Source organism: Leiobunum rupestre, chromosome 2 (genome assembly GCF_980474605.1).
Source record: "Leiobunum rupestre chromosome 2, qqLeiRupe1.1.hap1, whole genome shotgun sequence".
Classification (NCBI taxonomy): domain Eukaryota; kingdom Metazoa; phylum Arthropoda; class Arachnida; order Opiliones; family Sclerosomatidae; genus Leiobunum; species Leiobunum rupestre.
Genome location: NC_143385.1, coordinates 18330506 through 18474684, shown reverse-complemented (window position 1 = coordinate 18474684; position 144179 = coordinate 18330506). Strand labels below are relative to the sequence as shown.

Sequence of the window (144179 nt, the reverse complement as noted above, 5' to 3'; positions counted from 1 at the left end):
GAAGAGCGTGTTTGCCGAAAGGAGAAGCCATTGTGTAACCCGATTTTTGGCGGCGCGGCGTAGTTGCTAGCTAGTTGGCCGTCCGCGGCGCGTGTAACTGAATCTGGGTTCGCCTCAATTGGAGCTTTGATTTTTCAAACAAAAACACGCCACTCTCAGACCGAAATAATTCGAAGCCGTCTCTAACTAAATAGAAAGTAGGCGCACCACCACTCCAACCCTATACGTAGCCGCTTCTAGATAAAGCTAGCTTTTTAAGCATCTTCCTCTAGTACAGAGGAAATAAGCTGTTATTTTCATTACTGATGTATGCGTTGGTGGTGAAGGTTAATAATGCAGTGGAAGCTATGGCTCCGTATAGGTCCCCGGGAATCGACGAATTCTCTTCAACGGCACTCGACATTAATTTAATTCAGGCGTCATTCAATTGGTATTAGTTCTCTCTATCTACCTATGCCAGTGTTGAAATGTGGTTTTTAAAAAAAGGGGTTATTTCGCCCTCCATTGGAAATTACGGCGTATAGGTTCCCGGGAGTCGACGAATTATCTTCAACGGCACTCGATATAATTTTAATTCAGGCGTCATTCGAGTGGTATTAGTTCTGTCTATCTACCTCGGCCAGTGTTGAGCCGCTGTTAAAATCAAGAGTGCTAGGCGGAAGAGGCAATTATTATGGCTGTGCCATCTTGTTTATATATATATATATATATATATATATATATATATATAATAGGGAATTACGATGGCGGATCGATCCGTTTTGGCCGTGTTTACGCGGTTTTACTCTGTTTTCCATCTGTATGCATTTCGGAGCGAAGATCGTGTGGTACAGCTTAAATAGGCTTTAATTACCCTGAAATTATAAGATTACAATTATTCGTTCTACAGCTGAACAGAAAATGACATAGCCAACGAATTTTCCAGATTTCTTTTGAACCTCCATCCGTAAATGCTACAAGAAAAACCTCGTCCTTCACCATAAGAACGAAAAATGGGGAATAGGATTTAGTTTTGGTTATCGTTTTGTTTATACTGTAATAGCAACAATACTAAGATGACTTTTCGATAAAGGATTAGTTTTGCAGAACTTTTTATATTATCGCGTTTTGATCCTTATTACCGTATGGATTTCAACACAATTGAAGAATATAAAACACAATGCAATTAATTTAATTCTTTTAACTGATAATACTGATTTGAAAACCTTGATGTAATTTTATTTATAAGCTGTGGGTTTTTATGCTATATAATTTCAAATGCAGGTATTGTTTAAAGTACAAATGCATAATTTAATGTATCAGGTTTTGTATTTTTGTGTTTATTGATAATATAAATACCGATAAGATTATGCAACTAAATATTACTTTTATGCATTTGTGAGCTTTAAAGGTACTTGGATCTTTTTAACTAAGAACCCTATGTAAATAATGTAACCATATTAATAGTTAATTAATAAATTATAAAAATAATAACGCTTTCTATGCTTTAAGAAATATGTTTACTTTCTTCATATATTAAGCTATTTCAAATACCATAATGGGTTCAAGTACATACCATAAATATAATATAGCAATTAAAATTTAAATAACACACAATACTTTTAGTATTTTGTTTATTATTTTCCATTGCCGCCGTTAGATGTCACCAAAGCATCTATTTAAATAAATTTATCCCTTGTTAAAAAAACTTTGTTTTCTAGATTTGAGGTTTACTTTTAAGCATCACTGTAATTAAGAAATAAATATAAAAACATAATGCAACTATTTTTTTTTACCTGAGTGTAATACCTTGATATATTGTTTAACTTCTTTCATTTTTAAAAATGTAATTGCTTGACTTAAATAAAGCGTGAAAATTATTAGTTTCAAATGATATTTACAAATCTTATCCACTCTAAAGTCCATTTTTCAGGTATTAGTAAGTATTTCATACAAACTAACTTCTAAGTTTGAAAACAAATATGGATTTAGTACGTAAATAAAATCCTTTTAAAGTACTTTGAAGGACTCTTTATACGTTTTGAACTTGAATAAAATTAAAAACAATAATCTAAGATACCCTTTAAAGTTATATCCCTTTAGAGTTTATCAGTAAAACCACTTACTTTAAGTATTTTTTAATCCGTTCGGTCTAATAGTAGATTACGCACCTATAATCCATGATGTTTTCATTTAAATACAAATTATAACGAATTGAAAGTTTGAAGAAAATATTAATTTAGTTTGTAAATGAAATCCTTTTATAGTACTTTGAAGGGCTCTTAATACGTTTTGAACTTCCAAAATAAATTAATGTACTAAGTTACGTTTAAAAGAACCTTTTGTAACAATTCCAATATGTAAATATAGGTATAAGGATTGAAAAAATACTTAAAGAAACTCAGCGTAAATTAGAATGGAAATCGGCTCCGGTAACGGTTTGGCAAATTTTAATTCTAATCTCAGGTTACTGTTTTTTTACAAGATGTAAGTGATTAGCGTTGTTATTAAGCTCCGAGGTATCCAAAATCAAAAAGCAGCCTTTAATTTTCTATTTTTGTTTGAAAATAACCAAAACTATGCAGTTTTTTTTTAAAAGAATCTCACAAATTATACTAACTTTTAACAAAATATCCCCAATTATAATAACTTTTAACCAGGGATAAAAATGAAACTATTCAAAATATCTACAAAACTCAATTTTCGTAAATAGACAATAGTTTTAAAATTAAGTTGGCTTATGGCAAAAATTAGAATAATTTAGGAAATTCTGTTAAAAATTAGTAATTTTAATATTTTAATATTTTAATATTTTTATATTTTTATATTTTTATATTTTTATATTTTTTATTTTATTTCATTTTATTTTATATTTTATTTTATTTCATATTTTATTTTATATTTTATTTTATTTCATATTTTATTTTATATTTTATTGTATTTCATATTTTATTTTATTTCATATTGTATTTTATATTTTATTTTATTTCATATTTTATTTTATATTTTATTTTATTTCATATTTTATTTTATATTTTATTTTATTTCATATTTTATTTTATTTCATATTTTATTTTATATTTTATATAACAGGTCTTAAGCCAATCAATGACATACAATATTATCCCTTTACTTCTCTGCTCCCTTCCAACTATCTTGCAATATTTTCAATCCAATTGTATTTGGTTTTATATCTTTAACTTTATTTCTCAGTACAATTTCCCTTTGACAAGCTTCTTCTAACTTCAATTCCCACTTTTTTAAATGCTTTTCCATTTCGTCCAAATGCTCTTTTATTTTTTGCATATCTAACCACGTCCTATTATACTCTAGTAGAAGGAAAGTGAGGGTGTGGCGTCAGTCCCAGGATCGAGGATCGAGGATCCAGGATTTAAGGGGTGAAATGGGGGTAAAATCATCGAAAAGTCAATGTATTTATGGTATTCCTCGCGACGATTTGTTTTCCCGTATATCAACATATTGTGTCCAGGCCAACTTGTTCATTTATCTACGCTTATCTCGAAAGATACTTGAACGTATATCTTATCGCGTTTTATCGTACGGAATAAGTTGAAATGATGTAAAAATTGATAACCTAGGCGGCGCGTGCGCAGATTACCCCGGGGGACGCGGTTAATTTGAATTGAAGTGTTTTGACGTCATGGAATATTCGTTGTTAAAGTAGAATGGAAATATTTTTAAACTTCATTTTAATATCATTGTAAAACGCTTGACACTTGAACCAATCTCACGAGTATTTCTTAAAACGAATATCTCGATCGCGTTTTATCGTACGAAATATGTGGAAATTATGTAAGTTGTATGATACTTTAAAGAGATAAACTGTTATATACGACGCGTGTGGCATTGGGTAGTGGGGGTTTTTCCGGGAACTTTCCCACATACGAGTTAGTTTACCGCGTATATTTCCGTATAAGGGCGTTTTCCGCGTAGTTTTTCCGCGAATGAGCACGTTTTTCGACACCGGCGCGTTTTCACGTAGTTTTCTGCATTGGGGATCTTGTTTCTTGGTATGTTGATGAAAACTCAGAAAAATTTGAGATATACTGATAAAATATTACTCTGATTGACGGGAATTATCGTCACTGCTTATCGTATGTATAACACCTTTTAAGAAAAAGAAATTTTTGAGACAAGGCTGCCATCTATAGAAGCGTTTTACAGTTCATTGAAACATCTAATTTTTTTTAAATCATCATCTCGTTCGTAATTGCCTTTCTATATCTTCAATTTTAAAAGTATATCCTAATTAATTCTATATTTTAAACATTAACAAGTCTCCAAATTATACCAACTTTTAACCAATTTTCCCCAATTGTACTAATTTTTAACAGAATTTCCTAAATTATTCTAATTTTTAACATAAGCCAACTTAATTTCAAAACTATTGTCTATTTATGAAAATTGAGTTTTGTACGTATTTGGAATCGTTTTCATTTGTATCCCTAAAATGGGTGATTTGTAGGAAATTTATATTATTTTTATTGGCTTTACGATATTTCAAGTTAATTTATAAAATATATAAATGAGTTTAATTAAATTAATAATTAAGTTTCGTTCGTATATTGAATATGTATTTATTTATAATAATTTTTTCACCTAGATTAATTTTTTTATCCCCCACACTCTCGATCCAGCTCCCTACTAACGTGTCCATTTATAAAATCAAAATTGAACCGTTATGAATAATCCATATAAACGTAAAAGACGCGGGCGTCTTGAAATCCAAGTTTCGTTTCCACTGAAATAGAAACAACAATAGGAAAGGGTCTTTCTGGTGACCTAACTTTTAACATTGCTGGACGTTTTATATTTATTATGTTCTGTTACTTATAGTCATATGGATTTCCATTCATTCGAGGAAGTTAGTGAAATAGTGGAAGAGTAAGTAGAAGGAAAGTGAGGGTGTGGCGTCAGTCCCAGGATCGAGGATCGAGGATCCAGGATTTAAGGGGTGAAATGGGGGTAAAATCATCGAAAAGTCAATGTATTTATGGTATTCCTCGCTACGATTTGTTTTCTCATATATCAACATATTGTGTCCAGGTCAACTTGTTCATTTATCTACGCTTATCTCGAAAGGTACTTGAACGTATATCTTATCGCGTTTTATCGTACGGAATAAGTTGAAATGATGTAAAAATTGATAACCTAGGCGGCGCGTGCGCAGATTACCCCGGGGGACGCGGTTAATTTGAATTGAAGTGTTTTGACGTCATGGAATATTCGTTGTTAAAGTAGAATGGAAATATTTTTAAACTTCATTTTAATATCATTGTAAAACGCTTGACACTTGAACCAATCTCACGAGTATTTCTTAAAACGAATATCTCGATCGCGTTTTATCGTACGAAATATGTGGAAATTATGTAAGTTGTATGATACTTTAAAGAGATAAACTGTTATATACGACGCGTGTGGCATTGGGTAGTGGGGGTTTTTCCGGGAACTTTCCCACATACGAGTTAGTTTACCGCGTATATTTCCGTATAAGGGCGTTTTCCGCGTAGTTTTTCCGCGAATGAGCACGTTTTTCGACACCGGCGCGTTTTCACGTAGTTTTCTGCATTGGGGATCTTGTTTCTTGGTATGTTGATGAAAACTCAGAAAAATTTGAGATATACTGATAAAATATTACTCTGATTGACGTGAATTATCGTCACTGCTTATCGTATGTATAACACCTTTTAAGAAAAAGAAATTTTTGAGACAAGGCTGCCATCTATAGAAGCGTTTTACAGTTCATTGAAACATCTAATTTTTTTTAAATCATCATCTCGTTCGTAATTGCCTTTCTATATCTTCAATTTTAAAAGTATATCCTAATTAATTCTATATTTTAAACATTAACAAGTCTCCAAATTATACCAACTTTTAACCAATTTTCCCCAATTGTACTAATTTTTAACAGAATTTCCTAAATTATTCTAATTTTTAACATAAGCCAACTTAATTTCAAAACTATTGTCTATTTATGAAAATTGAGTTTTGTACGTATTTGGAATCGTTTTCATTTGTATCCCTAAAATGGGTGATTTGTAGGAAATTTATATTATTTTTATTGGCTTTACGATATTTCAAGTTAATTTATAAAATATATAAATGAGTTTAATTAAATTAATAATTAAGTTTCGTTCGTATATTGAATATGTATTTATTTATAATAATTTTTTCACCTAGATTATTTTTTTTATCCCCCACACTCTCGATCCAGCTCCCTACTAACGTGTCCATTTATAAAATCAAAATTGAACCGTTATGAATAATCCATATAAACGTAAAAGACGCGGGCGTCTTGAAATCCAAGTTTCGTTTCCACTGAAATAGAAACAACAATAGGAAAGGGTCTTTCTGGTGACCTAACTTTTAACATTGCTGGACGTTTTATATTTATTATGTTCTGTTACTTATAGTCATATGGATTTCCATTCATTCGAGGAAGTTAGTGAAATAGTGGAAGAGTAAGTAGAAGGAAAGTGAGGGTGTGGCGTCAGTCCCAGGATCGAGGATCGAGGATCCAGGATTTAAGGGGTGAAATGGGGGTAAAATCATCGAAAAGTCAATGTATTTATGGTATTCCTCGCTACGATTTGTTTTCTCATATATCAACATATTGTGTCCAGGTCAACTTGTTCATTTATCTACGCTTATCTCGAAAGGTACTTGAACGTATATCTTATCGCGTTTTATCGTACGGAATAAGTTGAAATGATGTAAAAATTGATAACCTAGGCGGCGCGTGCGCAGATTACCCCGGGGGACGCGGTTAATTTGAATTGAAGTGTTTTGACGTCATGGAATATTCGTTGTTAAAGTAGAATGGAAATATTTTTAAACTTCATTTTAATATCATTGTAGTACGCTTGACACTTGAACCAATCTCACGAGTATTTCTTAAAACGAATATCTCGATCGCGTTTTATCGTACGAAATAAGTGGAAATTATGTAAGTTGTATGATTGATAACCTAGGCAGGAAGATAGCGCGCGCGTGCGTTGATTACTTGGGAGGCGCGGATTGCCCGGGCGCGCGGTTAATTTGAATTTAAAACATGGATTCCCTCTCCGAAATAATTCATGTACCAAAAATTGGACCGCAAGTTTTTTTTCTTTTTAGGGGAATCTCTATGGGAGTTTAACATTACAATAAAGCTAATAGGTCCAGTTTGGGGTACTTTTGGTCCGAAATGGGGTACATAGGGCCGAGAATGGTGACTTTGGTCGTTTTTAGGGTACTTTTGGTCTAATTTGGTCCATTTTTGGGTACATCAGAAAAGCAGTTGGAAAAACGAAGAGCCTTTTTTTCTTCCACCCATCTCCAAACCCCAAAAATTTATTGCTTTAATTTATTAATCGCTTCCGTAGGTATAAAATAAGATAAAAACAACTTACCTATATTTTAATTACGGTAAATTAAAAATACTTAATTAGTGTACTAAGTTACGTTTAAAAGAACCTTTTGTAACAATTCCAATATGTAAATATAGGTAAGAGACAAGGCTACCATCTATAGAAGCGTTTTACAGTTCATTTAAAAATCTATTTTTTTTAAATCATCATCTCGTTCGTAATTGCCTTTCTATCTCTTCAATTTTAAAAGTATCCTAATTAATTCTATATTTTTAACATTAACAAGTCTCCAAATTATACAACTTTTAACCAATTTTCCCCAATTATACTAATTTTTAACAGAATTTCCTAGATTATTCTAATTTTACCATAAGCCAACTTAATTTCAAAACTATTGTCTATTTATGAAAATTGAGTTTTGTACGTATTTTGAATCGTTTCATTTTTATCCCTAAAATGGGTGATTTGTAGGAAATTTATATTATTTTTATTGGCTTTACGATATTTCAAGTTAATTTATAAAATTTATAAATGAGTTTAATTAAATTAATAATTAAGTTTTGTTCGTATATTGAATCGGTATTTATTTATAATAATTTTTTCACCTAGATTAATTTTTTATCCCCCACACTCTCGATCTAGCTCCCTACTATACGTGTCCATTTATAATATCAAAATTGAACCGTCATGAATAATCCATATAAACGTAAAAGACGCGAGCGTCTTGAAGTCCAAGTTTCGTTTCTACTGAAATAGAAACAACAAGAGGAAAGGGTCTTTCTGGTGACCTAACATTTAACATTGCTGGACGTTTTATATTTATTGTGTTCTGTTACTTATAGTCATATGGATTTCCATTCATTCGAGGAAGTTAGTGAAATAGTGGAAGAGTATAATAGGACGTGGTTAGATATGCAAGAAATAAAAGAACATTCGGACGAAATGGAAAAGCTTTTAAAAAAGTGGGAATTGAAGTTAGAAGAAGCTTGTCAAAGGGAAATTGTACTGAGAAATAAAGTTAAAGATATAAAAACAAATACAATTGGATTGAAAATATTGCAAGATAGTTGGAAGGGAGCAGAGAAGTAAAGGGATAATATTGTATGTCATTGATTGGCTTAAGAACTGTTAAATAAAATATAAAATAAAATATGAAATAAAATAAAATATAAAATAAAATATGAAATAAAATAAAATATAAAATAAAATATGAAATAAAATAAAATATAAAATAAAATATGAAATAAAATAAAATATAAAATAAAATATGAAATAAAATAAAATATAAAATAAAATATGAAATAAAATAAAATATAAAATAAAATATGAAATAAAATAAAATATAAAATAAAATATGAAATAAAATAAAATATGAAATAAAATAAAATGTAAGTAGGAATACTCGGTGATAATTCTTAACGAAAAATCAAAAAATTACTTACTTCAACCTTTCTCCCAGTTATTAGTTTCGTTTTAAACTTGGTTTACGTTTTAATTTTACTTTGCTATTCTAGAAAATTCCAAAATTCCTTTAGAGTTTATCAGTAAAACCACTTACTTTAAGTATTTTTTTAATTAGTTCGGTCTAATAGTAGATTACGCACCTATAATCCATGATGTTTTCATTTAAATTCAAATTATAACGAATTGAAAGTTTGAAGAAAATATTAATTTAGTTTGTAATTTTACCATAAGCCAAATTCATTTCAAAACTATTGTCTATTTATGAAAATTGAGTTTTGTACGTATTTTGAATCGTTTCATTTTTATCCCTAAAATGGGTGATTTGTAGGAAATTTATATTATTTTTATTGGCTTTACGATATTTCAAGTTAATTTATAAAATTTATAAATGAGTTTAATTAAATTAATAATTAAGTTTTGTTCGTATATTGAATCGGTATTTATTTATAATAATTTTTTCACCTAGATTAATTTTTTATCCCCCACACTCTCGATCTAGCTCCCTACTATACGTGTCCATTTATAATATCAAAATTGAACCGTCATGAATAATCCATATAAACGTAAAAGACGCGGGCGTCTTGAAGTCCAAGTTTTGTTTCCACTGAAATAGAAACAACAAGAGGAAAGGGTCTTTCTGGTGACCTAACATTTAACATTGCTGGACGTTTTATATTTATTGTGTTCTGTTACTTATAGTCATATGGATTTCCATTCATTCGAGGAAGTTAGTGAAATAGTGGAAGAGTATAATCGGACGTGGTTAGATATGCAAGAAATAAAAGAACATTTGGACGAAATAAAAAAGCATTTAAAAAAGTGGGAATTGAAGTTAGAAGAAGCTTGTCAAGGGGAAACTGTACTGAGAAATAAAGTTAAAGATATAAAAACAAATACAATTGGATTGAAAATATTGCAAGATAGTTGGAAGGGAGCAGAGAAGTAAAGGGATAATATTGTATGTCATTGATTGGCTTAAGAACAGTTAAATAAAATATAAAATAAAATATGAAATAAAATAAAATATAAAATAAAATATGAAATAAAATAAAATATAAAATAAAATATGAAATAAAATAAAATGTAAGTAGGAATACTCGGTGATAATTCTTAACTTTGTCTTAATGTATGTATTTTATATGAATTGTTCATTTCCTGTGTCTGCTGACAAAGGGTTAATCGTTTATTTTATAAATTAATTTATTAAATTAAAAAAAAAATATATAAATATAATAAAAAGTAAATTACATAAATCCATCGGAATTGATTTGCGGGTGTTCGGGGATTTGATAAACATCGTTAACATTTCTTATTGGAGGAGGGTACGTACGTTATAATGCTATATAAAAATAATTTTTATCGGTACTCAAAAATTAAAAAACGAAAAATCAAAAAAATTACTTACTTCAACCTTTCTCCCAGTTATTAGTTTCGTTTTAAACTTGGTTTACGTTTTAGTTTTACTTTGCTATTCTAGAAAATTCCAAAATTCCTTTAGAGTTTATCAGTAAAACCACTTACTTTAAGTATTTTTTTTTAATTAGTTCGGTCTAATAGTAGATTACGCACCTATAATCCATGATGTTTTCATTTAAATTCAAATTATAACGAATTGAAAGTTTGAAGAAAATATTAATTTAGTTTGTAAATGAAATCCTTTTATAGTACTCTGAAGGGCTCTTAATACGTTTTGAACTTCCAAAATAAATTAATGTACTAAGTTACGTTTAAAAGAACCTTTTGTAACAATTCCAATATATACAAATTAATAAAATAAAAGTATTTAAATAAGAATTGCTTCACTAAATTATGCATTTGCACTTTAAATAATACCTGATTTTGAAATTATATTAGAATAATTATATTGTTAAACTTCTTTCATTTTTAAAAATGTAGTAGAAAATGAAAGATATTTTAATTAAAACATTTCTTAATTTCTTTATTACCTAAAAATATTTACAATATTTACAAATTTTTATATTGTTTAACTTCTTTCATTTTTAAAAATGTAATTGCTTGACTTAAATAAAGCGTGAAAATTATTAGTTTCAAATGATATTTACAAATCTTATCAACTCTAAAGTCTCTTTGTTTTATTTAAAAAATAGGCTTGTTCACTTTCGATTATTTAAACATTTAACAATTTTTATTTAACTATTGGTTATTTAAATAAATACCACTTTTATTCAATTATTCACAATTAAATAAGTTAAAATGATATTCTTTTTACCAACGTTTTTTAAATAAATCGGAAAATTTGTGGATAAAAATTAATCGACTGCCGAACACTAGAAGCAATTCTAATTTAAATGCGTATATTTAAATAGGAAAAAATGAACGATTCGATCGGAGGTATATCATTAATTTAACGTATTGAACGTAGAGTAAGAGGCTTTTGTAGTAATTACTACCTATATTTGCATTTCAGAAATCTATTTTAACATATTGAACGACAAGAAAAGAGGCTTTTGTAGTATTTACTACCTATATTTGCATTTCAGAAATCTATTTTAACATATTGAGCGCCAAGAAAAGAGGCTTTTGTAGTATTTACTACCTTTATTTACATATTGGAATGTAATTTAACGTATTGAAGGTAGAGTATAGAGATTTAGTAGTATTTACTACCTACATTTGCATTTCAGAAATCTTTTTTAACATATTGAACGCCAAGAAAAGAGGCTTTTGTAGTATTTTTCCTCCTATATTTACATATTGGAATGTAATTTAACGTATTGAAGGTAAAGTATAGAGATTTTGTAGTATTTTACTACCTATATTGGCATTTCGGAAGTATATTTTAACGTGTTGAATGTAGAGTATAGAGAGTGTTGTAGTATTTTTCTTCCTACGTGACTACACCGGAAACGTCTCTGTGTTATTCGCTTTAGTAATCAAGCCGACTCTGAACATATGTTTTACTCTTTATTCTACGAGGTTTAAACATACACCATTTCAGTACATTCTTAACTTATTCCATACGCTATTTAAAACACATGCGATAAAGATAACGAGGAAACAAGTTAACTCTGAACATATATGTTATGCTCTATACTTGAAGGATGTTGTAAGCTTAAATTCATAATGGTTAATGTGTAGTATTTTTCTACCTTTTTACATTTTATAGTATTTCTTTATCTATATTTGTGTATCGGAAATGTATTTTAACGTATCGAACGTAGAGTAAATTTTTTTTTATATTTTCTTTATATATTTGCGTATCAGAGTTGTGTGTTGTCGTATTAAAAGAAGAAAAAGGAACTTTTCATAGTGTTATTCTACCTATTTACATATCGGAAATGTATTTATATTTTACCGTATTTAAAATATAGGTAATTGTTTTTATTGGCTTGACTTAAATAAAGCGTGAAAGTTATTAGTTTCAAAATGATATTTACAAATCTTATCCACACAAATTTAATTTAATTTTAATTTTAGTGTTTTATAGTATCTTTCTGACTATATTTGTGTATAAGAATTATATTTTACCGTATTTAAATAGTAATAAAAGCGAATTGAAAGTTTGAAGAAAATATGAATTAAGTTCGTAAATAAAATCCTTTTATAGTACTTTGAAGGACTCTTAATACGTTTTCAACTTGAATAAAATTAAAACAATAATCTAAGATACCCTTTAAAGTTAAATTCCTTTAGAGTTTATCAGTAAAACCACTTTAAGTATTTTTTCAATGCTTATACCTATATTTACATATTGGAATTGTTACAAAAGGTTCTTTTCAACGTAACTTAGTACACTAATTAAGTATTTATTTAATTAATTTGTGTATCTAAAATAAACGATTAACCCTTTGTCAGCAGACACAGGAAATGAACAATTCCTATAAAATACATACATTAAGACAAAGTTAAGAATTATCACCGAGTATTCCTACTTACATTTTATTTTATTTCATATTTTATTTTATATTTTATTTTATTTCATATTTTATTTTATATTTTATTTTATTTCATATTTTATTTTATATTTTATTTTATTTCATTTTTTATTTTATATTTTATTTAACAGTTCTTAAGCCAATCAATGACATACAATATTATCCCTTTACTTCTCTGCTCCATTCCAACTATCTTGCTATATTTTCAATCCAATTGTATTTGTTTTTATATCTTTAACTTTATTTCTCAGTACAATTTCCCTTACAAAAGCTTCTTCTAACTTCAATTCCCACTTTTTTAAATGCTTTTTTATTTCGTCCAAATGTTCTTTTATTTCTTGCATATCTAACCACGTCCTATTATACTCTTCCACTATTTCACTTACTTCCTCGAATGAATGGAAATCCATATGACTATAAGTAACAGAACACAATAAATATAAAACGTCCAGCAATGTTAAATGTTAGGTCACCAGAAAGACCCTTTCCTCTTGTTGTTTCTATTTCAGTGGAAACGAAACTTGGACTTCAAGACGCCCGCGTCTTTTACGTTTATATGGATTATTCATGAAGGTTCAATTTTGATATTATAAATGGACACGTATAGTAGGGAGCTAGATCGAGAGTGTGGGGGATAAAAAATTAATCTAGGTGAAAATATTATTATAAATAAATACCGATTCAATATACGAACAAAACTTAATTATTAATTTAATTAAACTCATTTATAAATTTTATAAATTAACTTGAAATATCGTAAAGCCAATAAAAATAATATAAATTTCCTACAAATCACCCATTTTAGGGATAAAAATGAAATGATTCAAAATACGTACAAAACTCAATTTTCATAAATAGACAATAGTTTTGAAATGAAGTTGGCTTATGGTAAAATAACAAACTAAATTAATATTTTCTTCAAACTTTCAATTCGTTATAATTTGAATTTAAATGAAAACATCATGGATTATAGGTGCGTAATCTACTATTAGACCGAACTAATTAAAAAAAATACTTAAAGTAAGTGGTTTTACTGATAAACTCTAAAGGAATTTTGGAATTTTCTAGAATAGCAAAGTAAAACTAAATCGTAAACCAAGTTTAAAACGAAACTAATAACTGGGAGAAAGGTTGAAGTAAGTAATTTTTTGATTTTCGTTAAAAATTATCACCGAGTATTCCTACTTACATTTTATTTTATTTCATATTTTATTTTATTTCATATTTTATTTTATTTCATATTTTATTTTATATTTTATTTTATTTCATATTTTATTTTATATTTTATTTTATTTCATATTTTATTTTATATTTTATTTTATTTCATATTTTATTTTATATTTTATTTTATTTCATATTTTATTTTATTTCATATTTTATTTTATATTTTATTTAACAGTTCTTAAGCCAATCAATGACATACAATATTATCCCTTTACTTCTCTGCTCCCTTCCAACTATCTTGCAATATTTTCAATCCAATTGTATTTGTTTTTATATCTTTAACTTTATTTCTCAGTACAATTTCCCTTTGACAAGCTTCTTCTAACTTCAATTCCCACTTTTTTAAATGCTTTTCCATTTCGTCCAAATGTTCTTTTATTTCTTGCATATCTAACCACGTCCTATTATACTCTTCCACTATTTCACTAACTTCCTCGAATGAATGGAAATCCATATGACTATAAGTAACAGAACACAATAAATATAAAACGTCCAGCAATGTTAAATGTTAGGTCACCAGAAAGACCCTTTCCTCTTGTTGTTTCTATTTCAGTAGAAACGAAACTTGGACTTTAAGACGCTCGCGTCTTTTACGTTTATATGGATTATTCATGACGGTTCAATTTTGATATTATAAATGGACACGTATAGTAGGGAGCTAGATCGAGAGTGTGGGGGATAAAAAATTAATCTAGGTGAAAAAATTATTATAAATAAATACCGATTCAATATACGAACGAAACTTAATTATTAATTTAATTAAACTAATTTATAAATTTTATAAATTAACTTGAAATATCGTAAAGCCAATAAAAATAATATAAATTTCCTACAAATCACCCATTTTAGGGATAAAAATGAAACGATTCAAAATACGTACAAAACTCAATTTTCATAAATAGACAATAGTTTTGAAATTAAGTTGGCTTATGGTAAAATTAGAATAATCTAGGAAATTCTGTTAAAAATTAGTATAATTGGGGAAAATTGGTTAAAAGTTGTATAATTTGGAGACTTGTTAATGTTAAAAATATAGAATTAATTAGGATACTTTTAAAATTGAAGAGATAGAAAGGCAATTACGAACGAGATGATGATTTAAAAAAAAATAGATTTTTAAATGAACTGTAAAACGCTTCTATAGATGGTAGCCTTGTCTCTTACCTATATTTACATATTGGAATTGTTACAAAAGGTTCTTTTAAACGTAACTTAGTACACTAATTAAGTATTTTTAATTTACCGTAATTAAAATATAGGTAAGTGGTTTTTATCTTATTTTATACCTACGGAAGCGATAAATAAATTAAAGCAATAAATTTTTGGGGTTTGGAGATGGGTGGAAGAAAAAAAAGGCTCTTCGTTTTTCCAACTGCTTTTCTGATGTACCCAAAAATGGACCAAATTAGACCAAAAGTACCCTAAAAACGACCAAAGTCACCATTCTCGGCCCTATGTACCCCATTTCGGACCAAAAGTACCCCAAACTGGACCTATTAGCTTTATTGTAATGTTAAACTCCCATAGAGATTCCCCTAAAAAGAAAAAAAAATTGCGGTCCAATTTTGGGTACATGAATTATTTCGGAGAGGGAATCCATGTTTTAAATTCAAATTAACCGCGCGCCCGGGCAATCCGCGCCTCCCAAGTAATCCACGCACGCGCGCGCTATCTTCCTGCCTAGGTTATCAATCATACAACTTACATAATTTCCACTTATTTCGTACGATAAAACGCGATCGAGATATTCGTTTTAAGAAATACTCGTGAGATTGGTTCAAGTGTCAAGCGTACTACAATGATATTAAAATGAAGTTTAAAAATATTTCCATTCTTCTTTAACAACGAATATTCCATGACGTCAAAACACTTCAATTCAAATTAACCGCGTCCCCCGGGGTAATCTGCGCACGCGCCGCCTAGGTTATCAATTTTTACATCATTTCAACTTATTCCGTACGATAAAACGCGATAAGATATACGTTCAAGTACCTTTCGAGATAAGCGTAGATAAATGAACAAGTTGGCCTGGACACAATATGTTGATATATTAGAAAACAAATCGTCGCGAGGAATACCATAAATACATTGACTTTTCGATGATTTTACCCCCATTTCACCCCTTAAATCCTGGATCCTCGATCCTCGATCCTGGGACTGACCCCAAACCCTCACTTTCCTTCTACTTACTCTTCCACTATTTCACTAACTTCCTCGAATGAATGGAAATCCATATGACTATAAGTAACAGAACATAATAAATATAAAACGTCCAGCAATGTTAAAAGTTAGGTCTTGCGTATAAATTTCAATTTGGTGTATAAGTACAGAAGTACTGTTGGATATTAACTTAACTACACCTTTAAGTAAACCGTGCTGGATAAGTTTATCAAAAAACCAAATATCTTATTAATATGGTCTAACTATTCTTTCTCTCTTCGTCTATGCTAAGAAAAGTAAAAAAAAATTAAAAAATTTTCCCAACAGTTACTGCTTCTGTGCTCCACACAATCGCAAGATATATTATCTTTTCATGGTTTTCGTGGTTCGTTCTTTACCAAATATTTTCTATAATAGGAAAATTATACACTGAAATGTGATTTATGAAATATTTGAGAGTGCAAAGCAACGGAAAAAGTAATATAATAAAATTATTGGATAGAATCACCTTTCTAAACAGCAATTAGTTGGTCGCTTCTGGGTGATCCGATTCTCGGAAGCGATCGATGTCTACGGCTATCAGGCAAAGGTCGCGAATGAATGACGAGTCAGTCAAGCCCAACTAAGAAACAGATCGGAATGTAAAACGTTATCCCAATTAGAACGCGTAAACGACAAATTCAAGTTAATGACCCTCAGCGACTATCTCTTCAGTTTTTGAAGAAGGGGGATCCGCTCGTTTCTAATGGTAATGAAGAAAAATTACATAATCAAGATCAGCGAATTTCGTTAATTGAATTCAAAGTAATCGAAGATAAAAACAGCCCCATCCCATTAGCCCAAAGGTATCTATCGCGACGCGTCAATTCCTAGACCTTCGGGTCAAAATGATACGCTTTCTTAGAGAGCGAGAGAGAAACGTACGAACGTTTTCTATACATTATCCTGACAAATCCAGATTATTTATTTTCCCCCTTACTAGCAATCCGTGGTTTTCTCATTTATAAGCTATTAACCTCTAGCCATACGCAAATAAAATCGGCCAACTGCCCCCGACGAAAACAAAACCATTAACATTAATGCCGAAACTGACTACGAGAGGGCGGTAAAGGGGCCGCACGCTTTGCCACCTTCGCCGACAGAACTCCGCGCCACTCACGTAAAATATACATTGTAATTCCGAATTATTTTCCTTGACCAAACTACGCCCAAAAAGTTATACTATACATAGCTCTCCAATACCTTGTTCACTTGTATTTTTTATTCCAGCGCGGATAAATAACACGCGAACATGGCCGCGGATTTGGCAATTAAGGTCACCTTGGCGCAACAGGGGGTTGCTCATTATCGACGCTCGGCTCTGGCTAATGAGAAACAAAAGTGGATGGCTTTCTTTAAATAATCGTTTGAAGATGAAATACGAGGAGTACACACAATAGAGAAAAAGAGATCATTAAGAACTAAATATTTGCTTATGACTTTGGCATATTTCTTACACAATAGTAACGTACCGCGATCAATATTTTAAAAATAGTCCCGGATCATTATTGCCGCGACGTCCTTGGTTCGTAGTATTAGTTTCCGTAAATAACATCCTCGAAGTAACCCTAAATTCGTAGAAGGGGGTTTTATCTACTACTTAAAATAGAACGTTTGATACGATAATGGCGAATAGGAGGGATCCTGGGAGATATGGATAGTAGGCTACAAAATTAAGGGGACTCGACTGGTGATGGAACAGGTAGGACACCCCCTCTGGCGGGCCAAATACGCAACCCCCATTAGGCGCTTCACGCCCCGACGACCAACAAATTGCGGCAGTCGGAAAAGTAGCCGCTACCCACGAGTTCCTCTAATAAACACGACACGCATTTTGTTCTCCGACCGATAAAAAATATTGTTTAAAAATACAGATAAAGATGGAATTTAACAGATGGATTTCTATCGAAAGAGACAAAAACGCTAAACTATCTACGGGTCTATAATACAATTAACAATTTACGCAACCGTAAACGATTAGAAACCCACGTTAGCAAAAAAATTCTTCCAACAGTCATTCTCTTTAAGTATAAATAAATTATTGCTTTTAACTTTTTGTTTTATAAATAGCGCAATAGGAAATTAATAACCTAATCATATTTATATTAATACTAGCTGAGAAGCCCGGCCTCCGGACGGCCTTTCACCTAGTTGAGTAAATTGGGGTTTAGAAAACGGAAACAACATGCACTTTACTTTAAATATGCAAATTAAATTTTTTTAAATAGTAAATATTAATTTTAATATATTGCAAACGTTTAATAGTGCAAAAAATCATATCTTGTAAAATTAACATATATTTGTTTTATTTGATTAGTGTAAGAGGTAATTATGATAAGGCGTTTTTGTACACAATATTTGTAGTTTATCCGTATGGAGTAAGTATGTACAGGTTATTTTCAGCTCCAACTCTTGAGCACGCCACATAAACCGGACCATGGGAAAAGCATCGGTTTTCGAAATTAATTCCCGCTACTTGCGCTTTATTTATTTTTATTGCGAAGTTAAGATTGATTGGAAATTGCAGGCGTTTAAAATCAAATGGCATATCGATTGGTATTATTGGGTATGCGTGGAATAAAACGGCCCGGGCAAAGGTGCCTGCGTGACACAGATAGAAAGGGAGGAGGGGGGGCTGTGAAAAGAGAACGAACGCCAGCGAAAAGGGTCGAAGCATGTACACTGTAGTGTCCATGGTCGAAGGTCGTGCCATGCAGCAGCTAAGTGAGGCAATTAGAGCCAGAGAGCTAAACTCCCGTGTCTCTTAATACCCGCGTCTCTTGAAAGCGTGAGGTCAGGGGTTTCGGTCTTGCGGTCACCGGTTTTTGGTTCCGTGGTCAAAAACTACGAAGGTTAGCAATCTCAAGACGCCCTTAAAATCTGACGGCAGGAGCCACAATGCCACAGGACAAATTTCGTGCGAATCGGACAATTATCTTGGTCTTGCATAGAAGGTAACAAACCAATATATATATATATATATATATATATATATATATATATATATATATATATTTTATTTATATATATTTTATTTATATAGATATAATAAAATTATAGTATATAAAGTGATTTGAATATGTTTCATAGAAAAGCAGGTGATCGAACACTGTTTCAAATGATCGAATAAACATATTACCGAAATTAATTTGATCGAACGTCAAGTGATCGAAGATACAGTTTGTGGAAACTAAACCTGCAGTAGAACTAATAAAAAATATTTTTAATTGATTAGACAGTACTACGTATAAATACACATTTCAAAAACTTATAAATTAAAACCTAACCTAACCCAAACTAAGCTATCCTTACTTAAAATAATAAATAACCAAAAGATAACTTTAGTATAGTCCAAACAAGATTTCCTTTTCATCAGTTTAGCTACACCAAAATAGTACTTTAACAATTATTCGATCAATTGAAAATTCTATCAAATGATACTACTGCTTAATGAAGCTTCGTTCAAACAGCATTAGATCAAAACTTTTTTTCGTTCAATCGTACCTAAACCATATAAAGTTCTTTTTTTTTCCCAATTCACATTGGAAGGGCAAAGTGACCTAATTTGGACCATGACCAATTCTGAACGACCTTTTTAAAACTCCTATAAAAAATCATAGGTTATAGCTCGAACATATATTTTGAGTTTTAAATAATCCGCCAAACCTCTTCGTTCTCGTAATAAATATTGTTTCCAAATAGATGGCAGTAAAAATATAGAAAACTCAATATTTTTAACCAACCGAATTTGCTAAATCCGTCATGCGCACCTTGGTAATTAAAAACCAGTGTTGAGTTCCCGCCAAATTTTAAGACATAACTTCCACTTCGAGCTCTAGAAAACCTTGAATTTTAATTCATTTCGTGATAGTAATTTGATGTTACATCGAATTTAACGTTTACGTAAGTAATTTAGTTTATTTTTAAGAAATTATTCGATTTGCCCTATTCTGAACATACCCTCGACCAATGTAGTCCTATTTCGGACCTAGCAATATACCATATTTGGACCACTGTATAAACCATTTCTGGACCGGTTCAGATATGGTTTATATTTTAAAATGAGAGATATTTAAATATATTTAAATGAAACTTGTCAAAACAGGTTAGTCCAGTATTATATTTGCAGTAGAAACAAAGATAATCTAGACTACGTACCCTAGATTGGAAATGCAGCGAGATTCCTATGGGCTACCGTCTAACCATGTGATTCCCTAGTTGCGGGTGACAATGTAATAGCGGGGGGGGTAAAAAGTCTGAAAAATTCAGTTCGGTTCAGTTTTAAATCTCGTATCCGCCGTCGGTGCTGGCTGCTAGCAGTCTAAAATAAAATCGGGACTGGAGGACGAGCCCCGAGCCCCGAGGGTTCGACCAAGTTTGATTTGAAGCGTAAATTTTCTTTATTTTACTGATTGGATTTCAAAGGTATTTGTTTTAAGTTACATTAACCAGAAATAATATTAAACTAAGGTATATTTTATTTTACCAAGGTGTAAACTAAATATGGGAAAATCTTGCCAATTCAAGAGTTGTAAGAACTATCACAAATCCTCTTTAATCATAAGTTGGTTTAAATTGAAATTGTAGCGAAGTTTAATAATACGTTGGTGCCTTCAATTGTAAATATGAAGAATGCTTCATTTGCCTTAATTTTTTTTAAGCAAAGCTGTTTAAAAAGAATAAAAATATAGAAAAACATTTGAAATTAAGCATTTAAAACTTATTTTTACGAAAGGTAAATCAGGAGATTCAATCTCTTCATTGGGCAAAGATATTAATTTTGAAGCGTTTTTTAAAGTTTACCCCTGAAATTATATTTAAAACAAACAATTTATGCCTACATCGATGATAATTAAAATTGTAATACTAACCACTCGGCTTTTTAGATTTGGGTTGTTTCTTTTGACAATAAGCGTGATCCATTTTTAGCCCGAGGCCCGAACGAGGTCCAGATACCGAAGCAGACGAACCCGCTGAAACTTTTCAGACTAAACTTCCACCCCCACCTCTCCCACTAGGGAATCGCACGAGGCAACGCATTTCGCGTACGTTTCTACCCCCTGGTAGAAAAGATTAGGTCCAGTACGATTAAATTTGTATTAATCTTTCAAATAAATGTTGCATTTGTTTAAAAAAAAAAAATTTACGCTCATTTTTATTTTTAATGCGTAGGCCTATGCCAATTTAAAATATTTGACCATATTTTAACTGTTTTTAAATAAACCTATGTCTAGAAGTAGGCCTATAGTTTAAAATTGTGGTTAATTAATAGAAATCTACCGGTCCGCTTTAGGTCACCCCGTGGTCCACATTAGGTCGCCCCCGGTTCACTTTAGGACATGTGACCCACAAATGGTCAAATTGCATATATTGAGAAAACTTAAAAATTAAAAATAGTTTCAAGGACGTCCTTTTTTAAATTAGAATTTCTAAAACGCAACAGTTAAATTAATAGTTTAAAAAAATTGTTTTTATTTTTACGAATATTACCTTTCAAAATTGAACTTTTCAAGCGCAAAAAAGGTGGTCCAGAATTGGTCACTTTGCCCTAACGATATAGAAATAGCCAAACAATTTTCTAAACATTTTAGATATCTATCCAAGCTATGTCAAGTCAACGATATAAATTTAGCGTCACATTTCGAGTGGAATAATTTGGTCGAAAAGAGTGCATACGTATAGAGCGGAATTTGTAATGTGACGCTAGTATCGAGGGGTTGGTTTGATCTAGAAAAGGTCGATCTATATGAGAAAGAAGCGCTACGGCTGGAAAACCGGCTCTCAGGGGTTCGTCCTCTTTCTTGTTCCTGCCTCTTTTACACGACGGATAAATTGTCATTAAGCGTCGTCCCTCACTTTTTCCGGAGGCACCGGGAGGATAAAACTATAAGAGGGTGGGAGGGCACGCGGAAAAAGAGAGGTAGCCCACCCTAGAGGGGCCATAATCCAAAACAAAAGAATTCCGATGAGGAAATGCCGAAAACGAAAATTTACACACGCTCCTTTCGCGTGTCCGACGTGATCAAAAAGAAAAAGAAACTTCATTTCAAATAAAATTGATTTTTATTTTCTCGTTTATTTTTAAGAAAAACATTCGCGTGCTTATAATAAAGATCTTCATTAGGTATAGTTTGAATTAACAGGGTTTTTTCAAAACAATTGTTAGGATTCTTAACATAATAATTTAAATATGATTTAAATCTATTTTGTTATGGATTCTCCAAAACTTGGTTTTTTAAATATTGTTATTTAAAATACAGTTTTCAGTTAATTCTGATTGATTTAAATTATTAAGATTTAAATTAACCTAAAATAATTAGTCGATTTTTTAATTATTATTAATTAACTGAAAATTTATTTAAATCTAATTAAAATTGGATTATAAATAGTACTTTTTTTATTATTATTGTCAATAACTGAAAAATGTATTTAAAATATGATTGATTTAAATCCAATTGAAGTTGAATTATCCAGAAATAATTAGGCGATATTTCAATTTCAATTTCCGGAAATATTACGTCTAATTTAGTAATTAACTCGCAATTATGTTAATAATACATTGACTTAAGCCTGGTTTTTTTAAATATATATTAACAAAAAAAGTTATATATGTTCTAAGCTGTTACCACAACTAAAACCTAAAAGATCTTATTGGACCCTAGGAGCAACAAACACAAGGAGAACACAGCTAGCCTTTAAACACGCAAACGCAGTGTTGCGTACAAATTTCATTGGACGAGCCTTTTCGATGAACGTTTTAATGAAAGGGGAAGCCCATTTCCGAATTTTCCCCTTCCGACATGAAAAATGTACACAAGAAAATGCACGACTTTAGACGGGTTGCGTACTCCTTGTTTGTTGCTCCTAATTGGCGCTTCAACGCTATAATCAAATCTGTTACATCAAATAAATGTGGTCACAAGTCGTATTTTAAAATATGGGAAAATTGGGACTAGCCATCACCTAGGACTTGGATACTAACTGAATATACAATTTCTAAATGTAACGATTCTGTAATGTAACAAAACATTTCTTATTAGCTAAAAAAAACTTCACCCGAACCAAAATCGCATTCCTTTAATTAAAAAATTTCACACAAAAATTACGTTTCGAACACTCAACGCAACCTTAAGCCAAAAAACTAAGATTAAATAAAATGTCTTCGTAGGAAAGGGGGGCTGCCAGAAATGAGAGTTGAGAAGGTTAAAATAAGTCGGCCCAGGCCGTAATATTAGTTTCACATCAGTGTATTCGAATGGCAAACCCATACACCCTTAGTAGACACAGGTAGGCAAACTAATACAAAAGCTGTTGAGGCTACATGATTTCTTATCGTTTGATATATAAATTGCCATCCTAAGTTAAAGAGTGTATGCCGCCCAACATCAGGAGACCTGTTTGGGAAAACTGCTATAAAAGCTGTTGAACCCGGGTGATTTCCTATTGTTTGATATATAATTTACCATCATATGTTAAAGAGTGGGCACCGCCCACCCTCAGGATACGCGGGTGGGCAAACCAATACAAAAGCTGTTGAGGCCACGTGATTTGCTATCGTTCGATATATAAAATACCATCCTTAGTTGAAGGATTAAAACTTTGGCGCCACCCACCCTCAGGATACGCGGGTGGGCAAACCAATACAAAAGCTGTTGAGGCCATGTGATTTCCTATCGTTCGATATATAAAATACCATCCTAAGTTGAAGGATTAAAACTTTGGCGCCACCCACCCTCAGGATACGCGGGTGGGCAAACCAATACAAAAGCTGTTGAGGCCATGTGATTTCCTATCGTTCGATATATAAAATACCATCCTAAGTTGAAGGATTAAAACTTTGGCGCCTCCCACCCTCAGGATACGCGGGTGGGCAAACCAATACAAAAGCTGTTGAGGCCATGTGATTTCCTATCGTTCGATATATAAAATACCATCCTAAGTTGAAGGATTAAAACTTTGGCGCCACCCACCCTCAGGATACGCGGGTGGGCAAACCAATACAAAAGCTGTTCAGGCCATGTGATTTCCTATCGTTTGATATATAAAATACCATCCTAAGTTGGAGGATTAAAACTTTGGCGCCACCCACCCTCAGGATACGCGGGTGGGCAAACCAATACAAAAGCTGTTGAGGCCATGTGATTTCCTATCGTTCGATATATAAAATACCATCCTAAGTTGAAGGATTAAAACTTTGGCGCCTCCCACCCTCAGGATACGCGGGTGGGCAAACCAATACAAAAGCTGTTGAGGCCATGTGATTTCCTATCGTTCGATATATAAAATACCATCCTAAGTTGAAGGATTAAAACTTTGGCGCAACCCACCCTCAGGATACGCGGGTGGGCAAACCAATACAAAAGCTGTTGAGGCCATGTGATTTCCTATCGTTCGATATATAAAATACCATCCTAAGTTGAAGGATTAAAACTTTGGCGCCACCCACCCTCAGGATACGCGGGTGGGCAAAGCAATACAAAAGCTGTTGAGGCCATGTGATTTCCTATCGTTTGATATAAAATTTACCATCCTATGTTAAAGAGTGAGCACCGCCCATCCTCGGGATACGCGGGTGGGCAAACCAATGCAAAAGCTGTTGAGGCCATGTGATTTCCTATCGTTCGATATATAAAATACCATCCTTAGTTGAAGGATTAAAACTTTGACCATGTGATTTCCTATTGTTTGACATAAAATTTACCATCATATGTTAAAGAGTGAGCACCACCCATCCTCGGGATACGCGGGTGGGCAAACCAATACAAAAGCTGTTGAGGCCATGCGATTTCCTATCGTTAGATAGACGGAAAGTATCAAAGGTGAAATAGGTAAGCAAAACACGAAGAACATAATTCTTTTAAATGATTGAAAGTATTGGAAATATGATTTAAAGAAATTCTTAAACTGGGATTAAAATGGGTTAATTTTAGGAAATTTATACCAAACATTTGGGTAGTTTAGGCACCAAAAGTCATGTAAATTCGCCAATTCATAAAAAAATGCCCATCAATTTATTAGCTTGTTTTTTTCGGTCACTCTCCCTTTAAGGGGTTGGGCCTAAGGTGGTGGCCTTGGGTATTAGCCTAGCTGTTCAAATAACAAATAACAAATGACCAATCTGAAGTTCTTGACAAAACTTAGTTTTATTTCATAAATGAAAACTACTTTTTCGTATATTACGTTCCCAACAAATCCAGCTAGAATACTTCAAACGAGACAACGTTAATTGGATCTCGACAACAAAAAGACTTTTGGACTTATTTCTTCCAGAATGCTATTTGTTTCAACTTTCTCCGAGATTGGCCTAGTTTGTGTGATTTTTTTCTCTTTCTAAAACTTCGTAAAAGATTTCTCGATGACGGAATATTAAATGAGGATGGAAACAAGAGGAAGGGGAGGAAGTTAATCCGTTTTCTTCCGGCAAATAGGCAAGAGGTGTATTTGTTAGTCGACTAATAAGGCTTACCTCTCCGGGACTGCTTAGAGATCTTTACTCATTCCCCGAACGAAAATACAGGTACTTCCCCGCTTCGCGCACCGGCGCGTCCACTTAGAAATTTAAATGAACCCTCGCCGGCTTCAACGACCCACACCCGGTACATCGACGAAATCTTGCGGGTGCTAAGGGTTTCGCCTTCTCCGAGTTTCGGGTGGTATAGCTGCCGGGGAATTAAAAGTAAAAAAGCAGCGGGGATAAGCTTAAGAGACTCCTTCGCTCCGTTTCAAGAACATCTTGTCCGCAAAGCTGGGCAAACGCCTGGCCAGAAGAGCGGCTTAAAATTGCAAATGGAAAGAGCTACAGTTTTCGGACAAGAGCGAGGATGGTTTTAATGGACGTCGCTTTAATGAATTTAGAGAAAGCTTAAGCCAGCGCGAGTCTTTGTTAGTACCAGTACCTGTCCTTTGTAATAGAGAGTGAAGAGTAGCCCGCAAAACTAAGAGAAGGTCAATATTTGTGACTACACAGTGCGAATGTAAAGCGAGGATTTAGTTGGCTCCGCATAGGAGACACTCGATTTGAGAGAAATAAAAGGTTGTTATTAATGGCGACGCTTAACTTAAAAATGTTTTCAACTATTTTTTTAAATAACATTCGAGACCAGAGGTTAAAGTGGCGCCGATAGGACGGGTAGGCGAAATTTGTTTCTAGACTATGCATGGAGAGTACTTTGTAGATGATTATCTCGAAAGATAATATCCCCCGGTAGAATTTGACCTAGAATTGTGACAATTTCCCGTAGGGGGAGTACTCTCCGTCTAGGCGAGTTGGAACTTCCGCGTGATAAGACGAATATTTGTTCGGAGAAAATTTTCCAAGAGAAGAAAATTTGGTTGCGCCCCTCTATCTTTTGTCTAACGGATACTAGGCGTGGTACTTTAAAGGATCAACAAAAAACGTATCAAGGCAAAAACGTTGAATTAATGTTGTGTCTTCTTTTATTTTCACAAATAAGGTCCACCGAGAGAGGAGTAACCCAAATAAACTGTATATCAAAGAAAACCAATATCCCTTTTATTTCGTTCCACGTAGCCTCATATTTAAGTAGTCGGAAGACCACACGTGAACCAAAAGAATATCCCTATTTTTTACTTTTAATAGAAATAGCGCGACGTTAACCTAGCCGTCGAATAAGATACGACCTTCCAATGTTAATTTTAAAGGTGTAAAATTTCCCCAGTTTTTACCTCTCTGGTCCCCTAGGAGGGGTTATACAATCACCGTGTCTGTCCGTCTGTCCTGCGAACGCGTTTGCATTATCCGTGCAAAGGTTATTCATTGCGTACGCAATTTCTCGAAATTTTTGCGTTCGCAGTTTCTCGAAGGGTTGGCAAAACCATCGTGTGACGGTGAGCGTTAACGGATTGATTTGATGTTGGGTTTGGTTCGGATTGTCTTTTTTTCGTCAACGCTCACCGTCGCGACACTTTTAATTCAGTTTGATTGGATATTTCGTTATTGTAATGTTTATGTGTAAGTTGTGAAAGTTGAATTCGTGTTGTGAAAATTGTGGGTGTGGAGTTTGTGGTGAGTGTTGAGTTCATGTTGTTAATGTTGTAGGTGTGGAGTTAATTGTGTTTGTGTTATGATGGTTGTGGATGTTGAGTCTATTGTTTTTGTATGGGCGTTTACTCTAAACCTCTCAACGCAAAATGGCAAGGTTTCCACCAATAGTACACGGTATTCGTCTTAGTATCAATTTGCGATTTCTTGGCGCCGGCCGGGAATCGAACCCGGGTCTGCCTCGTGCCATAGATGTACTCTATCCACTCAGCCACAAACGCTTGGTAGTTTACGGTGTTTTTCTAAAAAACAGCTTTGACGAATGTCCTTTACAAAGTTATAACGTTAGGTACTATAATTTATTCTACATCATTTTAAATATTAATAAATTAAAATAATCTTATATTTAATTAAATATTTATAAATTATATAAATCTTATATTTAATTAAATATTTATATATTATATTAATCTTATATTTGATTAAATATTTATAAATTATATTAATCTTAAATTTAATTAAATATTTATAGATTATATTAATCTTATATTTAATTAAATATTTTAGTATTTTAATGTAAAATTTGATCGTGATCAGGAATTGAACTCGGGTCGCATTGTAACAATGCGAATAGTTCACCGCCGAGCCATTGACTTCCTAAGGGAAAATATTAAAGTAAAGGAACAATTATGATAAGGCGGGTTTTTTTACTAAACGGATTAATACAATATCTGTATATATTGTTTATTGAACTTTGTATGTTTATTCTTTGGTACGGTTTTTTGTTTTGTTTTAAATTTTTGTTAAATTCTTAACAAAATTTCGTTAAAACACCAAAAGTAGTTCATTGTTACCTTTTAATATCGCTTAGAAAAAGTATAATTATTCAAAACACCCGCGGAAACTATATCAAAGTAATAATATAGCGCCACCGTGTGGAGAACTAACAATCAAACCAGGTAAAAATATAATCTCTTCAATTTTTCGACCTTTAGTCAAATCTCGACGGGTAAAAAAAACACAAATTAAAAGTATATAAGGCCGTTGCCGTCAATATAGAAGATTTAGTCTTTCTTAGTTCTTGGCTGTCAGACGAACTACTACAGGACGGGGTCCTGGTGTCGGTCAAAAGTTATGAGGAAACTTTGCGGTTTTAATTAGTATGTTCGGTCTTCGGTCGAGAAAAGAGTTCGCGTTTAGATATTTCTTTCATTAAAATTTGCTTCGTATTATATTCAACTGATAAACTTGTACTGTAAAAAGGGTTTAATTCAATTGTGCATTGTTATAGTACGTCTAACTCACTGTTGTAACTACTTAACTTATGATATTCTGAATAAATTAAAATTGGTCGTTTCGTCTCAATTATTTTAATTATAATTAAAATTTTATACCGGGCGGGATAGAACTGGGTTAACATTTTTAACGAATAACTCTAAATTGCGGAGATATCTTAAATGGTTATCTCGAGAAATTAATACCACTAGGGACAATTCTTCCGAGGAGAGGTATATTTTGGCTTGCCAACTTGTTAACGTTTGTACTAAAGGGGACTTCTTGTTTCTATCACTCTTTTCAATCTACGTGCCGATGTTGTAGAACTAGAAGCAGCTGCGAGCATGACCATCATGATGAAAATTTCCCCAATCCCGAAACGTGGGTTGTTAGTTTTGACTTCTCAGTAACGCCCTTGAGCGGCCAGAGCGGGGAATTACGACAGTTAGGGATACTAATTTCATCACGGATTCGTAAATAACTTCATAGACGGCGGATACATTCTGGAAATGTTCGTTAAAAAAATAAACTTTATCACCACCTCGGAGGAACAAACACAGCACCCCTCACAAGGAGAACGCAACCCTTCAAAAGTCATGCATTTCCTTGCTTACATTTTTCATTGGTTAGACGCTTTGGCGCCTGCTGCCGTCGGAAGGGGGGAATTTCCAAATTTCCATCCCCCTTTCCGTAAAACGTTAATAATAATCAGCTAGGCTAATACCCAAGGCACCACCTTAGGCCTAAGTCGTCAAGCGACTTTTGAAGCCATTAATTCAGGTGGCCGGGTTACAATGCGTAGGAGGGTGGTGGCAAGCCCTGCATGCCACGCGTTCGAGCCAACAGCTCCCTACACTAACTATTACCGTTAACCTCAACAAGTTTTTATAGAAGGGGAAACCGAAGATCTCGGGGGAAAACCCCTTAAACCAGTGGGGAGAGAACTTGCAAACTCAACGCAGAAGGAGTTGTTCCGAGTTTTCACCCAGTGCCACAAGCTGGGATTGAACTCGGCTCCTCTTGCTGCGAGGCGAAAGTGCTAACCACTCGACCAATGGAATTTGTATGCAACACTGTGTTAGCGTGTTTAGAGGCTAGCAGCGTTCTCCTTGTGTTTGTTGCTCCTAGGCGCCACCATGTAAATAAAATTAGTTGGATTGATATAATGAAAATATAACCTTAGACCAATTAATTACTAGACCCATTTCTAGATTGAGCTCTTGTTCTTTGAAAGCCGCGCCACGGTGTCCGATATTGGAAATATATCCACTAAAATATTAAATGGCCATAGAAACGTTTCAATTTGCCTGGATCACGTGACGGAAAGCGGAGAAGCTACCTGAAATTCCTCCCGAATTTTTAAAACATTTTTGTGAGCCTTTTCGCACGTTCGCCAATTAAACGAACGACGTTAGTCCTATTATATAGAGGTTAAGCCGAGTATAATATCTATTTCGTTTAAATAAAAATTCTTAATATTATAATTTTCCTGCTCAACAAATCGAGATATAATTATGGTAGGTTGTTCCTTTTTGTATTAACTTGCGTTTTAGCAACTGTAAATACTGGTTTTAAATTGAAATTATCCTATCCTAAGCAAACAAATGTTTGTTTTTAGACAACGCTCATTCAAGGATTTGTGTGTACTTGGACAATGCAAAAATATCGTGTCCTCGGTGGCTCGTTACGAATTTTGGAGGTCGGGGGCCCACAAGTTGATCATTTGCCCATTTTAGTGCTATAAGGCGATATTCGACTTTAAATCTACATACTATTTTTAAATTAAGACCAACTTGGTTGAAAATTATATTTTTAGTAAGTACTCATCTTTTTTAACTACATTTTCGTTTGCATTGAGAAATTTTAATTGTAAGTGAGATTTCTGGCCAATTCAGGGGACCACGCAGACCGCGTACGGACTACTGTGATATTTGAATTTCGTGCCAATTGATACAGGCGCTATCTAACTCGTTCGCGTTTCACTGCCTTGTTTCAAAAACCATGTAACTCGAAAAATTCGGTTCGTCTAAAAATTGATCTAAATTAACATGTTCGCGTTCCGCTACCTTATTTCAAAAACCCGGTAACTCGAAAAATTCGGTTTGTCTAAAAATTAATTTAAATTAACATTTTCGCGTTCCACTGTTTTATTTCTAAAACCAGGTAACTCTAAAAATTAAGTTTCGATAAAAATCATCTTGGGTGTATTAAGTTAATGTACAAGATGATTGAAAACTGATTCATAATTAAGTTTAATTTTTATTTTTGTCATTTACCCGGCAAATATTTCTAAAATGTGTTAAAATTATATTGTAACCGTACAAGTGAGAGCGCGCTTAACTGATTTTAAAGAATTTATTTTCACGAACGTCTAGATATTCCCAACGTTGTCTTTCAAACTTCTAAAGAGTCCTGCTTAATCTATCTCATATCTTAGGATGGTATCTAAAGTTTACAACGCACGTGCTTTCAAATTGGATGTAAAGGTTTCGCGATTCTAGACTCTCGGTAAGAGCGCTGACGGCTAATTAATTTTTTTGGCTTATTATTCGATTCCAGTTTATTGGTCCAAGGTTAAGCATTTATTACAAAGGAAAGGTTAAAAATAATTTTTTTATAGGTGTTTAATGTTTTATTACGGTTTTTTCCCTTCAAATTTCGGTAAAGTCCAGAAGTCTGATACGTCACCGTAATTTATTGTAGAAATTGGGTCTAAAATGAAACTCTCACGTTGACCATATTTAGTTTCAAATATCAGAAAATTGAAAATGTCCATTGCCCCCTTCGAGTTAACTTTAAAAATTGAAATAAAATAATAAAATTGTTTACGCAGCAAGATATTAGAGTAACTCTGGCAAATGTCTCAATTTTAACAATCGAATTAAAAAAAGGGTAAAAGTAGTCATTGTTAAAATATCCAGGCGCCGGCTGGACTTTCCGAATTTCATCCCACCGAACAATTCGCGTACTTTCCTCTATAGGTGCGGTTCATTTTAGTTATTCCAGCAGCTTTTGTGTCTCGCAGACTGTAAAATACGTACTTTGCCACTTGGATTTCCCTCCATTTTCTTCTTTGTTCTCAAGGAAAATCTTTTTCTGCTCTTTTTACCACCGTTAGAGAACATGGCCTCACTATAGCACCTAAGGTTTTTCCGCGTCCCCTATTATCTGCGTCCCCCACTAATTAAAAACAATTAAAAAATTCCGAAATATATTTTATAGGATTTTTTCTCGATGTATGGCGCTGTTTAATGGAATTTTTTTATTACCCCTTTACCTACCACTTTACCTAACCCACTACCTTTTACGTAACTGCTACACCTTACCCTTTTGATCGATTTATGATATGTTTTACTTAGCCCTTCAACCAAAATTTCAAAAATGTAAAAGTAATTTTGATATAAAAATGAGATAGGTGAAATAATAATTTTTTTTTATGATTTACGTAAAAAAATTATTGTTTCATAATAATTAATACATGGTGTTACGGATAAGAGAACCGAAACTTTCTATATGCATTCTATGGGTCTCTATGAGTAAAAATGTCTAGTAAACATGGGTCCTAAAGTGCTTCGTTTCAGAGATATGCGCTCCCAAAAAACTACCCCAAAAAACCGGACACAGCCTTAAATCTGGCAAACAATATTCTTCCTTGAACCAAATTGTTTTCATTAAACTTTCAATTGTTTTTTATCCGTGAGGCGAGAAACTTTAATAACAAAAGCCAAAAGTTCATTAATGTCCTTATAGAAGTAAAATGAGTTTGAAGACAAAGCCATTTTAATTTAGTGATACGATTTTAATTATTAAATTTAAAGATACAAAGGAATGGGTTTAAAATTGTCTAGTTCGTTTTGTAGCGAATATGGCACATTGGTCTAGGAATGCGTATTGCACGGACGGGCTCAAAGATTTAACCAGCAGTAGATTCTTAAAAGACTGGTGTCAGATCAACACAAAGTTTAAACATTGTTTTTTGTGATTGGCATGTAACCTGGAGAGAGGTACAAATAATATTTAAACTGGTAAGTTTCTCGCCTCACGGATATAAAACCATTGTTTGCCAGATTTAAGGCTGTGTCCGGTTTTTGGGGTAGTGTTTTGGGATCACATATCTCTGAAACGAAACACTTTAGGACCCATGTTTATTGGACATTTTTTACTCATAGAGACCCATAGAATGCATAAAGAAAGTTTCGGTACTCTTATCCGTAACACCCTGTATATACATATATAAATATATAATCAAGAAAATAGTAGCTGAAAAGAAAACTGTGTTAATATATTATTCAGGAACGTATTCAGAAATATAATAATACTCACGAAGGTAAAAGAAGATAAGTAATGCGCATATTTAATAATACACACGCATTACTTCTTCATAAGTGAACACTTCTTGGGGGCCATCCCAATAACTAACTATACACTGTAGTATAGCGACGCGGCGATGCATTGATCCTACTCCTGTTGTTCTTTAGACACAATAGAATCATAAAATGACGTAATTATAAAACAAAAATATCCAAACAGAATTCGATATTTACCTCTTTGTCCAGAAATGTCAAATGGGATTAAACTTCTCCGGTACAGTTCTTAATTTAAAATAATACAGTCACATTTTGAAAAATATAACGCGACGCGAGTACTTAATATAATAAAATGATAGCCGTACGAAGTCTGTGTTATAAATTTATAAACTAACGAGTTAAAAAGATTATCCATGAAGAATCTTGTTCGGGAGCTGAATCAGGTCTGGTCTGAGCATTAAGGGGTCACTATCAATTCCGACGAATAGGAGGAAATTTTCACATCTCTATATGGGGGGGGGGGGCACTCTCGTTTTCTTCGAATACGAGGAAACTTTCCACGGTAGACCATCTATACTCTCTCTATACAAGCCCCGCGGTCACTCGTTTGATATACTAAAAATGAATGTTAAAAAAATTTGTGAAGCTAAAAAAATAATTATTCATTATTAAAAGTAATGAGAAAGAATAGCGGTGCACCGTTGCCATAAGTTCTTGAAAAACCACCTGCGTTCACCACTCATTTTCAGGCCTTAATCGTATAAGCTCCCAGGCCTGATGATATAAATCAGCCATAAACCTGTTAAATTATTTAAAACCCATTGATTATTTTGTTGCAGACATTTTAGAATAAAACAAGTTGAGAAGCCAAAATATACCTCTCCTCGGAAGAGTTGTCCCTAGTGGTATTAATTTCTCGAGATGACTCTTAAAGATAGATATCCGCAATTCAGAGTTATTTACTTAAAACGTAATCCCGATTCAATCCCACCCGGTATAAAATTTTAATTTTTAATTAAAATAATAGAGATGAAACAACAGAGTTTAATTTATTCAGAATAATATAAATTAAGTAGTTACAACAGCGAGTTAGACGTACTAAAACAATGCACAATTGAATTTAACCCTATTTACAGAACAAGTTTATCAGTTAAATATAATACGAAGCAAATTTTTACGAAAGAAATATCTACAGAGGCTTTTGTAATTTTCTTGCTTACGAAATACTTGCCGCATCTTTAACGCTCATTTTATTTCAACACTCGCCCTTGATGAAGATACCGTAGATATCTGGTAGTGGACGACTCGTAGACTTCCTGTTGACGTTGTGACACATACCGCATGAAAAAGACCTATACCGCCCAACTTCCAATATCATATAATGACTCAAACACCCAGGAAATCAATGACTGCATAAGGAATCGTAGATGTCCAAACATCCACACCAACAAAAAATTTATTAACAAGAAGCGAAAAACTTACCATTCACAAAGCACAGAAAGCCACTGGACTAAACGACAGCCGTAGACGGAATAGTTAGGGCTCTTTATTAATAAAAACAAACGAACCCCATTGATGTACTGCATTAAACATCTAAATCGGTCAAGAAAACGTTTAAAATAAATTACGAAGGTATGACGACCGAGTTGAAAACCTGACCAACTCGATATTTTCTTCATTAATATTTTCTTAATTTACGACTGAAAAAACGAAATAAATTACAAAAAACTAACGGGTTCTACCGTTTAATCATCATATCTGCTGACTGCGCTAAAACAAGATTTGACCTTTATATTTTCATACGTAAAAAATGTAGACTTTAATAACGCCAAATTTGGTTCAAAAGTGTTGCTAAAAACTTATTTTTTGACTATATCTGGCTCGTCAAATCACACCTAATCCTGAAACCGAACGGTTATCGAAACTAGTCGTATTATGAAAACAAAATATTTTAACCAATACTACGCAATCGGGCTTCAGAGCAAAAATAACCTATAATTTTTTTTAATATTAACCCAATCGATCAGCCTTCAAAACAAAAATACTTAATAGAAAATATAATATTAACTCCATCGATCAGGCTTAATAGAAAAAATAACAGGAAGAAAAATATAACGCAATCAAGCAACAAATTCCTTCAAAAATTTAGAAACCAAACAATAGAAAATTTAATTATAGCAAGAAGTACGACACCTTACCATTAACAAACTGGAATTGTCGACGTTATTAATATGAAACCGGATAAGCTAAACAACACGACCTACACACTGTAAAAATTCCTCCAAAACTGGACTTTATCGTGGAAAAAAAATAACCCCAAACAAGATTTGACCTTTAGATTTTCATACGTAAAATATTTAGACTTTAACAGTTTCACAAAAATTAAACAAGATTAAATCAACATAATTTCATTCGTAAAAAAACCAGATTAGGCCTTCATAAATTAATTCATAAAAAAATTCAAGACTTTATTACCTGTTATGCTTACGATGAGTGTCTTATTTTCAGTGAAGCTAAGCAACTATCGGTGGTTCTGTGATAGAGCGTTCGACTGCAAAGCCGAATGGCCTGGGTTCGAAACCTGGGTGGCGCATGTGTTTTTAATCAATAGAGAAAACGCTAAATTAGAATTTCTTCGATGCAATAATTTCAATTTCAATTCTATTTCAATTAAACCAAAATTTCGTACTCTATTAAATACGCTTCCGATAAAGCTGAAGGTCTAATTTTCAATGAAGCGTAGCAAGTGTCGGTGGTTCTGTGGTAGAATGTCCACCTGTCAAGCAGAAGGTCTCGGGTTCAAATCCCGCCCGATGCGATTGCAAATTGATACTAAGCAATTGGTGGAAACCCTGCCATTGGACGTTGAGAGGTTGCATAACACTCAGCACTCGGTCCGTCCCAAAGTCATTAAGAAGAAGTTGGAGAGAAAACGACCGTACAAACACAACAGACTCAACATCCACAACCATCATAACACAAACTCAACACCCACAACCGTCATAACACGAACTCAACATTCACAACCTACACATAAACATTACAATAACGAAATATCCAATCAAACTGAATTAAAACTGTCGCAACGGTGAGCGTGTACGAAAACATGACAATCCAAACCCAACCCAACCGCAAATAAATCCGTTAACGCTCACCGTCACACGGTGGTTTTGCCAATTTAACTTTTGCAACTTTTGGTTTATTAGATACGGATGGTTTTCTTGACTTAGACTTTAAGCGCTGTCGCGCAGCCAATACCATGGATTATGCCGGTGTGAGATCAGCTGCTGGGACTAGGGCTTCTAACGCTGATCTGGTGTCTGATGCTTTCACAGATGTACTGGATTATTTTTAATCCGATACCTTTAGCGGATAACAGATTTTTTACTCTAACGGCAGTACGCGGATACGCTTTTGCGCTTGTCTGACAAGCCTATATGACTTTCACGGGTTGATCTGTTTTTTAAATTGTATCTTTAACCCGCGATAACGGCGGATATACTTTTTTAGTATATCTTTATATTGACTTCTTGGAACTAAGCCATTTTTTTTGTTGCTTTACAAAAAATTAAAAGAATAAAAAACATTCAACTAGATGTCGGAAAGTAGACATCATATAGACAGATATCTACGCGCTTATCAGATAAAATAACTGCTTTCTATATCTGTGGCCTCGTCGGTTACCGAAACGAGATAACAAAACTAGATTGCCGCGGGTCAGATAAAAAAAGGAACAGGTAGCCAGTGAATTCAGGTTTTTTATCGGCGATATATCTTATATGATAAATAGTAATCAGATTGCCTTATTCAGATCATCGTTAGAAGCCCTAGCTGGGACTATCTCGGCGAAAGATGGTATACGGTGCTCTTGTTTTGCAAGAATTTCGATAGTGCGATCTTTCAGCTCACTGGAACCCAACAATTGAGCTATCTTAAAATTACTTGATTACATTATCATCGTCTTTAAGTTTCCGGACTCTTTCTTCTGCCCTCATAGTCCATTCAATATTGTCGTCCTTGTATTTTTCTTGATCCCTAACATCCGTTTCGATTTCTTCCGGAGATAGCTTGTCCGTAATTTTTTCGTCAAGGTCGAATACAGCTTTTTCCTTTCGTCGTAGTTGCGTGAGTAGCAGTCCAAGAGACACGATGGAGCAGTCATCCGAAGCGAGCATGGTGTGAATTTTTTTGGTTGTAATTGTGATTTGTCGTCTATACGCAGCTCGGGAATTTTTAATCTTTTGCAGCTCTGTTGTTATTGTGTAAACGTTACTTCGATGTATTGTATCTTACCGACCGTAAAGATTCCTTAATATAACTAAGATCAGCTAGTTTCGTATCTAGAGGAACACCCAGATTTCGGCACCATGTACATTTTCGTAAGTCGTTAAAATGAAGTCGAGTGTAAAACAAAGTTTATTTCTTGGTCGTCAGAAAGGAACAGCGTCTTAATTTTACAAAGAGTTTTGGGGGCGTTAACAGTAAAAAAAACCTTATCTTATCAAAGGTTAAATTTCAAATTTATACAATAAAATTTAAATTAATACTCATTAATTTTTTTATTTTTTATTTACAATTTTTACAAATTATTTTTGAAGCTTCTAGATAATAAATTACTTAAAGAGATACTTTCAGTCTTCGTGGTTAATATATCTTTAGTTCATTATGGACGAAACTTCAATTTTTCGACTGGATTATAACTAATTGTGTTACAGATAAAACCCAAGAAAATGGCAAATTTCTCTCAAATTCGCTTTTGCGCAACTTCGGTATGTAATCCTCTTATTTTAAATGCGATAAAATCTAAATAATAGCGATGGGCTACTATTGTGTTTCGATGTAATCGACTGTAGGCGAGGCACTATGTTCCGAAACGCCCCAAAAACGGCTAAAATTCTCCATAGAATATTTAAAAAACTTTTTGCATATTATGAATCAGTGTAAAATCAGATTTCACACACAGAAATTTCTATTCTCTGCGACCCCTTGCGGCGAAACTAGCCCCCTGGCGGAATATCGCAACAACACTTATCACAATCTGTACTATGGCCATGGTATTATTTGCCAGTTACAGTTCATAAAATTCTTTTTCATGGTCAAGAAATAATTCAAAGTTCGACTTTGCCTATGGGCATGTTAAGCGAACATGCAGGCGAGTCCCGAAACAAATTATATCGCAAGGATCGAGAGTTACACGCTCGAAAAAGTTCAAGAATTGACAATTTAACAGATATATTCAATAGAGCTATGGACTCTTCTGATCCAATTGTCTCCAACTATTCATTACAAAAGAGGCTAGAAAAACGAAGCGCCATTCAACTTCCGAAAGCCGCGCTAGAATTACTAAAAGAACCCGACGAACCGCCATTTCCAAACAATGTATTTTCTTCAAACGAATCAACTGATATCTCTGACGAGGACCATTTCCTTGAAGACTTCACTAGAAACACATTGAATAATATTCTATTAGAAATAGAAGATGAAATGGAACTCGATAACTAAGAATATATATGCAAATAAGGCGTTAGTCTTACTCTTTACATTGTAACATGGAAAAATAAAACTGAATAAAGCCAGAAACACGAATGAAACATTTTGTTTCAAAAAACTAACTTACTTTTTTTCAGCCAAAGCTAGCCAAAACTTTGGCGGTTTTTGGGCTATTTTAGAAATATTCTTTTTAAATTTCAAACGAATTTTTCTTTAAAATGCGCGGAGATCAACGCGTGAAAGTAATTACAACGTAATGTTGGGGTATTGTACTAGGAGACGTCGTTAAACTTTTGAAAAGGTAACTGCGGGTTTTTGAGAAAAACCTCTACCAACATGGACGAAAATGGGGTTTTTCACTTTTCTTACGGTGGCGGCAACAAATTGGGCAGTGGAAAAATTCTGAAAATTTTAAAAATGACTAGCCCGATGGCAAACTACAGATTGTGATAAGTGTTGTCGCGATATTCCGCCAGGGGGGCTAGTTTCGCCGCCAGGGGTCGCAGAGAATAGAAATTTCTGTGGGTGAAATCTGATTTTACACTGATTCATAATATGCAAAAAGTTTTTTAAATATTCTATGGGGAATTTTAGCCGTTTTTTGGGCGTTTCGGAACATAGTGCGAGGGAATGAGAAAGGTTCGATTAAAAGATTTGTTAAGAATCCATAGGAATGTGGTTGACCTGGTGTTTTCGAAAGGCTTATAATTAATGGTAACTTAAAGAAAAAGTCGATGCCTCTATTTTAAAGAAAGTCTGTGACCTAACAAAATTAAGATCCATTTGAATGTATGTTAAGCAGTAAAGCGTAGTGTAACTTATACAGGTTGTTTCAGAGACGTTTAGCACCAATTTACAGGCGTGTTCATTGGGTAACAAGGAGCGAAAAAGGTCCTAAGAAACGTTTTCCTAAATTAAACCGTATCCAAGTAATTGGCTGTAAAAATCCGCCTCCAAAACGTTGAACCAATCGTTTTATTTACCTATTCATTTGGTTTCTCATCTTTAACGATTTACAACAAAACTATTTTCAAAAGTGCGTTATTAAAATTGAAGAAGTAGGCTATGTTTACAGGGTGTCTTCATTAGATGGGCCCAGGCATTTTTCTCAAAAACTATACCTTCTAGAAATGTGAAATTTTCAGTTTGTACTCACTCGGTGGAGATCGTTGTTATTTGTGAATGTCAGAAAAATCGTGAAATAATTAACGGTTTTCGAATTGGTAGTTTTTGAACGCTAGGTGGTAGACGAAAAGTTTCAATGAGTAAGTTGTAGAGCATACTCGAAAACCTTTAATGCAGTTGGTATGGTCAAAATCTTACATTTTGTCACTGAAATAATATGTCATAAAAATAACAAGTTGGTACTAGCCAAATGTTTTTACGCCTCATGATATTGTAATGATTGTCTGTGAAAAAATGAACATGTTTTGAGCCAAATCAAAGTGCAATTTTATAAGGAATTACAGTAGGACCACGCACACGTTTGTTTTCTATGGACAAAAGTTGGTGTTATTTATTAAACAAGAAAAGTAGGTTTTAGGGTCTACAAAATGTCTAATTTATGCCAACTGAATTTCCGAAAGAATTTTTTTGCACTTCTGATTCGTTTAAAATGAGGATCAGTTTTAGTATTTAAAGTGCCACCGCTTTGTTTGAAAAACATTCTCTCTACTTAAACCGGTAAAAAAATTATGAATCGTTATACTCGTGAACAGCGGTCCAGGATGGTTGAGTTATACTACGTGACGGTCATCGAAACGACCGTTTAACAAGTCGGTTTGGACTTGTCAAAATATTATGTCTGGAGTGTCCTTATCCACCATTAAGTTCACCCATTTCGTGCCACGCTCCACCAAGCACTTCACGATGGTGATCAGTGCCTTAGGTTGGATTTCGGTAACTGGTTCAGTACCATGGCGGATGCCAACGAAGATTTCCTCCGTTTGATCCTTTCGTTCGACGAGTGTTCCTTTGGAAGGGACTGCCCATTTAACCACAAGAATAACAATATGTGGAGCGATGTAAATCCGCACTGGGGATTACCACATCAAAATCAAGTACAATTCCGCTTGAACGTCTGGGCAGGTCTACTAGGAGATCGCATCATTGGGCCATTTTTCTTCCGAGTCGGCTTAATGGGGTGAGCTACTTGGCGTTTCTACGAAATGAAGTAGCAGAAGCATTGGAAGATGTCCCTTTAGTCAACCTGCCACGCCTTTGGTTCTTGCATTACGGTGCACCTCATCACCAGGAACGACATGTCGTGCAATACCTCAACACAGAGTTGCCTGAGCGTTGGATAGGGAAGAATGGTCCAGTGCGATGGCCTCCTAGGTCCCCAGATTTGACACCGTTGGACTTTTAACTGTGGGGATTCGTCAAGGAGGAAGTATAAAAGACGCCAATCACTATCGAAAACGACTTGCGCCAGAAAATCATTGCAGCGTTCCAACTCGTTACTCCAGATATGGTCCGTGGTTCGTTCCAGAATATGTTTCATCGCGTACGGATTTGTATAGCAGTGGACGGTGGCGTTATTGAACCGTATTTGTAACAAACTTTCTATGATTCCTTATTATAATAATTGCACTTGTTCTAACACTTAATTTCTAAAAGTAAAACAATGATTTGGCTCAAAACATGTTCATTTTTCATAGACAATCATAACAATAACATGAGGCGTAAAAACATTTGGCTACTACCAACTTGTTATTTTTCATGACCTATTATTTCAGTGACAAAATGTATAATTTTGAGCTTTCCAAATCCATTATAGGTTTTCGAGTATGCTCAACAAATTACTAATTGACGTGTTTCAAAAACTACAAATTGTAAAACCGTGAAATATTTCGCGATTTTTCCGAAAATCACAAATAAGAACGATTTCCACCGAGAGAGTACATTCGAAAAATTTCACAATTCTACAAGATATAGTTATTGAGAAAAATGCCTGGGCCGATCAAATGAAGACATCCTGTAGAAATACGTTTAATCAATAACAAGGTGTTCTTGTTAATAAATAAAGTGACTACGCCTTTAATATAAAGGTAATTATTGAATATCACGTTTTTTTGCTTCTAATGCTATAAGTAAGTACAAATTAAAAACCTTGTGAGGCTTTTTGGGACATATCTACAGAGAAATTGACAATATAGAGAAATGAAACTCCCTTTACATCGCTGCGACCCCGTTTATCTTCGTTGTCGCCGGCGCCTTCTATCGACCGGAAGAAAGCTGTTTCTTGACGAGTTTATTTGCCGACTAGTTGGTTTACGTTTTGAATGAAATCCAATGCATCATATGTGCAGATATAATAAAGAAATACGATTGCTTAGAGGATTTTAAATATAAATTATTAAGATAACATAAAAAGTAAGTTTTTATTTAATTATATTTAACGATTTATTTTAGTAAAGTTCATATATTAACAATTTTTTGTTATTTAAGGCCTTTGTTACTTGAACGAAAGCCCGAGGTTTAAATAATGATCATTAATCCAAGAATATTTCTTGGATAAATAATTGGAATATTATTAATCCAAGTATATGTTAATCAAATGGTTAACGACTAAAATGTTTGATAAGTATTTGTGAATGTTGAACCTTAAGTAATTTGCAATCTAGACGCTTCTGGGCTTTGTCATACTTGTGGTTTAAATTATGTTTTTCTAATCTACTTCAAATGGAAATTTGTACAAAAATATTTATTATTTCTTTCAAGTAATCAACACATGATCAATTGTTTTTGAAGTACTTCTTTTAGTCCTCTGGCCTTTGTGTACGTTACTTGCCAACATTTTATTTAGTTTTATAAATTTCAATTGCAACCTTTTTGTTTAAGATTTCTGTTTGCTTATAGTTCTTAAATATGATTTTTCCTTTAAGTTCTTAAATCCAACTGCTTGAACCTTTTTGTTTTCGTATGTTTTGCTATCTTCTGCTTGAATATTTTTATTTGCATTTGAATTTCGATTGTAGGAATATCTACTGTTAAAGAAAATAATGTTAAAATTTAATAGAGTTGTTTCCACTGAAACTGTTTACAATCAAGTTCTGTTGATATAATTTAGCTGGAACTTGCTCCAACTGAAACACAGCTCCTTTTTGAAGGTCTATTGTTGCGCTCTTCCACCATTTCTACAAATCGTTTACGACATTATATTTGAAATTTAAGTTTGAACTCATGACCCTGTAACCAGCTCCTGCCTTTACTAATATATACATTTCATCGTACCAGTTGTTTTATGACAGTCCTTGATATTTTTTTCTACTAACAAGGAGACGACCCGAGGTGTAAAGCATCGATTTGGTTCAAACTCGGGGGTTTGGTAGAACTTCATGTAACTTGAAACACCCTAAAGGGAAATGTCTCCATAGGCAACCGTTTTGCGATGGCAACCAAAAATGTTTTTGACAATACAAAATGGAAATTTTCCTATTGAATATAACATGGGAATCTGACCAAATGTAAGGGTACCCCTGTAAAGATTTTAATCAACTTCGAATTTTTTCATTATTTTCTTATTTATATTTTCTATTTTTAGCATTTTCAAAAATTAAATATTTTTACAGGGGGTACCCTTAATATTGGTCAGATTCCCATGTTATTTTCTATGGGAAAATTTCCATTTTGTGTTGTCAAAAACATTTTTCGTTGCCATGGCAAAACGGTTGCCTATGGAGACATTTCTATTTAGGGTGTTTCAAGTTACATGTAGGTCTACCAAATCGGTTTGTTACACCTCGGGTCGTCTCCTTTGTAAGTTCTACAAACCTTTACGTTTGAGCAACTAGCTTAATTATCATTCCCTTTGGATTTAAGTTTCATTAAAATTAACTTTTAAAAAACAATACTTAAAACTCAATTTTTACTTGTTGGCCTAAATTCATTTGAAAATATTGTTGTAATAGCGATTGGTGTCAGTCTAATTTTTGTTTTACTATTCATAAAAAAAGAATCCTCAAAATGTAGGGCGCATATTTTATTATGACGTAAATGTATAGCATCTTTCGAATAAATATCGGTTCTTCCGATATTTATCAGCCATTTCCCAGAGGTAAGTTTATTGAAAAACCACATATTAACGATAGGCCTAACAAAAGCTATTAATAATTTTTTCCCACCGTTCTTTCTCTTTTGGAAACTTAAATAAGGAGATCCTTGGCTTTTCTTTAGAACTATTACATAATTTTGCAGAACTATTACTTCCAGGCATATTTCTTTATTGCTACAAACACCCAAGATAATAATTCCTGAGATGAAACGCGTCCGAAATCTGCTGTTTGGGATTTTTTTTAAATTCCGGGGGTCGCTTTTCAGGCGGAGTTTCATATCTCTAAATTGCCAGTATCTCTGATATCTAGATCATCTCCGTGTTTTTTTCACCCGAATGCTAGTACGCAAACAAATTGTGAATATAGTTGGCTTTAAGCTTTAATTTAAAGAAATTAAATATCTTTATTGTAGATACCAATGTGGTTCCAATACTGGACCGATGTAAATGGTGATTTTATGGTTAGTGGCATCGTATTAAGTATATACCAGTTAATCGTGACGAAATTAAATATAACGTAAGTAATTTCAAAAATTTAAAATCACTTCTCTTAAGCCCCATTTTCATGCTCGCTGGTAGCGGATAAAAATCGTCAAAATTCGCTTCCGCCACTCGCAAGCGTGAAAATAAAGCTAAAATATCTGTTGGAAACAGATCGACGCGGAAAGTGAAAAAGTGTATAGCTGAAACGGATTTTGACGATTTTTACCCGCTACCAGCGAGCATCAAAATGAGGCTTTAGAGTTATAGAAAATTCAAGCAGCATCTTTTTATTTAAAAACCTTTAATTATTTGCAGTCTTCTCAGGAATGACGTTTCTACGACTGAAAAATGGTTCGACAATGGCAAAGTTACGGGTCCAAACAGTGCATCGGGAATGCTCGGCTTTTTAGTAAGAAATGTAAGTGAAATTAAAAGACACCTCCGTCGGTTGAATTTTTTAATTGTCTTCGATTTAAAGCAGCTGTTTAATCAAATATTTTAACGATAAACTTTTAAATACTAAATACGGTAATAAATTAATCACCGTGATAATGTTTAATAAACGTTAAAAACTATTATTACCTAAATCATTTATTTCATATAGCCATGAACGTTTACAATATAAAATATTTAAAAAATATACGAGTTACAAACTTCAGCGTACAAATATGAAGAGTACAAAATAGTTTTTTTTAACTATTTTCGTTCAGCTTTCACACGCGGCACTGGTTCCGTTAACACAGGATCAGCACGCTTTCGAATACGTGGAATACTCAACAGGAAGTTTCACAGAATCCTGGAGGATATTGTCCCGAGAGCCTAGATTTAAACGTCCCCGTTCTTTAGATGTTGTTTGTTTATTTGATGTTTACGTATGTGTACAAAATTTATGGCGTCTGACCGATTCCACCAAAGTGTCGCATCCGATTTTTGGCCCAATGTTATTTTACCCCTCATCAAATGGTTCTGATAACTAATTTTACGGTGGGTTTCTTCGGTATAACATTAATAACTCCCTATATTAAAAAGTTCAAGATTTTACTTTTTTCAAAAAATGATTTCGATATTATAGTTTTGACAGTAAATAAATGATGTTTTTATATTTGGTATTTTCAACAAAAATGTCCCCAGCTAACCCTAAAAGGTGGACCTGCACGAATTTTGCAGTTAGTTTAGAACTCATTAACGATAAGTTAAGGTTCTTTACATATAACAAGCTAAATTGGCCATATCGAACTAAAGGTACAGTTAATTTCAAATTATACCAGCTTAGCTTGATTATGATATAGATGTTCCGTAACACCAAAAACGTTATTTATTTCTTACTGTTTATTCCCTCTTGACAAAACAAAGCTTATGCGTTTGAGTAATGAAATTAACACGTAAGATCGATGCACTAAATTATCTGTTAGCTATAGACTAAACAACGTGCCCGAGTGTTACATAAGAAACAAATGACATATATTATTACTAAAATCCAGTTATTTTTAAATCATCTGTCATAAGAGTCACATAAAGGCGTTAAAGTGTGAGAAAAATTACTGATCTTCCCAATTTAAGTTTTCGCTCCTTTAAAGACATTGTATTCAATCTCGTCCTACTGAATAAGATGCTTCTTAACACAAGTTACTTAAGCAGGAAAAGCTTAATAATGAGATTGTTAATTTGTGTTGCCCATATTTTCAGACTGCGATGAATAATAACCACAACTTCAAGCTTTAAATGCCAAAATTTGAATAAATTAATCCTTAGTTTATACTAACCCCACATAAGAAACAAAACTATAACAGTTTATTTTGAGACTAGTGCTCTCGGTCTATAAATTGAACGTTATCTCGTTAAGCCTGATGCAAATATAAAACTCGCAGGCGATTTTTGAGGGCTCACGCCTACGTCGTATCAAAAACCAGGTTCGCGCATAACTGAACGAAACGTGTGGGAAATTGGTATTTTTTTCTAATTTCGCGTCGCGCTGACCGGTTAGTGTCTCATGTGTGAAGATGGCTTTATCTCGGCGTGCAAGCAAACCCTTTCGTGATGACCTATCGGTCGTGATTTTACATTACACCAAATAATTGTACGTTTTTCACCCTAAATATAAGATCAATATGAATCAGGACCCGTTACGAATCAGGGTCCCGAACTTAAATGTATACGTAGGTGGGTGACATGTAGGGACTGTTTAAGCTGTAATTAAAACCGTCATATAAGACAATTCACCAACGAATATGATCGGAAGTCATCTCCTCTTTCTGTGAAACGAAAGTAACGAAAAGAAACACTATTGATTAGTGGTCAGAGAGCTGACCATAACATTGACTAAAGATAGATCTAAACGCTGGAACAAATAAAATTGTATTAGATTAATCGTTTGTCAGTAACCAATTTATTTTACAGATTTGGACACTTCTTTTGCTTTCATTAGTGTTCGTGTCTCTTTATGAATACCTCGCAAAACACACTTTTGAGAGTTCGAATATAAATTTTTCCGAGATCTTCACCAACGTTTTAGGGATAATTTTGCACCAAGGTACGTCAATCACCTAAATTGCAATATCCTTAATTTCATATTTAAAAAAAGTAAAAAGTCGATAGTAAAATGGACCGTGCGGCGGAGTGAAACCTCTTTCATATTTGTTATGGCGTATATTAGACTTTTCTCCCGAATTATATATCCAACTTCATACTATTAAAAAGATAAAATTAAACGTAGAATAAATTGATTATATATAATATGACAAAGGTTAAATTATAATTTGGTAATAGTTAAATATACTTTAGATTCAAACATTAATGTTTACATGTCAAAATTAGGGATTACCTTTCTCTGCCATAAAATATCAAAAGAAATGAAAACCGAGGAATTATAAAATGGTTTAGGACATATTTTGCAATTTATCTAGACGTGATGTTAGTTAACTCTAATAATATCAATAAAATGAAACAAGTGTGGTAGTCTAATCTTCGTTTTGCCGCCAAACTAGTCGAATTTATAGTTCTTTCGTAATATGTATAATATGATCTGCAAGTTTAAAGAATGATTTTCCAGCTTAAGGCAATCTGCAAGCATGCAACACAGACGGCCTAAGCAATCAAATTTTTTTAAATAACTATGCTAATCATGACAAAGGCCTTTTCACACAAGTCAACACTATCGCACAGCTTTTATTGTGAGCGCAGTTTTAGACTCGAGTTAGAAAAAACTTAGCAATTTGATAAACACTCTCGAGGAAAATTGTTTAGATTTGGCGGGTGAACATGCAAAATATCCTACTCGTTATTCTAAAACCAAAATTCCACTTCTTCTTCATTATATGTTATTTTACAAAAGCGTTTAAAATTAATATTTTATTTTGGTTCCGTGAACTAAAAAATGTATTTTATATATTTAAACCTACGCGTTATAGTCATTTGTTCTACTATTAATGTGAGGTTTACTCAAGTTTCCATGATCAGTCTTTGGAGAAAGCAAGCACCACGAGACAGTTTTAATAAAAATCTAAAAGCCTATTTCACCACCTTAAAACATTCCATGGACCACTGTATTTTCTTAATTTTTAGGCTGTGATCTAAATGCCGTAGCGTGGTACCGCCGTTTTGCTTATTGGGCCATTTGGATACTTTCTTTTTTTGTGATTTCATCTGGTTTCCTCAGCGCAATTCTGTCATTTATTACTTTACCCGAGTCACTGCAATATTACGACACTTTGGAGGACTTGTTGCTTAAACCAGATTTATGGGTATTAACATACAAAGATGCAATTGCGCATTATTATTTCGAGGTGAGACTATCTTAATTCTTAATTAAACAAATAGGCAAAGTTCACCCCTCTGATTTTTATTTGGTGAATCACGTAGAATATCTCTGCCCGACGAAGCTTAAAGAAGCTTCAATATTTCTTTATAACGGCTTGTTTGAGTTTTAAAAGATCCGAGATTATTTATTATAAAAAATAGCCTATCTTAAACAACTAATTACACCTTAATATCGCAAATATTTGCGTTTTTAGTTTTGACGCATTGTTGGGCACGGTTCATCTCATTTTGCGTACCGAGGTTATGTAGTGCTTTTATTTAGTTTAAGTGTATGGTTATTTAAAATGTCTTCCTTATTTTGATATTATATAGGCTACAAGATAAACGTACCACATCGGTTGGAGGGACCCTGTAATCTACTGAAGGGAGTGGTGTACAAAAATATGCTTTGAAATCACAATTCCTGTAATACCTAAAGTAGAGCTGCGTGTCGGTATATGCATTTTTTAAGAACCCAGTTTTTGAAGCCCATTAATCTTTCTCGTTAAGAAAACATTTTCAAAATCTCGTAAGAAGGTTGCGTTTGTATGATAGGAAAACAGCTATCAATAATTATTCTCTGTGCTATATAATCCACTTGAGGTTTGGTTATTGTTTTTTCAATACTATGTTTATACGTTGTAGTAGTAACAGTTCATCATCACAGTTCTTACACGGTTCCTTATTTCCTTTCCTAATTCGTCTGTCGTCAATCAAATTAAAATTAAAAACATTAATAAAATATAATTAACTATTAATTAACTATATCAATTTTATAACAATAAGCAATATTTTTCGTACTTGAGCGCTCAATGCTTTTTTAAGGTAAAATTTAACGTCATAAAACCTTTTTTTAGAATTATTAGAAATTCGTATTTAAGCATCTTACTTAATTATTTATTAGCTAATTCCTCTACTACTTTCAACACAGAGGTGGTCGAAGGAAAAAGTAACACGCTACGTTCTTTTACCTGGGGTTGATTATGTTTCTTATACCCTTGTGTCATTGTTCATATTATTCACTGTTTAGAATAGTAAATTGAAAACACCGCGAAAAGTCTACGCACAAATAGTCCAAAGCAACGGATTGCACACGGTGGAGGAAATGCCGTGGGGAAAAATTGAACAAGCAATAGAGAAAGGATCTGCTGTAATTATTAAGCCAGAAAAATTATCAAAGCTCGAAGTTCTGTATTTCGATCGTTGCCACGAAAAAAACAATGAAATACACTTTTCGAAGGAAGAAGTAATTGGAGAATTGTACCACTTTATGGTGCGCAGAGGAATCGACGAGGAGTTCAAAAACGCATTTTTCAGCATGTAAGTAAAGCTTAGAATCACCTAATTCCAATAGGAACACATTTTACGTTAATTCTACAATACTTGTATCTAGCTGTCTGGAATCGGGAATGAAATCTAACATTAAAAAAGACCAACAAATTTATGGGGGTATAAATTGGAATAAATGGTCTTATTTATAAATTGTTGTTTCAAACTCAAAGCAATCCAAAAAACATAGTTCAATTAGTGAGAGAACTGCAGCTAAAGCAAATGGATTGCTTAAATAGTCCCGCTAAAGATTTAAGGAATTATGCTTATTTCCATCTCGAAATTGAAAAAAAGGAAAATTTTATTTATCAAATCAGTTTTGAGAACAATTCACACAATATTCTTAAAAATTATTTTTCAAAAGCATTCACATTTATAAAACTTTATTTTTGAATAAATTTAAATAAAAACTATATTAAATTTAAAACCGTTTTATACAGCAAAGAAATGATGAAAACGGTTTCAAATTTATAAATACCATTTAAATCTGATAAAAGCTGTTTAAAAGTTAGAAATTAAAATTATATTAACAATTTAAAGATTTCTCAACGTGTTTTCAAAACCTGCCTTTCCTGGAGAAGAGTACCAATTATCCTAGGGTTTGAAATAGTTTTATCTTATTACTTTTAGTAGAATAAAATCGAATTAATTTCTGCCAAACATAAAATAAAGCCAATTAAAAAGAAAAGAATGTATTCGCAATTGTAAAAGGGCTTACAATGTTTTTCAAACCATATTAACTTAAAAAAGAACATCGAATCAATAGCTCACACTGACACTCCACGTCAAATCGACAACTCATGCAACCATGGGTCGGCCGATCCAAATGAAATTTTTACCACGTAAAATAAGTACAAATTGATGGACAAATACTAAGGTTTAGCGAAAAATGTTAAGCGGTTGCAAAACTAGAGCAATATGAACAGAAGTCACTTTTTCGAAGTGACGTAAAGCTCATTTTGGTACCCCAAAGGAATCGTTTAATAAATTATAATATACAAATACGTTTTAAGCAAAATATTCGGTTTTAGTGTAATACGTACTGTAGATTTCAAAAAACACCATAGAAATTTTCAATCCGTTTCTTTAATAATAATTGTTTAATAATTTTTCTAAGATGGGGGGTCACCTTCGACGGCGTATAAAGGCCCAAGTCCCAACTTCGATTTTCAAATACAAGTTATTTTTAAATAGCCCCTTACGTGAGCTTCAATTTGATATACTATACTCCTAGAGTATTTGGTTTTTAAGGTTTAAAAAAAACAATATTCGAATTTTGTTTATTTTCGCAAATTTATCAATAAAATTGTAAACAATATTTTTTGTTTTAGAAAGTACTAATACCAAAATTCGATAAAAATTATTTTTGATAAAATTCATATATCGTAATTAAAATTGCGTAATGGTGGTCAAAAATATTTTGCAAACTCTCAACTACAATATCGTCTAAATGAGCTGTTATCAGACTTTTTATTTCATCTTCCAATTCGTCAATTTTCTTCATTCCCTTTGCCTTACACAATGAAGTTTTATAACACTCTTCGTTCTTTAGTTCACCGACCGAGTGCTGATTCGGAAAATGTGAATCTAATTCCATCGCTAATCCCGAATTTTTCAAGTTTCAAACACGAATAAACTACTATTACTCTACATTAAATTCAAAGAATTTCACTTTAGCTATGAACATCAAATTACAATTGTTCTTGAAAAAGTCGCCACGATTTAAGGAGTAATTTTATTTCTAAATTCTTAACAAGTGAGATCAGACAAGAAGGCTGTTACACTGTCATATTTGCTTTGTTCCTTTAGATAATATTCTAGTCATACTTCCAGCGCCTTTTCAAGACGTTTCTCACAAATCGCGTTCCAAATTAAGAATGTCTAAAATATGCTTAGACAATGTACAAAGAGATTTTAAATTACCTTTTAAAAAATAATTTTTGTAGAATTTTTGTACTAGTACTTTCTAAAACAAAAAAATATTTTATTGATAAATTTGCGAAAATAAACAAAATTCGAATATTGTTTTTTTCAAACCTTAAAAACCAAAGGGCTATTTAAAAATAACTTGTATTTGAAAATCGAAGTTGGGACTTGGGCCTTTATACGCCGTCGAAGGTGACCCCCCATCTTAGAAAAATTCTAAGAAAACAATTATTATTAAACAAACGGATAAAGCTTGAAAATTTCTATGGTGTGTTTTGAAATCTACAGTAGGTATTACACTTAAACCGAATATTTTGCTTAAAACGTATTTGTATATTATAATTTATTGAACGATTCCTATGGGGGTTGTTAAATCTCGATTGTATAGAATGGTTTTTAATTTTAATTAATTAATTAAATTGAAACTTATAATTTTAATGTATATAGGTAAATTAGTGTATTGTTATGTTGAATTTAATTTTGTAATATTTGTAATTTCGGTAGCGTATTGTATGTATTTTTGACATTTAGTTATCGGTATTTCCCCACGTTTTTTGTAGGTGCCATTTGGGCCAATACCTTTTGACAAGGAAATAGCTAATCGCCCCCCTATGAAGGGCAGCGAAAAAAGTGTAGTGTGGAAATTCCCCAAGTAGCTAGAGGGAGTTGTTTCCTTATGTTGAGAAATGAAAGGGAATGTGGGCAATGTGTCGACCATCAGCGGGATGATCACGTGATGGAAAAACCCCAAAATAGGGATTACTGGCCGTTAGGGCCAGTCTTAAGAAAGAAAAGGGTTTAGTTTCGAAAGAAAACCGTTAGAGAAGCAGAAGAGTTTCAGTCCAGAAAGGAGCGACTGCGGCCGTCTCGAAGTTAAGCGCCCTTGTTTTAGGGCGTTTAGTAAAAGAAGTTACGAGTTAGTAAAATCAGTTAAAATAAAGTAGTTGTCTTGTTTTTAAAGAAGTTTGGTTTCAATTCATTTTAATTCTCACGTAACCCATCGTGCCGGGTCAAGAAATCAGCGACTGGAGTGTTTCAGTCCGCTTTAATCGCCAGTTAATTTAAGCTCTCCCTACAAGTGCGTTTTGGTTTTAGTTTTCAACCAAAATGAGCTTTACGTCACTTCGAAAAAGTGACTTCTGTTCATATTGCTCTAGTTTTGCAACCGCTTAACATTTTTCGCTAAAACTTAGTATTTGCCCATCAATTTGTCCTTATTTTACGTGGTAAAAATTTCATTTGTATCGGCCGACCCATGGTTGCATGAGTTGTCGATTTGACGTGGAATGACCCTAAGGCATCATTCTTAATTCAAACCTATGTTTCCGAGTATTCGTGGCAAGGGCAATTAGCCGAGGAAGAAGAATGTATCAAGCTACTTTACCTGAGATTAGTAAGATCAAAGCTCACTTTCAAAATTCTAAAAAAAACCGATCAGAATAAATTCATTTAGCTGACAAACACTAACGTTTAAGACTGCATGCCTTACGATAACGACCTCTTAACTATTTAAGCTTGGAAATAATAAAACATTATTCTAAAAAAAAATTAATTTTATTTTGGTAAAAAAAAAACACTTTTTGCCAGTCCAAAATGTATGAAATATTCAATCTATTAAATTCCAATTACCAACCAAATACACGCGGCAAATTATCATTTTATTTTTTCGAAAATGTTAGATACAAAGTCAAGGTTTCAAGAGTAATGTAATGAATACTCCTAAAAAAATGATGCTTTTTCTTATAAATACAATGATATTTTAAAACTTTTTGAATAACTAGTATAACCATATCCTATTTTTTTAATATCGATGTTTTTTTTTCTGTATCACTGTCGTGTTCGTCCCGAGGGATTTTGTAACTTTTGTTAAAATAACGCTGACTTTAATAGTTCATATTCAATATTTTTAAAAGTAAAACTTTAAAACCTCATTGTTAATGTCGTACTAATTAATTAAACCATTTCATTTTATTTTATAAAATTATTAATCTCGTTTTAGCATTGAGCGGTACGTTGAAGCTGGTTTACCCGAAAAAGACTATCTAAAGCAAATGGAGGAACAACCAATCTGCACGCGCACTTTTGAAAAAGACGAAGATCATTCGATCAAGGTCCTCAACATGGAAAATATTTTGTTCGCTTCGGTCATTCTGATTATTGGTCTACTGTTCTCCTTCTTCGTTTTAATAATTCAAAGTTCTTTGACACCGTATGCTGAATGGCATGTAATCAGTTGTCACTGATATTTGTCAGCTTTAAATTCGCATACAGCTAAAATGGAAAAGCACATTAATATAGAGTATGTAGTATTTTTAATCTACGAAAGTAAAAGAGCCTATACACAAATTGGTTTCGATATTTACTGACCTTTTCACAAATTGTAACAATACACAATTACCCATCCTAATTTGCTCTTGTACTTAACTTTAATAAACGGCACTGATTGAAAACAATTCAGAGATGTTAACATGTGCAATTTAGACATAATAAATACTTATACGGAATTTAATTGGTCACAAGAAGTCGTTTTAATTCAAATATTTAGATGGTATCTTGTTTAAAAACTAACAAGATTGGAACAATATTTTTATTGTTTTGTAGAATGAGCTTGCTTTTTATTTAAATAAATCGTGAAGAAAAATGCTTTAATGTTAAATATCCAACAAGAATGGCAAATAACTGAAATATCATAAGATTACCAAATGCCCATTCCCCGGGAAATATTCTAGACGGCTCTGACGATAATGTTGTAAGAACGCGTCAGTAACAACATGTACCAGGAGATGATGATTTAGTTTAATACTTAAAAGCAAAGCCGTTTATCCCTAGTATTTTCAACAATGACGACTTCTTTATTTTAATGATATTTGGAATAATCCCAAAACAATATTATATGAAATGTGAAGTTTCATTTTCTCGTTAAATTAAAATATCAATACTTTTCATTTCAAATCAAATAGGAAAGTCTGTGTTCGTTTATCAAATGATTTATTTGAAATTTGAAACTTAATTAGACAGGAATAAACAATGTTAAAATAAATTGACCACAAGTATCAGAAATTTTTACGATTTTGACTAAACCGGATTGGTATCGTCCAATATCATTATATGTACGTTCAAGTTGGCTCTAGTTTGTCCAAATCAACGCTGATTGATTATAATATTGCCTATAACGTCTGCACACTACGAACCAAATTTGCACAATTTATTTTACCCAAGAACAATAATGTAAGGAAATTTCACAATAAATAATAAGAAATTTTGACGTTTCATTGCTTTATTGTGGACATGGTAAATTCCCTATTGAAAGATAACAGTTGAGTAGGTTGATAAAATAAAAATTAATGATATATTCGGCATCTGACTGAAGAATTTAAACATTTAAATTGCACTTTATTGAAAAAACGACCTCTATATGCAACATCACAAATTAAAAATATTTTTCTCAAAGTAAAATAAACTAAGTGTTATACTTAAAATAAACGTGTCTCATTGTTGATATTTTAAATATATGTTACTTGAGTCAGGAGAACTAACCTAAAAAAATTAAAAAATAGAAGGTGACGTCATTTTCGATTTTTGGGGGTCAAATGAACCCCGCCAATACCTTAACATCTTCTACAATAATAGTCCGATTTAAATTTCATTGCCAGATTCGGATTTCCTGTCAAATTTGATTTCGATGCGAGTTATGCTCAAATATATGAATTTTCGTTATGTGTAAATTTCAATAAATCATAAAACGCCCAATTTTACAGCTAGAGGGCTTACATTTTGGGAATTGTCATTATTTCAAGCCTACATTCACACAAAAATTTTATGTAAAAATCGGTGAGGCAGTGCCTCCCAACCTCACGATTTCACATGGAATGGCCCTTATGCATTCCGGCTGGAATATTAATTTAACAAAACTTCCAATGAGTTTTGGGATTTTTTTTTATAAATCTTAACCTGAATAATGTAACACAGTCTTTTAAAAAATAATCATTCCTAATTTTTAAATTATTAAGAAAGTTTTAAAACATTTTTAAAATTTTATTTTGAATTTAAAGTTTTAATTTTAAACTTAAATTGATTTTTTACTCAAATAATTAAAATAGAACTTTTTGTTTTAACCAAGGCATTTCTAATGTTTTCTGACAACAGTGTCTCTGAAAAACTGCTACGGATAATCACAGGGTGGTTCAATTCGTTCCTGCATTTAGATCTAGCCATTTTCGTTGATATATTTAAATTTCAGTTTCCAGGAAATTGTGTAGGCTACAGGATGTTGCGATAACATTTAAAAGGAACGAAAGCTGCAAATCATTCTTTTTAAGTTAACACCACCAGCGTCCCTTTAATCTTGTTAATGCGTTTTTCGCATCACTCAAACTAAATTATGGCAGTATATTATTAACAATCAATTAAAATCAATTTATAAATAGTTATTATGAAGTTCCTTATCAGTCGTATTTCCATTTTCAGAGAATCCCTTGAAAAACTATGGTATTCAAGTTCACTATTTACTAAAAGTGGAATCTCTGTGTAATCAATTATAACATTTTTCTACGAAATATAAAAGAAAATACACGTTGTTTATTTAATGTATATAAAAAACCTACCTGGGGAAAGAGATTTCCAAGGACTAACTTTTTGTAAATAAATGAGTTTCCAAATTTTCGGATATCAAGAAATCTGTAAAATAAAATTTGAAAATTCTTTATCTTCAAATTAGTCAGCAACTTGCCTTCCTCAAATATCCACTACTGCTTGCATTAAAACAGAATGCCTCCCTTTTCTGTTGTAATAATTCGTATGGAATTCCTCTGGTAAAATTACGGGAATGTGTGTCCCATCTTATTGCCGGAGCATTTAAAAATCAATCAGTGGGAAAGGCAATTACTGATAAGAGGCTTTTAATACAAAGCTGAACAATTAGTCAAATATTAAATACGAATTCTGGTAGCTAGAATACTAAATTTCTTACTTGGTGGAAAACAACGCAAGCTGTCTTTCAAGCCACTCTAAACAGGCTTCCTAACGTGCTGAATAATACTCGAGTTGCCAATGTAATTGTTTCGAAATGCCATCAGATCGTTTTTGGTTGATTCTAGGAGTTGAATGGAAGATAGGTAATTGATTGATGAGTTTTGTAATTCTTGCGATAATGAATAGATTGCCCCAAGTAGCTTTTCAGTGAAAAGTAAACAACGAAGGAATGATATTGAATGTATTCGTTTTCGCAAACCTTGAGCTTCTGCAGCTGTTAACCTGTCAACATTCTGCTTAGGAATGGCTTCCAACACATTAACAATCGTTTCAATACGAAGCTTTATTTTGCGAACGGATCGACACCAATAAGACCATCGAGTTTCAACTAATCTTTCGAGCTCCAAGACTTCTAGATTAATCTCAATTTGTGCTTTCACAAAAAGTCCATGTCGGGGGCCACTAACTGATAAAAACACAAACTGATTGAATGATGGAAAACATGTCAACGATCTCGGGAATATTTTTAATTGTATTGACTAAAACTAGGTTAAGTCTATGGGCGTGGCAGTGAATGTATATGACATGTAGTGCAATTTCTTTAATCTGTGCCTGAACACCTCTAAGGTGACCACTCATGACAGAAGCACCATCGTAGCATTGAGCCACACATTTATCCCACGATAATTTGTTTTCCAAAACTGCATTGTTGATAGCAGTTTTTAATGCCTCAGCATCTACTTTTTCCATATGAAAAGTACCTAGAGGTTTTTCCCAAACTAAACCATTTTGTGACGTGAATCTGATGACGAAGCTCATTTGTTCTCTGCGAGAAATATCTTTTGGCTCATCAACCATCAATGCCCAGTAGGATCCTAGAGAACTAATAATGTTCTTTCTAAGAATGTTTGCCAAGCAGTGTAAAATATCGTTCTGATATTCCACTGATGTGTAATGTCCGTATCTCATTCGAAGTCTTTCCCGTAGTTGAGATAAAAACTCACTCATCCTTTCGAGCAATTCAACGAAATTCCCTTTGTTTGACGATTCTTGTGACTCCTCCTCACCACGGAAAGCCAACCCTTGCCGAGCTAGATATTAAGTCGCTAAAATTAAATACTTGAGATGGTTTCTGTTTTCCAGAACATCCGACTTTCTCTGAACATTTATGAGATTTGCTACAGATTCAGTCTTTCCAGCTAATACATTTTTCGCATTCGCCCACAGCGCTGTGCTATCTCTGTGCTTGCTACTGGATTCATGCTGTCTCAACAATTCTTTCATGTCTTTCCATTTTTTAAATCCCTTGTCGAAAAACGTTATATCCCCACAAAATTCGCCCGAACGGACAATATTGGGACTAAAATGTCGACAACTGAAACCAAAGAGAGCATCCTCATTTACGGAGTATTCTATCCATGGAAATTGTTTGAAATATCCAGAGTTGAACCTACGCTTAGACGTTTGAGGATATTCTTGTAGTATTGGTTGAACTTGACCTTCATGATTAAAACGTGATAGATCGAAAAAAGACACTTGGTTTTCAGTCAATGTTTGTGATTGAGGTAATTCCAGTATATCTACTGTTTCTTTACTAACTCCACTTGTGGAAGCCACTGCATGATCAATTAATTGCTCAGAATTAATTTTCGGGTTTTTACTTGCTGTAGTTGTAGACTCTGTATCTGACTCCAAATTCTGTGTGCTTTTCCTCTTTAAGAAGGTAAACATTGACGCTTGTGTTGCTGTCTTTGCCATTACGATTATAAATTGAAATTGCTTAAATATTTTAATTGTCGCGAATTCTACTGCATTCCACCTGGGTCGTTTTATCTCAAGTTTCCGAAGTCATATACTATTTGGTTACAGTTGGGACGATTCAACGAAATACAAGCCATAATTCTTTTTATAAGTTAAAAATAATTACAACTTACGAGAAGTTACGTCTTATATTTTCTAAAAAAATTGGAAAACTCCCCAACAGCGTTACACTACACCTACTACAGTCTGCTGCCCTAGGTACTATCCGTAGCAAACTTCCCAGTTTAAAAAAAAACAAAACAAAATCAATGGCCAGACCGTCGCTGCATGGTTTAGTCACCGAAGCTTAAATATTTTAATTATCGCGAATTCTACTTCATTTTGTTTTAGTCGTTTTATCTCTAGTTCCCGTAGTCATATATATTATTTGTTTTTACGTGGGACGATTCAACGAAATACAAGCCTAAATCATTTTAAAAGTTAAATTAAATAATTACAACTTACGAGATGTTACGTCTTTTATTTCCTAAATTCTGAGAAACTCGGAAAATGCCTCAGTAGTGCAACACTACACCGACTACAGCCTGCAACCGGCTCCTCGGTATATACTACTGAAAATACTGCCGTTTTGGTTATAGTTTCCTCTTAAAAACCCAACAAAATCCGTAGAAATCTTCCCAGTTTCAAATTTAAACAAAATGATGGTCAGATCGTCGTGTGTATAGTCACTGAAGCTGCATAGTTTAAAAATTAATGGATATAGCAGAACTACTTAAGAAAATAATAAAAGCATTCCAGCCTAAACAATGTATAGATTAAATTAAACATGAACTTTTTATTGAAGTTATTTGCAATTTTTTCATGACCTTTTTGACTCGTAAAAATGCAGGGGGGGGGATGCCCCCTGCCAAACCCAAATGATGTCCCTGGAAGAAGATATCGTTTCTTATCGGACCACGATACAACTGCATGTCTATGAATGTCGCGTTCTAACGTTAGCTCGCACTCTGTGTTTTAAAATTCTATAATTCGTTAGTCTTAAGTCGCCTCTATGGCCTATCAGCCGAAGTATACCGCGTGTTTCTAACTTCAACGATAAAAACTTAGTTTTTTTCCCTCAAATATGTTGGTTTTATTTACTTTTATTTGTTATCGTTTCCTATGTATGGACTGGTCGACACGAAATTCCGAAATCACTTCGCAATTTTATGAATACAGTTAATAGGAAATGTGCAGATGAAAATTCAGCCCAAAGGATGTTGAATATGTTAAACGAAGATAAGAAACATGATCCCTCAATGGTAATCAAATTTTAATATCAACCAAAATTAAGGTAGGGATTCTAACATTAGACAAAAATTAAGTTAGGAATTCTAACAAAAGCACAAATTTGAAGTTCGAATCCAAGCAGCAAGGACTTCAAATACTGTTTAAGTTGCCTCTTACGCTGAATACCTCGATTTTCTTACGAAGTCCATTTTAATTTCGTTTAGCACGTAGGTGTGAAAAACGGAATTTATAAGAGGTTGCGACTCCGACGCCATAGCGAAAGAGAAAAGGTTTCTGCTGCCATCTATGTTTTAGACAATTTTTTTTAATCTTTCAAAATAACAGCTAACTAAACGGATGATTCAAAGGATTTGGAAATTACTTTTAAAACACATTTAAACGTTCATAAACTTCAAGTTAGAACTGGCACCACCAGATGGCGAGGGCGGCAGCATTATATAACATTTGGATCTTTTCAACTTAAATTTCTTGTAGGATTACATTGTTTGCATTATCGGTTTGGTTACTAATTTCATATTTGATTACATTCTTTATTTCATTTTCGATTTGTTTATTAAGTTCATATTTCATTACATTGTTTATTTCATTTTCATGTCTCGGTATAAATTGCATTTTTTATTTCATTGTTTATTTCATTTTTATGTATCGGTATAAAATGCATTGTTTATGTCATTTTCATGTTTCGGTATATTATAACATTTTCGGTTTGTCCCTATTCGTTAGCTGCTAATATTGTATTCCGTTGTTAATTCTTTTGTTTTGGTTATTTAATTGCGAGATATGCATTCAGGTTACATGGACAGAAAGGAAATAAAAAAATCAAAGCTTGGGAAAGATATGCCACCAAAATACGATATCCCGCTTTCCGTGAACGTGAAAACCTTAAGCAACGGTTGGCTTAGCGTACAAATAATAATAATAATAATAATAATAATAATAATAATAATAATCAGCTAGGCTTAAACCCAAGGCATCACCTTATGCCTAAGTCATCAAGCGACTTTTAAAGCCATTAATTCATGTGGCCGGGTTACAATGCGTAGGAGGGTGGTAGCAAGCCCTTCATGCCACGCGAGCCAATAGCTCCCTACACTAACTATTACCGTTAAACCATCTATTATTTATTTTTATTATTGATTCTTACGTGGGGCGTATTATCCATTAGACAGAGTATGCAATGGCCTAGGGCGACATTTTTCTTGGGGAGCCAAAATTCTTCGTCTCTGATAAACCCCCACGACTGAAGTACTTGGCTGGCCCCTACTTAGCTGACAATGCCAAGAAGCGGCAATTATTTTGGTGCCTAGAAGCGCCGAAAGGATTAATTCGCCCTTGTTCTACAATAAGTCACTTTTTATACTAACGTATTACTAAATGTTTTAAATAGTTGGCCCGGTATGCCTACAGATTCATGAGCTTGCAGGAGAGATGGTTTGTGCACATTTGCTAGAAGCATTTCGCCTATAAAAAGAAATGAAAAGTCGCTAGCTGACTTGGGGCTCGGGTATTGGCCTAGCTGGTTAATGCTATTCCCCATAACAGCAAAGTATATAAAGGAAATGGTTCATATTGAACAGTAATAACCTAAATTTATATTAAGCAAGGCATTTATTCTGCCAGTTATTAAAAATAGACCAAGAGGTTAGTGAAATTATATTATCACCTTAGCGAACTTGTTTACCTATCACATTAACCCAAACCTTAATGTTCGCATTTCCCTGCTTGGTTTGGCGCTTGTTGCAGCCTACTTCCAGGTGCTAGTAGGCCACACTTTGAAGCTCTCTGGCGCTCTTTTAACTCATCGTAGAAAAATGGGAAAAATATGGCAAACTTCTCAACTCACCCCCTAAAACTCATTACAATTTTTGCATTGCCTTTTCAAACGCCCTGTATATGTAATTCTTAAAAAAAGGAAAATTACAATACTCCCGATAGTTGTACAGAATCGGATGTTCAAGTATCTTCCCATATGTTATTTAGCACGGCTTAAAACACAAGTAACCCCATTTTCCCCGTTTGATAATATTCCACCAAATCTTACAGTTGTGATGACTGTAATAGGGGCGTAGAATGCTGAATAATGAATTTTAGTCTTGAGCCTATTGCTTCAATTAACTGACAAACGATTCTTCATCAACCGCATTGCCTTTTAGAATATTTTTGTATTGTTTTAAAACTGTGACACATGTTATAACTATGCTATATAGACCACTTTATCTGGATATCTAATTGATATATACTGGATCTTCATTGGTATGACATCTGGATATCTTATTGATATCTACTTGATCTCCATTGCAATGACATCTGGATATCTAATTGATATCTACTGTATCTTCATTGCTATGACATCTGGATATCTACTTGATATCTACTGGTTTTCCATTGGTATGACATCTGGATATCTAATGGATATCTACTGAATATCAAACCTAGATATAGGGATATCTAATAGACATAAGGATACCCAAAAACCATATCCCTTGGATATCCATTAGACCTATTTGTGTTTGCTGGGGAATTCCTAGTACAGACAAATGAAGGTTTGACCCGGTACAAATTGAGCCTATCTTTCCAAAAGTTAGGATTTTAATAGATTTAAAGGCGCTTTTTCACATGGTAATGATTAAACATTTCAATGAAAATAAAGAAATTCTTAAAAATAGCAAGCAAATTAGTTCTTTTACCAAAAATTATTTTTTCAATTTATAAATGACATTCATGGAATATTATCATTGTCTTCTTCAAGAATATCAATGTTTTAATTGGTACGAGACATTCCCTTGCAGTTACGACACATATAAGAACCTATTTTTCAAGTTTAACGACAGGCGCAGTGACCATCGCATGTGTCTTTACACTTACAGTAAACCATTTTAAGTAATTATTCCGTTGCTGGTTTAAATGTTGAGATAGTTGTCCCAAGAGTGTTTTCTACAACTTTCCATCCCTAGTTGATCCATTTAATTTCCAAGCCACGTCTTCGCTGCGGTATACTCTGTTTATATGCTGTTTGGCTGCTGAGCTTGTTGGTGGCAATGTTCCTAGTTCAAAGTCCGAGCTTAGAGTTGACTGCGTTGTTGCTTTAACATACGATTTGTTTCTTAACGAATCGAGCATATCATTTGGATCTTCCCTATAAAGAGTTAATAAATTTTTTAAACCCGCTTTGTTTAAGTCTTTGTGAGAAGATATGGGAAATCGAATACCTTTTCTTCTCCATAAGTAGATTAAACGTTTTTTTTCCCGCGTCGGTAGATTGCCGAGGTTGTATCACACAATTTATCTCAAATGGCTATTACGGTTAAAACTTTCAGGTTTCACAAAAAATAGCGAACTTCCTTTGGCTGGCTTTCCAAGCACTATGAGAAGAAATAAGAGATCCGTGTCTTCTCTAATTAAGGCAACGTTTACATTTTCGTTATTCGAGAGCTCGATGAGTGTTTCAGCAAAAAGGGTATCCGCCCCGTACTCGGCTTTATTGACAGTCAGTCCGACTGTTTCGAGTTTTTTCGTTAATAACGAGATTAAGGATGCCTTATTTTCAGTGCTTCTTAAAACTGTCTTGGTTAGTTGAAGCGCGTTTGTTTTCTTCTACCGTAACAGCAGTGGCCATCGTTTAACGGTTTCTTCGGCGTTGTTCTTCACCTTTGGTGGCCAGACCATCGGAATATCCGTCGAAGACCACGTCTGCTCTAAATCGATAATTTTTTGAAAGATTTCGAAATAGACGGCTAAAACTTCGCCGTAAAAGTGGGACATTGCCACATAATACAGTGGAGCATGAAGCCCTCAACTAATAATACTTCATCGTAATTAACCTCGGATTTGTTGCAAATGGAATGGTCGAGATTTTCTTAATATGCGCCAAAAATGCTTTATTAGTTTTCCGAATGAAAAATTCATCAAAGAGCGATGGAACAGTTGGTGAAAGTTCCTAAGCCAAATAAAATTTTAAATTCGCCCCTCGTTGTAGTGCGGAAGCTATTCTGTTGAAAAGTTGCTTCGGATCTACTATTAATTCTTCTATAATAATAGTATTTTTCATCGCCGCAAAGAACCGAGCTTTATCATTTCTACGTATTCGAACCTCTGAGAATAGCTTTTCGAGCATTGTACTCATTGAAATTCACCATGTTTCATAAGCTTGGACACAGTTAATAGAAGAATCGGCAATAGCTCCGGACCCCAAGGCTATCAGTTCCTTATTTGTGGATATGAAAGGAGAGTGGTCTCTCAACCAATCAAAATATTTTACATCTCTAACTTGCCAAGATCCTTTTAATTCGACGAGTTGCTCTGAAGTCGTAAAGGACATTCCGCTATTTTCTTCTATCGCTTCGCTAACGTTAACACACACTAGCAATGTTAGCACACTGCAAATCTTTGGGGCGCCTAAAGAACACCGGAAAACATCTGTGGAACACATACACAGGTGACAGATGTACTACTGGTGTTCGCTATACGTTATTTAATGTTTCATTAACGTAGCTCAGGGGTTATTTACAAAAAATGCAAGTATCTTAAAGATATTCAAAGTTTAATATAGAGGTTTCTAGAACGTCCAATGAACATTGAACGTCTGAGTTGCATTTAAAGCTTTTTTCACACGCGTCTAGACTACATCTGCAAGTGTTCTTTTGAACGTCTGTATTGTATTTTATGTTTGTTTTTGAGCGTCTAGATTACATCTGCAAGTTTTATTTTGACTTTTCTTTATTTTTATATTACCGTGTATGACACGGTAAATACTAAATCATTACGATTGTAAATTTCACTTACCAAGTGAAAAACGTCCTAAAAAATTAAACACATTATATTTAAAGTTATACGTCATATTAATGAATTAAAAAAATTTAATTTTTATTTCGTATTTCGCGCCTTGACAGTTAACCATCTTTGTATGTTATTTCGTATTTCGTGCCTTAAAAATTTATCAACTTGTTATTTTATTTCGTATTTCGCGCCTTGAAAATTTACCGTCGTCTTACAAACAGCCAACTTAGATCCCCTGCTACTCTAGACGAGCCCAAGTGAATAAGCTCGAGCTTGAGGCCGGTCTTGGGTTATTTCACGTCTCGAAATTATATTTGTTCAGAGAACGAAACCATCAATAATCATTCATTACGGTTATGTAGTTTTTAGTGTGTTTTGATGTATACATAAAGCGTCGGTCACTAGAAGGCGATAGTCAAAAACTACACAATTTTAAAGGTATACGGTAGGGTGATTCATAAATTTAAAGTTTTTATTTTTTTAACTCTCAACCCATAATATCATTCTAACTACTAAAATATAAATTAGTTATTAATTTCGGAATTTCTGATTAATATTTACAGGTCGCTACCGACTCACAAAGTTTAAAAGTTATCTGCAATAACGCACTTATTGCGATGCTGGATATGGTTTACTTTTAATATCTTCAATGACGGTATTTAGCTATTAACAATATACAATGCAGTGTTTACATGCCCCGCCGGCACCTCACTACTCCTGCTATCGCCACAATGCTAGTTAACGCAAGCTTTCCATTACTCTATTAGAGGCTATTCTATCACTTATCTAGCGACACAATCCATGCAACCCAAAGCGCTTGTATTCACCTGTGAGTGTGATTTTCTTAAAGTTTTTTGGTTTATTGTTGTAATTTTATTCCTATAATGACGTCAAATATTATAAAAACAAGAAAAAGAACTGAAATATGGTTAATTGGACACACTTTCTCAGAATTAGTGCAAACAAAATTACCCTCAGTGAAAGAAGTGATGAGTTTATTTTTTCATTATAAAACTGTAATGAAGAAAGTAAATAGAGAATCGGCGTCATTAACTGCTGGTGATGTGATGGCTTTATGGCAAAAAGCAAGTATTCCTATCAAAGAAAAGCAACATGTTATCACAAAAATACTAAAAATTTTCAAGGAATGGCAGAATTTAAAGAAAAATAAAGAAAATAAAGCAAAACGTTCAGCAGCAATCAAAGAAAAAGAAAACAAGTGGCAATCAAATTTAAATGTTTTATTTGATATAGCTCACTCTAATTCCCTAAATATGATGACCATTGATGAAGATAAGCAATTTCTTTTGAGCCAAAGAAAAATGAGCCGCCCAGGACGAATTGGTAACATCGATACACAGTATGCGAGAAAACTTAATAAACAATTAGAAAAAGAAGCTAAGTTGGAAAAAATGAAAGAAAAGGAAAAAGAAGCAATAAATAGACTAACTGAGAAGTGCGATTTATTGTCATCTTCAGCTTCTTCCTCTGCAGAGGATAGAAGTGATAGTGACATGAGTCAAAGTCGTCCTAATTCTCCCCAGCCAGGACCTTCTAACAAAGATTTTTCGCCACCTCGGAAACGAGGCCGAAAAACAATCTTAGATTCTAATTTAGCTACTAGTCTTGATGTCGCTAAATTGAGTGACCGAAAAGCAACTGTTGTTTTGGCCTCTACACTCAAAAGTCTGGGCTGTAATGTGTCAGAATATAACGTTAGCTATTCTTCTATACGTCGCCAAAGAATGGATATTAGAAAACAGCTTGCTCAGTCTATAAAAGCTGATTTTCAACCACAAACTACACTTACTGTGCACTGGGATGGAAAGATGCTCGAGGACATAACGGGACATGAAATAGTAGATCGTCTACCAATCTTGGTATCTGGAAAAGGAGTCGACCAGCTCTTGGCCGTTGCGAAGCTTCCAGATGGCAAAGGGGAAACCATGGCGTCTGCTATTTTCGATACAATTTTATCCTGGAGCTTATATGATAAAATAAGATGTATGTGCTTCGACACAACAGCATCTAATACAGGGCGAATAAAAGGAGCCTGTATTCTTTTGGAACAGAAAATGCAAAAGAAATTGCTTTGGTTTGCATGTCGGCATCACATCTTAGAAATCGTACTTGAAGCTGTCGTAGTATCAGCTATTGGACCTTCCAGCGGTCCTGAAATCATGATTTTCAAAAGATTTAAGAGCTGTTGGACAAAAATTAAACAGGAAGACTTCAAGACTGCGATATCCGAACCATCTACTTGGCGTTGCGTTCAAACGGTCGCGACAGATATAATTACTTTTGCTCAGAATCAACTACAACAATTTCAGCCTCGTGACGATTACAAAGAGCTCCTCCATTTGATCATTATCTTTTTAGGAGGGATTCCTGAAGGTGGTATCTCATTCAAAGCCCCTGCTGGAATGCACCGTGCACGTTGGATGGCAAAAGCTGTATATGCATTGAAAATGTTTCTGTTTAAGCACCAGTTTAAGATCACAATTAAAGAAGCTAAGGCCATTACGAATATCTGCATGTTTGTTGTACTTGTTTACGCAAAATACTGGTTTACAGCGCCAGTGGCTTATATGGCACCTGCAAATGACCTGCAAATTTTGAAAGATTTGGTTCAGTTCGAGAAACATAATAGAGTTTTCGCCAAAGTCGCCGTAAAAAAGATGTTGGGTCATCTTTGGTATCTTTCTGAAGAGCTGGTTGCTTTAGCTTTGTTTGATAAACGAGTTTCTACTGAAACAAAACGAAAAATGATTTTAGCGCTGAAAAAGGAAGGGTCGGAAAACCGTCCTAAAAAGGCATCTTTGGAATATGATGCAATCGTAAACCGAAATATAGAAGATTTCGTTACAACAAATACAATGAGTTTTTTCGAAATGACTGGCATTTCAAGTGAGTTCATCCAAAAAGATCCCGAGCTATGGGAAGAAGAAGAAAGCTACAGGTCGGCTAAAGAAATTGTACAAAACATGAGAGTCGTTAACGATATAGCTGAACGGGGTGTTGCTTTGATGGAAGAGTACAATAAATTACACACGAACGATGAGGAGCAGAAGCAGTACTTAATGTTGTTAGTTAAGAATTATAGACAGAAAAACCCCAACGTCAATAAGACAAATTTTATATAACAAACGTTTTTTTCTTTCTACTTAGAAATTAAAAAGGTTTGATCTTTGTTCTTTAGCATTTTAAATACACAAAACTGTATCCTGATTGTAATAAATTCTTATTGAAATATTTATTGTTTTTGTTTCATTTCGCAAATTGCAAAAGCCGGTAGCGACCATTAAATGTCAATTAAAAAAATTTAAAAAAATCCTGATCAGTTTCCTAGTGGAATAGATCTGTTTTAGGGGTTGAGAGTAAAATAAAAATAAAAATATTTTTGTTTGGTCTACTATGAATCACCCTAGTATACGGTAACCTCGTAAATTACGTATGTGTGTAACCCCAGAAAATAAAGTTTATTGGAATTAATTTAATATAAAACTATTGATTATCCACTCAAATACGTGTCGCTTCTTGGCCGCAACGAATGACTCGCGTCTACCTATATATCACCTTCTTTACTCAGCGTAGCTGAGCTTTTTCCTATAATATATGTACACACATATATTTCTTGAAATGTTTTATTTGTAATATTTTATAAATTATATATATATATAATACATTGTATATAATATATTATATATAGTATATATAAATTATATATTATATATAATATATATAAATTATATATAATATATATATAATATATATAAATTATATATAATATATATATAATATATATAAATTATATATGATATATAATTATATATAATATATATAAATTATATATTATATAATATTATATATATAAATTATATATTATATATTATATATTATATATTATATGTAATATATATAAATGATACTTTCGTGGGTTATAAGTTCAATTTAAATCACGAAACACTAACTATGAATTTGTTACCAATTTTGATTTATAATTAATGTTACAAGAGTATGTATAAAATAGTTTTGAATCTGGTGTAAAACTAAGAGCAGAAACGATAATCAATTTAAAATGAACGTATTTAAACATAGAAATATACAATGAAAAGAAATATTTTCAAGCATACATTGACACTTATCATACCAAAACTATATTAATGAACCTTTAACAATACATTACAAAAAATGATATTTCTTTCCACTAGGTTTACTGTTTAGAAAAATCGTAGACATATTTCTCCAATTATACTTCTTTACAATATTTTTTTAAGTAGTACAAAATTATATTTTTCAAAAACATTTTCACGTGAGTACAATACTGCTAGTAATGATTCAGATTTAGTTGGATCGTGTTTCGTATGTTGAACTTGAAAAGGCTTCACGAAACCAGCTCCTTTCTTTAATTCTAATATTTCAGAAAGACCTTTTGACTTCGGTTTTGTTGGCACACGATAGTAGAATCTCCCCAATCATACAAACAAGTGTTTTCTCGACTGTCAGGGCGATTAGGGTAAATATCATGGACTAGTTGTTTCATAAAAATATCTGTGCTTTCAGACTCATTCTCTTTCAAAGGTAGGAAATCTTTATATCGCTTAAGTAAGCGCTTTCTGTGTTCTTTAGAATACGAAACTATTTGACTTTTCATACAAATGCTGATGTGTTAAACGATCAGCTGGCTCGTAACTGCCGATTTCTCGTAGCGATATAGCTTTTAGGCCTAAAGCCCAAAGACGAGACAAATGCTCGATACTATTCGACAAACCTTTGATTTCACTGTATTAAGAAGATGAAAGAGGTATTGTTCATTTTTAGAGAACCTTCTATCCTTGTTTAAAATTCTTTGAGGACGAAAATCTGATTTAGACAGCTTGGTAAATTTGCTTTCAGAGTATTTTCCATAATTAGCAGTTACAAATAAGTCCGGAAAGCACATTAAATCCAGATTTTTTTCCCAAATGCTCATTCCACTTTCTTCAATTTTCTTCACTTGGAAAAAATCTAAAATACCCTCCGCATTTTTGTTATTTACACGGTGTATTGAATAGTGGTCAAATAAATAATTTATGTTCAACTGCAGAGGTTCTGCGAAGCAAAGACTTCTCGTTAGAAGAAATTTTTATATCCTTAGCGTTAGCGCTACCATAAAGCAATTCTTCAGTGAACTCCCTAATATCTATATTATTATACAGTGGGTGAATGGTTTTTAATTTAGTAAAGCATTCCTTACTAAAATTATATCCACCATTGATTGCCAAACAGTTTTATTATTGGTAGGCAGCCCATTCACTATAATAAATAATTGATGATCAGTAGGTAAATGTTTAGGAATCATTTCCACATTTTCAGTTAAGGGAAGAGGCAAATAAACTGCACAACTACTAACGGCTCTCGTTAATCCAGAATGGTTAACAATATTTTTCCCAATAGTGTATGTAGACGAATAATAGTTTGAAACACTTTTACTTTCTGTATTAGCATTTTCTCAATAAAATTTAATTTAGAAATATCATTTTGCACGGGATCTACTTGAAGGCCATTAAGAAAACATTGCGGCGGTGTTTTACCCGATTTAAGAATTTGCGTACATGACATGCATAATCGCTTTTCGTCAAACATAAAACGAACTCTGCAATATTAACCTTTAATATATCTGCCACTGTAATTTGAGGCTCTGTGATTGCCAGGCAGCAATTAAAAGCATTAAAACTTCGTTGCTATCTAAATTATGTAAAACAATTTCCCACAGATTTGAGCTTGCTATTCTTAGAAAGCTTTTCACAATAATCGCAATGCGAATTATGAAACTCGTACATCTCTTTATAGCAACTTACTAGCTGCTTGCCATATTTAGATAGCAGATCAGACTCGTCTAGTGAAGGTTGCACTACGTCAGAGTCAGATTCAATATTCGCTTTCCGTAAACCTACCTTGAACGCCGCAATGTACTTTATTAGACACTGTAGCTTATCAAAATTACCTATTTTAATAGCCAGACATATTATTTAATAAAGGTCAGACCAAGCTTTAACCTTGTAAATATGTTTTAGAAGAATACGAAGCGCACTAAAATGTGGAGCTAATTCCATCAGAGTTCTCAAATAACTCGTACATTTCTGAGAATCAAGGCAGTAGAGTGGGTGACCCATTCTAACTTGGTGAAAACCAGCACACTTGTCAATAGTGCTTAAAATTTCCAGCCAAACATCCTTTTTGGAATTATCCATTGTCTTGGAAATTTCCACAATTCTCTCTACAGACATAGGCCTAATATAACAACTAGCGCCACAATTCCAAGAATGTTTGTTCTTATAGTTTTTCACCATTCCCTTCATCAGCATTTACTATAAGAGGAAGTATGTTATGTACTCGTCCTTTAACATCAATTACAAGTGATTTTTCATCCATCATATTTGTGCATGGTTGTTACGACGTTTCCCAAAAATACAATTCACTGGTAGCATTGTGATATTTTTTACCACCAAAGTAATCAACCAAATTATCAGCATTTACAGTTGCAGGAAAACGATCAACAACTTCCTAACATTTAATAAATAGTGTTTTACATAATGTATCAAATCTTTTCTATATTATCGCTTTATAATTTAAAGCTTTCGTAGACAATAATTGGTATATAATTTTTAATTCAATATATTTGGGGTTACATATAGAATTCCTGTTTTAGCATTTTTCCTACCAACAAATTTTGCTGAACTCTCAATGACAAATATTTTTTTAATATCTAAAAAACCCAAAGATTCATCTGAATGTCTCTTATCGTGTTAAGTCATTTCTAAATTTCAGGCTTCTGTAACACTTTTAAAAGCTTTAGTTATAGGACACTGACCACACTCAATCGATAATAGTTCTTTTTATAAAATAACCTTGGCCATATTGTTGAAATGTTGCCTCCCCGCTTCAGCTGTGGATCAGTTTTCTCTCCCACTAAAGAGTTTATGAACTCATTCTTAGGCATTCGCTGAACTATTCCAGGGCAACATTTCAACAAGTTGGGCAAGCGTAAAGACATTTTATAAAATCAACTATTGATTTTCTTAAGTCAGTTTCTTTTTTTAACGGATGGAAGGTTAATTTTTTATGAATGTTTTCTTTTCATTTGTTAAATTTGTTGATGAACACATTAATGGCCCTGGTTCATTGTATTACCACTTGAATTGCGATCAACTAGCCGTTCAAAATTCCCATTATTATTATAATCAGAATTTAAACTGCTGAGGTCATTCCTCGTATGACCATCAAGATTATTTCTCGGACCACCAGCGTGGTTATTTCTCTTACCACCAGTATGGTTATTTATCATACCCCCAGTGTTATTTTCAAAGCTATCATTTTCCAAAATATTTAAATCTAAATATTAAAAAAAAACCAAATGGCGAATTATTGAGAATAGGTTTTTAACGCCATAAAAGATGTCGCTATACCGTAACTAGTACTAAATTAGGCGGATACTAAAAAAACATTATATTTTCAATAGGGAATGTATCATATGTACAGGGATGTCATTCGGGTGGGGCAATGAGGGCGTTGCAACCTATGATTTTTACCAGTTAAAATAGTTCATAAATATGAATTTAACTGCATTAGAAACGCTCCTGGCTCATTCAACCGAATCCCATTCAATCGAAAAACTCGCTAAATTGGCCGGATTTCAATTTATACTTTGTGTCACCATATGTAACATAATTACTCATAAGTGTGCCAGAAAGAACTTATTCTCAATGAGACCTTGTTGCAAGAATATGACGTTATTGACGTCCCTTCCCAGTCGATGACGGTTTTATCGTCATCAAAGCCAGTTCTGGCGGGGAGGTAAGGAAGTTAAAACCAGTTTGATGCGACGTTAGTCCGTATTTTGTTTGGTGGCTGTGAAACAAGGTCTCATTTCAATTTTTAATTCAGAGATGTTAAACAGAGGCACACTTATGAGTAATTATGTTACATATGGTGTTACCAAAACAATAAAATTGGGCGAAGTAAAACTGACGAAGAGCTGTTTTCTTAGTTCAGTATGTACTAATATTAAAAAAATTGTAGGAGAGACAAAAACAGGGGCTTTGGGTGGATAACAAAAGCAGTCTATTTCCGGGAACCCCCTATCACCTAACCTAACCTAACCTAACCTATCTTTTACTACCTCTTAGTGACAGCATGTAACCCGTGGTACAATATACATTGTGATGTCCAGTAACAGCCAATAATTGGTATTTCGCCCCCGAAAATGTACATTCTGTACTTGCATACAAACAATATTAAATTATTGAAAATTACGCCTAAACATTCCCGATTAATAACTTTTAAAACGGTCCTACGATGACCTACAAGTTCCTATTTCCTAAAGTGAAGTGTACTATAGTCTGAAACCAAATTATATTCGTCACGTAGCCTGTTATATCCTTGAAACTCATAAATTCAGATATTTAAGAAAAAATATACCATGGCCAGGCTTGGAATTAAGCGGTGGTCACTGGGTCAAAGACCAGTTTATTAATTGCTCGGACCAGTTTTTTTATTCAAAAGCTAGGGGTTCACTGGTCCAGTGTCCAGTTTATTAATGTAAAATTATCTACCGTATTATTAACCAACTGGTCTACGTGACCACTTAAATAATTCAAGATTTGGGAGTCACTGGCCAAATAGACCAGTTTAGAAATAAACCTTATTTCCAAGCCTGACCATGGCTATAAATTGAAATTGTTGCTAGAAAAATTCTTTCAAATGGGATTTGGTTGAATAGGCATACTCCTTAGAAACGTCTTGTTTCTAGTGCGAAAGGAAGATTAAATTAAACATTAACTTGCATAGTAAGTGTTCGGTAGTATTTTAAATACTTTTTCAGTATTTCGTAATTTATTTCAAATACTTTAAAGAAATGTATTTAGTATTATATTTTAAATACATTTTTGTATTTTGAACAAAATACTGATCTTTTTAGCAAAAATACTTTATCCATCAAATAGTCTCCATACAACACCATCAAGCGGAGGAAATAAGCCTAATTCATACTCACGCACAAACTCATGAAAACTTCCGCTTATCGAACGTGGTGGCGTTGGAGTAGCGACGATTCGAGACTTAGGAGACAATCTGCCTTTTAGATCGCGCATAAAAGTGGAATATTTTCAATTTTTCGAACAGTCTTTCATTTTTTCCGCTTTTCAAGAAATCACAGTATTTTGAGTATTTTAGTGTTTCAAAATACTAAAATAAAGTATTTTAAATACTTTATGTTGCGGGTATTTAGTATTTTATTTTAAATCATTTACCGTAGGAGTATTTAGTATTTTAATATTTTAAATACTTTATCGTTTGGGTATTCAGTATTTTTTTAAATACCGAAATTAAAGTATTTTACCCAACACTGTGTAGCCAGAAATTCGACAAAGGGGAGTCTAAGTTAAGCAAGAAGCTCATGAACTGCTGTATTTTTATCTGCTAAGCAGATGCTTTATTGAAATATCGTCTGCTTAGCAGACGAATATCCAGCAGTTCATGAGCTTCTCGCATTTTCCACTACGTGGCTCTATGTAAACTGAAAAGGCTAATTAAGCATGTTTTATCTTTGATAAGAAGTTATTATTTTTTAATATTTTTATTAACTTATGCAAGGAAACAGTTTGAAGGGTTTTTAAAATATTTTAGTTAACACCCTTGAAAGCTAATAATTTTCACTCGTAATTTAAAAAAAAAGTTTTTGGTGAGTAATATTTCAATTTTTTTAATGAAAACTTTATAGAAATACTATACAAAATTAAAGTCATGATTACAGGTGAAAAAGGTCATATATTCTTATCTGTTATTTTAAAATTTGTTTTATAATAAAAATTTTCATTTTGGACTAAAACTAAACAATCCAAGGGCTATTAATAGAAAGTATCAAATAACTCCTTTTCATTGAACTATCTTAAGACTTTTGTTTTTATTTGAATCTTAACATTTAAAATTCCACCTTTTTAACAAGTATAAAGTTATTAACTAAAATTTTTAAGCATGGTTATCTCGCTCAGAAGAGGATTCAAAAACGTGTAGTGCTTCTAAGCCTCTTCATATTTTCAGAACTGATTGTTTGTTAGATTTTTTATGGGCATATTTTAAAGAGTCTACAATTTTATTATAATCGCTTAAACCTAAGAAACACGAATGTTTAAGCCAAAGAAATACAAATCATTAGTGTGAATAACTTAATGCTTTTCTATATTTTTTTTGAAGTATCTTTGGTCCCTCTTTTAGTTATTGTTGTTGGGTATGGTGCACAACCTGAGAGGGTCGGTGCTGGTCTTTATATGTTATTTCATACTATTTTTGGGTCTTTACCGTTGTTAGTCGGGATTTTATTAATTGGGTTAGATGTGGGGAGTTTGGAGTATAGCTACTTGTATTATATTAATTGTGATTTTGATTTAATTATATTCCCTTTAATTTTCTTTGCTTTTTTGGTTAAGTTACCTGCATATATGGTGCATTTGTGGCTTCCTAAGGCTCATGTGGAAGCACCTGTTTTTGGCTCTATATTATTAGCTGGTGTAATATTGAAATTAGGGGGTTATGGACTTATTCGATTTTTACCTTTTTTTGTGAATGCCCTTAAAAGTTGATTAGATTTAGTAGTAAGCTTTTCTGTTGTGGGTGGTGTTTTGTCCAGAGTTATTTGTTTATCACAGGGGGACTTAAAGTCACTTGTAGCATATTCTTCTATTGGGCATATAATAATGTTTTTAGGTGGCGTTTTTAGTCTAAGAGTATATGGCTATAATGGGGGGTTATTATGATGATTGCCCATGGGTTTACATCTTCTGGGTTATTTAGCTTAATTAATATGGTCTATGAGCGGTTACATTCACGTAGTCTCATACTAATTCGTGGGATACTATTAGTTAATCCTTTTATGGGGTTATTTTGGTTTCTTTTAAGTGCAAGAAATATAGCTGCCCCTCCATTTCTTAATCTGGTGGGGGAATTGATTTTATCTTTTGGGATTTTGGGTGTTGAAAGATTATACGCAGTTCCTTTAGGGATAATATTTTTTTTAGGGGCCGCATATTCCTTATATTTTTTTTTCTTTGGTTCAACATGGGCCTTTATTGTTTAGTTATAGATTCTTTAGCTGTCTTAATTTGCGATAAAGTTTTATTATCCTAGCACATATTATTCCCCTTTTACTCTTTGTTTTGAAGTTAGATTTTTTTTAGCCTTAAATAGTTTAAGAAAAATATCAATTTGTGGTGTTGGAGATAATATGCAATTTTTAGGTAGTGAATATTTTTAAATTTTGATTTATGCTATTAAGAGTATGTTTTGTAGGGGTGTTGTTTTTTGGGTTAAATTTATTAATAAATGGCCAAAGTTTTGTTTTAGAGTATTCTCTTTATGAAGGGGGTGTTAGAATGAGTTTTATACTTTTGTTTGATTGACTAGGCTTACTTTATTTTCTGTAGTGTTGATCATTAGAAGATTTGTACTTTTTTATAGAAGAAGTTATATAAGAGCTGACTTAAATTTTAGGCGATTTTCTTACTTGGTAGTCTTATTCGTTTTGAGTATGGGTTTATTTGTTTTAAGCCCAAATTTAGTATCTTTGTTACTAGGGTGGGATGGTAATTTTTTATCCTAATATTAAGGCTTATAACTCTGGTATAATCACTGTTTTAATGAATCGTATTGGGGATGTGGGTCTTTTATTAGGTATTTCCTTTTTGGCATCGAATGGGAGATGAAATTTTATTTGGTTCCCTCTAGAGGATTTGGGTGGAAATTTAAATATAGTTGGGGCTTTCATTATTTCAGGAGCTATAACTAAGAGAGCACAGTTACCTTTCTCTGTTGGCTGCCTGCTGCTATAGCTGCCCCTACTCCTGTTTCTGCTTTAGTGCATTCTTCTACTTTAGTGACTGCGGGTGTATTTTTACTTCTTCGTTCTGAGGGCCTTTTAGGTTTAGAGTTAAGGGGGGGTTTAATAGTGATTTCTTTATTAACTCTTATTATGGGGGGTATAGGTGCTTGTGTAGAAATAGATTTTAGGAAAGTTATTGCTTTATCTACTTTGAGTCAATTAGGGTTGATAGTGTTTACATTTTCTTTGGGCCTTTGAGAAATAGCCTATTTTCATCTTTTGACTCACGCTATTTTTAAGGCCTTATTATTTTTATGCGCTGGTTTTGTTATTCATAGTATATTTGGCTATCAGGATATTCGGGGTTTGGGGGGACTAATACAGAGTTCTCCTCTTGTAGGCCTGGGGCTCCTAGTAAGTTTTTTAAGATTGTGTGGGATTCCTTTTTCTTGCGGGTTTTACTCGAAAGATTTAATTATTGAGCTATATCTTATAGAGTCTAAAAATTTCTTTATTGCTTTTGGCTTTATTTTTGGGGTTTTTATGACGATAATTTATAGATTTCGTTTAGTTTACTATTTATGTATAAGAGATTATCAGGGGGGATATTTACTAACTTACAAGGAGGATAGTACTATAAATTTTTCTATTGGATGTATAAGACTTTTAGGGGTAATTTTTGGGGGGGTAGTTCAATGGCTTACTTTGGACTACGTTTCTGGTGTTTATTTATCTTTTTGGGGGAAAGTTTTTACTTTTACTTGTGTTCTTTTGGTGCTATTTTTAGTAGTCTTAAATGTCTTCTATAGAAGTTTTTTAGTAAAATTTGTTAATGTGGTAATAAATTTTTTATTGGGAATATGATTTTTAAATTGGGTTATTTCTTACCCTGGGATGCTGTTAGGGGATAAAATTGGCAGGATGATGGTTCTGGGGGACTTAGGCTGAAATGAATTAATAGGAGGTGTAGGTGTTTATAAAGTTTTAGGTGAAATAAGAGAAAAATGCAAAGTTATCAGTATAACTTTTTAGGCTCACAGTTAGGTCTCATTTTATTATTTATAGTTTGTTGTCTTTTTTACTACTTGTATAGTTTAATTAGAATATAGTTTTGAAGCAACTAGGGTAAGAATTTTATAAGTATTTTTAACCAAAGGTAGTTTGGGTCTGAAAATCCCAGGTGTTTTTTACACCATAAAAATAAAGACTATGTTATCAATTAACATCCTTAAAGTTAGCGGCTTTATTTATTTAGTCTCTTTAATAGGAGTGTTTTCAATTTTCTTATTAACAATAAGATACCTCTATTTGGTTTCTATTAAGATTAATAGGGTTTTCCTTCTTTCAGGTCGAAACTGAATGTAATATTATACTACTATTAAGGGATTAAGGCTAGGTAGGCTTACAATTTTTAATTGCAAATTAAACTTTATTTTTTAAATACTAACCTTAAGTTCAATTAAGTGCCCCCTGGTACCATTCGTGTAGTAGCCCTAGTATCAAAATAAATACTAGAATAATAACGGATGTAACTATTGTTATTGACATAAAGTCTCTAATAGGGATGGGGATTATAATTACAATTTCGATGTCGAATACAATGAAAATTAATGCAATCAAAAAGAATTGGAGGGAAAACGGGATTCGGTTTTTATGTAAGGGGTTGAATCCGCACTCAAATGGAGAAATTTTTTCTAGGGCAGTGTGGGGGGCAAAAGCTAAATTAGAGGTGAGTAATATAAATGAGATTCTAATTATTAGGGTGATTAAAACTAGTGTAATAATGATTATCTAATTTATTCAAACTTTTTAGTTGGAAGCTAATTGTACTTTGATTATACTAAGTAGATAGCTACCTCATCAGTAGATTATTGAGTATAGAAGCAACCAGACAACGTCTACAAAATGTCAGTACCAAGCTGAGGCTTCAAACCCAAAATGATGAAGACTTGAAAAATGAAAGTTGTTATGGCGTAGTAAGGAAACTCTTAAAAGGGTGGATCCTACAATTACATGCAAGCCATGAAACCCTGTCGAGACAAAAAATGTGGTGCCATAAATTGAATCCGCGATGGTAAAAGGGGCTTCGATGTACTCCCACGCTTGTAAAAGTGTGAAGTATACTCCTAAGGCTAGAGTGATTGCTAAGGCTGATTTAGCTTGTGAAAAATTATTATGTAGAAGTCTATGGTGTGCTCATGTAATTGAAATGCCTGAAGATAGGAGGATTGTTGTGTTAAGTAGTGGGATCTGGAGTGGGTTAAAAGGTTGAATTCTTTGTGGAGGCCAGATTATCCCTACTTCGATATTAGGGGCTAATCTTCTATGCAAAAAAGCTCAAAAGAATGAGATAAAGAAAAATACTTCTGAAATAATAAAGAGGACCATACCTCATTGGAGTCCTCTTATAACTTTATTGGAGTGTATGCCTTGGAATGTTGCTTCTCGGGTGATATCACGCCATCATTGGTAGGCTGATAGAGATAACATTATTAGTCTAATTAAGAGTAAAAAGTTAACTTTTAGGTGCATTCATCTAATAACACCTGAAGTTATAAATAGGACACTAAGTGACGTTGTTAAAGGTCATGGGCTTTGATCTACAATATGGTAGGGGTGAAAGTTCTTCATAATGGATTTCTGTTGAGTATAAAGAGATTAAAACGATAAAAACGTAAGCTTGGATTATAGCTACTGCCCATTCTAGGGTTAAGAGTAAGAATTGTGTCGAAATAATTACTCTTCTTTTAGTTAAAGAACTAATTGTTCCTTGGTTACCAAGAAGCGTTAGAAGGAGGTGCCCTGCAATTATATTAGCAGATAGTCGGATAGCGAGAGTAATAGGCCGAATTGTATTTCTAATTGTTTCAATTAGAATTATGAAGGTTATTAAAGCAATTGGGGTGTTGTTGGGGAGTAAGTGTGCAAATATCTTATTTGTGTTATTTAGTCATCCGAATAGTATAAATGTGACTCAGATTGGGAGGGCTAAGCTTAGTGTAATTACTATGTGACTAGTGGCGGTGAAAATAAATGGAAATAGTCCTATTAAATTATTAATTAGAATTATCCATATTAGTGCGATAATAATTAGGGGTATTCCTTGTGTTGAAGTTCTCCCTAATAGGGCTATAAGCTCCTTAGTTAAGGAGTTTACTCCTTTACTTATTAAAGTATTGCTTCGCGTTGGTGGCAGCCAAAACCATAAGGGTATAATGAAAATAGGGCTAAAGGCGCTAATTCAGTTTATTGAGAAATTTTGTGAAGTAGATGGGTCAAAAGTGGAGAATAAATTAGTTATCACTGTCAGTTTAAGTTTTTCTTTTGTTGGATTGGGAGGTTGTTTATAGCCTTCGCATTGAATTTTTTGTAAAAACTTAGTACAATTAAAGTTAATCTTATTAAAATGAGAGGATAAAAGAAAAGGCTCGTTCATATTATGGTGGCTATTTGTGGCAATAAAAGGGGCGATTGCGATTGTATTTTGACAAAATACTGTTATTTGTTAACTACCCTTTGCATTAAGGGGGGACCCATAGGATGGTTTAAGAGACCAATGCTTATACTTTCAGCCACTTAATGATATTATTTATATATTTCCCCAACCTTCTATATTAACTCAGTTGATATAATTTTGTGTTGGGATACTTTCTAGAACGATGGGTATAAAACTGTGTTCTGCTCCACAAATTTCTGAGCATTGGCCGTAGAATACTCCATTTCGTAAAAGAGGGAGTTGGTTGATTCGCCCTGGAACAGCATCTGCTTTAATTCCTATTGAGGGCATTGCCCATGAATGGATTACGTCTGTGGCTGAGATTAAAAGACGAACATTAATATTAGTTGGGATTACTACTCGATTATCTACTTCTAGCAGTCGGAAATTATTTCTTAAAAGGTCATTTGTTTGGATTATATAAGAGTCAAAAATAATGTCTTTAAAATCTGTGTATTCGTATGACCAATATCATTGGTCCCCATGGTCTTAATAGTTATGTTTGGGCGGTTTGTTTCATCCATTATATAAAGTAATTGTAGCGATGGGAAGGCAATAAAAATAAGTATTGAATATTACTTAAGAAAATAACAATCATAAAGGGCTGTTAAATTCCTATTAAAAGGATAAATTACGTGTAAAGTGAAAATGTTTTGAAATGTCAATTTACCCATAAACCATTCTAACACTAGAAACACCCTAGCAAGGAATGTCAAGTTTTCGGCCATACCGATTCGTGGCTTGACTGTCTAGAACATACTAGTAATATAAAATAATGATGTAGAGTAAAAGTGATATGACGAAAACTCACTAAATAGCGCATTTCTGTAGAGGCTCAAGCAGCTGTGCACAAAGTTAAATTAGACCCTTGAAATTTATTTTACCACAAGAACCTCAAATTTCAAACTAGCGGAACTTGCTCATCTTGGAAAAGAGAGTGTTTTTGTAGAGAAGATAAGGATATTAGTCTAGGGTATTTATGCATTTTTTGGGCCGATCAAGGAGATAAATAGGACCAAGCTGGAAATTTCTGGATCGAAGAGGTTTATATCCCTTTATAACCCCCCCAAAAATCCCTAAGCTTCCGACTATGCGGTTCGCCACCATCTTGAAAAATCTAAGCAAATTTTCCAATTTAGCTGAAATTAGCATATTGAATAAGCCATCACCGCAGAACGTAAGATAACTTCCTTAACAAAGAACAGTTCAAAAAAACGTACAAAAGAAATACTTTTAAGCTCTCGTTGACCAAAACCACTGAACAAAAATATACAAATATACAAGTAACCAAAACTTACACTACACCTAAGAATATAAAAATATATCGAAATAAATCTAACCTTTACTATGAAAACCTCTTAAGTCAGAATCCAACTGATCAATAAGTTGTTGTGATGGATTTTAATAGTTTTCCAAAGTCAATAGAAAGTAGACAAGAGGAATAACAACTGTAACTTTGGTAAGGCTTTGAAGTGTATCGCAATGTTTTAACTCTAGTGTGGAGATAAATAGTTCAGGTTTCTTTTGTTCGTGTAAATGCATATTTAATGTCGCTGGCGCATGTGTAGTTTACATACCAAATAATATTTTTAAATTCAGTTCTTTAACGAAGGTTTTGACAACTTACAAAAAGAAAAAAAAAATTTAAAAAAATATATAATTAACTTTTTAATGTAAGACTAACTACTTGTTCTTAACTTCTTACGTTGTGCAAATTCCAGGAACGTACACAATCACTTAAAATGGTACTTAGATTTTAAAATTGCTTGTACTGACCAAAAAATATTTAATGCTAGTTTTATTAATTTTCTTCAAGTAATAATAGTTTTAACTTTATACTTATTGGTAATCATTGGAAATTGGCACCTCCAAAATCATCTTCATAAGCAGATTTAGTCCGCGGTGTCTTTTACGAAGTGAAAAACCTTAGCTGTTGATTCTTATTTTGACAAATATTTAGCTTTGCTATTTTATATTTAGTTAAAAGTAATATGGGTTTAGGTTTATTATATTCAAAACTTTCAAAGAAATCACTCCTGACTATAAATATTAATTTCCAAAATTTAGTTTAAAATGATAATTCTGGCTAATTATATTCAATCAAAACTGACAGATGCTGCCACCTATGAGGGTAAAATTTGAGCTTACAAAACACAATTCACTTCTTTTTGGGTAAAGGTGGCTCTTCGTTTACATATTTTCCAGTAAAACACTCAAATAAGAGTCCTTAACAAAATTATCCTCCACGAGTCCAAGTTACATAATTATTTTTACATAAAGGTGAATCCTAGTTGTGAGTTGCTTTCAAAAATTACCATGATCTATTTTATCATGTAGAATAAGTGATTTATTTTAAATTGAAAGTGGTATATTTTTAATTAAGCTATATTGTTTCACATTAAGCGATATTGTTTCACATTTAGCGATATTGTTTCACATTATAGTGATATTTTTTACATTCACCGACATTGTTTTCACATTAAGTGATATATTTTGTCATTAAACAATATTCTTTTACATTAAGTGATATATTTCTTACATTAAGTGATATATTTCTTACATTAGCGATATTTTTCACATTTAGTGATAAAATATTTACATTAACCCATATTGTTTTCACATCAATAGATATATTTTTACATTAAACAATTATACTGTTGAATTAAGTGATATATTTTTACATAAAGTGATATTTTTTTCACGTTGATCGATATATTTTAACATTAAGAGTTCGATTTTATTTATTTAAACAAAAAGTTATGTGTTTTACGTTTCACAAAATTCTTATTCATTTTGTAATATACCTCTTTGACATTTAACGAAATAGTTCTGAAACATTAATCTCCATTGTGAAGTCTGGTACATTTGGCAATACGTTTAATATAAATATCCCAATTTTTAATATTTAGTAAGAGGTTTTCATGATTAAGCAGTTTATTTCCTATACTTTTAATCAATATTGTTCTATCAATAAAATCAATTAAATTTTTGGGGCTTTGCAAATATTTTAATTATATTTTATATTTATGTTTATAATAAAAATATGCATACGTAATTTTCTTATTACAGTTGATCATTTTAAAATGGAAATAAAATATTTTTTTAATTAAAATTGAGACGTTTTAGTAAAAGAACAAGATTCGATTCCAACTACAACTTTAAATTCTTCAGTCAGATGCCGAATATTCCATAAATTTTAATATTATCAACCTAAAATAAGGAATAAGGAATTTTCCATGTCCACAATCAAACCCATTAAACGTTAACATATTTCTTATTTTTCATTGTGAAATTTCTTTACATTATTGTTCTTGGGTTTAAATAAATTGTGCAAATTAGGTTCGTGGTGTGCAGACTTTATAAGCAATATTGTAATCAGCGTTGATTTGGACACACTAGAGCAAACTTAGACGTACATATTATGTTAATGGACGATACCGTGCCGACGTGTTACGTCAAAATAAGATCCAATCCGGTTTGGTCAAAATCGTCAGAATTTATGATACTTGTGGTCAATTTATTCAAACATTGTTTAATTCCTTCTGATTTAGTTTCAAATTTCAAATAAATCATTTGATTAACGCACACAGACTTTCCTATTTGATATGACATGAAAAGTATTGATTTGAAATATTTAAATTTAACGAACAAATTAAACTTCACATTTCATATAACATTTGTTTTGTTTTGGATTATTCTAATTATCATTTAAATGTTCAAGTCGTCATTTGTGAAAATACTGTAGGATAAACGGCTTTGCTTTTAAGTATTAAACTAAATCATCATCTCCTGGTACATGTTGTTACTGACGCGTTCTTACAACATTATCGTCAGAGCCGTCTAGAATATTTCCTGGGGAATAGGCATTTGGTAATCTTATGATATTTTGGGTATTTGCCATTCTTGTTGGATATTTAACAGTCAAGCATTGTTCTTCACGATTTATTTATATAAAAAGCAAGCTCATTCTACAAAACAATAAAAACTATTGTTAAAATCTCGTTAGTTTTTAAACAAGATACCATCTAAATATTTGAATTAAAACGGCTTTTTGTGACCAATTAAATTCCATATAAGTTTTTTTTGTGTCTAAACTAAACATGTTTACATCTCTGAATCGTTGAACCTTCTCACTTTCCAATAAGTTCACTTTATTAAAGTTTAGTACAAGAGCAAATTAGGATGGGTAATAATTTTGCGCAAAATGTCTTGTTACAATCTGTGAAAAGCACAGTAATAGTTTGTGAGTCCAAAATTTATGAAATATTTAAACTATTAAATTCCAATTACCAACCAAATACACGCGGCAATTATTATTTTCTTTATATCTAAAATTATAGAACCAATTTCAAGAGACATGCAATGAATACTCCTACAAAAAATTATATTTTAAAACTTTATGAGTCCAAAATTATAGAATATTCAAAGTGTTTTATTTTTTCGAAAATAAAATGAATCATTTCTTAGAAAAATGCTTTATTTTTTCCAAGCTTAAAAAGTTAAGTAAAAGGTCGTATAATCGTAAGGCATGCAGTTTGAAAAGTGAGTTTTTTCCAGCTAAATCAATTTATTCTGGTCCTTTTAAATTATTTTTTTAGAATTTTGAAAGTGAGCTTTATTCTTACTAAGCTGAGGTAAAGTAGCATGAAACATTGTTCTGCCTCTGCTGACTGCCCTTGCCACGAATACTCGGAAACAGAGGTTTGAGTCAAGAATGATTTCTTAGTCTCTTGGAGTGTCAGTGTGAGCTACTATTTGATGTTCATTTTAAAGTTAATATGGTTTGAAAAACATTTCAAGCCTTTTTTAAATGTGAATAAATACTTTGACTTTTAAGTGGCTTTATTTTATGTTTGTCAGAAATTGATTCGATTTTATGCTACCAAAAGTAATGTGACCTTTTTAAAAGACTCTTAGGTTAACTAATTAGGTCCGGGTGGCTGGCGTCAATTTCACTATTGGGTTGAGCGAGGAGGCGTTAGTAAACGATTGGAAATACCTTAAATGAGGCACGTTGATTGTCTAGGGGTTTGATCTTTGAAATAGGCTTAAGTTAAAGAAATGGGCTTAAATGAGTTGCCAATTTACCATATTTCAATACTAATTACTATCGGGTAACAAAACCACAAATAACAGTAAACAAAATAAAAAGAACATGCACTAATAATACACAATAAAATAAAATAAACATGCATAGTAGTTTTAAGCTTAGTACTTAAAATTATCCAAATAAGGATTTAATTAATCAAACGTTTGATGTTAAAGAAACTAATTTCAACATGTCCAAATAAGGACAGACTCCAAATAAGGAGTTTATATTATAGGGGGAATATTCAGCAATCAAATTTAAATATTGTCCAAGTAAGGACTCAACATTTTAATCATTCGTAAGAATTAATGACGAATGGAAGCAAGATAATATAAAATAATTACGAAACAGTTTTACGAGTCCATGTTGGCATCTCGTCGTTGGTTTCGTGATGAAACGGTGTTCCGAATGGGCTATTCGCCTCTTTTTCAAACTGTATTGCTGGACGCGCAAATATTTGAGAGTCCGAAACATTTACCGGACGCGCAAATTCGAAACATTATACGTTTTCTGAACTAAGTCGAGTCTCTATTCGGGAGCGGAACTGATTTGGTCTCTCACAATAGATTGATCTTTTTCATCTTCCTCCTGTCTTCTCGAAACGTTCGTTTTTGTATATTTCTCGTTGAAACAGTTTTTGGCGCGGGTACCAACGTGGTTACCAATCAGGTTCCAGGGGCACTGATTAAAATAGGTCACGATGGACATGACGTGACCCCTTACACTTAGGATTGGTGGGTTCATTGGGAAGGCCAATAGCCAAGCCCAACCCTTTAACTAAGTTCTGGTTCCCACACTCTGTGAGAAAAACGACGCGCACATTGGGAAATCCTAATTATACAGAGGACCCTCGTCAAAGTGACATAAAAGTTTCCAAGAAGAGAAAATACATTCGCGAAAAGAAAAAAAAATATATATATATATACCGACAATAAGCAAATAAATCTTTCGTGGTAAAAATAGCTACTGGGTAATTGGCAACTCATTTATTTTTATAAAATTAAGGGAACCCGGGGCAGAAGAGGGGAAAAACTATCTTTTCAAAGAAAGAGTAAAAGAGAGCTGTAAGATCAAAGCCCTTGACAAAAGCTAGACCCGCCGTCGCGTTTAGCGAGCGGACGACGTTCTCCTAGTTGGTCATGGTCATCCCCGCCGAAGGGTTAACGAGAGAAAACCCTGACCAGCAGGTAAATTGCTCTCGCTCCCCCCAATAGGACGACTGGGGGTCAATAGAGGCACCGCGTGTGGATCCAAAGCGCAGAACCCCATACATCATCCAAAAAGAGGGTTACTTTGACAGGTTTAAAAGAACTCTTTCACAAAAACTACCCTTTCTATATTTTTACTCGGATAACGTAAAGAACCCAATGAAGGTCGAACATCTTCGGAGGCCGATCACCTTAAGCTAGTGGTCCACCTGAACGTAAAATAACCGAAAGAGGGCGTCCATTACTTTTGATTAAAATCAGCGTCTACGTATTAGCATCGGAGATAATGGACGCGCGCTTTTTGAAACGAAAATAAAACGCCAATAAAACTTCATTCGACGTGGAGGGGACGTAACGCTGGCGATACGGTTTAATAACCTCTGGTGGACTACTAGCGTTATACTTTCCAGAGCGTCTCTTCGACTGTCCGAGCATGTTTTTTGTGAACCCTCCTTCCGTCGCGCACAACACTCACGTGACACGAGATTTCAAAATGAAGGTAAACTCTTGACCGCAAAAATACTACCACGTCCGATATAAACATATATAAAGAGAATCGGCTCACATTATACAGCTCAAGCTGGGTTTTGAAATCATTCAAGCCTAGTCACTCACTGGAGTCTTATCAATTAATATAAGGGGAACGAACCAAAGAGAGTTGAATGCAAGTGGGGTGGTGAAGTGGTTAGCGCTTTCGCCTCGCAGCAAGAGGAGACGGATTCGATCCCAACTTGTGGCACTGGGTGAAAACTCGGAACTACTCCTTCCGCGTTGACTTTGCAAGTTCTCTCCCCACTGGTTTATGGGGTTTTCCTCCGAGTTCTTCGGTTTCCCCTTCCATAAAACTTGTCGAGGTTAACGGTAATAGTTAGTGTAGGGAGCTGTTGGCTCGCGTGGCATGAAAGGCTTGCCACCACCCTCCTACGCATTGTAACCCGGCCACCTGTTTAAAGGCATTATAAGTCGCTAGATGAATTGGGCCTAAGGTGGTGCCTTGGGTATTAGCCTAGCTGATTATTATTACAATACCTTTCCCAAAATAATACCTTTCGTTAAAATAGGCCTTACATGTAAGGCCTATTTTAACGAAAGGTATTATTTTGGGAAAGGCATTGTAATACTTGGGGTTCCATTAGGGCGATCCATGAGTTGTTGTACAACAACTCATGGATCCCCCTAATGGAGCCCCAAATATTTCGAATAAAAAAGCCAAAGAGAAGATTTACCAAAATATTCGTAACACAACAAAAAGCTATGCGATGTTAAAGATTCGTGGTCATGGGTCAATGACTTGATTAGCATAGATTTCTTAAAAAAAATTTAATTGCTTAAGCGAATTGTGTCGCACGCTTGCAGATTGTCATAAGCTGAGCAATCATTAATTAAACTTGCAGATCATATTTTACATATTACGAAAGTACTATAAATTCGCCTATTTTGGGGGGGAAAACGAAGGTTAGACTACCAAACCGGTTTGATTTTATTAATATTAGTAGAGTTTTAGAACTTTGAGTCTAGATAATTGGCAAATTATGTCCTAAAGTTACCTTTTTTATTACTTGTCGGAATATAATTTATCGGCTTTCATTTCTTTTGATATTTAATGTTTTTGTGCCAGAAATGTTTTTTGTAATTTCCACATGTAAACACTACTGTTTGAGTCAATAGTTTATTTAACTGTGACCAAATTAGTATTAAACCATGCACATATTATTCATAATCGAAATATTGAACATTCCATTTTATCCTTTTAATAGTATGAAGTTGGCTATGTATTTCAGGATCAAAGACTACCAACCATAAAATATCTATTATATGCCTTAACACATATGGCAGAGGTTTTACTCCTCTGAATAATCCTTTCTACAATCAACTTTGTACTCTTTTTTCAATATTTAATTTCAGATATTACAATTTAAATGATTGACGTACCTTGCTGCAAAATTATCCCTAAAACATTGGTGAAAACGTAGATAAAATTAATCTTTGAATTCTCAATAGTATGTTTTTCAATGTATTCATAAAGAGACACGGACACTAATGAAAGCAAAAGAAGTATCCAAATCTGTAAAAGAAATTGGTTCCTGAAAAACGATTAATCTATAACAATTATATTTGTTCCAGCATTTAGTTCTATCTTTTGCCGATGTTATGGTCAGCTCTCTGACCACTAATCAACAGTGTTTCATCTTTGGCACTTTTGTTTCACAGTAAGAGGAGATGACTTCCGTCATATTCGTTGGCGAATTGTCTTATATCACGGTTTCAATTACACACTTCAACGCCTTTATGAGACTATGATATACGTTTTAAAAAGTAATGGATTTAATTAATTATATAGGTATTTTTTTTAACACTCGGGCACTTTTAAGGGTTCTATGGTTCGTTTATAAGGACAACACTTTTTGGAGGGTAAATTTAAAGCACCTTCTCCCAGAGGGTGTTATTACGTATTTGCTTTTAGTGCATTGATCTAACGTGTTAATTTCAATACTCAAATGCACAAGCTTTGGTATTAACCAGAGGTAAATATTTTTATTAAGCTAAGCTGATGTAGTTTGAAATTAAATGCCGCTGCACATTTCGATATATGGAAAATTTAGTTTGTTACACGCAAAGAACCTTAAATTCTCGTTAATTATTTGTTTGCACCCAAACTGAGTTGCAGTCCACCTTTCAATTTAAGCTGGTTACATTTCAGATAAAAGTACAAAATATAAAAATAAAACATCACATCAAATATTTATTGCCAAAACTATAATATCGAAAAAGTGTTTTGATATGAATGTAATCTTGAGCTGTTACATATTACGAGTTAACAAAGTCACCCGAATTAATACACAGCGTTAAATTATTAATCAGCACTATTTGTTGGGTGGTAAAATAAACATTGCGCCAAAATTCGGATGCCATATATTTTGTATACATACGTGATCATCAAATAAATGAACAACATCTAAAGAACGGGAACGTGTAAATCTAGGCTCTCGGGACAATATCCTCCAGGATTCTGTGAAACTTCCTGTTGAGTATTCCACGTATTTGAAAGCGCGCTGATCCTGCGATAACGGAACAAGTGCCACGTCTGAAAGCTAAACGAAAAGAGTTAAAAAACGATTTTGTACTAGTAATGAAGTTTTTAAATCGTATATTTTTTAAATATTTGATATTTCATGGCTATATCAAATAAATGTCTTACGTAATAAACGTTTTTACGGTTAATCAAACATAATCACGGTGATTAATTTATTTCCGTATTTAATAGTTTTTCTCGACAAATAATTGATTAAACAGCTGCTATAAAAATGCATTAGGCGGAAATGTCTTGTAATTTCACTTACATTTTTTAATAAAAAGCCAAGCATCCCTGTTCCACTGTTTGGACCCATAACTTTGCCAAAGTTCAACATTTCTTCAGTTGACGAAACATCATTCCTGAGAAGACTGCAAAAAAATCAAGTTTGTTTTTAAATTAAAAGATGCTGCTTAATTTTTCTTTAATTCTGATAGAAGTGATATAAATTTTTTGAGTTTACTTACGTTATATTTAATTTTGACGCGATTAACTGGTATATACTTAATAAGACGCCACTATCCACAAAATCACCATTTTCATCACCCCTGAATTGGAACCACATTGGCATCTACATTTAAGATTGTTTTCATTTAAATAAAATAAAAATTTTATTAAGATAATATATACAAATATGTTTTAATAGTTTATCGAGCAAATGATAATTTCAACTGCAGTTACAAATATTTAATTTAAATTCAGCGTCCCCTTTTACATGAAATATATAATTAACACTTTGCTTTATATATATTCGAATGGATCTTTAATTCTTGAGGTCACAGGCACTCTTCAAAATAAAGACATCCACTTTTTCTTTGAGTGAATATTAAATATAATCTTTTAAAAAACCTCATCTTATCTAATCTTTTAATTGAAAATTGCTCATTCTCTCGCCTATTGTCGATTACATCTTAACAACATAGTAACCCATCGCTATTATTTAATTTTCATCGCATTTAAATAAGAGGATTACATACATAAGTAGCGCAAAAGCGAATTTGAGATAAATTTGTCATTTTCTTTGGTTTTATCTGAAAAATAATATTAAAAATAATTAGTTATTGTTGTAATTAGCTGACCTTGACCCCCGTATAATATTAGCGCGACCTCTAGTGATAACTTGTGTCTAAAATATTCCTTGAGCCTGTTGGCAGCCTTGTTGTTCCTCCTTAGTATATTGAGATGATAGGTTAGGCTAGAGGACGTTATGCCGAATACTAAATGTTGGATGTGTAAATATATTGTTTATAGTACTAATTAAATTAACCAGTTTTATATTGCAAAGCAAGTCTGTTGGAAATCGTTTACTTTCTAACATGGTAGCAGAGGATAATTTGGGAAGTAACGTTTTTTACCCGCCGGTCGGCAAGGCTTCGCCGAAATAGGCTTCGCAGCCGACGTCCACATTGTCAGAAAAATTCAAAATAGCGGATGGCCGGCATACTGATTCTTCCGCAAGTACCTTTACGTTTTTGAAATTAAATGATGGGAATTACGGTCAATGGAAGGCGGACATGCGGTTGGTCTTATGCGAATTCAGTCTTTGGGGAATTATTGATGGCACTGATCCAGCACCCACAGGTGAAGGGGTTTCGCCAGCCCAGACCACAGCTTATTCCGACCGTAATCAGAGGGCGTTGTCTAAAATTTATCTTGCGGTGGATAATCCTCATAAGGGGATAATTGGTTCTTGTAAGACTGCTAAGGAGGCTTGGGATTTACTGTCTGATACTCATGAACCGAAGTCGAGGGCCCGTATAGCGGCGTTAAGATCGGAATTTCTTAGCCTGCGTTATACCCCACCAGAGTCTATGTCTGCTTACATTTTCAGGGTGCTTAAAGTGGCTGACCAGTTGAATTTAGCAGGGAAAACATTGGGTGATGATGAGATAGCTTACCAACTAATTCATCGATTGCCACCCCAATATGAGAACACCGTAGTCCGGGCCTACGCATTAGAAGATAGCGAATTTTTACCAAAGAATGTTAAAGCATTATTGCTGTCAGAATATGAGCGGCAAAGGCAGATTGCATTGGAAGACGCGGGCGAGCCAGCGGTACAGTCAAGTTTTTCTTCTCACCTACGTTCTAGTTGACGGAATTCTAGACGGGGTGCTTCACAGCAGCGGGGACCCGAGTGGTATAATTGTCATAAAGTGGGGCACATTGCACGAAATTGTTATGCTTATAATGAGGGACCTCTATGTACTATATGCAATAAAAAGGGCCATACTTCGCGAGATTGTCGCATGGACCAACGATATCAAGCTAACAGATTTCATTCCCAACAGAGCCATCGAGGTCAAACTTATAGGAATAGAGGCCGAGTCGCACAGTCATTTTTTGCGTCTGCAACATGTATGGTGGCGACGACCGACAAGGACGGTTTTGCATATGATTCGGCGGCGACACATCATTTTTGCAACAGAAAGGAATGGTTTTATAATTACCGGGATATGGAGGCCCCGATAGACATTGCACAGGGGAGTGCCAAGGCGATGGGTACAGGTGACATTGCCTTGATGGTACGATGCAATGGGACTAGTAACCTAGTTTATTTGCGAGATGTGATATACGTTGATCAATCTGGTTTTTGGTAATTGGGTCCCGCTGTATCAAGGTTTACGATAAAACAAGGAAGTTATATATGACGGCATCTTTACAGGCGAACAACCTCTACATTCTAGATGGTCACGTGGTAACCGATCTGGATGATATCCCACCACTTCAAGAAACACGGATAGACAAGACCAGCCTTATTAGCATTGCAGAGAACACAGAGCTTTGGCATCGTCGGCTTGGTCATCCAAGTATACAGAGATTGCAGGATTTAGAACGAAATCATATTGTTGAAGGTATCCCGAAGATCAGTCAGACCATGCAAATATGTCATCCTTGCAGATACTCAAAAGCGACACGATCATCATCAAATCCAATTCCAGCGATCACAACTACTCTACAATTGGAGCTTGTACATAGCGATGTTTGGGGGCCAGCACCCGTGGATTCCCAAGGGGGAGCAAGATATTTCATAAGCTTCATGGACGACTATTACCGGAAGGTTACAGTATATACGATGTGCAGAAAGAACGAAGCATTTGATAAATTCGAGATGTATCGGGCATGGGCTGAAAAACCAACCGGACAGGCATTGAAACGGCTTAAAACCGATAACGGTTTGGAGTATTGCGCACATATCTTTGAACGTTACTGTGAGGAAGAAGGAATCCAAGTCGAGAGGACAAATGTATATTCACCAGAGATGAACGGCATTGCCGAACGCCTAAACCGAACTTTAATCGAAGGAGTGCGAACCCTATTAGAAGATGCTCAACTCCCACAATCCTTGTGGGGTGAGGCATTATATTGTCAAGCTTATTAAGTCAATAGACTGCCACATTCAAAGCTCAAAAGCATTGTCCCAGAAGAACGATGGTCGAATAGGAAACCCTCGATTCGCCACTTAAAGTGTTATGGATGTCTAGCATTCACGTTTGTTCCGAAACCATACCGAAATAAATTTGCCAGGAGGGCCAAGCTAGGGATTATGGTTGGTTACGCGATTAAGACCAAGGGCTACCGTATTTGGTATCCGAGCGAGAGGCGTGTCATTGAGACCAAACATGTAAGGTTTGAAGAAACAAAGCTTGGGATAAAGTCACTATATGAAACTAAGGACGTGAATTACCAAAATCATTTCAATGATTTATGGGAAGCTGCTCCGGTAGAGGAAAGCATCCAGGAACAACCGCATGCAGAAGCCATTAAAAGCAAACCCAAGGATGAGCTCCAGGGACACCCTGGGGAAACGAAAAACCCAGATCAGGGACGGCAGATAGTGACCGAGGAGTCTGAGGAGGATGATGATGAAGATGAACATGCAAGTTATGAGGATGAGGGGGATGAAGAAGTTACGTTTAAAATACCAAAAACACCACACACAGTTGATATGGCAGCCTGGACACGGATGGAGAAGAAACGAAAGACTGGGAACAGAATTGATGTATACTATAAGAAGGATAAAGTGACATTACGTTCTCCCAATGATGTTGTCCGGTATTGTGAAGGTAGTAATGAGATCTATGATCCGCAGCTATTCGATTTTAAGCCCAAAGGGCAGAACGGGAGTAACATAGAGGCTCATTGTTTGGAAATACCACTGTCATACGATGAAGCGGTACAGATCAAGGAAGTTGATCAATGGAAGCATGCCATGCAGGTTGAATACGACACGATAATAGAACGTGAAGTTTGGAAATTAGTACCAAAACCTCAAGATAGGAAAATTGTGGGCAGTAAATGGGTGTACGATATAAAGCGCACAGCTGATGGAGCGGTGGCCAGGTTTAAAGCTCGATTAGTGGCTCAAGGCTTCACCCAGAAATTTGGACTTGATTTTTATCACACCTACGCACCGGTGGTAAACTTCACTTTGGTCAGATTGTTTCTGCTCATTTTTGCCGTTTCACTGGGATGGTTCAACCGACACCTAGATGTAAAAGGGGCATATTTATATGGCACGTTAGAAGAGGACATCTTTATCTCAAAACCCAAAGGTTTCATAGAGGCCGGGAAGGAAGGCTTCGTCTGGCATCTCCAGAAAGCCATTTATGGCCTCAAGCAAAGTGGTCGACAGTGGTACAATGAGCTGGACGCGACCCTGTTGAAAATGGATTTCAAAAGACTGTGTTGCTGTAACTGCATATATAAGATGGGTACTAACGGAATCCTTATTGTTTACGTTGATGACATCATTGTCCTAGCAAGAGATGAACAGACCATGCAAGACATTATCAAGATGCTGAAAGCACGTTTCGACATAACTGACCTAGGAGAAATTAAATATTTTCTCGGAATTGAGTTTGAACACGCCAAAGGGCGTATGAAAATACATCAAAGCGGATATATATCAAAGATCGCAAAAGAATATAACATCACTAAAGACCCCACATTGAAAATGCCTTTACCCACGGGTGTATCATTAACTAAGAGAGATTGCCCAGAGAGTGACTACTTGGAAACATCGTATAGAAGAATTGTTGGAATTTTATCATACCTTTCACAGCGAACGAGACCGGATATCGCGTTTATCGTGGGAAAATTAGCACGTTTCTCGTCCAACCCCGGTAGAAAACACCATAATTACGCGTTGCGCGTTTTGAGCTACATTTGCTCTACCAGCGAATATGGACTGAACTATCGCCGCGTTAATAACTGTGCACTCGAGGTCTATTCAGATGCATCATACGCCTCAGGTGAAGATGACAGAAAATCCACCAGTGGGTTATTCGTCTACATCCAGGGGAATCCAGTGAGTTGGCGATCAACAAAGCAGGATACAGTGGCTCTAGCCAGTATGGAGTCCGAATACGTGGCACTAGCCGAAGCCGCAAGAGAACTGATTTGGTTAAATAGTATTCTCATAGAAATCAATCCTTTGTGTAATAATTTAGGTGTTATTAAGAAACCATTATTGTTGTGCGATAACCAATCAGCTATTTATTTTTCCGAGAGTCGAATAGAAAATAACCGAACTAAACACATAGATATAAAACACCATTTTGTGAGGGATCATTTCGAGAACGGTTTATTTAATTTAGAGTTCGTTCCTACCAAAAATAACTTGGCCGATATATTCACCAAACTCTTACCACAGAAAATGGTTATAGATTTCTGTTTAAGAATTAGATTAATTTAACAAGTTTTGTACCAAACAAATTATTAAATTACAGGGGAGTGTTGTAATTAGCTGACCTTGAACCCCGTATAATATTAGCGCGACCTCTAGTGATAACTTGTGTCTAAATTATTCCTTGAGCCTGTTGGCAGCCTTGTTGTTCCTCCTTAGTATATTGAAATGATAGGTTAGGCTAGAGGACGTTATGCCGAATTCTAAATGTTGGATGTGTAAATATATTGTTTATAGTACTAATTAAATTAACCAGTTTTATATTGCAAAGCAAGTCTGTTGGAAATCGTTTACTTTCTAACAGTTATAACCCATTCGAAAAAATGGAAGTAGCCTTGATAAGGAACTTCTGAAAGTATCTCTTCAAGTATTTTTTATTTCGAAACTTAAAATCACAAACAAGGCAGGGAAGAAGGAATTTTTCGGCTTACCTATTAATGTTACTAAATTAAAGCTAAAATTAATCGATTTAATTTATTTTTTATATAGTAAATTACTTCTAACATATTAAGTTTACCTTGCTATAGAAAAAAACAGTGAAAAAGGACCGAGAAAAATTAATTATTATATTTTTCATTATTGCTTTATTATTAATTTAATTTCTAAAGTAATCGCCGTAAAAAGGTATTTGAAAGATTTTGGTTAAGATTTTCAATAGAAACAACTCAATGATATAATTAAGGTATTTCAGATTTTTCGCAGAATTTTTAGGTTTGATGTTTTTTAATATAGAATCTATATCAAATTAAAAATATTGTCCAACAATTTTCGCATACCACTTCGAATGAAAAAATTTTTTAAAAAAGATTTAAATAACTCAAAGACAAAGCATAATATAAAATTGCTTACAACTGAAGAGGAGCAAGTGCATGTGTCGGAAATTCAGTCGGTTTAAAACAATTTAATCTAGTTTTAATTTATTCTAAAACTTAATTTATTATGTTATGCAAGTCCATTAACTTTATTTGTATGTCTAGATATTTCAATAATGGTTTGAAATAGTAAGTTCCGTCGGTTTTGGTTTACAAATTGAGGGTGTTAAACAAAGTTTTTTTAGGTACTAACATCAACTAATTAACCCTTTGATGACAAACCGATAGGCAAGACAAGGTTTAGGAAATTTCGTCCTTGTCATTTTCAAAGATCAGTGCTAGGCCTCTGAAATATCCCGGAAATCAGTTTGTTAACGATAACAAATAGAAACCATCCCGGAAGTAAAAGCCATATTATTATCTGTTTCCATTTTAATATTTATCCGATATTACTAATGGACACTTTGCCCTAGATTAACCTACATAATGTTTACTTCATAATGTATTGTAAACCATTGTTTTTAAATATAAGCAGCACTGAAGTGCAATAAGTCAATAATATCAATCAACAACGAAATAACATTTAATATATAAACCAAATATTTTCTAGAGAAGGTGTACTCTTATAAACGAAATCTAATTTGGAAAAATTTATTTATATTTCTTGATTGACTTTTTTCGAGAACCAATACCACTTATGTTGTCAAGAATAAATAAGTGATTTAATTTATCAGTCTCAGAACTATATGTATATTGATTTACTGGTTTTAGCAAAATAAGCTGATGACTTCATATGTGATATGTATATCACAACCCTTTCAAATATAAATAATGAACATATTAATATATGCTATAATATGGATTTTCCATTAATTTAGTTTACTTTATCGATTGGTCATATTATCTGTGTCCTGTTTCTATGTTCTTGTTAAGCCCGAATTTGTTGAATAACATAGACCAGAAAACCTTTTTAATTAACTCAAAATCAGTTTGTGACAAACTACGAAAGATTTAATAGAAACGGTTTTCAAGATAAACACAAACTCTAGTCTGCAACAAAAATTTAAATAATAATAGAAATAAATTTTAAATGTTTTATGTTAAATGTGTACGGAAGAAAATAAATATAAATATGGATACCTTTGTGGGCAACATTTTATCAAAGATTTGGTGTTCAAAATTCTAGGAGCAGCGGACAGTGATTTGAAAGGTCGAATGACGTCATTCTGTTGTTCACAGGATTATTTTTTAATACTTTATCAATGAATTTGACATATTAATCAATAATAAAAATGAGAAAAATATTAAAAGTTTAATGGAACAACAATTACACAAATTTCCAAACCTCAACAAAATAAATAGTCCCTTAAGGGCTGCAGCAATAACGAGCTCTAATCTTTTTTTAGTTCGAAGAACTTTTTTGTTATAATAATTGTACATGGCGATAGTCGCGGCTCGCAATATTGGCTATGCGGCATGCGTCATCCGATATCAATGAAGGGAAGTCCTCCTCTCCTTGAAAAACCTTAATGATTATAAGATCCCCAGAAAACAGTTTCGCGGGAGGGCCCCGAACCCTTAGCTAAGCCACTGAAAAAATCTATTATTTTTAAAATAATTAACCAGAAACAAATTTTATATTCTAAATAAATAAATGTGGTGGATTTTATTTATCTTAATTGCATTTGAATTGCTTATGTAATGAACTTTATTTAACTAATACTAAACACACTAGAAGCGTATAAGAACCGTTTAGGAACCGGAACCGATCGGTTCTAAATTTTGATAACCGGAACCGAAACCAGAACCGATAAAGTAAAAATTGTAGAACCGGAACCGGGACCGGAACCGAGATAGTCCAAAAAATTGGAACCGTTGCCTCCCTAGAGGACAAGAGTTTCGGATGACCACAGGATGTATTAATGGTTTCTTTTATACCCTTATTTCTTTGGTATAACACGTATACCAAATTATTAATTATGTGTAAATGTATGTTAATCTCTTTTTCTGGGTATGTAGGACAGAGTAACGGTAACAATTAATATACCACTTTTGACTTTTCCCTCTACCGTGGGCCTAGGCGGACCTGGATAGTGCTTCCAACCGATACACAGATGCGTTATCTGATCTGAGCAAAAAATTACGATAAAACAGATATCAAGTTACCTGAATTTAAGTTCAGAAATTATCAGATCAGTTGAATCGGGGAAAAAGGAAAAACAGATAATTTAAACCCGAAGCTAATCTGAATTTATAATAAACCGACGGTCAGATAGAACAGATTTCAGATGCCTCGCAGTTATCGAAATTACATATCTCCAATAATTATTTAGTTCCATATTGTGGCGGACTGGCGACGGTATAGTTAGGTGGAGAAAGTAGCTTTATGGCAACTACCATTCAAGCCAACGACCCCTTAATGGGGAAGACTTCCACTGTTTTACAACAGAACCAAATCAACCTCGATTCCAGATAACAGGCAAATGGCTTAGTAGTAACTCTTGTTGAAAATGTTCTTCAATGGTTCAGGAAACGAATAGGAGTGTAAACCGTATGTAACATAGCGGTGACTGCTCACTCTCAAGTTCTCCTACACTAACCTTCGTATTAACGTCTTTGAAATATATTTTTATTATACGCCTAATATGACGTACTCTGACTGTTAATATGACGACATTTTCAAAGCATAATCTGTAGTAAATCACTCTTCATTGTGGTTTACAACTGAGTGCGTCATAATATTATCTTAAAAATATTTCTAAAAAATTAATTTACAAGGAATATAAGTTGATGACGCGTTCTGATAAGAATTTATATGAGAAAATGACTAGTGGCGGACGCCTAGAAGCCGTTAATCGGAAACCAAGAAGTGTACGATGGAATCATTTCACGATCTTAAACGAAGTAACCAGTACACCGGATGGTGTAGTTACTACAACCCAATTTGCCAAGTGTGTGCACTGTGATAGGTAACCATTCTTAATTTCTAACATTTTTTTTAACGGCAGCCGTCTCTCGTAGTCTAGTCTACGATTTGCGATATCCCATTTTGTCAGGTCTTCATACGCGTGTTATCTAATTATTATTGTTACGATTTATTGACCATTGATTAATTGTTGGTTTATAACCGATCCAGAGGGAAATTTTTGTATGGCGGAAAATCAAATCAAAGTACTGGTAACATGAAAAACCACCTAGTTAATAAACACCCTAGTCAAGTAGCGGTCGATTTATTACCGAGCAACACATCCTTGCTTTCACATGTTGAGGTAATGGGTTAAAAAAATGTACTTGGTTATTACATTTGTAACCTAATATAAAATAGAAGTTTTCAGCTACTGACAAAAGGAGCGAATTAATTTGATGGGTGGTTTTGACTGATCAACCATTTACCATGGTAGAAGAACCAAGCTTTAACACTTTTATTTGGAAACTTTGCCCTCAAAAATCGTTTTTACGAGATTCAATACCAGCGTCCTCAACGACAGCTAAAAACGAAGTGATGAAGTCTTACGTAATTGAGGTTGAAAACGTACGAACCATAATGAAGGTAGTAATTGTCTATAATTTGTGAAAATAAATAAAACGTAAAATTGTCGATTTTACAGAGCGTTACTGGAAAAATATCTTTCACGCAAGATTGCTGGACTTCAAATAATGGATGGCCCTTTATTGGAAAAACCGATACTTAGATTTCCAAAGAATTACTTTTAGGACTAATGCACTTTCCAGGCAAACACGACGGAAAATCTATCTCCTTGGCATACTTAACGACCGTGGAGTGTTCAAAGTAATTATTCGGTCAATGTCAGTGACGTCGATGTGAAATAATAATTATTTTTAAGGTGTCAGACATAACGATGGACAACGCTGAAAACAACGATACCTTCACTTCCGAGTTCGAGAATGAATCCAAAGACCGATGATTTAGGTTCACTGGCAAAAATCGAGTGCGTTCTTCGCCCATGTGCTAAATATAGCAATGCAAGACATATTGAAGGAACTTAAGGCTATATCTAAATTTGACGACGAGGAGGAATTAATCTACGAATTTCATTCAAACCCAGAAAATGAATGCAATATATTAATATCTGTAACTAAAACCTGCATTTATACTCTTACTAAATTCATTCACTTTATTCCAGATTCAATTGTTAACGGGAAGAAAGGAAAAGCTGATCGAATATGACAAGCTGTACAATCTTCCAGACCTAACTCTTAATTTGGACGTAAAAACCCGGTGGAATTCAACGTATTTAATGCTCCATCGGACTTACCAACTTCGACAGGTTGTGGTTAACACTATCTCCATAATTAATGGGTTAGGCGGGTCATAATGTCCTTCAAGAGGGTTTTGCGATATGTACTTAACGGGTTTATCATCATTGTGATAGGATAAAAACGCGAGTTTCCCACGATATCCGTTTAAGGTCATATCCTAACCAGTGGCGGCGCTAGGGGGTAGGCCAGGTAGGCCACTGCCTACCTTAAAATTTCGAAAGGGCCCCAAAATCACCCTATAAGGGGCCCCAAATTTATCTAGAAAGGGTCCCATTTATAAATAACAATGAAACAAATGTCGATAATGTATTTAGACATTTTTGAGGTATCTCCTAGTAAATAAAACCAGTTCTGTTATATTTGGACTCGTTTTACTGTTGTTAGAACTTTTTTGTTCGTCATGTACATCACTTCTTTATTTTATTGAAGGATTTCGTTGATAAAGGGGGGTCCCGGGTCGGGGGCCCATTTATTTGGTTTGCCTACCCTCGCGAAAATTCCTGGCGCCGCCACTGATCCTAACAAGAGGACGCGAAAACTTGGTAATTCCCCCATTTAGAGGCCGGTGAAACGCTTTAACCTTATTATGTTTTTTAGTCTTTGCAGGCTCTCATGGACTTCAACAAAGAATTCCAGAGTCATACGATCTCGGTTGCCGAATGGAAACATATTGAGGAACTACTAAACGTTCTAAAAGTATTTTCTTCATTCAGGCCCAGATTAAGGGGGGCACAGGGTCACTTGCCCCCGGGCGCCAGTTAATTTGGCTCTGTCTTCATTACATGTATTTAAGAAATATCGCAAAATGCCAGTGCTGTTAAATTTCCAGATCGGCGTCGCGTTACCCAACACAAGGATTAGTTATGCCTATATATGGATGGTTGTTGCAAAGGCTCAAATTTACAAAGCAAATTTTTACCACCGCACTGAGAAAATTAGAAACTTATCACTTATGGGGACTGAGGTGTATTGGATTTCCATGGGTAAGTTAAACCATTTTCACTATTACAAACGTTTAATGTGAAATATTTTCAGTATTAAATCCAACGCTCAAGCTAGATTTATTCAAGGAAAGATACAACAAAAAATTTGAAAAAAAAGTGAAATTAATGATCAGCAACGCATTTTCTAAGTACTACGAAGATAAGGAGGAAAACGAATCCAATCGGAGTAACGCTGTCAACACGTCAAATCACACACCAGCCTCGGAAGATGACGTGATCGCTTACTACCCTAAGCGTTCGAAAAAACCAGCAAGGGTTCTGAAAGGAATAGGTACCTCAACGCCGATCTTGCACCACCTCATACAAACATTACTGAATGGTGGAAAGTAAATATATCTCGAAGATGACTACAAAAAGGTGTCGTTGATGGCGCGAAACTACCTTGCGATTCCTGGGACATCGGTGCCGGCTGAGCGCGCTTTTTCAACGGGTTCAGACGTAGTCCTTCCTAAAAGAGGTTCATTACATCCAGAAACCATAACAGCCCTTACGTGTCTAAAAACTGGTTGATGTAATCATCTGTTTCTAAGTGCAATTTCAATAAAATCAATAGAGAAAAATAAAAGTATACATTGTCAAAAAACCTGTAACACCATTACTATTTGTTCGTTTACCACAAAATTGTTTATTAAACGTATAAGTCTTATAACTGTTCAGCTCACAGATCCGATCAAATCGGTTACAGAGACTAATGAATCAGATACAATGACAGATCATATTGCTAAGTGAGGAGAATATAAAAGTTTAATATGATCCGACTACCTGGTTACCTTCAGGTATTTGATAATTTAGACCTGAATCACCTGAACAGGGGAACGTTGAAAGCACTAAGTTAGGAGTTATTTTTTGTGTATTTAGCGGTGAAATGTCATGCATTAAGATATTATTTCGAGTACATTAATGTGTTATTATTCGTGTGTCAAATGCTTCTTTTCGCGCAATAATTGTTTATTTTGCGTGCATTAATTGGCTATTTTTCATGTAGTTAGGGATATTTTCCGTCCATTAATATCGTGCATTTATTCGTTATTTTGCGTGAACTAATTGGTTAGTTTCCGTGTATTTAGCGATATTTTCCGTGTATTAATAGGTTATTTGGCCTACAATAAGAGGTTATTTTTCGAGTAATAAGAACTTGTTTTACGTGCACGAATTAAGAGATTATTTCGAATAAATGTATCTATTATTTTGCATGTATTAAGCGGTTTTTACACACAATCCTAAGGATTTGTGTGAATTAGTTTCACATACAATGTAGTTGATTCCGCCGTGTCGCGCATATCTCTTCAACGGTTAGGGCTAGAAAAGTCAATGATATCTCATTCGAGTGTACATAACTTGCCATTGATAGACTTTCATAACTTTTTGAAATCGAAGCCCAAGAAGTTGGGCATTTGCCCAATTTACCGTTTTCGGTAGTTTGGCTTTGTGTGGTAGATATTGTGTTAAAAATTAATTCCGGTAACGTTAAAAATATTATTGGATAGGTTCAGATTCAGCGGAACTATCCCTTCGGTTATATCAGTAAATATTAATGTTAAGTATAGTTTTCGGGATAATTTAGGGGACCCCAATTTTCGTGGTTTTAGATTTTCGCCTAAAAGTCTACATAACGTTCCTTAAATTAAGTCCGATTTTCATGAAAATTTATTTTTGGATAGCTGTGGTTTCCTTATAACCTAGAAATGCAATTACGTTGCTTAATTTAAATTCTGAGTATTTTTGGGCAGCGTATGCGGACCCCCGCAATTTACAACATTTTAAATCCCCGTTTTTATAAAGGTCTACGCGCCCGTTTCCCTCTAGCGTTTTTCAAGGCCGTTCAGAGTGCGCCGCGCTTTCAACGTACGACCAGAAGTAACAATTAAGTATGACACTGATTGACCTAGTCTTCGGCGTATGACCACTGACCAGAATATATATGTGTGATCAGAGGTAACAATTAGGTGTGATCAGAAGTAACAATTAGGTGTGATCAGCTCATCAGAACTTCAGAAGTAACAATTAAGTATGACACTGATCGAACTAGTCTTTGTAATATAACCTGAAGAAAAAAGTGTGACACTGATCGAAAGAATCTTCGATGCTTTCAAAGAATGATTAGAAGTGTAATTACAATTATGTGTGGCCGTGGATATATATTGGTTGTGATACCGCCCGTTTTAGAATGAGACAATTTAAATAATTAATTAAAAATGCTTCTATCAAAGCAGTTTAAAGGTAATTTATGGGGGGTGAGTTGGTACTTAGAAAGGTACAGATATTTCTTAAGAGATATTTTTTGCAATTACATTTCATCAATTTTCCTCTCCTTTTCACAAATTGATATTAATATTTATCAGATGGAAATGTATATATTTTAAAACCCTTTCCTTAAATTTGAAACTGATAAAGTTTCAAAATGCAAAGGAGTATGCGTGTACGTCACGGGTTTTCTATTCGGGGGGGGGGGGGGGACTATATTGGAAATCACTCAATTTTAAAAAGTTTGAGCTTTTTCCATATGAAAATAGTGAAAAGAGACACAGCAAAATACACTTATTCCAAATAACGAAACCTTCATAATCATAGGAAGCAAATTTTTACTTTAATAACCTTATATCTGGCCCCTTGTTTTAAAACAGTCGTCTGCTACGGTGTCGTCACTAGTTTGAATAAATAAATAAGAACCAGGCTGAGAAATAAGGAATTTTTTGAAACTGGACCTGTGGCCAGTAGAGCCTAGGTAGTTTAATTAAAAAACTGGCCACTGACCACTTACCATTTTTAGCCTTCAAAATCAGGCTTTCATAATTTATGGTCAAATTATTATAACCTTTTCAAGGAAATCGTCATGCAAGTGATGGACGAAAATATTGCTAGCCCTTGCTCAAAGATATTAATTCACCAAGGCGGGGGGGGGGGGATGGCGACAAAATGCGAGTCGTGGCCTTTCGTGGCGTGAATTAAATCTTAGAGAGGAGGTTACATACAGGGGAAAGAAAAAAAATAAAAATGGCGGGGGGGGGGGATTCGAATTCAGAAAGAAAACCCTTTGTCTTTAGACAATAACAAAATCTTTATTTAACCAAAACAAAGTTGGGGGAAATCAGATATTATGGTTCTTTTGATTAGTAGGATAGTTAGACCATCACTATTACTATTTATTACTTTTAAGCGGGTTATAACAGGCACAATAGATAGGAAAATCAAAACACTCGGACTAACTGGTTAATTACAAGTTTCTCTTACGGTTCTCAATAGGATCAGTCCACTCTGACATTCTGATCAGCAGGGGGAAATAAAATAAACAATATACACTAAACTCTGATAACTACAATTAAAATGAAATACTACAATTATGGCTGACTAAAATTAATTCTAAAAACTCCAAAAAAACTTTACAAAATATACTAAGGCGAGGGGAAAAACATGAACGGCAAAATATATTCTTAACAGTACAACGATACAAAGTAGATATGAGCTCTCGAACTCGGGGGGTCTATTTTAACCTTTCCTCGGACAATAGCGAGGGACTTTACCTTTCTTAGACATTTTATCTCTACGTTTAAACAGTTATTTCAGACTTGACCCTGGGTATTCTACGGGGGGAGGGGAACGAAATTTGGTACTTAACACTTGAGTTTCTTCGTGGCTGCTCTTCGATTTACGGGATTCCGGGTTACGGGAGCTTCCGGGTTACGGGGTTCTGGATTACGCAAGACACACGCACACGCGTTTTCTTGAAGGGGCTTGACGGGGGACTTCTTGTTTCGCGATGACAGTTCCAAACTGTCCGTTCGTCTCGATTACGGCGCGCCTGCCCGAATTACGGTAACTAACGAGCCGGATGACGGTACGGGTGTCCGGATGACGACGACGAACTTCTTACAAGCGGCGAAGGTACTTCGGGTTTCGATCTAGAACACCTGGCTAGGCGATTGATCGGATCTCATATCGTCGGATGCCGACTCTCGGAATCATCGGAAGATCGGTGATCATCGGCAAATTAACTCGTTCGAGGGGACTCATGAAACGGGTCTGGTTGACTGTCCGAAGATTTAGTTTTATCGGAATTCACTTTTGTGATATAGAGGGGGTCTGACGGTCGAGACGGCGCATAGATTTAGAGGACGGTCATTCCGGACTTAGGCTCCGGAAGTTCATCAAGGATCCTGGAGTGTTCTGTAGAGAGAATCCAAAATTCTTCTGGAGAATCCAAACTTCTTCCGATTATCTAAAATTCGGTCATTTTGGGGCTCTGTCACTTGGTTTTGTTCGGGTTATGGGGGGGGGGGGGCGGAGTTGAAACAAAAAGCAACTGGTGACCTCCCATTTTACTTAGGTCATTGGTGTATTTAAGACTCGTGTCTAGTCATGCGGTGGTGACGTTGTTCGATTTACGAAAGGTCGCTTGGAATTGCGGGGGGGGGGGGGATGCCAGAGAGTCTCGAGGTTGCTGATTTCCTGTCTCCAAGCGGAAACGTCTGGGCGCCCTCTAGACCCTGTGGCGACGACCTTGGAAAACATGATAAGTTTTCCATGCGATCGCTGTTAGCTGGGGGGATATTATTGGTCTAGTTTGGAAAGTTTTTGGGAAAAGTCTGGTTCAAGATGGCTCTGAAAGTTTAGCACCACGGTAATACGACGAGGGGAAATACGCCAATTAGCTCTATAATGCGAGGGCTCTAATCTTAGTATTGCTGAAGGCAGGGATTTAGTTTATAATTTACTTTAAGAGAACGGTTTAATTGATTAACTTAATTTTTATATTTAAGTGTAGGTTAGACCAGATCCAATGAGCTATGTAAATTATACGGGATTCCTATGTACCAGTCATAAATCATTTAAGTTCTTAAGTTTAAGTTAATTTTAATTATTTCTAACTCGCGGGGGTAATTTTTATGTATTAGATTTTAAAATTATACGACGTTTGGTATATGGTACGTTACGAGGGGTTAAAAATATTCATTAAAATTGATTAAATTAATACCAAACAATATGTTCAAGACCAGATTGGTCTGACGAGGGGGCTTTGATAATCGGTAGTCAGAGTGGGGGGGGGGGGAATGTAATAACAAAAGTAAATAAAACGGAGAAAAATAAAAAAATATATAAGTATGCAGGGGAAAATGAACCTGAAGGGTTACATTATCTACTCTTGACAATATGTGCTAGGGCATAGGCTTAGTAGGTTAGTTATTATGGGTATTTCAAAATTTTGGAGTGTTAAATAAAGAACTATAAATCTTGAAGGGAAAAAACTTTGAATTAATTAAGTGGTCACCAGGGCCACTAACACCCCAAGCATTTATTTTTAGACTGGCCCAGCTAATTTTTCAACTGGCGTTTAGCCTGTGATAGTGCCTTATTTCTCACACTGAATAAGAACATAGTAATTAAAGAAATTATTATGCTTTTTATTTGTATTTAATTTATACGTAAGCGAGTTTTACTTTCATTTAATATTCTGTCTGTTAGTTTGCATTTTATAATATTTTAAAATGAAGTAGCACTTGGTTTTTATTGTTATTTTTTGGGCTTGATATTGCTTAAAAATTGTTGTACTATGCTACCCAATAAATTAACTCCAGTTTACTATTATACTGAAAACTATATATATTAAATATATAATATATTCACATTAAATTAGAGTTTCAATCATGACTAACAAGATGCTAGCCTGTGGTTTGTGACTTGGGTATTAGCTTAGCTGATTATTATTTTTATTATTATTAGAATAAAAATCCTGATCAGTTCTTATCTTTTTCTGGATACTACTGGAAAACATAACACTCCCCTTATATAGTTGCAGTCTCTCTCATATCTCAATGGGTGGAGATCAATACTAAATTAATCATCAAATTAGGGGCTATGTAGTTGATAATATTCTTGATTACAAAACATTAACAATGATTTAATAGCGTATTTTCTTTGGGGAGTTGCAACAAATTAAATGGTCAACTTACACGTAATCCTTTGTAATTTAATATTTTATCAGTTTCCTGTTACAGTTTCAAGGCTCAAATTAAAGGAAAGGGTTTTAAAATTTATACATTTCAATCTGATAAATATGAATATCAATTTGTGAAAAGGAGAGGAAAATTAATGAAATGTAATAAAATATATTTGGCTTTTGAAAGTAATTGCAAAAAATATCTCTTAAAATCTAAAGAAGTATCTGTACCTTTGTAGGTACCAACTTACCCCCCCCCCCATAAATTAACTTTAAACTGCTTTAATAAAAGCATTTTTAATTAATATCTGGCTGTATTCCCTGCCCTATATGGCATATTTATCGTAGAAATTATTATTGTAAATATAGGCCATAAGTAATCATTCAATTACAAGATCCAATAATCAATACCTTAATATCGTTATTTGCAGGTCACTTTGAGTAAACAATCATACCAGTTTATTTTTTAGAAGATTTATAACTTTTCACTTTATAGTAAAAAATGTCTGTTTTGTTAATGACAGATCCTACACTTTGATTCAAGCCAAAATGTAAAGAAGCAATATTAAAAATGTTGAAGACTAGAGTTTCAATTTCATAAGAATTCTTAAAATTTTATCAATTAAAGGTAGGAGCTACAGAGATATCATAAATTTCACAATAATTATTCTTGATTCGTGCCTTTCCAAATGTGTAGTTATCAAAATTCTTTAAATTTAGTAAATTTCACTTTGCACAACCAAATCTTTAACTTCAATACTTGATTCATGCATTTTACAACTAAAATTTACCAGATTCGGTCTTGTTTTTAAAAAACAATATAAAGAATTCAGTTACATTTCCAGTTTGGAAAAACACAATTTAATCAAAAAAAAATTTCAGGCTCTAAATTAGTTAATTAAAGAACGAGTGGAATTTTTTGAAAAAAATAAAGCATTTTGTGGGCCACAGTGTACATGTACTTTGCTTCCTTAGCAATGGTACTATCCATTAGTAACACTCGTTCACTAAATAACTTATCTACTATAGAGTACGAGCGATTCACCAGCAGCGCCTCTAGAGGCGAGCTCGCGCGTAACTTGGTTAAAAGTTTTTCCCCGCACCATTGAAATTAATGTAAAGTTGGCGATAATTAAACGTTAATTAACCTACCAAATGATATAAGAAATATTCCACTGACAATTTTTCCGGTTTATATGAACTTAAATGTAATATACAATCGTCTTAAAAATCGTTTATCGCTTTATAACATTCAAAATTAATATTTTTCCCGCGCCATGTAGATAATCGAGCATCTGCTCGTCTAGGTAAAGTTTGCGTTGTCAACGCGCGTATAAGAAAGCAAATGAAAGGCAGGGAAGCTTGCCCAGTACTAAGCCTCGGTTTAATCTGCCGCGTATTTTCAAACGGAAAAACCCGATCGCTCCTATTAATAAGAAACAAATAACGAAATACATTCTAAGTCCATTTAATGCCAAAAATCCCACGTAATTCGTTATTTGTTTCGTATTACAATTAGCGTTCGCCATCATTTAAAGATAGTACTAGGGTTTTTGAGTTTCAAAATACGGTAGATTAAATCGAGGCTTAAGGCTGGGCAAGAGTCACCGCCTTAAAATTTTCGTCTATTTTAAAGATACATTGTGAAAGAACCAATGGATGAAAAGTTATGAAACTAGCTCTTAAATAAACCTTGAAACTTATTTCATATTTATAATTCACTGATGACAAAATTCGCGAAAAGTATTAATATTGTTCCGAATTACAACGTACTTTTTAAAATCTCATTTTGCTTTCTAATACGCGCGTTGACAACGCAAACTTTACCTAAACGAGCAGATGTTCGATTATCTATATGGCGCGTTTAAAATATTATTTTTGAACGTTATAAAGCAATAAAGGATTTTTCAAGAATATTTTATATTACATTTAAGTTCATATAAACGGAAAAAATTGTCAGTGGAATATTTCGTATACCATGTGGTAGGTTAATTATCACCAACTTTACGTTAATTTCAATGGGGGCGAGTAAAAACTTTTAACCAAGTTAGGCGTGATCTCACCACGAGAGGCGCTGCGTGTCATTTTCGTTTGAACCGACAAAGCGTATAAAATCAATTTTAACTGAAGAATATGACCCGGCTCGTTGATTTTTCTACTGTAAATTTACCAGAAATTCTAAAATTATAAACAAACCACTGAGACCGCACACTCTTTACAAAAATGGGGTCAAATTGATTATTGATCAGTGCCCACTATAATTTTAACCATTGCTGTCACTCCTTCATTTCCAGTCTAAAATATATTAAAACTGAAGAAAATGACTGGCTTTTCAACTGCAAATTTAATTATTTTCACAAAATACCTTAACACTTATCTTCACTTATAGTCACAGTTTTATTTTTAATTTAATTCAATAGCAAGATAGTCCGAGTTTCTACTTTTCAACAAATTCCAAGGCCCCTGGGCTGAAATAATGTATATCCTACTACATCCTAGGAGGCCATCTAATGGCGTATAATTCTACAAACTTTGTTGCGCGAATTTCAAATTATTATTAAAACTTACCCTAAAGTTTTAAATATTAGTTAAAATTTAAAATAATTTACGTTAATACAATTGTTTAGTAATAATAATTTTCAATTAAATAAATGCATCTCAACCAAATTTATTTATAAATAATACGTTTTTAAAAACCGAAAAGTTTTAACACTAGTTTAAGGCGACATCGCGGTCCGCCATTTTATTTTGGAATTTTGTAACAGGGTTGCTAGCTCAGGAACTTCCCAGCCAATGAAGCAGACTTATGTCAGAAATGAGTCTATGAAGGAAAGCCATTGGTATACTCTTATTTACTGCCGAGTAAACCTTGTAAATTATTGCAATTTTAATGTGTTAATCAATTATTGTTTACAGTAAGAATAATGCCGCTAGTCTCCCTAATGCTGAATCTTGGGCATGAAAAACCTTGAAAATAATTGTATTTTTTCAAAAAGTGAACAAAAGTTATATTTTTTCCTGCCTTCCAGTGTACTGTCGATTCCCATAGGAAAGCATGTTCGGCCCATAAGAGTTAATTCTCTTTATCATCGATTATTGCATAAAAATCATCAATTTCCTTTAAACATTATTCAACCGATTTGTTAGCGCCATTTTGTTTGTCTACTCGGTGTAACGGCTCCCCCTCTTCGCGAGTAGGGTGAATCAAGGCCAATAAGTGTAACATCTAGTGTTACACCTTCGGAAAACACTGACGAGTAATTTCAGTGTAAAAATTGTGGTGTAACACATCGCGCCAAGGGTTTAATTAAGTGTAACACTAGCTAAAAGTGTAGAGCTAGTGCAGCCAATAGTTTCCACCAAACATCTCGTAAGTTTCAAAAGTCAAAATTTCAGCCAGAGATTCCAACAGTAGACCGGTTTCGCCCTTTTGGGGCTCATCAGTACTGTGTAGGAACTCTGGCTATCCTCGGAAATCTGCCGATATCAGTAAAACTAATAAACAATCAGAGTGCCATATATGTGAGCAGTCCAGTGCAATTTATTTTGACTTTTGATATAACTATCTTAACGTTGGATTTCAACGGAAGCCCGAGCGTAAAAGATGTCTGCTGAATAGCGACCGCCATGCAATAATTGGTGAAGAATTTCACTATAAATTGCACTGGACTGCTCACATATAGGGCACTCTGCGTATTTGTAATCTCGTAAGTTGTTATTATTTATTTCAACTCTCAAAACGATTCAGGCTTGTATTTCGTTGAATCGTCCCACGTTAAAACAAATAATATATATGACTACGGAACTAGAGATAAAACGACCCAAACGAAATGAAGTAGAATTCGCGATAAATAAAATATTTAAGCTTCGGTGACTAAGCCAGCGACGGTCTGGCCATTAATTTTTTTATTTTTAACTGGGAAGTTTTCTACGGATTGTTGCGTTTTTAGTAGGACTGAGCTGTAAGAGCATATGTTACATAATTACTCATAAGTATGCCATTAGCTCTATTTCTTCACTAACGGTTTCTTTCACAGATATTGCGACCATCCGTACCCTACATAATATTTGACGTCATTGAATCTCAAATGCCGATTAGGCCGTCGCACAATTAGTTCTACCGACGGCTATTATTTTCGTAAACAAACCGGTTTGAACAACCAAGGCTTAGGAGCGAAAATTAACTACAATATAGTGTCAAGTTCTGTTAATGTAATTAATTTGCAAATTAATGATATTCTCGGAGACTCACGTTCTAACATAAATTTGCTTTGTCAGATAAAAGAAGCAAGTTTATTGGAAAATAGTTGAAATTCAGGTTGAGCTTTCTGGCGCATCTACAAGTTTGGAGTCTTTCCAGATTCTTTTGAGCCTAGGTCTAAATCTTCCGGGCTTGATATGGGTTTTAATAACGCTAGTGGAATATCCCACTTCAACTCATTGGTAATTTTTCCCAACCTTTTATTTTTCTAAATAACTCACTATTTAACTTCATCCGCACAAACCGAGCGAGTTTATAAATTTCTATAAAGCTACATTGGGCTGACTAAAATTCCAACATCAAAAATTCCTTCTCAATTTAGAGGTTTTCCATTGGCTTAAATACATACGTTAGTAGCCAATAGTGTGACCCCCAAAATAACTAGGATAAATAAAAAGTTTAAAATCTAACGTAGTCCACCTTTTTACTGGTTCGTGGTGAAACAAACCGTTTGTAAAGATTTTTGAATGGAATAAAGGTACAGTGGCATACTTATGTGTAATTATGTTACATATGGTAAGAGGAAACTGTAACCCAAACTGCTGTATTTTCGAAAGTACCTAGGGCTGCAGATTGTAGTCGGTGTAGTGTAACGCTCTTGGGGAGTTTTCCGATTTTTTTAGAAAATATAAGACGTAACTTCTCGTAAGTTGTAATTATTTTTTTACTTAAAAATAATTAAGTTCTGAAATTTTTCTATTCTAATCGAAATATTTAAACCAATTTTAAAAATGACGTGCATTTAGTAAGTAAGTTTTTTCATGGATGTTTATAATTTTATTAGACAGTATTGGAACTTTAAGACATTATACTAAGTATGCTTAATTTCGGCCTACCTCGAAGGAATCTGAATTAGGGTTAAAAGATGAATTTTAGTATTTTGTTTTAGGCATATCAATAAAATAATTATCATATAGAAGTAGTGAGTAAGATAAACTAGGCATAGCGGATTAACCATAAGGTAAAATTTGGTCTAGGGAGAAACATATGAGAAAAATAATTAATGCAAACCACTACCATATTTTTAGTTTAGTAACTTTAGTTAGTCATAGGCTTACTGTATTGAGATTGCTTGGTTTTTAAGAGAAATGACGCCAAACAATGAGTTTTGTTTTCCATTTTAGATATTCAAGTGGGTTAATTAGATATTTACCTTGTGAAATGACGTCACTGTAGTCGCTAACCAATGGGAATCAACCTTTACTTGCAGTTTTAATCAAGAGACGGTTTAATGTTAAGTGCACAGAACTGTTATCTCAGAGAGACAGCCAATTGAATTTTAGGGTTAGTTGTAGTTTTGATCACGTGATGGATTAATCTCGACCAATTTGAAACAACCTTCAGTTGATGTTTAAGACTAGTTAAATATATTGGACACGTGATAATTACTGGTTCGGAAAATTATCGTTAGGGCGACCATGATATAGCTCAATGGGTATTTTACACACGATTATTAGTTCGAAAATATTTCGTCAGGGATCATCCTGATACATCGTCAATTGTTTTTTCCACATTTTACGTCAGTGTAGTCATCAATCAATGAGAAATGAGTTTCAGTTTCGGTTTTAGTTGTAGTTTCGATATCTCAAGAGGTTTTAATCTCAAGAGCTTTATCTACATGTCATATAGTGTTCTTTCAGTCCCAGAGAATCGTCGTGGAAGGTCGTCGACTCTGTTTAACGTCATAGGCTTACAGATTTCCGACCGTAGAAGACAAAAAGTAAGTTTCAATTTTCGTACATTATTTTACAATATTCGAAATGAAATTTTTAGGCGATCTTTAATGTATTGGAAATGTATTTTAACGTATTAGACAAAGAAAAATAGGCCTTAATTAGGTCCTGTAGGGCTAAGATTAGCGTAGAAAGTAAGTTACAATTTTTGGTAGTACACTATTTTTTAAAACAATTTGCATATTGAAAAAGTGGTTAAATTGAGAAATTTAAGCATAGAAATTTAGGCCTAACCACTTAAAACCATATTGAGAAAATTAGGCTTAGCATGTTGGATTAGAGACTGTATCATTGGAAACTATAGAAAATATTTTGTCTAAAGCGACTATGGATATCGAAGCGTATCGAGCCCACATGTCTGCAAAGAAAAACTAGCTTCGCGGCGGCTGGATTCTATTAAATTCTACGTAGAGATGAAGTACGATGTTACAACATGCCATATTCTTTCCACACTGTCCGTCGAGGGATAATTCACCCTCGGAAAAAGTACCCCTCCCAAGAATGGTACATTCCACCTACGCCAAGAGCAACTACTGTCGTCGACAAAGGCATCTCGCTTGTATCTGAAGAAGAAGAATAAGTTTGTGACTGTCCCTCATATGTCAGACGAAACTGCTGTTAGACGCTACAAATACGTAAGGTAGAACTTTTAATTATTGTTACAGTTTCGTAATGTAATATTCATTAAAAATAGAGAATGAATACCCTTGCAAGAACGCTTATATTCTAATTACCATTTATGTACAATAGTTTAGTTCGATAACAATGATGCGACAGAAAGCTTGTAAAATTTTATAACAATGATGCGGTAAAAAGCTTGCACAAATAATTTATCCACGATACAAGCAGGCCAGTGAAATATTTCTTAAACCCACATGTCTACTAAACAAGTTATTATCTTTCCAATAGCCCATGAGAGATGTCATACTCATTTTTATCTTTGAGGCGCCAATTTCCAAATTTTATTAAATAGTAAAGCCCTTAATAGTTGACAAAAGTTAACAATGATTAACATACTCAATAATAATAATTGATACTTTATAATTTATTTATTGGGAATTTTTGATACTTCAGCTCTTACCGTGATACATTCAGGCTGGCGTAAGCATAAGTTTTTAAAAGTGAAATACAATTAATTTAAAAAGATTATGGTTATTTTAATAATTTAATAAACAATGTAAACATTATTAAAATCAGCTCAACCAAATAAAAATGTATAGTAATAATAGTTAGTACCATGTGATAGCTTACATTAAATATGTAAAAATTACTCGATCCAGAATGATTATTGATTATATAAGAAAATTATTAGCGTATACGTACAGGGGTGCAAAGGCTTACGTTTTTAAATGTTGATTACAATTAATTTAAACAAAATTATGGTTATTTTATTTTTTAAATAATTATTTACGCATACATAAATGCATCTCAACCAAATTCATTTATAAAAAATACATTTATTTAGACTGAAAAGATTTAAAACTAGTTTGAGGCGATGCTTTACGAAATATTATTTTTGATAATTGTAACACGGCAGCCAGCTCACGAACTTTACAGCCAATGAGAGCAGGCATGTCAAAATGTGTTTATGAAGGAAAGCTATTAGTATCCTCTTATTTACTGTCGGGTAAATCTTGTATAGTATTTCAATTTTCATGGGTTACACAATCATTGTTGACAGTTAGAATAATGCCGCTAGCCTCCCGAATGCTGAATCTTGGGCATGAAAAACCTTTAAAATAATTGTCTTTTTTAAAAAAATTAATCGACCAGAGTTAATTAATGAACTTTTAAATCTAGAAAATTGACTAACTAATAAATAATTATAATTGTGAAAATTTTGATCCGTGGTAAAATTAAACTTTAAAAATAAATAAATATCCAAGGAGCTGATACTTCATGGATATAAAAGGTATTTATTAAAATTTTCGGGATTTTTCTCACCGTGGTCCTTCTTCATTTTAAATCCATGAAGTATAAGCTCCTTTGATATTTATTTATTTTTAAAGTTGAATAAATAATTACTTACCTATCTGGTCAAAATGTTTTGGTTTTCTTTGTTCCTAATTGCCATCCATAAATATTTTAAGGCTTTAACTCTATTCTTACCTGGATCTAGGTTTATTCCGCGCCCGTAATTTGAATATTAAACTCTATTGCCTTATCTCTATATATAAAACTATTACGTATCACTGAATATATTTTTGAAGTTATTGATCTTGCTTTTAAAGTATTCAGAAAAGCCACTTCTTGTTTTTCTCGCCACTTCTTGTTCTTCTCACCAACAGGCCGCCTTATAAAATATCCGAATATTTCACCGTTGGTACGCGATGGCGTCACGAATCTCTACCAAACTGTTCGCCGAAGCGATTCATGCGAAGCGATTCTCAAGCGATTGGACGCGGAAGGGCTACTGATGATCTAAAAGTTTCTGGAGGTCTCGCAACGTTCCCGAGGCTAAAACGCCAAGGTAAAACGGAAGAAGAGCATTTTGTACGATTTTCTGAAAATTATATTTTCATAAACCTCATTATGGGTCTGATATCTATCCTTAATTTCAATCGACTATTAATTTTACTTTTTAAGTTATTTTATAACATTTCTTATGCAAATTAGCCTTTTTTCGCAATTTTGCAAAGAAAAAGTAAAATAAATAATGTATTAAGATCGATCTATTTTGGTAATTTTATATTTCCAACGTATAACGTACTAAATTTGGATCAAATTCGATTTATCAACTAGAGATTTATCGATTCAACGATACAAAGGAAATGAATAAAAAATTGGTCCGTTTTTCTATAAACAAAGATAATAAGTTGCGATGTGAAAATAAACTATAATATTTTTCTTTTGATTTGCCGTAACCTCTTTTTGTTTTTAGAATATAATTGTTTTTCCATTAGCTACGCTGAAGTCTCTTTAAAAACTGTTGTGACAAAACAAATCGTATTTATTTTCATAAAAATATTTTTTGGTAGTTTGTTTTTCCATCCGTACCTCTGTAAATCGTATTTTAAAAACATGCTTAACACATAATGAGTCTCTTTTACCGTTATGCATGAGTTTGAAAATAAATATTTAAACGGACGACATATAAATATACTTCGTTATAGCCTTGATATTTTGGAAAATTAAATAGGGCTGAAACAGATAAAGTTCTTGCATATGTGGTGTTATTTCCCATATAAAACAGACTCATCCTTTACCACCTATAAAAAATCGACTTGGTTGAAATCGCGATCAATTCTAGAATGGTGCTATGGTCTACTGTATGAAAAGGTCTTGTAAACATCTCGTTGACTCGAGAAGCGTTACTAAAATATTCAGCAAATAAAAATTATATCAAGAATAGGGCAGACTAATTTCAATGAATTACTAATAATGATAATAAAATAAACTGATATTTATTTCCCCTGGGTCTATTACCACTGGGTTAAATATTTGTCAGCTTGTTCCGCGTCGCAAGAGAGGTGAACCACATGGATAGTTTAAAAAATTGTAAATAAATAAAATCTTAAGGCTGATAATTTGGAACATTTGACATTCAAATCAATTATTTTTTGGTGACCTAATATTTCAGTGAAATATAGCTTTTTTCAATCGTTACAATTTTTCTTGTAGGTTTTTGAGTAAGACAACAACGTCTAATACACTACAAAAACCCGAAATATTGCTTAATCTCCCAGAAATTAATAAAGTTACATAAAATTAAAAATGTTACTTGCTTATTTCGTTTAAATATTAAAATTTTCTAGTTAACACATTATTGAATATTATTGATCAAATGATTTAAGATTAGAAATAAACTTTAGAAAAAATTGGTTCAAAATTATCCAAAAAGCATTAAATTGGAAATGGTACGACAAATCGAATAAATATTTTGAGATGAATGTTCTTGGGAATAAGGCGTCCCGTCGATTGAATAAACAAACCTAAGTTTACTAAAATTCTAAAATAATTTTCAGTCTTAAGGCATCAACAAAGGTAAACATGAAAATCACTGTATAAATATATTATAAATTGCTCAGATTATCAAACCAAAAAATAACCACGACGGCCAACTTCGACGAAAACTATTTCCGTTAGGCTTTAAACGTTTTTTCTTTGAAAATACCAACTTTAATGCTCCCTCGACTAAAGCTTGTGTATATCTGTAAAGCCGTTACAATTTATTCCTTCGTAGTTTGTCACGAACTGATTTTGAGTTAATTAAAAAGGTTTCCTGGTCTATGTTTTTCTACAAATTCGGCCTTAACAAGAACATAAAAACCGGACACAGATAATATGACCAATCGATAGAGTTGCAAATATTCAAGTAAACTAACTTAATGTATAATCCATATTATAGGATATTTTAATATATACAGTATTATTTTTGGAAAGGTTGAGATATACAGCAGTCAAGTGATCAGCTTATTTAGGTTTAACCATGAAATCAATATAGTTCTGAGACTGATAAATTAAATCACTTAAATATTCCTGACAACATTAGTGGTATTGGTTCTTGAAAGAAGGCGATCTAGAAATATTAATTTATTTTTCCAAATTAGATTTCGTTTATAAGAGTACACCTTCTCTAGAAAATATTTGGTTTAGACATTAAATGTTATGTTCATGATTAATATCGGATAAATATCGAAATGGAAAACGGATAATAATATGTCTCCGTTTGTTATCGTAAACAAACTGGTTTCCATAATATTTCAGAAAGGGCTAGCACTGAGATTTGTGAACGATAAAATGGAAACTTCTAAACCTTGCGTTGCCTAGGTTATGAGATTTCGTCACAGGGTTTATAGATATCCTGTTTGTACATGAAAAAAGGTTGTGACCCAAAACAGCTGATATTTACTATTTCAAATCATTATTGGAATATCTAGACATAAAAATAAAGCAAATGGACTTGTATAACATAACAAATTGAGTTTTAGAATAATATACAACCTGATTAAATTGTCTTCAATATACTCAATTTCCGACACAGACACTTTGATCATCTTCAGTTGTAAGCAATTTAATATTGTTCCTTGTCTTTGAGTTATTCAAATCTTATTTGCAACATTCTTTGATTCGAAAAGGTATTTTGGATAAGATTTTTAAACTTGTTTACCCTCTATTATATAAAAAAATCGTTCAGTTTTAACAAAGCTCTGTCTTCGATCTAAAGTAAATGCCGAGAAAAATCAAAATATCTTTTTGTTGTTTCTATTGAAAATCTTTAGCAAAATCGGTTAAATATTTTAATTTTTAGTGGCATTTACTTAAGAGAATAAAATAACTTTAAAGCAATAACATTTAATATATTAATTTCCAAATATTTTCAATGTTTTCTCTCAATTAAGATAGCCACCTTAGGCATATATTAATTATATTTTTTGGTACTTTTTCTACTCGTTTTTTCCTAACTGAAGTAAACGTGATTTGTTAGAGGTAAATATGTTTATCAAAAGTAAAAATTTATTTTTTTAAGTTGAAAGTAAATTTATTTAAGCTTTAATTTAGTAACATTAATAGTTAAGCCGAAGTTTTCCTACCTATCTGCCACGTTTGTGATTTTAAGTTTCTAAATAAAAAGTTACTTTAAGATAAACTTATATTTTTGTTCTTTAGCGATGTCACTTTGAATTTTCGACTGGGTTACATCTAATTATTACTAACATTTTTTTCAGTTAAAAGCCAAGAAAATGTCAAATTTCTCTCAAATTCGCTTTTGCGCAACTTTGGTATGTAATCCTCTTATTTAAAATGTGCTTAATTCTAAAGAATAGCGATGGGTTACTATTGTGGTTTGTTGTAATCGACCATAGGCGAGGGAATGAGAAATGTTGGATAAATGATTTAATAAAATGCTTCAAAAGGATCGTATTTTATTAAAGAAAAAGTGGCTGTCTTTATTTTAAGGAGTGCCTGCGACCTCAAGAAATTAAGATCCATTCAAAAATTAGTTAAGCAGTTCAGGATGTTTTTTTTTCTCGAAAAAGTGATTTTTTTCAAAAACTATGTTTCCTAGAAAGTTCAAATTTGTACTGTACATTATTCGTGCCTGGGGACACTTTCTACCAAAATTGCATCGAAATTGTAGAGCGTCACCGAAAACGTACAAATAGCGTTGGCGCGAAAAAATAGACGTTTTTCTCACTGAAAAAAAAACCACTTGAAAAAGTGACAAGTTGGGCAAGCTAAAGTAACTTTTTTTGAATTCCATTGGTAGAGTAGTGAAACAAAGTCAGACATTTGTTAATCTGGTGTTTAATGCAATAAACACCGCTGAAACATCGATGAGACAATGGTGAAGAAGGTATTACACGATTTAATTTCGTAGGAGGGGTTATACAATCACCGTATTCGTCTTAGTACCAATTTGCGATTCATTGGCGCCGGCCGAGAATCGAACCCGGATCTGCCTCGTGCAAGAGATTTACTCTAACCACTCAGCCACCAACGCTTGTTAAGTTACGGTGTTTTTCTAAAAAACAGCTTTGGCGAATGTCCTTTACAAAGTTATAACGTTAGGTACTATAATTTATTCTACATCATTTTAAATATTTATAAATTATATTAATCTTATATTTAATGAAATATTTATAATGTTATATTTATTTTTTTCGTTAACGCCCACCATCGCTACGTTTGTTATGGGTGCGTATTCTCCAACTCCTTCCAATTGACTTTTGGAACGGACCAAGTGCTGAGTGTTATGGCAACCTCTCAACTACCAATGGCAGGGTTTCCACCAATTGTTCACGGCATTCGTCTTAGTATCAATTTGCAATCGCATAGGGCGGGATTTGAACCCGAGACCTCCTGCTTGACTAGCGGATGTTCTACCACAGAACCACCAACACTTGTTACGCTTCATTGAAAATTAGACCTTCAGCTTTATCGGAAGCGTATTTAATAGAGTACGAAATTTTGGTTTAATTTAAATGGAATTTAAATTGAAATTATTGCATCGAAGAAATTCTAATTTAGCGTTTTCTCTATTGATTAAAAACAAATGCGCCACCCAGGTTTCGTACCCAGGCCATTCGGCTTGGCAGTCGAGCGCTCTATCACAGAACCACCGATAGCTGCTTAGCTTCACTAAAAATAAGACACTCATCGTAAGCATAATAGGTAATAAAGTCAGGAATTTATGAAGGCGTAATATGGTTTTTTTACGAATGAAATTATGTTGATTTAATCTTGTTTGTCTAATCTTTGGTATTGTTGGTTTTTTCTGTCTTATATTTGTATCTACTATTTTTTAAGTTTATTTCCCCGCAAAATCATCCAGTCTTAGAGGAACCTTTAACAGCGTAAGTCATGCGCAAAAGCTTATCCGGTTTCATTATATTAATGTGAAAAATCGTATTTGTGAATGGTAAGGTGTTGCGCTTCTTGATATTAAATTTCCTATTGCTTGATTTCTAAGTATTTGAACTAATTTATTGCTTGACTGCGTTATAATATTTTTCTATGAATTATTTTGTTTCTGAAGTCTGATTAATTGGGTTGTTATTGTGTATTTTTCTATTCGTTATTTTTATTTTTTGATACTCTAATATTTTAAACCGGATATAGTATAACGTTACTTCTGCGTATTTCGAAAGTGCGTGAGAGATAAGGGGGTTTGTATACCGATAGGGGGCCCCCGCGTGCGGGGGAAACGGGGGTGAAACGGGCCCCTGTGGGGGTAAGCATTCCCACCCTTTCCCCCCATTTTGCGTACATTTTTGGCAGGTGAAAAGGTTAGCTGATTTACGAGGTCAATAGGTGGTGTGGACTGACACGATGTTATGCAAACAGCTATAAACCGTTAAATAGTTTCCGTCAAAACCCATCAGTCATAGTGAGCTGCGGAATAATATTTCTGGGTCGAAACCCCAAAATGACGTAAGCTATAAAAATGACGTAAGCTATAAAAATGACGTAATCTATAAAAATGACGTAATTTAAAAATGACTCACTAAAGATGACGTAATCTACACCATGAAACGTAAAGATTACGTAGATGCGTTGCGGTTTTCATAAGCCAGCCTCTATGGGAAAGAGGAAGATTTCTCCGCTTAGGGTACCAAAGAAATGCTGGATATGCGCGGAAATATACCGGTCCGTGAGAGGTTTCAAACAACATTTAATGACTCATTTATCGTGTAATACAATGAAAGAAGAATAGGATCTGGCGTGTGATTGTGATGCGAGTGAATCTCTACATCACACGGAGGCCGAGGAAATGTCAGATGATTAAATTATCGATTATCTATACGAACTTACTGTGGCATGTAAAAAGCGCGGTGCCACAATGGTATTAACCAAGTCAACTACATCTACCCTGCCAGCCGAATTAAAAATGCCGACTGAAAAGGAAATGGCAGCTCTGATTTATTTTCAAGAATATTGTAAAACTAATCAAAGTCATAATATTAAAACCGTTGTAAAGAAAATGTGAATAAACGTTTTTATATTGAACACATTTTTATTTTTAAAGGTGACCGTATAAAGTAATTTTTACATTGGAAAATTGACACTTAATATTTTTAAAATTCTAAAATACGTTTATAATATTTTTCCAACGTGGGCGAATGAATGGACGCAATGAACTATTAATTACGTAATCTAAAAAATGACGCGAGCAATGAGAAATAACGAGTCGGATTTATAAGATAATAAAAATATTTATTTTTACACAAAAATTTTATAAGATGATATATTACAAAAATTATTTTTCTTTCACGAGTCAAAAAAATATTATAGGGTGATACAAAAAAAATTAAAAAGGACAACGTATTTGACTGTATATTTCAGCGCGGTTCTGGGTAATCCAGTCGGCGAAAAGTAGACTTCGTTCCAAAGAACACGGTTGTTGGGTGTTTAGAGATTGATGTCGGAATAGACATTTCACTGGCGGGGGCGTATCAAAAGTCGCAGCTCGGGGACAGTCAAATGTTTCCAAATCGTATATGGCGGTATGAGTATAATCGGCTAAAAATTTACACTTTACGTCTCCTTTTGTAAAAATCATATCCGAACTCGATACAGCTGATATAAGGCAGGCGGGTAGTTTATAATAGGGGAGATACCCCGCGGTCCAGCAAATACCGTGAAGGTTACGAGACACCCAGCCGTTTTGTCTTTTAATGGCGTTCGGAAGTTGTTGTACTGGATAGGGCTGTTCGAAAGTCCAAGCTTGAACGGCGGGAGGTGTGGATACTGTTGATATAGCTATCTCCTTCACGACAATGTCGGGGGCCTCTCCGCCGGAGCGCGAGGCGGATTTTCCTAGTAGAAAGTCAAATTCGACAACGGCCATACTCGCCATGCCACCGACACGATACTGAGGGTTTAGTTAGGAATAAAACGGGGTATAGTCGCGCGACGGGAATTTTAACTCCGTTTATGATGACGTAACAGGTTGTTAAATTTTTTCGTGGCCATTATATCATTTTTGACGTCTCTTCGTGAAAAACCTTTAAAGAAGCTTTGGTGACTTCTACGTTTTGATCGGTGACGTATATAAATCACGCAATAATGTCCACAAATGACGCTCGTTGTCGATTGAAGTCGCCGCTTGTTGGGCGTGATTTTTCTCGAATTTTGTTTTAAAAAAAGTTTAATGGCTGGCAAAATGGGCCGTAGCGCCAACGAGACAAAATACCAAGCCCGTTTTAATTTATCAAGGTAAATCGCGACCCAATGGCTGCCCGGTCCATCGTAGGGGTCCAGATTTACAACCAGTGACGCTGGAAAACTATTAATCTTATCGGGTAGACAATCCGAGGCGAATACGCCCATAAATTTGCGCGTATGTCTCAAAATGTCTAAAATCTCGGATCCGCGCATAATTACACGTTTTCAATAGAAACGTTACGATCTTTGTCTACGCTAAAGCTGGCTTGAAATTCGCCAAAAACTACGCAGCTTAACGTTTGCGGGACTGGTTTAGCGAACGAAAGCTCCGCGGTGTAAAAGGTAGCTTACCCTTAATAAAATGGGCACAGCGGGTGTCCCCCCTCGCTAGCTAAAAGTGTCGTTTTGAAAAAAAAAAAAAGAGTCGGTAGGTCAATAGATCAAATACCGATAGCTGGAGGATCTCCCATTCAGCGTCCCTATTCGGTAGGGGTGGTGGAATCATCTGACATGATGTTATGCAAACAGCCAGTACTAATTTAACCATCACTTTAAAAACTTTGCAAGTCTGAATAGCTGTGTAGAGTACTTTTAACAGAGAGATAAATATTTCTTGGTTCAGTTAATGTGATGATTCGAGTGAACAATTTGCATATGTTAAAGTAATTGGATTGAAGGAAACTTCAGTGTTTTCAGGGTGATAATTAAGGGAAGTTACCTTACAATATAGTTGAAAATTATCTTTTTAAGTCTGTGATCACCTATTGAATATGTTCGGAAGTGAAAAAATTTCATTTAGCAAGCTTTTCTTCAATTTTGGTATCCACCCTGTATCATTTAAAACCTCAAGCATTGTTTTTATCAAGTTAATTTTAAACATATCTTAAAACAAACTTCCCTAAGTCTGACTAGCTCTGTAAGTTAATAATTTTGATTCTGAGTGAAATATTTGCATATATTACAGTATTAGTTTGGCTAATTAATTTTTTTTCATCTGCTACCATACTCAATGGGTGAACATAGAATAAGAAAGGTAATTTTCCACTATATTTAAAGCCTTACATTTCACTATGAAAACCCTTAAGCTTCTTTCAATGCGATAATTTAATTACAGGCAATTTTTCCCCCAGAATTACAATAATTGAATCGAAAAATTATCCAACTCAGCTTATCAGACTTGGGCAAAGTGGTTTTTAAGTGATGGTGTTAAATAATAAAATATACTACAGCTTTTGAATAAGATTTTTTTCTATCAAACCTATATCATTTATATAAAAGCTGAAGTAATTTATCCATTCAATTTAACAAGCATTAAAAAACCAGGTTCAAGTCAGAATAGCTGTGCAAAGTACTAATAACGTAGAAAATGTTTTTGGGTTCAATTGACCTGATGAAAAATTTTCATAGGGTAAAGTTACTGGACTGATGGAAGCTTCAGTGTTTTCCGAGCGAAGTCTTCTATTCACCCCACTGAATATGTTAACGAGTGAAAAAAATTCATTTAGTAAGCTTTTACTAAATTTAAGTTTGATATTTTGGTATATATATATATATATATTACAGTATTAAGTGGGCTAAGTGTTTTTTTACCTGCTATTTTCCTTCAAAGTGGTAACTATAATATATACAAATTTATCACTCAGAATCATAATTATTGATCCCGAAAATAAAGTTTTAAATTATAGCGTTTAACGGGATAATTTAAAAATTGACGCGTTATTGAGTTAAGCCTAGGTGGTTTGTTTATACCAATCAAGCATAAATACATACATTCTTGACCAAATACATAATACAAATATCTACTTAACTAATTATTACTTTAAAATAATGAAATTTAAAATTCTACTCACTATTTTGTATTTGATGATAATTTGTGTGCCGTGATATGATCATCTTCAATTGCACCACGGCAAAGCCTTTACACTTTGAAACTAGTGAAAACTACCACCTCCACAAGATGGTGGTCTCAAGCAATCGGTTACACGGTATTACCGAAAATTTACTGTTAATATAACGGTTAATCGATGAACAGGACTATAACTGTTGCGTACAGCAACTATCTAGTAACTCTAACGGTAAAAGTTGGTACTGGAATTTTCCTGTTAAAATTGAACAGGAATTTAACAGGAAGCTGCAGTAATTTTTCACAGTGTAGCATATGAAAGTATTAATTTTCAAAAAGTGCATTTAAATTGAAGTGAGTCCTATTTTGGGATTCCCCTTGTTCCTCCTTCTTTCATCCCAGCATGTATCCCCTTTTATCCTGGTTTCTCTCCAAAAAATAGCCAAAAATCTTAAATCAGTAGGTCTCGATCCTATTTATCACCCACCGCCCAAATTGTCAGCTTTATTATGTAATAACAAAGAACCAACTGCTCTCCTCGACAAGGCCATCATTTATAAAATCTCCTGTGATTGTGGCGATTATTACATTGGGCAATGCCGAAGCCCATTTCATCAAAGGCTTAAAGAGCCCCAAAAAATATAAACAACCCGTACAATAATTATCCCCTTAGCGAACAACTTCGTATTTTTGGGCCATAATGCTAGGTGGGACTCAATAGACATACTAGCTCAACCCAAAGTTACATAAAACTCCTTTTAATGTACGCGAATCCATCGAAATTTAAAAAAATAAATCTGCGCAATGTTTAAACCGTGACGATGGTCCCTTTAACTTATACACGTTTTCTCCACTTTTTAAAACGTGTTTATGGGCCTCACCCTCTCACACACAACAAACCAATTCCTCCTCTCGCAGAATCCACCATTCCGACAATAGTAGCCTCGAGCGCGAACGAAGATATCGAGCGCGTTGCTCATATAACACTTCGACGGGGGTCGACTCACCTTCGAGAAAAAACGCTCGCGGCTAAAGAACAGTAGCCTCCACTATATGTATAAAGCGCATACATATTTTTTCGTCCCAAAGTTTTACCATCGTACTGTCAGACTTGTAAAAATCTCCGAAGAAGGAGGAACAGTTCCTCCGAAACGTTCGATTTTTTAAATAAATATATTGTGAATTTTAAAAACGGTTAAAGTCTCTTTTCACTAAGTATTTTTAAATATTTGATATATCGGAATTGTATTTTGCCGCGTTAAAAGTAGAGATTAGATGTATAGTCGTTTTAAGAAATACTCGTGATATAGGTTCAAGTGCCCAGTATATTTAAGTACTACAATGATATTTTAAAATAAAGTTTAAAAATATTTCCATTCTACGTTACTTTAACAACGAATATTCTATGACGTCAAAACACTCAAATCCATGTTTCAAATTCAAATTAACCGCGCAAAACACTTAAATCTATGTTTTCATTTGATTTTAAAATTAACCGCGACGCGCCCCCAGACCGCGCCCCCCGAGAAATCCGAGCCCCAGACCGCGTCCCCCCAGGGGAAATCAGCGCTTCCTAACATATTCAAGAGGTGATCACAGACTTAAAAAGATAATTTTCAACTATATTGTAAGGTAACTTCCCTTAATTATCACCCTGAAAACACTGAAGTTTCCTTCAATCCAATAACTTTAACATATGCAAAATGTTCACTCGAATCATCACATTAACCTGAACCAAGAAATATTTGTCTCTGTTAATAGTACTCTACACAGCTATTCAGGTTAAATTAGTACTCGCTGTTTGCATAACATCATGTCAGATGATTCCACCACCCCTACCGAATAGGGACGCTAAATGGGAGATCCTCCAGCTATCGGTATTTGATCTATTGACCTACCGACTCTTTTTTTTTTCAAAACGACACTTTTAGCTAGCGAGGGGGGACACCCGCTGTGCCCATTTTATTAAGGGTAAGCTACCTTTTACACCGCGGAGCTTTAGCTCGCTAAACCAGTCCCGCAAACGTTAAGCTGCGTAGTTTTTGCCGAATTTCAAGCCAGCTTTAGCGTAGACAAAGATCGTAACGTTTCTATTGAAAACGTGTAATTATACGCGGATCCGAGATTTTAGACATTTTGAGACATACGCGCAATTTTATGGGCGTATTCACCTCGGATTTGTCTACCCGATAAGATTAATAGTTTTCCAGCGTCACTGGTTGTAAATCTGGACCCCCACGATGAACCGGGCAGCCATTGGGTCACGATTTACCTTGATAAATTAAAACGGGCTTGGTATTTTGACTCGTTGGCGCTACGGCCCATTTTGCCAGCCATTAAACTTTTTTTAAAACAAAATTCGAGAAAAATCACTCCCAACAAGCGGCGACTTCAATCGACAACGAGCGTCATTTGTGGACATTATTGCGTGATTTATATACGTCACCGATCAAAACGTAGAAGTCACCAAAGCTTCTTTAAGGGTTTTTTACGAAGAGACGTCAAAAATGATATAATGGCTACGAAAATATTTAACAACCTGTTACGTCATCATAAACGGAGTATAAATTCCCGTCGCGCGACTATACCCCGTTTTGTTCCTAATTAAACTCTCAGTATCGTGTCGGTGGCATGGCGAGAATGGCCGTTGTCGAATTTGACTTTCTACTAGGAAAATCCGCCTCGCGCTCCGGCGGAGAGGCCCCCGACATTGTCGTGAAGGAGATAGCTATATCAACAGTATCCACACCTCCCGCCGTTCAAGCTTGGACTTTCGAACAACCCTATCCAGTACAACAACTTCCGAACGCCATTAAAAGACAAAACGGCTGGGTGTCTCGTAACCTTCACGGTATTTGCTGGACCGCGGGGTATCTCCCCTATTATAAACTACCCGCCTGCCTTATATCAGCTGTATCGAGTTCGGATATTATTTTTACAAAAGGAGACGTAAAGTGTAAATTTTTAGCCGATTATACTGAGACCGCCATATACGATTTGCAAACTTTCGACTGTCCCTGAGCTGCGACTTTTGATACGCCCCCGCCAGTGAAATGTCTATTCCGACATCAATCTCTAAACACCCGACAACCATGTTCTTTGGAACGAAGTCTACTTTTCGCCGACTGGATTACCCAGAACCGCGCTGAAATAGACAGTCAAATACGATGTCCATTTTAATTTTTTTTGTATCACCCTATAATATTTTTTTGACTCGTAAAAGAAAAATAATTTTTGTAATATATCATCTTATAAAATTTTTGTGTAAAAATAAATATTTTTATTATCTTATAAATCCGACTCGTTATTTCTCATTGCTCGCGTCATTTTTTAGATTACGTAATTAATAGTTCATTGCGTCCATTCATTCGCCCACGTTGGAAAAATATTATAAACGTATTTTAGAATTTTAAAAATATTAAGTGTCAATTTTCCAGTGTAAAAATTACTTTATACGTTCACCTTTAAAAATAACAATGTATTCAATATAAAAACGTTTATTCACATTTTCTTTACAACGGTTTTAATATTATGACTATGATTAGTTTTACAATATTCTTGAAAATAAATCAGAGCAGCCATTTCCTTTTCAGTCGGCATTTTTAATTCGGCTGGCAGGGTAGATGTAGTTGACTCGGTTGGTTTCCATTGTGGCACCGCGCTTTTACATGCCACAATAAGTTCGTTAAGATAATTGATAATTTTATCATCTGACATTTCCTCGGCCTCCGTGTGATGGAGAGATTCACTCGCATCACAATCATACGCCAGATACGATTCTTCTTTCATGTATTACACGATAAATGAGTCATTAAATGTTGTTTGAATCCTCTCACGGACCGGTATATTTCCGCGCATCTCCAGCATTTCTTTGGTACCCTAAGCGGAGACATCTTCCTCTTTCCCATAGAGGCTGGCTTATGAAAAAGTCAACGCATCTACGTAATCGTTACGTTTCATGGTGTAGATTACGTCATCTTAAGTGAGTCATTTTTAAATTACGTCATTTTTATAGATTACGTCATTTTTATAGCTTACGTCATTTTGGGGTTTAGACTCAGAATTATTATTTCGCAGCTCAAAGAGAATCGGGATGGCTAGTCACGAGGATCTCAACACCGTAACCGGTCGGCTAGAAACGTTCAAGCAATGGGACAACGTACACTCTGTTCAAAAAGTCTTTGCCCGTGGGAGATTTCGAACATTTTCGTCCGTCATTTCTTTTATAGTTGCATCAAGTCGAAGCGGACATCGGTAATAGATTAATAAAATGTTTAGCTACAAATTGGCCAAAATCATTTTCTGGATAGATTTATAATTTTGCCTATTTTGGCCTAAAAGAGGGGGTGTCAACTTTTTTATTTTTGATCTCAGGTCGTGTTCACCGGGGTGGATTTATATTTAGAAAGTGTTGGAATTATTCAAATCGACGCATTGGTTCAAAAGATATTCACCAAAGAAGTTTTCACAGAAATTGGGAAATATCTAAACATCTTACCAAGCCATTTAAAATAATAAATGTTGACGGGTTTTGTCGCCATCTATAGTTCCTAGAAGTAACCTTTTTTGTTTAATTCTAAATATGTAACAAATTGAAGATTAACATAAATATTTTCATGTGCTCATTTGATTAAACTGCAAGGTTCGCGCATTTTATACCGAAAAATTACGACCAGGGTATATGCATTTAGAAGAGCTAGGATCGTGGCATATTGATTCAAGCAGGGTAAATGTGTATGGATTTAAAGGAGCTATCGAAAGTCGCTACTCGGCGCGGACCTTTAATTGACCTTTAAAATAACCAGTCTAACACAATCTCAGCTTCAGCCTAACAAATATCCATACGGTCCTATATTAGTACTAACGATAACGTAAACGTATTAAACACATATGAAGTTAAGTGTTTACTAACATACGTAAATAAACTTTTGAAGTCGTCCGTAGCCCTCGTTAGGCGTAATTTTCAGATTTTGGTAATTGGTGTTTGCTACATATTTTGCTGATTACCCGGGGCGGCACCTTCAATTATCTATTTCGATTTTAACCTGTTACCTTAAGCGCCCCTCACTTTTCAGGGTGTAGCGCGGAGATTTGTTTTCGTCGTCTCAGGATGCCTTCACGCGTTGCTGCGACATTAGTTAATTGTAAAAGTTTAAAAACCGCAACATTATAAAATTTTTTATAAAATTTCTCGACTTTTCAAATTTGTAACTAAAATAAACACTATATTTAAAATTTATATTTTAAAGTTAGTTAACACTTGTAAAATAAATTTAAAACTATTTTCAATATATAAAAAAAACTTCTAAAAATTTAATTTTTAAGTATTTGAGGAACTTTTAAAAATCTTTGCCTACACCTAAATATTTTCTGGCGTCGCCCCTGTTCGTTTCTCAAATGAGCACATGAAAATATTTATGTTAACCTTCAATTTGTTACATATTTAGAATTAAACAAAAAAGGTTACTTCTAGGAACTATAGATGGCGACCAAACCCGTTAACATTTATCATTTTAAATGGCTTGGTGAGATGTTTAGATATTTCTCAATTTCTGTGAAAACTTCTTTGGTGAATATCTTTTGAACCAATGCGTCGATTTGAATAATTCCAACACTTTCTAAATATAAATCAACCCCGGTGAACACGAAAATTGGGTTTAAAACGACCTGAGATCAAAAATAAAAAAATTGACACCCTCTCTTTTAGGCCAAAATAGGCCAAATTATAAATCTATCCAGAAAATGATTTTGGCCAATTTGCAGCTAAACATTTTATTAATCTATTACCGATGTCCGCTTCGACTTGATGCAAATATAAAAGAAATGACGGACGAAAATGTTCGAAATCTCCCACGGGCAAAGACTTTTTGAACAGAGTGTACACGTGAACAAAGAGGACTTGGCCCACGCCGGACTTTTCGCTGTAGACTCGGACGGCATAGTCGAATGCTACCTCTGCCACGGACAGTTAGGCAGTTGGGAAGCCGGCGACGTACCCCAAGCGGAACACGACAAATTTTATTGCAACTGTCCGTCACCCTCCGCTTTGGAGGGTCAAGATATCCCGCCATCCGAAAAATACATCTCCGGCGGACCCACAACCACCCCCGATGGACCCGGCGGCGACGTAGTCGTAACTCTTACCGTCAAACGCCTCGAGGTAGAACATTTAATGAAAATGCTCGTAAAAACGCTAATTTCAGATGGTTCGTTTCAACCCTTTGAGTGAACTTCGGTATATACCCTAGAAGATCGACGTAATTACCATGATATAAATAAAATACATTTCCAAAGACGTAATTTCAATGTAAATCGTATTATACCGCCTGTACTTGAAAAATGTCTTAATAAAAACTTATAATTTGTATACACTCTGCTCTTTTTTTTTTCAAAACACTTTTACCGATGACCACCCGCTATTTTACGGTACCCTTTTACAACCCTTAGGGGCCCGAAAGCGTTTGAAAGTGTTTGTCGGCGAAAAACCTATGTATTACCAACTCGAAAGACAGGTGCCCTAGGCCTGACATTCACTATGACGGATGAGTTGTGACGGAAACTATTTAACGGTTTATAGCTGTTTGCATAACATCGTGTCAGTCCACACCACCTGCCGAATAGCGAAATCGTCTAACCTATTGACCTAAAATGGGGGTTACCACATTGGTTTTATGAGGGGTTATAACATCCTAAATCATCTAACCTATTGACCTCGTAAATCAGCTAACCTTTTGACCTGCCTAAAATGTACGCAAAATGGGGGGAAAGGGGGGAATGCTTAACCCCACAGGGGCCCGTTTCACCCCCGTTTCCCCCGCCCGCGGGGGCCCCCTATCGGTATACAAACCCCCTTATCTCTTGCGTGACGTGGAGGGTATTTTCACGTTTTATTAGGATCAGTTTTTTTAAATTTAAATATCTTTCGTTTTATTTATATTTTATTTCGTTTTTTCCGTCGTATATTTTTATCGAGTTGTATACATCGTGCGCTTACACTTATGTTGGTCTGGTTTTTAACTGGGTCGTCATTACTTCGTAATTTATTTTAAACGTTTTCTCGACTGATTAAGATGTTTAATTTGAAATAAAATGAGCGTTAAAGATGCGGCAAGTATTTCGTAAGCGAGAAAAATACAAATACCCTCTGTAGATATTTCTTTCATTAAAATTGGCTTAGTATTATATTCAACTGATAAACATGTACTGTAAAAAGGGTTAAATTCAATTTTGCATTGTTTTAGTACGTCTAACTCATGGTTGTAACTACTTAATTTATAATATTCTGAATAAATTATACTCGGTTGTTTCGTCTCAATTATTTTAATTATAATTAAAATTTTATACCGGGCGGGATTGAACCGGGATTACGTTTTTAGTAAATAACTCTGATTTGCTGAGATCTATCTCTAAGGGTCATCTCGAGAAATTAATACCGCTAGGGACAATTCTTCCGAGGAGAGGTATATTTTGGCTTGCCAACTTGTATTTATCTACTTATAAACAAAATTTATTAGTACGTTTTGAATATACCACCTTCGGCTGCAATGCAGGCTTGGGCGCGAACAAACAAATTGTCGAAGGCGGCTTGAATCATTAACGGGGTTACTACTTCCCGGCAAGCGCTTACAATTCCTTGACGCAGCTGTTCAAGGGTCTCAACCGGAGTAGCGTACACCTTGTCCTTGACGAAGCCCCAAAGAAAGAAATCCAACGGAGTCAGATCGGCCGACCTTGCTGGCCAGTGTACGGAACCGTATCTCCCTAACCATCGTTGTGGAAATTCGTTGTTTAGGTAATCTCTCACGGTTCTGTGGTAATGAGGCGGGGCACCGTCTTGCTGAAACCACAGTCTTGCTCGTTGTGCCAACGGCAGTTCGTCAAGTTGTTGTTCTAGCTCATTTCTCAAGAAATCTAAATAACTCTGGCCATTAAGATTATGCGGTAAGAATACTGGACCAAGTAACCGGTTTCCAACAAGACCAATCCAAACATTCAAGCGCCCAAATTCAAATTGGTGACGGTGTTGGATTTGTGTCTTCCCAAACATGATTAGTTTGGTGATTGTAAGGGCCGTCTCTTGCAAACGAGGATGCATCCGAGAATATCATGTCGCAGAGGAATTGTGGGTCGACGTGCCTGGAATTTAGCAGCCCGTTGAATAATCAAGTAAACCGTGGTGAAGCGTTGCTCTGTAAGGATTGTACTTAAGCCAAATCCTTACTCGCCACGGCACAACTACTACGTGGGTATGCGGCAAAATAGGCTAAAACGGATTTCTTAAAGTCCAAATCCCGCTGACCAAGCCCACGAAATCGAAGCTGTTCGTTACCATACTGGTGAAAATCATTTACAGCTTGCCTTACAGTAGTTATGGATGGTCTTCTATCTGGATGTTGTTGCTCAAAGATCGCACTCACTCGTCGTAGATTTCTTCCACCTTCCGCGTAGTAAATGGCCACTAATTCCGTACGATCAGCTCTGGAATATTGAGGCATTATTGTTCAGATTGATTACGACAACAATGTTACACAGTTTGTATTACAGTTATTTAAATACTTAATAAATTTAAGGTGGTCTATTTATCTTCTCGCCTATCAGGGTTAAAATAGGTTTCAAATACGACTAGATGCAAACACAGGTCTATTAGATTAAAAAACTAACACTAAAAGTCAATAGCTAAATGAGCCAGATTGGGGTTTCAAAAACAGTGCCACGCCTCATTACCCCCGAAATGTGAAATGCTGTATTTCAAAACGATGAATAGGTTGAAACGGTTTGGCACATTGGTCAGCAAGGTCGCCAGATCTTACGCAATTAAAATCCACCATTATTTATTTAATTAATTAATTTAATTTCTTCGCCACTGTCTCCTCGATTTTCCAGCGGTGTTTATTGCATTAAACATCAGATTAACAAATTTCTGACTTTCATCCAATGGAATTCAAAAAAAGTTATTTTAGGTTGCCCAACTTGTCACTTTTTCAAGTCGTATTTTGTCAGTGAAAAAGACGAGGAAAAATACGTCTATTTTTTTCGCGCCAACGCTAATAGTACGTTTTCGGTGACTCTCTACAATTTTCTCATTGAAAATTTTATTATAGCATCTAGCGGTTAAAATTCAAATTTTCAAAAAACGTGAAAATATTTTTCGATTTAGATGCAATGTTGGTAGAACGTGTCCCACGGCACGTATAATGTACAGTACAAATTTCAACTTTCTAGAAAACATAGTTGTTGAATAAAATCACTTTTTCGAATAAATAAAAACACCCTTATAGAGAGCTGTAACATTTCTTCAGTTCAGTTTTTCGTTCCTGTTTAGTATAGCTTGTACTTTTATACTTTTAAACTCTCGAGTCGTTCCTATCCCTCGATAACCTAATAAAACATCTTTAGTTATATTAACTAAATGAAATATAAATTATTTTTAAATGAAAAAAGAAAATAATCTTAAATTTAAAAAATTAAATATCTTTAATGTAGATACCAATGTGGTTCCAATACAGGGGTGATGAAAATGATGATTTTGTGGTTAGTGGCATGCTATTAAGTTTATACCAGTTAATCTCGTCGAAATTAAATATAACGTGAGTAAACTCCAAAATTTTATATCACTTGTCTCATAGTTATCGAAAATTTAAGCGTAATCTTTTAATTTAAAACCTAACTCTACTTTTTTGCAGTCTTCACATGAAAAACGTTTCGTCGACTGATGAAATGTTGAACTTTGGCAAAGTTACGGGTCCAAACAATGGAACAGGAATGCTTGGCTTTTTAGTAAAAAATGTAAGTGAAATTAAAAGCCATCTCCGCCAGTTGAATTTGTTTATTGGACTTCGATTAATAGGAGCTTTTAATATTTTTCACGAAAATTTTTTAAATACTAATATCTGAAATAAATTATTCACCGTGATTATGTTTGAGTAAATGTTAAAAACTATTATTTCGTCAGACATTTCTTTCATTTAGCCATGTACGTTTACAGCTTCGAATATTTGAAAATTATACGGTTTACATTCTTCAGCGTACAATTATTCCTAGTACCAAATCTTTTTTTCAGCTTTCAGACGTGGCACTGTTTCCGTTATCAACGGATCATCAGGCTTTCGAATACGTGGAATACTCAACAGGAAGTTTCAGAGAATCCTGGAGGATATTTTCCCGAGGGCCTAGATTTACACGTTCCCGTTCTTTAGATGTTGTTTTTTTATTTGATGTTTACGTATGTATATAAAATTTAAGGCATCTGACCAATTTCACCCAAGTGTCTCATTGGATTTTTGGCCCAATGTTTATTTTACCACTCAACAAATGGTTTTGATAAATAATTCTACAGTGGGTATTTCTTCGGGTAACATTGTTAACTCCCAATATTAAAGAGCTCAAGATTTTACTTATTTCAAAAACGTTTTCGATATTATAGTTTTTGCAGTAAATATATCTTGCTTTTTCGATTGCTTTTAATTCACGCTCTAAAAAAATTGCTTTTTTAAGAACGAACCATTGAACCTTTAATAGTGCCGGAGGAGCTGTTCACCCAGCCAAATAGCTGTACACGCCTCTTTAAATAAGAAATAAATGGCCTATATTATTTATAAAATTCAGTTATTTTAAAAAAAAGCCTGTCATTCGAGTCTCATAAAGGCGTTGAAGTGTGTAATTGAAACTTTAATATAAGACAAATTCACCAACGAATATGACGAAAGTCATCTCCTCTTTCTGTGAAATGAAAGTGCCGAAGAAGAAACACTATCGATCAGTGGTCAGAGAGCTGACCATAACATTGACAAAAGATAACACTATAGCTGCAACAGATATAATTGTATTTGATTAATCGTTTTTCAGGAACCAATTTTATTTACAGATTTGGATACTTATTTTGCTTTCATTGGTGATCGTGTCTGTTTGTGAATACTTTGCAAAACACACTTTTGAGAGTTCGAATATCAAATTTATCGAGGTTTTCACCAACGTTTTAGGGATAATTTTGCACCAAGGTACGTCAATCAATTAAATTGTAATATCTGAAATTAAATATTTAGTGAGTACACAGTATATAATTGACATTTTCGATCAACCATATTTGTTGTGGCTTCTATTTTACGGTCGGTGGTCTTTGATCCGGAAACATATAGCCAACTTCATTTTATTAAAAATATAAAATTAAATGTAGATTATTATTTATATGTACATAGCTTTATAATAAGTTGGTCACAGATCAATATAATATAGACTTAAATAGTAATGTTTAGATGGGGATATTACGGAATAAATTTCAGCTACGAAAACATTGAATATCAAAAGAATATTCAGACAAGTAAAATAAAAGGTAAAGGATATATTTCCCAATTATCTAGACGTGAAGTTCTTCAATTCTATTAACATCAATAAAATAAAACCAGTTTGGTAGTCTAACCTTCGTTTTGCCTCCAAACTAGTCGAATTTATAGTACTTTCGTAATATGTATGATATGATCTTTAAGACTGTGACACAGTCCGTCTAAGCAATTCAATTTTTGAAATAAATTTAGGCTAAATATGAAAAAGACCTTTTAACACGAGTCAAGATTATCGCGTATCATTTTGGTGAGCGCAGTTTTAGACCCGAGTTCGGAAAAACGTAGCAATTTGATAAATACTCTTGACGAGAATTGTTGATATTTTGCGGCAAATATACGACTTGTTTTTTAAAATCAAAATTACACTTCAATTTCGTAAGATGTTAATTTACAAAACAAGTATTAAAATTTAATATATTACTTTGGTTTCGTGTACTAAATAATGTCTTTTAAACATTTAAGCCTGCCTTATAGCCCTAAGCTATATTTTTATAGGGAAGTTTACAGTAAAACGACAGTGCTATCATTTAAAAAAAAACGAAAGTCTATTTCACCACCTTAAAACATTCCCGTTAACCACTGCATTTTCATTTTTAGGTTATGATCTAAATGCCGTAGCGTTGTACCGCCGTTTTGCTTATTGGGCCATTTGGATATTATCGTTTTATGTGATTTCATCGGGTTTCCTCAGCGCACTTTTTTCATTTATTACTTTACCCAAGAAACTGGAATATTACGACAAATTGGAGGACCTGTTGCTCAATCCAGATTTATGGATTTTAACTTACAAAGATGCGAGTGGGCATTACTATTTCGAGGTGAGGCTTTTCCTTAATTATTTGTAGAATAACTCTGGCCGATAAGGAAGTGCTATTTAGGGCCTCACCGAACATTTGCATGTGTAAATTTAGTGAAGCCAAGGGCAGGAAGAAATTTAATGGGACAGCTAAAAAATTTATTAAAGAATTATAATTATTAAGCACCTCTCAATCAAAACTGGCACAATTTGAAAATTGTAACAATATTAACAATACTAACAAACTAAGTAAACCGTACTAAAAAAATAAAATGGTGTTGATTGACCATTTTTCAGAAACGTTCGGAAATTTCTTTAAACTTAAATTTTCAATTAGGTATCTTAAATTTGTAGGTATATTTTATGGGATATCTAAAAACCATAACCTAATTTAAGAATATTTTAAGGATAATGTTTAAAGGTACCCTATGATATGACTGAGGAAAACTCTTACGGATATTCAAAGGTTTGAGGAAATGATACCCTTAAGGATAGCTAAAGGAATGCTTTAGGGCAACCCTTAAGAATATCTAACGGTAAGAGATAGGGAAACTCTAAAGGTAAGTCGTCAGAATCGTTTTGGGATAATAGTGTCAAATTTCCCAAAGAATCCCTAAAAAACCCTTACAGATTTTCTTAGGGATTTCCTATTACTTTTCCTTAACCATTCTTAAGAATGTTTTTATAAGGCAATAGAGAGGAAGCTACTCAATTTTGATCTTACTGTTAACCTCAGGTCAAGTCCTTTACCAGAATTGCATTAGTTAACGATGGTTTGTTGACAGTTTATATGAACCTAAGAATGTAAATTTTCATAGTGCCAATTTTTGAAACGTTAACGCAATATGTGACGTCAGCGCTATTTTTATGAACAGCCCTGTTACAAAAGTAATTTTTTTCTACCGCTAACGTCTCAATCACTCTTTCACTCTTTACACCGAAAATAGACCTTGTTCACTACAAAAATTTGGTTGAAATATTTTAAGTTGTGTGAAATCAACTATTTCCTAATTAAAACAAACCGTAAAACTAATCAATTTAATTGGTTTCCACCTATAAACCGGTATACCTTGGCCGTTACACCTTTTATGTACTGTACATGATAACTGGGTAGCGGTTGCTTGTTCTATGTGTGAAGGTATATCAAGAATTCAAATGATAGCCAGATTTTATATTAGTTTTAATAAAAACATTTAGTAATTATGGTGTATATTGTTTCTATGGTTTGAATTTGGTGGCACATAACAGTAATCATATAATGCCATCTCCTATAAGAATATTTATCGCAATCAGCTATTTTTTTATATAAAATTTTCACTTCATAAAACATTTTCTTTGTATTATTATAAATTTGCTTTTAATAGGTTAAATTTAAATATCTTACTAAATAATTTAATTGATAATTCCTCTACTAAGTTGTTTTATCTGGTGTTGATTATGTTTCTAATATCCTTGTGACATTGGTTGTATTTTTCTCCTTTAAGAATAGTAAATTGGATACTCAGGGAAAAGTCTACGAACAAATGAACCAAACCAATGGATTACACAGCCTGGATAAATTGCCGTGGGAGGAAATCGCTCAGGAAACAAGGAAAGGATCCGCTGTATTTATTAAGCCTGAGAAATCCTCAAGGCTCGAAGTTCTGGTTTTCGATGGCTGCAGTGAAGAAAACCACCAACGACACATTTCGGAGAAGGAAGTGATGGGTGAATTGTTCCACTTTACGGTGCGCAGAGGAATCGACGAGGAGTTCAAAAACGCATTTTTCAGCATGTAAGTTAAGTTTAGAATCAGCTAATTCCAATCGAAACACATTTTCACATAATTCTGCACAACTCTTGAATAGCGAATTAAATCTAAAATTCCAAAAAGAGCAACCAAGTTATGGGTGGATTTATTGAAATAAAGGCCCTTTTTTCAATTTGTTTCTTCAAACCTAAAACAGTCCAAAAAATCATGTCTCAAAAAATTTAATTTTATTTAAGCTAACGTTACCGATACAAGTGACAAGGACCAAAATACAAACCTACAGCTAAAGCAAATTGATTGCTTAATTAGGCCCACTAAAAATTTAGAGAATGAGAGAAATTGAAAAAAAAGGAAAATTTTCCGCTACAAATTAGTTTTAAAAACAATTCGCATATTATTCTTAAAACTAATTTTTAAAAATATTTCCAATTTTCTTAACTTTATTTTTGAATAAGTTTAAAAAAAAATGATATTGATTATAGGTTTTTTAGATTTAAAAGCAGTTTTATACAGTATCAAAATGATCAAAACCGTTTTTAAATTTAATAATACAGTTAAAATCTGAAAAAAAAACAGTTTAAAAGTTCTAAATTCAAATTAAAACTGATAAAAACAATGTATAAAAATAATCGTGTTTTCAGAACCTGCCTTTCCTGTAGTAGAGTACCAATTATCCTATGGTCTGAAAAAGTTTAACAATTTTTTTAGAAAGATTTGTGAAGATGAGATTATAGAGGCAAATAATGATAATTTAGAAAATTGGATTAAGTTCTGCCAAACATAAAAAAGCCAATTAAATGACAAATACTTAACGATAATGCATTTATTTATACTCAGTGAGAATAAATATGTCAAGATTATATTTAGCGTTTCTACAATTCCACCCGTTGTGGCCCCCGGTATGCTCCTCCGCTTTAATAAAATGAAATAATACTGCAATATCATTGGTTCTTTAAAAATTACGTTTTTCAACGCGATTAACGATGCTGCGAGGACGCAAAAATAAGACCAACGGAACTGAAATCTGTGAAAGGTTTCAAGCTACTATACCTCAGATTAGTAAGATCAAAGCTGACTTTCGACATTCTTTCTCGGGAGGTTGCAAAGATTACCTTTTAACAAAAATTTCATATTTTTTGAATAAATTCATCAAAATTGCAATTACTCACTTTTCAAAATGCTTGCCTTACGATAACGACCGTTTAATGTACGTGGTAAATTATAACTTACTCTGTGTGTAAAATCTTGATTCCCAAAGACATGTAATGATTACTCCTACAAATATTATATTTTTTCTTGTAAATACAATATTTAAAAACTGATTGAATATCTAGTGTATATTTATAACCATCTCCTAATCTTTTTAAATCAAGATCGATTTGTTTTTTTTTTCCGTCGTGTTCATTCTGAGATAATTTAGAATTTTGGTAAAGATAACGCTGACTTTTATTATCCAAATTCAACATTTTTGAAAGTAATATTATAAATATACACATGTTAAACTTCAAAACCTCATTGTTAATATTGTAAATTCCCGTTTGTATCGTTGTTGGTACTAATGCTCTGTTGATGACTACGTTAAAGAAACCATCCAATTTCATTTTATTAAATAAAATGATTATTCTTATTTTAGCATTGAGCGGTACGTTGAAGCTGGTTTACCGGAAAAAGACTATCTAAAGCAAATGGAGGAAGAACCAATCTGCGCGCACGCATTTGAAAAAGACGAAGACCATTCGATCAAGGTCCTCAACATGGAAAACATTTTATTTGCTTCGCTGTTTCTCGTATTCGGAGAAGTGGTCTCCTTCTTGGTTTTAATAATGCAACGGGCTTTGAAACCGTATGTTGAATGGCAAGCAATCAGTGGTCACTGATTTGTCAGCTGTAAATTCTTAATACAGCTAGAAGGAAAAAGGACTTTAAAAAAGGAGTTAAATTATTTTTAATCTACGAAAGTAAATTGCTTTCGATATTTACTGACCTTTTCACAAATTGTAACAAGACATTGTATAGCAAAATTATTGCCCATCCTTATTTGCCCCTGAACTAAACTTTAATTAAGGGCACTTATTGAAAAACAATAGTGAAGGTTTAAAGATTCAGAGATGTAAACATTTATAGCTTCGATATAATTAAAGCTTATATGTAATTCAATTGGTCACAAAAAGCCGTTTAAATCAAAAACCTTAGATGGTATCTTGTTTAAAACTAACGAGGTTGTAGCAACTTTTTTTGCTGTTGATAAGAATAAGCTTGCTTTTTTATTAACTAAATAAAATCTTCAACAAGAGTAGCAAATGCCTAAAAGATCATTCACCAGTTAATATTTAAGACGGCGAAATTAATAAGAATTTTGCAAAAATAATGTTTTGTTAAAATAAATCGCTTAAAATTATATTAAATATCTCAATATTAAATATATCGATAATTGTGAAAACAATATCACTGCATGTAAAAATATATCGATAAATGTGTAAACAATATAGATACATGTGTAAACAATATCGTTAAATGTGTAAATAATATCGATAAATGTTTAAACAATATCGATAAATGTTTAAACAATATCGATAAATGTTTAAACAATATCGATAAATGTTTAAACAATATCGATACATGTGTAAACAATATAGATAAATGTGTAAACAATATCGTTAAATGTGTAAATAATATCGATAAATGTGTAAACAATATCGATAAATGTTTAAACAATATCGTTAAATGTGTAAATAATATCGATAAATGTGTAAACAATATCGATAAATGTTTAAACAATATCGATACATGTTTAAACAATATCGATAAATGTGTAAACAATATCGATAAATTTGTAAACAATATCGAAAAATGTTTAAACAATATCACTAAATGTGAAAACAATATCACTTAATGTAAAAGATATATCACTTAATGGAAAACAATATCACTTAATGTAAAAGATATATCACTTAATGGAAAACAATATCACTTAATGGAAAACAATATTACTTAATGTAAAAAATATATCACTTAATGGAAAACAATATCACTTAATGTTAAAACCAATCAATTATTGTAAATAAATAATATTCTACACGATAAAATATTTCTTGGTGATTTGTGAAAACAACTCACAACTTATTTGGTAATTTAGCTATACTAAGTATGAATTAGTTAGTTATCAGTCTCGGCTTGAAATTTAAATTCAGCTAAATTGGATACAAGATGGCTGATGTTAACTAAACAATTAGGTAGTGCGTCGTAAAGCTAAAATTTTTTAATAACACACGTTTTGTGAAAAGCTTTAATAGAATGTAAATCTTCGTTAATCAAGATTTTAAAGCAGAGACTATATATACGCTTCGCTAAATAGACTGGCGTGTTCAATGGCTCAATTTTCATACGATAGCAGACGCTGGTCAAAATTTTCCCCGCGCTTCAGAGTGCTACAATTGGCGCCTCTAACGGCTGGTCAAAAGCTTCTCCCGTGTTTCGAAAGGGTTAACCGGTTTTTTGTATGGAGACGCTTGTCAAGTAAGCGAAGCGTATATATAGTCTTTGCTGGGAAGTAAGTCACCGTTGGTTTTTAAGGCAATTCAAAAATGTTTGGACAAGAAAACTAAGTCAGTTAAGCCCCTTTTGTTAGGCCGTTCACAATTAACATTAACAAGTAAGATAAAAAAAAAGAAAGGCTTTTTACAATCGTATCTATACAGGGGGTTTCTTGTTATTTACAGGACTAAGTTATACGTATCTACTAAAGTAGCACCGAACATTGGCCAGAAAAATTGTAAAGCTCATTCGTTATTCCGTCCGCACCCGGAGACTTGGACATTTTTAAGTTATTGATTACTTCAGACAGTTCTAGTTTTGTTAAAGGACCTTCACACTATTGTTTTTTTCCGTCGTCTAATTTAGGAATAACAATAATGAAGTTGTATCTTGTGATGTCTCTCCTTTATATATGTACGTCTAATATTAAATCTTAATTTAATTCTAATAAAGTCATGATGAGCTCTTTGACTGTTATCCACGCTATTAATCCATGTAAAAAAAATTTAAATGGGTTTCTCTACTAGATAATGGTATTTTTCGGTTAAGTTTTGGGGTTTAACGTGCACTTAAAATATATCGTAATCATTATAAGATCAGGGATAATAATCTAGTATTTTTAGGGTTCCAAAATTACTCTGGGGAATATAACAATTGCTTAATAATACGATATTCAAATCACCTATACGAAAATCTAATTTACTTTTTTGTAGGGTACCACGGACTATATCTGACACCAATATACCAACATTGTTACTGACGTAAAAATTTGCGTCATAACTAAAGCGTACACCTGCCCTGTTGTTAGTATAAGCGCATAGCACATTAATATCAGGGTTAGGAGTTCTAATGCTTAAAGGTATGCGATTAATGAAAGTTTCTTGATATAATGAGAAAGTTTAATTGTTAATTATCAGGGTTTTTTTCCAAAGTAGTTCTGATGGGTCATTTAAGCCTCTCGCGTTATGAGACATAAAACTAAGTTTCATAGAGTTATTTTTTCGAAGGCCCTCTTTTGGAAAGCTTTAATGGCTTTTAAGATTTTTTAAGATGGTTTCGAATCTGTGAACTTCAAAGGCTATGGGAGTGTTTTTAATTTGTATTACCAGCTGGTCACATACAGCTTTAATATCCGTGGTATAATTTAATCTGGCAAATTTGTTTTTTCGACGAACCATTTTCATTACTTTCACTTCTGCTCTCACCAGATTCATCCGTTATGAAGGACGATACACTTCTTTTTCTATGGTTGGCGATATAAAGTCTAATTTCTCTAACCACAGATATGTTTTGTTGCATTTACCTGGCAATCTGGTGATGTCCTATTTTAATTTACGTTTTCATTTTTGGATTCTTATCTTCGCTGGTAGTATTTATATTGACTTTCGACTAGAAGTTTCATTTAAATCAAGGAATACTTCTGCGTGTGGTGCCATACCAGAGTGATTGAGAAAAATTGTTTCATTTCCGGCAGGAACCGAACCTACGACTTTTGGGTTACCGTCCCAACGCCACTACCATTGCACTACCGAGGCCACGAATAATCGGGCCTCGATCAGGTTCACATTATTGACGGGATACATTAAACCAGTTGTTGACGGTGCCGTAGCATTTAACGTCAACTAATTTATAACAGGTCCTTGATAGCCTGTAGTCATTACAATGATAATTTATTTTGGTTTAAATGAAACTTTTAATTAAATATTCCTGCGTTATAACCAAAATTAATTATCATTGTTATGAATTTCAACCTATTGTTGTTATTTTCTGATAACCGTAACTCGGGAAATCCCTCCTGTGATAGGTTCGCATTTGTTTCCAAACTAGACGCCTAAGAGCATTTATTCGTGTTAATGGCATCTGGACTTTTAGCTGGCTTTTTTTCACCATTGATATTAGGGTTTTGGATATTTTCCCTTGAGTTTTCACCTCCAACATCGGGCGATTGTATGACCGCGTTTCTAACATCTACAGCAAACTTTATTTCTTTTTATAAAAAACAATACCACACTCTTGTCAGCGAAACGCATATTAATGCTTTGAGGAATTTCAGAGTAATATATATATATATATATATATATATATATATATATATATATATATCACTCTCTCGATGTAGAACTAAAAAGGGAGTGTGCTTTAACGTTATAAAGTGTGTTTTTACCCTTTTGAAAGTGTAATATTTCATGTTTTTGGATATATTTCGTTTCACAAACTATGTAGAGTGCTTAAAAGTGTTTCAATTGTGTGGTTAAGTTGTTGAAACTGGGTTCAACTCATCGAAATGTAATAAAATGGTGTTAGAATGGTGTGAAAAACCCAAATACTTGAAATATTGGTCTTATTTAAACATTTGTTAAGTGTTAAGTGATATTATTTTTATACCTTTAAACACCCTTATTTGTTAGAGTGTAAAATATTTTTTTCCTATAGTTACATAAAAGCCCAAGCTATTATTTCGCACAAGTATATTAACTAAAATCAAAATATTAACAAATATATCATATATAACACTAAGATTAAGCGCATTTACAATGTTGAAACCCCTGCAGTAATTTATGGGAATTAACCAACTGCTAAAAAAAAAATCGAAATTTTGAATATTCCATCTTGTGCCTTTTTTGATTTCGCCGTATAATCATGTAAAATAAGTTTTGATTTTGTCAGCTCTAAGCACATCAATTTTGCAATCACACATGTAATTTTTGTACGAGTAAATTAAAAACGAGAAAATGTTCCGACATGATGCGTTCGGTTTAATTAACTCTAGAATCCCAACGACGCTAACACCATCTCCATTTTTAAGATTTCTTACAGCTTCCTTAAATTTCTCGACGCCTTAAATCAATGGCGGTTAAACCAAGGAGTAACAACCACACAAGGAGAACACAACCCGTCAAAAGTCGTGGATTTTCTTGCAATTGTCTTCCCCCCACACGTCAATCGTCCAATGAAATTTGTACACAACACTTCGTTAGCGTGTTTGAAGGCTAACTGCGTTATCCTTGTGTTTGTTGCTCCTAGGTTAAATAAAAATTGTTTTAGCGATATTATTTTAAACCGCTTTCACTCTATCCTATCGAAATTACTTTATAGGTGGATTAAAACGGTTTAATTGCGTTTGTCAGAATTTAATTGGTCAGAAACATTTTGCAAATGTCCGAATACCCATTTGTTAGTTAAGGTAAGGTTAGGTTGGGTTACGCTAGGTAAGCTTGTTTTAGGCAATGTAGTAATAGGCAAGGTAATGTTAGGCGAGGCCAGGGTGGGGTGACGAGGT

At 33.8% G+C, this 144179-nt stretch overlaps 1 protein-coding gene across 2 annotated transcripts; it reads left to right on the top strand.

Moving 5' to 3' along the window:
- Positions 1 to 43680: 43680 nt before the first annotated feature.
- On the top strand, positions 43681 to 133904 carry LOC149956278 (uncharacterized). 2 transcript variants are annotated; one of them, XM_090164689.1, is made up of 3 exons: positions 43681 to 43779; positions 133164 to 133266; positions 133541 to 133904. In XM_090164689.1, the coding sequence occupies exons 1-3, from the start codon at positions 43682 to 43684 to the stop codon at positions 133712 to 133714; spliced, it is 375 nt and encodes a 124-aa protein (XP_090020815.1). In that variant the 5' UTR covers position 43681; the 3' UTR covers positions 133715 to 133904. The 2 variants fall into 2 exon arrangements, with proteins under 2 accessions (XP_090020815.1, XP_090020814.1); XM_090164688.1 differs by lacking the exon at positions 43681 to 43779 and adding an exon at positions 132803 to 133067.
- Positions 133905 to 144179: the final 10275 nt, after the last annotated feature.

Coding starts and splice junctions, on each gene's coding strand:
- LOC149956278 (XM_090164689.1), top strand. CDS start 43,682: ATGTGGTTCCAATACTGGACCGATGTAAATGGTGATTTTATGGTTAGT. Junction 43,780..133,163: donor GTGACGAAATTAAATATAAC/GTAAGTAATTTC, acceptor ACTTTTTTGCAG/TCTTCACATGAAAAACGTTT. Junction 133,267..133,540: donor TTGGCTTTTTAGTAAAAAAT/GTAAGTGAAATT, acceptor TCTTTTTTTCAG/CTTTCAGACGTGGCACTGTT.